At 45.6% G+C, this 119,760-nt stretch overlaps 4 protein-coding genes and 1 non-coding gene across 7 annotated transcripts; 1 reads left to right on the top strand and 4 right to left on the bottom strand.

The window, feature by feature from the left end:
• Window positions 1-7,048: 7,048 nt before the first annotated feature.
• Window positions 7,049-7,693, bottom strand: LOC131400600 (coiled-coil domain-containing protein 169-like). The gene has a single exon (XM_058535311.1). It carries the CDS (start codon window positions 7,691-7,693, stop codon window positions 7,049-7,051), a length of 645 nt encoding a protein of 214 aa, XP_058391294.1.
• Window positions 7,694-31,015: 23,322 nt separating this feature from the next.
• ZDHHC9 (zinc finger DHHC-type palmitoyltransferase 9) lies at window positions 31,016-62,554 on the top strand. Of its 2 annotated transcripts, XM_058536699.1 has the most exons (11): window positions 31,016-31,186; window positions 31,533-31,599; window positions 32,767-33,068; window positions 42,779-42,939; window positions 46,837-46,995; window positions 51,787-51,924; window positions 54,520-54,558; window positions 55,307-55,419; window positions 56,204-56,307; window positions 56,964-57,060; window positions 60,988-62,554. In XM_058536699.1, the coding sequence occupies exons 3-11, from the start codon at window positions 32,902-32,904 to the stop codon at window positions 61,102-61,104; spliced, it is 1,095 nt and encodes a 364-aa protein (XP_058392682.1). In that variant the 5' UTR covers window positions 31,016-31,186; window positions 31,533-31,599; window positions 32,767-32,901; the 3' UTR covers window positions 61,105-62,554. The 2 variants fall into 2 exon arrangements, with proteins under 2 accessions (XP_058392682.1, XP_058392681.1); XM_058536698.1 differs by lacking the exon at window positions 31,533-31,599.
• Window positions 62,555-71,618: 9,064 nt separating this feature from the next.
• Window positions 71,619-84,750, bottom strand: SASH3 (SAM and SH3 domain containing 3). The gene is made up of 8 exons (XM_058536697.1): window positions 84,517-84,750; window positions 77,988-78,083; window positions 77,496-77,642; window positions 75,866-76,007; window positions 74,465-74,613; window positions 74,100-74,309; window positions 73,796-73,946; window positions 71,619-73,273 (listed from the first exon to the last, which is right to left on the bottom strand). The coding sequence occupies exons 1-8, from the start codon at window positions 84,571-84,573 to the stop codon at window positions 73,083-73,085; spliced, it is 1,143 nt and encodes a 380-aa protein (XP_058392680.1). The 5' UTR covers window positions 84,574-84,750; the 3' UTR covers window positions 71,619-73,082.
• Window positions 84,751-92,999: 8,249 nt separating this feature from the next.
• On the bottom strand, window positions 93,000-119,233 carry XPNPEP2 (X-prolyl aminopeptidase 2). Of its 2 annotated transcripts, XM_058536695.1 has the most exons (21): window positions 118,999-119,233; window positions 116,563-116,636; window positions 114,967-115,077; window positions 113,812-113,875; window positions 112,701-112,805; window positions 112,359-112,445; window positions 111,341-111,487; window positions 108,618-108,719; window positions 107,874-107,955; window positions 107,375-107,570; window positions 106,531-106,620; window positions 105,248-105,357; window positions 104,431-104,508; window positions 103,212-103,283; window positions 101,090-101,150; window positions 99,689-99,758; window positions 99,091-99,195; window positions 98,621-98,680; window positions 97,977-98,053; window positions 95,099-95,188; window positions 93,000-94,452 (listed from the first exon to the last, which is right to left on the bottom strand). In XM_058536695.1, the coding sequence occupies exons 1-21, from the start codon at window positions 119,045-119,047 to the stop codon at window positions 94,258-94,260; spliced, it is 2,025 nt and encodes a 674-aa protein (XP_058392678.1). In that variant the 5' UTR covers window positions 119,048-119,233; the 3' UTR covers window positions 93,000-94,257. The 2 variants fall into 2 exon arrangements, with proteins under 2 accessions (XP_058392678.1, XP_058392679.1); XM_058536696.1 differs by lacking the exon at window positions 99,091-99,195.
• LOC131401539 (U7 small nuclear RNA) lies at window positions 117,587-117,648 on the bottom strand. The gene has a single exon (XR_009217733.1). It is a non-coding gene; the product is annotated as a U7 small nuclear RNA (small nuclear RNA).
• Window positions 119,234-119,760: the final 527 nt, after the last annotated feature.

The following is a 119,760-nucleotide window of genomic DNA, read 5'->3' as shown; positions in this document are numbered from 1 at the left end:
AAGGATGGGACCCAGAAAACAACATACTTGGCCAAACTTGAGGCAGTTATCTTATAGGAATTTGTCCATTCATCTAAGTTATCTAATTTGTTGGTGTAAACTTGTTCATAATATTCTCTTATAAACTTTTTAATTTTTGTAGGGTCAGTTATGATGTCCCCTCTTCCATTCCTGACTTTAGTAATTTAAGTCTTTTGTCTTTTTTTCATTGTCAGTCTAGCAAAAGGTTTATCAATTTTACTGATCTTTTAAAAGAACTAACTTTTGATTTCACTAATTTTTCTCTATTTTTTTTTGTTTTCTATTTCATTGATTTCTGCTGTAATTTTTATTATTTCCATCTTATGCTTGCCTTGGGTTTAGTTTGCTCTACTTTCTCTAGATTCTTAAGGTAAAAACTTACATTATTTACTTGAAATTTTTCTTCTTTTCTCACATAGTCATTTCAAGCTATAATTTTCCCTTTAAACATTGCTTTAGCTGCATCCCATACATTTTAGCATGTTGTGTTTTAGTTTTCATTCAGTTCAAATTTCTTTCTAATTCCCTTTGTGATTTATCCTTTCATCTATGGGTTATTAGAAATATATTGTTTAATTTGAAAATATTTCTGGATTTCCTAAATTTCCTTCTGTTGTTGATTTCTAATTTACTTCCGTTATGGTCAGATATATACATTGTAAAATTTAAATTCTTTAAAAAAAATTTCAGTCCTTTTAAATTTATTGTGGCTTGTTTTATGGCCTGGCCTACGCCATAAACATAAACAATATAGAATGTTCCATGTGCACTTGAAAAGATTGTGTATTCTGCTGTTGTTGGGTGGAATGTCCTATAGAGATAATTTAAGTCAAATTGTAAGCTAGTGTTGTTCAGGTCTTCTTTATCCTTGCTGACTTTTTTCTCTAGTTGTTCTATTAATTATTGAAAGTAGAATATTGGAGACTATTCTCTCTTCAGTTCTGTCAGTTTTTTTTTTATAATTTTATTTATTTCTTTCTTTTCCCCCAAAGCCCCAGTAGATAGTTGTATGTCGTAGTTGCAAATCCTTCTAGTTGCTGTATGTGGGACGTGGCCTCAGCATGGCCGGAGAAGCGGTGCGTCGGTGCGCGCCCAGGATCCAAACCCCGGCCGCCAGCAGCGGAGCGCGCGCACTTAATCGCTAAGCCACGGGGCCGGCCCTGTCAGTTTTTGTATCATTTATTTTGGTGCTCCTTTTTTAAGTGTGTACTTATAATTGTTGTGTCTTCCTGATGAATTGACCCTTTATCACTATAGAATGTCATTTTTTTCTCTAGTAATTTTTTGTGTTAAAATCTATTTTATCTGATATTAGTTGTGGTAGGCAGAATTCTAAAGATGGCTCCACGAGATTTCTGTTCCCTTTTTATTCAATCAAATACTAACCTGGGAACTGCTATGAAGTGATTAGTTTTCCAGATGTAATTAAAGTTTCAAGTCAGTTAACCTTAATGTGTGAAGATTATCTGGGTACACCTGACCCAATCACGTGAGCCCTTTAAATCCAGAGAGTTTTCCCTCGCTGATGCTAGAAGAGGTCATCATTCAGAGATTCAAAGCACAAAAAGGATTTGATGCTTCATTGTTTGCATGAAAACAGTGGAAACCATGTATAAAGGAAATGGGGACCTGAGTTTTACAGCTGCAATGAACTGAATTTCTGCCAAAAACTTGAACTTGGAAGCAGATTCTTTGAACTTGGAAGCAGATTCTTTTTTTGTTTGGAAACAGATTCTTCCCTAAAGCTTTCAGATGAGGCCAGCCTGGCCAACACCTTGATTTTGGCTTTTTGAGACCTTAGGCAGACAATCTGCCTGGTCTTATGACCTATAGAACTGTGAGCTAATAAATGAGTATTTTTTTAAGCTGCTAAATTTGTGGTAATTTGTTACACAGCAATGGAAAACTAACGCATTGGTATAGTCACTCCAGCTCTCGTATGGTTACTGTTTGCATAGTATATCATTTTCCATCCTTTCAACCTATTTGTGTCTTGAATCTATAGTGTAACTGTTCTAGACAGCATACAGTTAGATCCTGTTTTAAATCTAGTCTGATAATCTCTTATTTTTTATAGTAGTGCTTATTTTATTTACATTTAATTATTGATTATAATGTAAATATAATTATTTATAACAGTAATTTTGCTATTTTCTATGTCTCATGTATTTTTTCTCCTCTATTTCTCCTTTACTGCCTACTTTTGCATTAAATAGATACTTTCTAGTGTGCCATTTTAATTCCCTGTATTTACTCTATTTGTTGAATAATTTTCTTAGTGGTTGCTCTGGGGATTACAATATACAACCTAACTTAAAACAGCATACTTCACATTAATGCTAACTTATTTCCAGTAGTATACAGAAACTGCTCCAATATAGCTCCCTTTCCTCTCCTCTCCTTTGTGCTATTTTTATCACATACATTACATCTTTATATATTCTACACCCAACAATATTTTAATAATTATTGTCTTATGCAGATGCATTTTAAGTCAGTTATGAGAAGGAAAGAAAACTACATTTATATTGTATTTTATGTTTTCCTATGTAATTATCTTTACTGGTACTCTATTTCTTTGTGTAGATTCAAGTTACAATTTCTTGTCAGCCTGATGAACTTCCTTTTAAAATTATTTATAAGGTGGGTCTGATAGCAATTAGTTCTCTTAGGCTTTGTTTTTTTTAAAGAATGTCTTCTTTTGTGGGGCCTTCACTTTTTTTTTTTTTTTTTTTTTTTTTTTTTTTTTTTTTTGTGAGGAGATCAGCCCTGTGCTAACATTCGCCAATCCTCCTCTTTTTTTGCTGAGGAAGACGGCCCTGGGCTAACATCTATGCCCATCTTCCTCCACTTTATATGGGACGCCGCCACAGCATGGCTTGCCAAGCAGTGCGTCGGTGCGCGCCCGGGATCCGAACCAGCGAACCCCGGGCCGCCGCAGCGGAGCGCGCGCACTTAACCACTTGCGCCACCGGGCCGGCCCCTGGGGCCTTCACTTTTTAAGGGTTATTTTGTTAGATATAGAATTATTTTTTAATAGCATTATTGAGATATAAATCATATAACATATGATTAACCCATTTAAAGTGTACAGTTCAGTGGTTATTACTGTATTCACAGATTTGTGCAACCATAGCAATCAATTTTAGAACATTTTCATCACACCAAAAAGAAACCCTGTACCCTTTGCAGTCACTCCCCATCATCAACCCTCACCCTGGTTCCACCAGCCCCTGGCACCTACTGATCTACTTTCTGTCTCTATGGATTTGCCTATTTTGGACATTTTATATAAATGGAATTATACAATATGTGGTATTTTGTGACTGGCTTCTTTCACTTAGAATATTATCTTCAAGGTTCATCCACATCATAACATATATCAGTACTTCATTTCTTTTTGTTGTTGAATAATATTCCATTGTTTGAAACCAAAGAGGCTTATGCACCCCTATGTTCATTGCAGTATTATTCACTATAGCCAAAAAGTGGAAGCAACCCAAGTGTCCATTAACACATGATTGGATAAAGAAGATGTGGTATATATATATACCACAGAATACTACTCAGCCATAAAAAAAGATAAAATCGTCCCATTTGCAACAACATGGATGGACCTGGAGGGTATTACATTAAGTGAAATAAGCCAGACAGAGAAAGACAAACACTGTATGACTTCACTTATATGTGGAAGATAAACTAACACACAGACAGAGAGAACACTTTGGTGGTTACCAGGTGGAAGGGGGTTGAGGGGTGGGGACAAGGGGTGAAGGGGCACATTTATATGGTGACTGACAAATAATAATGTACAACTGGAATCTCACAATGTTACAAACTATTATGACATCAATAAAAAAATTAAATTAAAAAAATATTCCATTGTTTGGATATGTTACATTTTGTTTATCCATTCATCAGTTGATGGACATTTGGCTTGTTTCCACTTTTTGGCTGTTATGAATAATGGTGCTATAAACATCCATGTACAAATTTTTATGTGGATGTAGATTTCCATTTCTCCTGGCTATACATAGAGTGGAATTGCTGGATCATATGATAACTCTATGTTTAACCTATTGAGGAACTGACAGCCTATTTTCCAAAGTGGCTGCATAATTTTACATTCCCACCAGCAGTGCATGAGGGTTCCAGTTTCTTCACATCCTTGCCAGCACTTGTTATTATTTGTCCTCTTGATTTTAGCAGCATTTGTTTTTATAAATAGTATTTCTGATATTTTGTAATACATTTAGACATTTTAAAATTTGAAATATATTAAATATTGTTTTACTGATTTTTTTGCTTTATGAATTCTGAACTTAAAAAATAATGATATTAATACATATTTCAGTATTAAAAAAGGACCTCAAACTATCATTTTTGCTCTGATTATTGCAATAAATAATTGCGTTTTCTTGTAAAACCTTACATGACAAGTTATCTTCCGAGCTTAGAACTAGGTAAAGCTTTTTCTCTACTTGTATATTCCTTCCACACACAAAAAAAAATATATGAGAGCTTTGTGACTTATTCCTTCTTTGTACTGGCTGCTAGAAAGCTTAAAGTTAGAGTTTTTCTTAGCCACGAGTTCTTGCAAAACTAACTTTTATTTTCATCTTTTATAAAGATGAGTGTTGTTTTTATACCTCTACATTTAGTAAAAGCTAACTCACACCCTTCCCTATTTTTAGAGGGAAATAAGGTACAAAGAAGTAAATAAATAAATGTTTACTAAGTATCCTTGACCTGCACAGCAGTCCCAAGGCAATAGTTAGGGTAAATATTCCCGACTCTACAAATGATGAAAGTGAGGCAATGAAAAGTGATTTACTCAAAGTCAGAAGCTTAGAAGTGGCAAAACATATGAGAACACAGATCTTAGAGAGTCTTCCATTTGTTTTTTATACTACTGGAAGTATTCCAAAGTAGCTCCTACAGAACTAACACTTAAACGTGATAGAGTCCCCATGATAAAATGTTCAATTAATATACCATTGCAATGATTGAGATAATTTTATCTGTTCCTCAGTCCAATCCCTACAACAGCTTTCCTCTGTATGAGAGAAACAAACTTGTTTATTCTTCAGTGATGATCTGTGATGATTATATTTATTACTAATATTCAAATGATCAATTTGCTGCTAATGCTGAGAAAGATGGTATAAAACATAAAAATATAGTATTTGTTTAATAATATGGGTCATGATAGCTAATATGTGTAGTTAGCTTGATTAAGAACAGGGGAAAATATCTCCAAACAACTCCAATGTAGAGTAATTTATAGGAAGTTACTTTATATTTCACTGCATTACATTTTAAAGTCATATAAAATTATGTGGCTATATAAAATTTATGCATTCTTCCTTAAAGAAATAAAGTGAATATCTATAGAGACAGTTATAGAAATGCATTTGGTATTCATTACCGGTAATACTGAATAGAATTTAGGTTTTAATGCCAGATATAGGGTGAGAACACCATTAGCTAGAAACTATACTTACCACTGGATGATTTCTGGAAATTTGAAGTCCAATAATTTCACTTATTAAGTTGGGCAAATTAATTATATGTATGTTCCAGACCTATGTGACCCTTAAGAAAATAGTCTAAATGTGAATGGAAGAGTTCAATAATTTTTGTTTTTAAAGATTTTATTTATTTATTTATTTATTTTTCCCCCAAAGCCCCAGTAGATAGTTGTAGGTCATAGCTGCACATCCTTCCAGTTGCTGTATGTGGGACATGGCCTCAGCATGGCCGGAGAAGCGGTGCGTCGGTGCGCGCCCGGGATCCGAACCCAGGCCTCCAGCAGCGGAGCACGTGCACCTAACCGCCAAGCCACGGGGCCAGCCCCAATAAATTTTTTAAATGCCTTAAAAGAACGCTTATCCTATCCTCATTCTATCTATCTCCACTTCCAGACTTGAGTATGGTGGACACTTGCAAAGTTTGGTCCAAAAAACTAGGCCATCACTATAAATTAGTAAACATTACAAAATGACTTAAATCACCATGTGCTAAGTGGCAGGAACTTGTAGTTGGATGAGTATTGGTTTTCTAGAATGGTAAGAAACCTTAGAAGTTGCATAGTTTGTCTCAGTCATTTTACAGGCATGGGAAGTAAAAATGAGGTGAAGGGACTTTCCCAAGATCTCATAAGTTCATGGCAGAGTGGAGACTATAACCAAGCTAATTCCTGATTGAAGGCTGTTTCCACAATACCATGAAATTTCAAGTTCAAGTTTAAAATGCATTTGATTTGCAGTTTTGTTTAAACCTTAGGTTTTCAAAAAATGAACATGATATAGCCTAAAATAGCAAAAAGTTTTGATGAACTCACATTTTTAGCTAACAGCCAACTAGAAACCAAATATAATAGCAAAATTACTATGAGAGCAGATCATGGATATTTTATTAAAAGCAAGTGTAATGATGACAAATCTCAGGTTTCCTAGGATATTTTTTTTTTTTGAGGAAGATCAGCCCTGAGCTAACATCCAGGCTAATCCTCCTCTTTTTGCTGAGGAAGACCGGCTCTGAGCTAACATCTATTGCCAATCCTCCTCCTTTTCTCCCCCAAAGCCCCAGTAGATAGTTGTATGTCATAGATGCACATCCTTCTAGTTGCTGTATGTGGGACACGGCCTCAGCATGGCCAGAGAAGCGGTGCGTCGGTGTGTGCCCGGGATCTGAACCCCGGCCGCCAGCAGCAGAGCGCGTGCACTTAACTGCTAAGCCACCAGGCCGGCCCCTCCTAGGATATTTTAAGAATCACAAACACTGCTATTGGATATTTTAGGTCACTAAAATTACTTTCTAAAGTTATTTTTGAGTCTAAACTAAGTTACTAAGAAAATTACTTTCATGCAGACAAAGGAACAAACTTCTGGAAGAGGAGCTAAAGAGGTTTAATAGCTCTTTCTTATCTATTTCATTCCCTGAAAAATGTCTTGAAGATTAACTTCACAAGTTGAATATTACAGATGAAAAAAGGGAAGAAATAGAAATTCACTCAGTTCTGGAATCATGGGTTGAGTTTTGGAAGATGGTTTGATCTTGTAATCTTTTTTGCTGGTTCTTTCTTGGCATTTACTAACTTCTGATTACCTGGATTATGTCTTCCGATTTTCACTAGATTATCTTTCATTCTATGCAGTTGATCCATCTGTTGCCTTTTAGAAACTTGGTGTGAGCCAGAGACCTGAGACATTTTAGCTAGGTATATACGGCGTTCATCAATGGCCCTGTGGTAAGCCTTTGATTCTTGTTCCAGTCTAAGTGCACAGTCTTTCACTTGATTTTCAAGAATCCTTTTTTCTTTTTCCAGCTGTGTAAGTAATGTAATTAAGGATTCCACTGGCATTCTTTCATAGACACGAATGGAAGATAGTCTATCTGAAGGATTTGCACAGATTTTTTCCAGTTTTTCTTTGAGAGTAATAATTTGCTTTTCTAAATGATCATTCAGTTCAAGTTGTGTCTCATAACGGATTTTCCATTCACTGCCTTCCTTGTCAGTATTGAGTTTGGCTTCCAGTTCTACTATGTTTTGTCTTATTTCAATTATTGAGAGTTCTACTAAGTTTTTCTTATGGATTTCTTCCAATAACTCCAGTTTAAGGCATTCAGTGCTCATACCTTCGAAGTTATCACCTCTTTTGTCTCCCATAGTGTCAGGTCAGAGACCTCCCACGCCCTTCCCCTCAGCACAGCTTAGGGCAAACCTGAAGGGACTCCCAGAAGCTGGGGAGGAGAAATTGTTGTCATGAGCTGTTGCCATGGTGAACTGACTCCTAGAATTCTTGGTTGGCAGTTCTCTTCCCCCAGCACTTTGAATATGTCATAACATTGCCTTCTTGTCTCCATTGTTTCTGATGAGAAGTCAGTTGTTAATCTTACTGTGGCTTCTTTGTATATAACATGTAATTTTCCTCTTGCTGTTTTCAAGTTTTTCTCTTTGGTTTTCAATAGTTTGACTATGATCCTTTAGCTGTGAATATCTTTGAGTTTGACTACTTTAATTTGTTGGGGAAGAGGGAGAATCCCCCTCCGCCCTTTCCCTTAAGGTTCTTATGCCTGGCCAAATAATTAAAAGACAGGTTAGCAGGAGAAAATAATACCAAGTTTAATAACATGTATACATGAGAGAAACCAGGGAAACTAAGTTTCTCAACAAAATGGCAGAGATTCTCATCTTAAATACTATCTTCAGCTAAAGACAAAGGAGGATGTTGGGGGTGGGGGAGGAGACAGGAGGGAGACAGAAATGACAGTAATCAAGAGTATGTATATTTAAGTCCTTTTCTTCCGTACTGATAAGAGTTTCCAGAGATAAGTCCATCTCCCCCTCTTCCCAGTACGGAGAGGGAGATACCTTTACAAATGTAAATGTTTGGTAAACAGAACTTTGATAAGAACGGGCTTAGCAAGGACCCTGCCAGTCTGTCCATACCCAGAGTTAAATTCCTTTAGGCAGTTGGTGGGGGAGGTCAAATGTCTGTCAGAGAAAATAATCAAGATAAAGAGACATATTTCAGGGTGGCCAATTTTGATCTCCCACAAATTCATTGAGCTTCTTGAATGTGTAGATTAATGTTTGTTTGTTTTTTTAAAATCAAATTTGAGAAGTTTTCACCTATTATTTCTTCAAATACTTGTTGTGTCCCTTTTTTCTCCTCTCTTCTTCTGGAACTCCCGTTATGCATATGTGGTGTTTTTGATGGTGTCTCACAGGCCTTTGAGGTTCTTCAGTTTTCTTCATTCTTTTTACATTCTGTTCTTTAGACTGGATAATCTCTATTGATCTACCTTTAAGTTTATTGATTCTTTTTTTCTATCAGTTCACATCTGCTGTTGAGCTGCTTGAGTGAATTTTTCGTTTCAGTTGTTGTACATTTTAACTCCAGAATTTTCATTCATTTCTTTTTTATAATTCGTATCTCTTTTTTAACAATCTCTATGGGATTAGTTGTCATCATACATTCCTTTAATTCTTTAAACATAGTTTCCTTTAGTTCTTTGGACATATTTATAATAGCTTATTTGAAATCTTTATGTACTAAATCTATCATCTAGGCCCTCCCAGAGACAATTTATATAAGCTGTTTTTTTTTTTCTCCGTATGGGCTGCACCTTTGTTCTTTTTTTATTATTATTATTTTTGGTTTTGTTTAGTGATTTACTTGGATTAATTAGGTAGTGTCTATTTCCTCTGCAGTGTGTGACAACTGGAATCTCTGATCTGTTTTTTTTTTTTTAATATTGTTCTTATTTTTAAGCCTCGCTACCTAGGGTTCACCCTTGGGTCATTATAGCTTAGTGGTCAGCTAATTATTGGTCAGAGATTTTGCTTAAACACTGAGCCGGTAAGGTTTCCTAGGGAATCTGTGCATGTGTTGGTACACTCATTCTGAGTTCAGGCAGTTTTACAAGTCTTCTCTGGTTTTCACTTTCTGCTTGTACAGGGCCTCAAGGTCAGCCATGAATGAGTAGATAACTGGGGCCATCTCTGGTCTCCCCTGAGCATATGTGCAGCACTGTGTATGCACACAGCCTTCCAGATCCCCCCAAAATATACGGGAGGTTATCAAAGCTCCTTATGGCCATTTCATTTTCCAGCTTTTCTTTTTAAATTTTTGACTGATCTGTTGCTTGCTCTAACCAGTATCACAGCCTTATGTAGCTATGTTGCTGGCCTTCCTTGATTATTTGCCCCTGATATCACTATTGGGCATGGAGCTCTTTTGCAGAGCTTCAAATTGCGTCAGCCGTTTCAGCTACTGTGAGACTGCCTGTCCTCCAGTCCCCAAGGCTACTGCACCTTGGAACTGGGGGCATGAGAGCAGTCCCAAGTTAAAATACCACAGATCCTGCTGTTCTTGCTGTAGTTCAGTAGCTTTTCTCATATATACACTTTTCAATGTTTTGTAGGCTTTTGGTTAATTTCCAGGGTTCTGAAATTGTTGGTTTTGACAATTTCATCCAGTTTTATCATTCTTTTTGGGGGAGGGGATTTGGCAAGGTCCTCGCTGGGCCGTTGTGGAAGTCCTACCATGCCTAATCATTTTTTGGAACACCTTTTGGAAATGTAATTCATATACCATACATTCCACTAATATATATTGTGCAATTCAATTTTTTTGATATATTCATAGGGTTGTACAACCATCATCACAATCTAATTTTAAGACATGCATAGTAATTTTTTATTGGATACCAGACATTGTAAATTTTACCATGTTGAGTGCTACATATTTTTGTATTCTTGTAAATATTCTTGAATTATGTTTTGAGATACAGTTAAATTACTCAGAAACAGTTTGATCCTTTTGGGTCTTGCATTTAGGATTTGTTATGTGGGACTGGAGTAGTGCTTGGTCTAGCACTAATTATTCTACACTACTGAGGTATGACCCTTCTGTGTATTCTACCCAATGGCTCATGAATCTTGAGCTTTTCAATCTGGCTGGTGAGAACAGACAACTTTCCTAGTCTTGTGAGAGTGCCAGGCACTGTTACCTCTAATCTTTTTAGATGGTTCTTTCCCCAGCCTTGTAGTTTCCTCACACACATATGCTGGTCCGTACTCATATGGATCCTTGAGGAGGACTCTCCGAAAATCTCTGAGGTTCTCTTTCTATGCAGCTTTCTTCTCTCTGGTACTCTAATCTGAGAACTTTAGTCACCATATTGTCCCTGGACTCTCAGCTCCATCTCAACTTCGGGAGTCTGCTGGCATCAACCTAGGTTCCTCCTTCATGTGCCACAGCCTTGAAACTCTCTCCAGGCAGTAAGATGGAGTAATTGTAGGGCTACCCTCATTTGTTCTCCACATCTCAGAGATCATTGTACTTTTTTATCTGATGTTCAATGTCTTGACAACCATTTCATATATGTATTGTCTAGGTTATTTGGTTGTTTCAGGTTGGGAGCGTAAATCCAGTAACTGTTAATCCATCTTGTCTAGAAGCAGAAACAATCATTTGGAGGATTCTCTAGATAATTTATTATTATTGGTTTCTAATTGAATTTCTTTGTTGTTGGAGAATATACTTTGTAAGATTTTAAGTCTTTTAAATTTATTGACATATTTTATGGCCTAGTATATCATCTATCTTGGTGAATGTTTTGTGTGTTCTAGAAAAGAGTGTTGGGTATAGTATTCTATGAATATAAATCAGTTAGATCAAGTTAGTTGATAGTGTTGTTAAAATCCTCCGTAGCTTTACTGATTTTTTTTGTGTACTTATAGCAATACTGAGGGAGGGATATTAAAATCTTTGCCTGTGATTGTGGATTTGTCTGTCTTTTTAATTCTGTCAATTTTTGCTCATATATTTTAAAGTTTTGTTATTAAGTTCATTTATATTTTGGATTGTTATATCTTCTTAATGAATTGACTCTTATCATTACGAAATGACCTTTTTTTATCTCTTATCTCTGGTAACACTCCTTGTCTTGAAGTGCATTGTGCATGTGCCTTATAGTAATGGAGCTGCATCATCTTTGTTATGCTTAGTGTTGCATGGGATATCTTTTTTCATCCTTTTGCTTTCAACTTATCTGTCTTTATATTTAAAGTATATTTCTTGTAAGCATCATATAGTTGGGTCTTACCTTTATTTAGATACAGTCTGACAGTCTTTGCTTTTTAATTGGTATTTATAGTTAATGTAATTATTGATATAGTTGATTTTAAGTCTGTTATCTTGTTGTTTGTTTTCTATTTGTCCCTCTGTTTTTGTTTCTTTTTTCCTCCTTTCCTATCTTCTTTTGGATTAATTAATTATATTTTAGTATTCCATTCTACCTGGCTTTAGCTATAACCAGTATAGTAATACAATATAATTAATAGAAATATTTTGCTTTAGCTATAAATGCATAATTTTTTTAGTGGTTCCTATAGGGATTACAATAGGTATCCTTAATTTATTCACAGTTTACTTAAATTAAAATTATACAACTTCATATATTATATAATAACATTACTACAATAATTCTATTTTCACTCCTTCTTATCTTTTGTGTTGTCATATATTTGACTTCTTCCTATATTATAAACCCCACAATTCATGTTATTATTTTTGCTTTAAACAGTCAATTGACTTTTAAAGAATTAAGGATATAAAAAATAGATTTTTAAATATTTACTTTACATATTTTCATTTTCAATAGGCTTCTTTTCTTCTTGAAGATCTGAATTTCCATCTGGTGTTATTTCTTTTCCACTTGAGGAACTTCCTTTAGCATTTCTCCCAGTATGGGTCTGCTTTTGATTAATTCTCTCACCTATCATTGATCTGAAAATGTATTTAACATTTGTTTTCATTCTATCAGACATATCTCATGTCTCTCCTCATATATCTCTGCCAACTTTTAAATTTTGTTGCTGAGGCACTCAGCTGGAGTGCTTATCTTTTGCTTTCTGTTCTAGGGCTTTTCTGGGGCCACCTTGTGGGATGCTTGCTAGAATTCACTCAGCTCTTCTGATGCATATGTAACCTGGAAGCGCAAGGGTGTTAACTCCCCATTGGACAACTCTCCCCCTTGGTGGTGAGTCTGTGGATAAGTTCTTCCCTCTTCTGTTCCTTCAATGGACAATTCTGTCATATTCCACTTGTTCCCTCGGAGGACCCCCACTGAGATCGAGCCCCACTTGGCCATGGTGTTGACCAGATTGGTAACCTCAAACCCTTGGGTTGGCTTTCCCTTCTTCCCTTTTCCACTCATCCAAGTCTCCCACTCCTATTCCTTGATGTCATTTTCCAAAATAAACTATTTGCATCCAAAATCTTGTTTCAATTGGTGTTCTTCTGTGGGGAACCGTGGCTAAGACACTTCTTTTCTAATATGTGCCTTTCAGGTTCTAAATTTCATTACTGTTTTAGAGGCATCCCACAAGTTTTTGTACAACTTATTTTTTCATTATTATTTCTTTCTCCTTTGATCCCTGGGTTATTTGGAAGTGTATTATATAATTTTCAAATTGAGATTTTTTTTTTTTGTTATCTTTTTGTTATTGATTCCTAGCTTAATTCTACTGTGGTCAGATAACATACTCTGTATGATTTCAGTCTTTTGAAATTTTTTAAGACTAGCTTTATTGCTCATAGTATGGTCAATTTTGGTGAATGTTTCATTTACACTTGAATAGAATACGTATTCTTCAGGTGTTGTGTGTGTGTTCTGTATTTGTCAGGTCAAGTTTGTTGTTCATGTTGTTCAACTCTTCTATATGCTTAATGATTTTTTTCTACCAATTACTGGGGGAGATGTGTATAAATCTCCCAACTTGATTGTGCATTTCTTTATTTTTTCTCTTAGTTCTGTCACTTTTACTTTATATATTTTCTGACGATGTTATGAGGTATATATAATTTTAAGATTGTTATAATTTCCTGTTAATCAAATCTTTTCTCATTATGAAAAGTCCCTGTTTATCTCTATAATGCTGGTTCCCTTAAAGTCTATTTCTGTCTGATATTCATATAATTATCCTGATTTATTTTCGTTATTGCTTGCATAACATGTCATTTTGCCATTTATTTTTAACCATTTTGTATCCTTACATTTAAAATGTGTCTCTTGAAAGCAGCATATGGTTGATTTTTTCATATAGTTGGACTGTTTCTTTAATTGGAGTACTAATCAAATTATATTTAATGTAACTATTGTTACGTTACATTAATGTAACTATATCTAATGTAACTATTGATACATTTAGGTTTATATCTGCCATCTTTCTGTTTGTTTCCCATTTGTCATATGTGTTCTTTGTTTCCTTTTTCCCCTTTCTTGTCTATTTTTGGATTTATGAAGTTTGTTTTAAATAAACTTTTTATTTTGGAATAATTTTAGATTTACAGAGAAGTTGCAAAGATAATACTGAAAGTTCCCATATACCCAGTTTCAATTTCCCCTAATTTCAATTTCCCCTAATCTTATCATTTGTTGAAATTAAGAAACCAACATTGCCACATCATTAACTAAACTTCAGATTTTATTTGAATTTCACTAGTTTTTCCATTAACGTTCTTTTTCTGCTTCAGACTGCAATCCCATAGTATCACATTGCATTTAGTTGTCTTGTCTCCTTAGTCTCCTCTGATTTGTGACAGTTTCTCAGTCTTTGTTTTTCATTACCTTAACAATTTTGAGCAGAATTTGCCAGGTATTTTGTAGACTGTCCTTCAATTTGGGTTTTTCTGATGTTTTTCTCATGATTAGATTGGGTTATTGGGTTTTGAGACAGAATACCACAGAGACAAAGTGCCTTTCTCATCACATCATATCAGAGGGTACATGCTATCAACATGACTTATCACTGATCATATTAACCTTGATTAAGGTGGTGTCTGCCGGGTGTCTCCATTGTAAAGTTACTATTTTTTCCCTTCCCATACTCTGTTCTTTGGAAGTGGGTCAGTAAGTATGATGTGTTTTGTATTATTCTATTTTCCATCTTTTAGTTTACTATTAATACCTTCTTCTATTATTCTTCTAATTGTTAACCTAAAAGTTACAACATGTATTCTTGACTAAAACTTACCTGCAATTAGTACTTTTACCACTGCTTAATGGAAGGAACTTTCAACACTTTGACTCAGTTTATTCCGTTGTAAATTGAGGTGTTGTCATGTGCTGTTAATGTCATGAATTTTAGTTCATTATGTTTTTTAAACCCCATAAGACATTTTCAAAAAATCTTAAAACAATCTCATACCTATGGAAAAGTTTTAAGTACAGTACAAAGAAATTTTTTCCCTGAACCTTTTATGAGTAAGTCACTAACATGATGCCCTATCATTTCAAAATATTTCCATGTATATTCCCTAAAAAAACAAAGGGCCTTCTCTTACAAAACTACAATATAAGCATCGAATCAGAAAATTAACATTGATATATCGCTATCATTCAATACTCAGATACCATTTAAGTTTTGCCAATTTTGCCAATAATGTCCTTTATAGCCAAAGAATCCAATTCAGAAGGAAGCATTGCATTTGGTTGTCATGTCTATTTAGTTTCTTTCAATTGGCAACAGTTCCTCTGTCTTTCCTTTACTTCCATGACCTTGACACTTGAAGATTACAGCCCGGTTATTTTGTAAAATGTCCCACAACTTAGGTTTATCTGTTTCCTCATAATTATATTCATGAGGAGTTTTTGGCAGGAATACCACAGAAGTGATGCTTTGTTCTTTCATTGCATTAAGGTGGTGTCTTCCAGGCTTCTCCACTGTAAGGTTATTCTTTTTCCCTTTGCAATTAGTAAGTGTTTTGTAGACAGGTACTTTGAAACTATATCTATATCTGTATCTATATGTCTAACTCTGCAGTTCCTCATCAAATTTCTCATTCATTCATTCATATCAGTATGGACTCATGACTTCCTACTTTATTCAATGTGTTTTAATCTATTACTATCATTATTTACTGTGATGCTCAAATTTAGCCCTTAGTGGGAGCCCTTTTAGGCTGGCTTCTGTGTCCTTTTGACATTTCCCCATCATTCTTTGGGCACTTCTTTACTTTTAGGGACAAAAAGAAGTTTTAAGCTCCTCTTATACTTTCTGTGCCCCAGTCATAGAATTAGCCTTTTCTCCAAAAAGCCCTGGTTCCTTTCAGTGGAGAATGGTATTTAGAAACCAAGATCTGGGTGCTAGTTGTGATCATTGTTATTAGAGTTGTTATGGACTGAATTTTTGTGCCCCCACAAAATTCATATGTTGAAGCCCTAATCCCCAATGTGATGGTATTTGGAGATGAGGTCATTGGGAGATAATTAGGTTTAGATGAGGTCATGAGGATAGGACCCCCGTGGTGGTATTAGTGGCCTTCCAAGAAGAGGAAGAGACCAGAGCTCTCTCCACCATGGGAAGATTACAGTGAGAAGGTAGCTATCTGCAAACCAAGAACAGGCTTCTCACCAGAACCTGACCATGCTGGCACCCTGATCTCAGATTCTCAGCCTTCAGAACTGTGAGAAATAAATATCTGTTGTTTAAACCACCAAGTCTATGGCGTTTTGCTATAGCAGCCGGAGCTGACTAAGACAAGGGTGTTGCTGCTCCCAGGCCCTCTCAGTGGATTAACAGTGAGAAACCTGACTCCCATTTTTCTTAATATAATCCTCCTATATGTAACCAATCTTCTATAGCTGTATTTATCCATTATGTCATTCAATTTTGTGAATATATTAATTACAATTATTCTAAAGTCTATGTCTGAGAACTCTAATATCTGGGTCTTCTGTGGATCTGTATCTATTGTCTATTTTTCTCCTGATTTTTAGTCAGCAGTTGCCTTTTTGCATGTTTCATTATTAATGATTGAATGTTGGGTGTATAAAAAGTTGAAGAGATAATTTGAGGTGCTGGCTGATTCTATCTTCCTCCAGAGGGGATTGATTTTTTACTCTGGCAAACACTCAAGGTAGGGATAGGTCACCTTAATCTGATTAGAGGTTAAGACTGGGCTTCAGTTGTTATGAGAGCTGATCTGTTTCCCATTCTCTCGTACTCTTAGTCATGGCGCTTTGGGGGATTCAGCTGAAATTCTGTGGTATTTACAGGGCTCTTCCTCCTTCATGGGCACCCAACTCCATTTTCCCCTACCCAGTTCCATGAGACTTCTGAAATCTCTGCTCAGCTTCTCAGACTCTCAGCCATTATTTTCTGCACTGTTTTCTACTCAGGTTCTTAGCTCCTCAGTCCACAGCTTTCAAATTGGCAAATGTCGGGCAGATGTCTGGCCCATTTCTTTCTCTCTCTCTCTCTCTCGATTCTCCAGAATCTTGCCCTCTCAATTCCTTGCTAGCTTGGTGGCCTTTCAATGTGACCCCCAACTTTTTTATGTGTTGATCAGCTTTTATGGTTGTTCTCAGTGGGATCGTTAGTCTGAAATGTTAGTCTGCCATTGACAGAAGCAGAAATTGATTTATACTCATAAAAGGTCACTCTGGCTGTTGTGTGGAGAGTTAAGAGGGGAAATAGGGACACCCGGTAGGAGGCTTGATAAGATGATGGCTTGGACAAGTGTGAAAATAGAGATGTGGCAAAATGGACATAGGATGGGAGGTAAGGGTGAGAAGAAGTAGAGATAAATATAGGACACTAAAGTCTATCTTACAAAGTGAGCAGTTAGGAGAAGCTACCTATGGTTGATGAAGCAGGAAATATAAGTTTATGCATGTTATTTAAAGTGGAAAAGATAACCATTAGAGGAAATAAAAATAACGTTAAAACTATATTGGAAGGGATGGATGGGAGGTGGGAGTGGTATAAGTGAGCTTAATCCTTATCTCTCATAGCATTATTTCATAGATAATGTCAGAGAAGAGCTATAGAGGAGGGGATAAATTTGAAGAATTTTTAGGAGGTAAAGTTTGCAGGGCTTTGTGATTGATTTAATTTAGTGAATATGGGAGAGGGAGGAGGCAAAGGTGATTTGCAGATTTCCAGCTTGAGTGATTGGGTAGATGTGGTATTACAATTGAAGTAAAGAATATGGAGGAGTATCTGGTTCAAAAGAGAAGATGATAAATTCAGTTTTAGTTGTATGTGGCACATTGTGGTCAAGATATATAGTAGGTACTCACACACACATTTGGGCAAAGGTTCTTGCCACAATAAAGTAAAAAAAAGAAATTAACAATAAAACAATAGCAAAGAAAAAAATCTGGCCACTTAGAAATTTAAAATGACTCATTTAAAAACTCTTGGCTTAAAGTGGAAATGAAACAAAATACAAATTGTTTATAAATAAATGATAATTACAGGAAAAAAGGAAAGAATCCATGTTGATGTTGTTATAAACATCTTCACTTAGTAGACCTCTGCTTCAGACTGAATGTTTGTGTCACCCACAAACTCAGATGTTGAAACCTAACCTTCAAGGTGCTGATCTTAGGAGATGAGGCCTTTAGGAGGTGCTTAGGTCGTGAGAGTGGAGCCGTCATGAATAAGATTAGTGCCCTTATAAAAGAGACCCCAGAGAGCTCTCTTGCCCCTTCTGCCATGTGAGGGCACAGTGAAAAGGCATCGGCTGTCTAGGAAGCACTTTCTCAACACACACTGAATATAGCACCGTGATCTTGGACTTCTCAACTTCCAGAGTTGTGAGAAATAAATGTTTGTTGTTTATAAGTCCCCCAGTTTATGGTATTTTGTTGTAGCAGCACGAATGGACTAAGATAAACTCATTGATAACTACAGTCAGGATTCTGGTACACAGAGGGGGCAGATGAGATAAACCTTATCCCTTCTGTGGTACTGTCTAAGTGAGGCCTGTGGTTGTCTGGCAGTGCCACACATTTTAGTTTGTCTTGCATTCCTTTATAACCCTCAGCAATAGCTCCTTCCCTCAATACCTTAATATAAATTTGCTTCATACTTCATAGAATTTGGGAATGTTGAGAGGCTCAAACAATGGTATCCCAATGTTTCCATAGTAACTAATGCACACCCAGGGGGAAAAAATGGAGAATAAATGAGAATAGCATTTTAACAAAATAAGTGAGGGACGAAGAGGCTTTAGACATGTGATTACCTCTTATTTAGGAATATGAAGATATTGATCTCCTTAATAATGGGGTTATAAAAGTTGTTACAATGAGACTTGTCAGTAGCCATTTATATTCCATTTTTCTCAATAATTGTCACCATCAAAAGCATTTAAGCACTTCTTTGCCCACAATACTGTAGAGAGTGAGTTAAAGGGAAATAGTTGCCACTCTCCTGTGAGCCTGCAATCAGAATGGGACAGGATAGGCCAATGTTCCTCTTCCAGCCTGCCAGGCAGAGCTTTGCCCCGGTGGATATTAGGAGGACTGGGGATTGAAAGCAGCCTATTTGACCTTGTGGAATTGGTTTGTGTTGATGCAAGATTTTCCTACTAACTCAACATTCTGCTGGTTAAAGACTGCCAGTATAGGGTGCTGTTGCTCCTTCTTTTCTATTCTATCAGCTGATTTTTCCCATTCCTCCCTAATATCCTTATTCCTCCTTCCCCAAATGCATTCTATGCACCATATCCACCAATTCCGAAACAATCTGTTTGCTTTGCCTCTTGGCCAGTTGTAAGTGTTTGTATGTATGTAGGTAGATACGTGCCCTCTGCATATATCTCCAATAACCTGCTAATTTACTAAAATATGAAAGTCTGTTTTAATGTTAAACCAGTTATGGGCCTGAATGGTCCCCCAACCCTCAATTCACATGTTGAAGCCCTAACTCCCAGTGTGACTGTGTTTGGAGGTAGGGCCTGTAAGGAGGTAATAAAGGTTAAGTGAGGTTATCAGGGTGGGACCCTAATCTGATAGGACTGATGTCCTTATAAGAAGAGGAAGAGAGACCAGAGATCTCTCTCTCACTGCACGCCACAGAGGAAAGGCCATGTGAGGACACAGCAAGAAGGTGGCCATCTGCAAGCCAGGAAGAGAGCTCCCACCAGGAACCGAATCAGCTGGCTCCTTGATCTGGGACTTCTAGCCTCCAGAACTGTGAGAAAATAAATGTCAATGTTGAAACTACCCAGTCTATGTATTTTGTTATAGCAGCCTGAGCAGATGAATATATCAGTGTACGTGCACAACCAATTAAGCTGGTAGCAGATAGGAACAGACTTTGTAAGGGTGAAGAGATGACTTTTTAATTTTAGAATAACAAAGATTAAATTTCTACAGATAAATATAATAAGTGATAGGATGTTATTCAACCCAGAACAGAAACACAGAGAGTGGAGGGACAGAGGTATACTGAATAGCTCCAAGTAGGTAGGTAGCCTGTTTTAGCTGATTTAGCTTAGCCTGATTCCTTCCCCATTTAGAAGAGGGGTTAAGAAGCACATTCTTTTTTTATTTAACATACTCACATCACCTTTTGAAAATTAGTCTTCAGTTTACCTCCTGTGCAGATGAATTCAGAGATTAGAAGCAAGATGTGATAGGAAGTGCCGGTAGGGTGAGGTTCATCAAAGGGAATTAAAATCAATTTCCTGGAGTTGCCAGGGGAAGACACATCAGAATGATGACCATTTACCTTGGATGGCCAGAGGGCTGGTAGACATTCTCACGTTCAGAAGGGCCTTAGAGGTCAGGTAAAAAAGGAGTGTATCTTCATACTAGAGGCTCAGTTTGGACGAGGGACATTTCCATGCTTGTTTTGAACATGTGACATTTGGTATTACAGTCACTGGGGTAATGTGGAAATTTTGAGGAAACGGAGTTCTCAATAAAGCATTCTTTCATCCCAAGGGATTTGGTCTCTATCATCCTTACATCCAAATTAAAAGAAGGCAGAGAACTATTTATTCCTGGATATAATGGTCTTCTCTTGTCATCTATAACACAGAGTGCTTAGAACTCCTGGTCAATCAATTATATATCATATTAAAATGTAATTAAAATTTTGCCATTGCATTTTTTCAGACTTCCAATTACCCTTAAAATTGTTGCTTTAGTGAAGTATATGGACATTATAGTTTAGGTCAATTTTCTTCTGCCTATTTCTCCATAATTTAAAGAAAATCATATCAACGAGGAACATATAATTGCAGACTAATTCTTTTTAGTTTTTTCTCAGTGTAGGATTCAGAGTCTAACAGATTGCCAGGATATATATTTAATACCTCAGTTTTGAATAAAAGAAACATGATAATTTTACATCCATTTGGAATTTGGTTTGAGATCAAAATACTGTAGTTTTGTACAGCATACTCATATAAAAATTAATATTTTTGCATAGCTAATATATGCTTATGGAGCAAAATTCCAAAGTTATAAAAGGGTGTACACTAAAAATTAGGTCTCTTTCCCATCCTTATCTCCGAGTTCTCCAGTTTCTTCCCCTAAAGGCAACCACCATTACTAGTCTCTTGTGTTTCATTTTGCAGATATTCCACAATGCATTGATTCTGTAACAGGATCTTTCCCCTTCCCTAGCAGGCTCTCAGTCCCTGGAAGCATGAAAATGTTGCTCCTTGAGGTGGAAACCATATTCCCAAAGCAGATCACAAAACATTTGTTTAAACCACTTCTAATTGGACATAACACTAACGCAGATGCGTTTATCATGAATACACAGCAACCAAAACAGCTAACAGATCCATATATTAAATATTTACTTAGTTTGGTCTGTGAAAAAGTAGATGCTTTTGGTAGGTTGTTGAGCAAGACGGGCGTTGTGTTTTTTTTTTTTTTTTTACAATTTTATTTTATTTATTTTTTTTCCCCCAAAGCCCCAGTAGATAGTTGTATGTCATAGCTGCATATCCTTCCAGTTGCTGTACGTGGGACACGGCCTCAGCATGGCTGGAGAAGCGGTGCCTCGGTGCGTGCCTGGGATCCGAACCCAGGCCACCAGCAGCGGAGCACACGCACCCAACCGCTAAGCCACGGGGCCGGCCCCTGGCGTTGTGTTTTTATGCAAGATGAAATCAGTGAGAAATTGTTCACTCTTTTCCAAGGAGTGGGAGAAGATTTCATCACGGAGGTGCTGTGTAAACGACAGAAGGGACAAATCTTGGCTTGAAGGTGCAGCAAAGGCATTCCATCATGAGTTATGGTCTGGGAGAAATCTTGGAATTGGCGTTTGGGATAAAAGAAAGATGGGAGTGTTGAGTGTTGATTTGTGGAGAGCAGAGGGGGTGAATTAGACTGGCAGGAAGAGGTAGTATAGCGAAAGTGAGGTAATATGGGATGAACAGCCATTTGCACTTGTACATATCGAAGGTTTGTATAAGGATCTATGGACCGAAGTCAGTCAATCCCTTTGTATTTACTATGCCTTTCATGTTCCTAGCACTGCCATCAGAACAAGCATTCAGTCCAGAATTTTTCTCTAACAGAGGCATCAAAGAATGGATTGTAGGATAGTATGGTAGTTTTCCTACGTTATGTTCTTCTCAGAGGTTAATTCTATTTACTAAACAGCCATAACTTTCCTTACTAATTTGTTATGGATCTATCATCCACACATTTATGTAAAACAGTTTCTCGGGGCCGGCCCTGTGGCCTAGTGGTTAAGTACACGCGCTCCGCTACTGGCGGCCCAGGTTCGGATCCCGGCGCGCACCGATGCACTGCGTGTCCGGCCCTGCTGAGGCAGCGTCCCACATACAGCAACTAGAAGGATGTGCAACTATGACATGCAACTATCTACTGGGGCTTTGGGGAGAAAAAGGGAAAAAAAGGAGGAGGATTGGCAATAGATGTTAGTTCAGGGCTGATCTTCCTCACACACACAAAAAAAGTTTCTCAGTCTCGCCACTGTTGACATTCTGAGTAGAATAATTCTTTTGTGGGGCTGTCCTGTGCATTGTAAGATGTTCAGCAGCGTCCCAGGCCTTGACCCACCCGATGCCAGTAGCACTCTCCCCCAATAGTGACAACCCAAAATGTCTAGACATTGCCAAATGTCCCCTGGAGGTCAAAATCGCCCCTGATTGAGAACCACTAATATGAAGCCTCATGGACCCATATATTTTTTGTTCTGTAAAATCTCTTTTTAATAATTAACATTAAAATATGTTAATCAATTAATACATTCATGTGGGGAAAAATTAAATAGTGCCAAAAGATTTATTTATAATAAGAAGCAACTATCTCCTGCCCCTCTCCTCCTCACTTGTAGTCTCATTCCCTGAGGGCTACCACTTTTAATAGTTTCTAGTTTGGGTTTTTCTAATGTTCCTGCCATATCCACCCACTTGTTTATCCATTTATTCAAACCACATATTTATTGAACACTGAGTTAGTTTGCTTGGGCTGCCATAACAAAATACCACAGACTGGGAATTTTAAACAGCAGAAATTTATTCTTTCACAGTTCTGGAGGCTGGAGGTCCAAGATCAAGGTTCCAGCAGGCTTGGTTTCCTCTGAGGGCTATCTGGGAAGGATCTGTTCCAGGCCTCTCTCCTTGGCTGGCAGATGGTCACCCTCTTGCTGCCTCTTCACATGGTTGTCCCTCTGTGCATGTGCACCCCTGGTGTCTCTTCCTCTTCTTGTAAGGATATCAATCATACCGGATTAGGGCCTCATCCCAATGGCCTCATTTTACCTTAATCACCACTTTAAAGACCTTATCTCCAAATATGGTTACAGTCTGTGGTACTGGGGGTTGGGACTTTCACATATGAATTTTGGGGGACACAATTCTGCCCATAACAAGCACCTACTGTGTGTCAGTTACTGATCTCAGCACTGAGGATAGAGCAGTGAACAAAACATGAAAATCTTTGCTCTTATTGAGTTTACATTCTAGTGGGGGAGAGCAACAATAAACAAGATAAATAATTAAAATTGTACGTTAAAAGATGATAAGTGCTATGCAGAAAAATAAAGCAGAGAAAGGAGATGAGGAGTTCCTCAGAGGGGCCGCAGTTTCAAATGCTGTAGCAGAGGAAAACCTCTCTGAGAAGGGGACATTTGAGTAAGGACCTGAAGGAGATGATAGAGCCATGCAAATATCTGGGGAAAGATCATGCTAGGCTGAGAGTGCAAAGCTGGTACACAGGTCCTGCAGCAGACTATGTCCAGTTTGTTCAAGGAACAGCAAGGAAGTCAATGGGGCTGGTGCAGAATGAGCAAGGGGAAGTAGCAGGAGACGCAGGGCTTGGGGGATGGTGAGGCAGATGATTGGGTGAGGTCTAGTAAGCCATTGTAATGACGTTGGCTTTTGTTCTGAGTGAGATGGTGTGTTGGAAAAACCTTGTTCTTCCCTCCTGTGTTTCTCCTTTACTCTCACACTACTACCACATTCACAACACTTCTAATACCAGATGTGTGTATTTTTTTCTGTACAACCAGCTGGCTGTCCTACAATTGAACTGAATTCTGACACTATCTACCTGGAGATGGCGTCAGATCCCACAGGTTGAGGGCTCAGTCCCACAAGACTGCTCCCACCCCATTTCAGATGCCAGTGGCAAATCCAGGTGTCATCTGTGCTTCTGACTGGTTCGCTATAAATTTGAGGTTCCCATGACCCCCTCCTTGGGTTTGATTAATTTGCTAGAGGGGCTCACAGAACTCAGGGAAACATTTACTTATGTTTACCAGTTTTTTTTTTGTGTGTGTGTGAGGAGATCAGCCCTGTGCTAACATCTGCCAATCTTCCTCTTTTTTTTTTGCTGAGGAAGACTGGCCCTGAGCTAACATCTGTGCCCATCTTCTTCCACTTTATATGAAACGCCGCCACAGCATGGCTTGCCAAGCAGTGCGTCGGTGCGCGCCCAGGATCCGAACCGGCAAACTCTGGGCCGCCGCAGTGGAACGTGTGTACTTAACTGCTTGTGCCACCAGGCCAGCCCCACCAATTTGTTAAAGGATATAATAAAGGATATAGATGAACAGCCAGATGAAGAGATAGAGGGCAAGATCTATCTCTGGCAGGATCTTCTGTCCCCACAGAGTTGGGATGCATTGCCCTCCTGGTACATGGATGTGTTCACCAACCTGGAATCCCATACTTTTGGGATTTTTATGGAAGCTTCATCAAGGAGGCATGATTGATCATCAGCTCCATTTCCAGCCCTTCTCCTTTCTCAAGAGAATGGGGGGGCAGGGCTGAAAATTCCAAGCTTCTAATCACGGCTTGATCTTTCTGGTGACCAACCCTTACCCAGGAGCCATCCAGGAGCCCACCCAGAGTCGCCTCATTAGAACAAAAGATGCTCATATCACCCAGGAAATCACAAGGGTTTCAGGAGCCCTGTGTCAGGAACTGGGGTCAAAGAGCAAATATTAGGACAAAAGATGCTCCTAGTGGTCTTATCACTTAGGAATTTACAAGGGTTTTAGGAGCTCTGTCCCATGAACTGGAATGTGGGTAGGGGGTAAGCAGAGACCAATACATTTTTTTTCTATTATTTCACAGATGGGAAGACATTGGACAAGCTGTGGGTGGCAAAGTCTGAGTTACCTTTTAAAAGAATCTCTCTGGCTGCTGTGTTAATAGACCCAAAGTGGGCAAAGTTGGAAGCAGGAAGACCGCTAAGGGGAGTATTGTGATAATCCATTTTCTCTGAATGGTACGCATATACTGCCCTTCCTTGGTTTATCAGCTGTAGGCATCATCTAGTGACTTCCTGCTCTAATAGATGGGCATTCGGCTCGCTTACACTGCAGCATCACCCCTGTCTTCCTCCTGATACATCACTCTTTTTAGTTCCTCTATTTAGTTCTCATCCCCACAGACAACCATTATAATGTGTATCTTTTTTTGGTATGTCTTTTTGATTATCTTTGTGCCTTTATATAAGACACATAAATCTCTACTTTTCGTTCCATCATCTATAGAGAGTATCTCTTGATTCTACACTTCCTAAAATTAGAATATTAGTGCCTCTACACATCCTTCCACCTCCTCCAACTTTGTCTGCTTTCCAATTTCTGTACACTATGATTTTACATTGTTTGTTAACATTTACTTTATACTTTGTAATCACAATTAAGTTTCCTGTGATTTGTCTCTAGGTTGGATTCCAAAAGTTGAAAACTAATAAAGGTAATGTTTACATTATTAAAATTATTTAAATATTTTTCAGTGTAAAGCCAAGGGATGGGCCTCAATTATTTTCTTCTTCATAGTTCTAATGTTACAACTTCTGTCAATTGCTCTATATCACTCCATGTTCTAGTTGCCTTCATTATTGGAAAATGGCATTTTTGAATAGTTTTGTATTTTCCTTGAATTTCTGATTGCCTTTTTTTTTTTTTTTACTGAGGGCAGACTAAACATATGCTTTCTTTACCATGTTTCTGCTATCTTTCAGCTTCTTTCTCATTTTGTCTATTGCTCAGAATAAATTCTATTCTTGAGGCCCACTTCCTGTGTTAATTAGAACCAGCTCTTCACATTTGATTCATGGACTTCTTATACAGCATTTGTTTTTCCTGGTATTTCTTTATGGCCCCTTTTTGGTTTGTTTCTTGCATTGTTTGCCTTTATTATATCTTCAATTTTCCTAGCTCTTAATCTCTTTTGCTGACTTCCTTTTTTCCTGTAATCCTCCTTCCATGTGTTCTATGGCATTTTTCTGGGCTGGTCAGGTTCAACATCAGCCTTGGTTTTTGTGGGTTCAGTCAACACCCTTCCCTCCAATTTCTATCTTCCTGACATTTGTGAAACATATTGTCATCTGATGTCTCTCTTCTCTTCTTTGTTGTGGGCTTATACCTTTTTAGTCCCTTTACTATAATTCTAGTGGTGTCTTAGGAGGGAGAGGAGATAAATGCATGTGGTCATTCTGCCATACTGAACAAGACATATAGAGTCTTATAATACTTTTTAAAATCGTTATTTTTTAAATCCTAAAATTAATAATGCTTCTTGTAACTAATTCAGACATTAAAGAAGTATATAAAGTGAAACAAAAATTTGTTCACCACCCTCACTCCCCAGAGGTAACCACTGTTTGGTAAATATCCTTCCAGACTTTTAAAATATGCATATATAAAATCATACACGTACACACACAAAATTAGTTTTCTTATTTTATAAAAGTTGAATTTTATAAATGTTTAGACACTTGTTTTTTAGACTTAATGTATACTGGGCACACTTACATGTCAACACACAGATACTTACTTTTTAATGTAAATTTTTAATATAAATATTCACACATGCAGAAAGGCGATGGTCTGCTCTTTTCTGTATATATACTGTATCTCATTATTTTTAATAGCTGCATGGTACTCCATGGATGTGCAATAATTAAAGAACTTTTTGTTTGCTAACTTTTTCAATGACAAGCAATGCTATAGTGAACATCTTTGAACATACATCTTTGAGCATTTGTGCTAGTATTTCTAGATAGAAGTAGGATTGTTGGGTCAATGGTTACGTAATGTAAAAACATTAAGAGATACTACCAAATAGCCCTACTAAAAGATTTTACCAATTTACTCTTCTACCAACAGTATTTGAGATGGTACAACCTTTTGAGGCAAGGTCTCCCTAAAAGGTTGGAGACTCTGCTGTTCATAATTGAGAACTGGACTGCACTGTTTTTTATTTATCTTTAATGACTTCACGTGAGCTGGTCTTTTCTCCCTTAGAATATTTTAAGTTCCTTAGAGGCTGGGATTATGTCATATACTTCTTTGGTATTTCCCACAATGCCTAGTACAGGCTGGGCAAACTGTGGGTGCTCAATACATACTTAATGATTGACTGATCAACCAGTTTATATTTTTGGGCTACACAATCCCTTGAGGTCAGCTCCTGGAATGAGAGGGCTGGGCAGAGTCAGAAACTAGGGCTGTGCTGGGTGAGTATCGGATGCTCTCACTTGGACATCAAGTTTAGACCATACTCTAGGAACCTAATCTGTATAAAGCACCTGGCACAATCCCTGGCTTGGAGGAGGTCTTCCGTAAATGGTCTCTATTGATGTTATTATGACTGTTGTTTAGTGAGAAGGTAGTCTTAGGGCTAGTGTTGAGGGCTCAAGCACAGCACCGAAAACCATTCTGGGTGGAGTCAGAAATCCACAGTCTAGAGATGAAACAAAATTGAGAGCCAGCGGGAGCACACAGGCCTCAGAGGCAGAAACAGAGGCTTGGTTTGAGCAGTTCAGTTGCATTGTGGTATCATCTTTCTTGCCACCCCAGGCAGTTTTTATTGCGCTTTCTGTATGTTTAGCTTTTACGCGGTGGCATCTTAAAGGTACTTCTCAATCTCTGACAGGAGCCAACAATCCCAGCACAGTGCTGTGAACACAGGAGGTCTGTAATGAAAGAGATTCCATTGATCTCTCACCTGTTGAAACAAATAATGTGGCGGCAATGTTGAGGATTCTCTTGAGATGATGGTGCTAGACAACAGCCATTCGACTAGAGCAAGATTACCGCCCAAGATTTTCTCAATCAGGAGGTTGCGTGCCCCAGGGATTGGGAAACCAAGCAGGCAGTCAGATAAGGATTAACTTCAGTGACGAATTTAGAGGCTATGAAAACATAGCGACACACGAATGACACGGGTTCAACAAAGTGAAGAATGGGTCTCTTTACCTCTCTACCCCCAAGTGGCAGTGTGGATAAGAGAGGGAGGAGGGAGAGAGTAGTTACCTATAGACATCATCGTAACATTTAGCATTGATTGCATTTCTCCTATATGCTAGACATTTAGCACACATTAGATCTAATCCCTATTATAACTCTATGAAGTAGGCATTAGATCTATTTACGGGCGAGGAAATTGGCTCAGAAAGGGTAAATTACTTGCTGAAGTTTACACAAGCTACCAAGTAGCAGAGCCAGGATTTGAACCTACGTCTGTCTGGCCACAAAGCTTTCGTGTTTTCTACTATACATACCATCCTGCTTCTTCTACGTCAGTGATAGCAGCCCAGGCCTCAGGGAAACAGCTGTTGTTTAAGAATACTAGTTGGTCACGCGTGGGCTGGGTATCCTGTGGTTCTTTCTTTTGCTCATCAATTCATTCTGCAAACATATATTTATTTAGAGCCAGGAAGTAGGGAGAGGAGTGCAGGTCAGGCAGGTGGGGTGGGAAGGGACACGTGTGTGGGGAGGAGGGCAAAGGGACATGTGAGGATTGAGGCTAGAGAAAATAGAGAGAAAAAGGGCCATCATGAGCTCGAATGCGGGATGCGGCCTGATTTTAGGGGGTCTGTTCTTGCATGCAGTACTGAGTGGGTCTCTGGATGGTTGCAGAAGAGATATCTGGAGCAACACTGACAGGCAAGCTCTAACCCAGTGGTGGCACTCAGGATCTGAGGCCCTTCAAACAGCTCTTTACACCTACACACCCACAAGCACACACTCACACAGGGACCATACATATGAAGATAAGTAAACAAGCACACCAGAATGTCTGCCACCACACGATGAAAGCCTATACCTTGACTCCAGTGGTGTTTCTAGCGCTCACCATGTGACTCTAACTCCTCTTCAAAGGAGCCAACATTGATTTGGATGCATAAAGTCTGGGAAGTTTGTTGAGAAGAGAAAAGAAAAAAAAGAAAAAAGAAAAACAATCTCAGTTTATAGTCACAATTTAGTTGTGTACGTATTAAGACTTTTAGGATTATATAAAATGATGTAATTACATAAAAGGAAGTGCTATGGAATGTTTGTCCATATAAATTTTCCTTTTTTCTTTTGGTAGTGAACACAAATAATAACAGAATGTAATAAAACAAGCCTGACCCATACAGCCACTTAATCTCAGAGGGAATGTGACCCAGAGCAGGGAGAGGTAGAGCTCAGGAATGTGTGGCCGTGACACATCGATTCCAGAACTCCCTGGGCTTCACCTGTACCTGAGCTATGGACAAAGTATGTTTGGGTACTGCAGAGGTTTATTTTTGACTGCTCCACAGTCAGGAGGATGGCCACTGGGGTGACCGTGCTATTCCTAAGAGCATCTGGGTACACAGGCTTGGGAATCCAGGGGTCTGATGGGGCTGAAGGAAGTTCCTCTCCCTTCCATACCAAGTGTGTGCATTACCAGCACCCTCCAGGATTCAAAGGGGAGAAATGGAGGCAATGATGCTGATCACACTCCTTATAAACTGATGATTATAATCAGCATGAGTGCTAAGGAACAAAAGAAGATTTATAAAGACATACTTTCCCCGACAAATTAATTATAACACATTTCTCTCATAAGAGAGTTACTTGGTGGTTTTTTAATTCTTTTAAATTTTTGATTGAAAGGTGCTATGAAAGTGTCAAATGTAATTATCATTAGGTAGCTTTTTGCTTGATATCACGTGGGACCCAAATACTGTAAAGAAGAAATAGTTCTTGACCATGTACGTGGCCCTTCAACTAACACAAAAAACTACCTTGGGAAGAGCTTTGGCCGTCTCTTCTGCATTAATTGCAAATTCCTTCACCCTAGGGAAACTTTATTCAAGCTCAGGAAAATAGCTGGCAAACTGGGCACTCTCCCCAAAAGTGTGACAGGTAAGGAGGGGCCGCCTTCAGCCCTTTCTCATATTTCCCCTTATATTTGGAAGCCAAGAGCCATACTAGTGGAAACAGACCTAGTGCCTTTTAATGTCCGCGGTATAATATTAACGCTGTGGTTCTCAACTGTTTTCCCCACTCCAATCTTGAACTTCTGAAGGATGCAACTCACTCGGATCAGTAGCAGTGGCTCATTGTGGCAATAACTGCAGAGGGGGGTGGCAGAAGGAAAGAATCAATGTGGTTGGCGGGTGGGGATTCTGCCTTGGATCCTCGCCCCGCCCCCCCCGCCCCCAATTATCATAAGCTCTCAGAGCTTATAGTAATTTACAACCTTTTTGGCACTCTTTACTTCATTACCTACCTAGAAGAATTTATGTCCTGTCAATATAGTTTCTCTAACTTCATCACTGTCAATTATTTGTTTTTGGTACTGTAAAATGATTCTATGTTCTTGGGGACAGTTATCCCTTTCAAGTTCCTTTTTATGTGTGTTTTGTTCTGAAAGCCTTAGAGATGCAGGCCAGGTTGACTGGGGGGGTGGGGTTGTCCCTAACTAGTGAATGGGACTTGGGAGGCAGACGACTTGTTTTCACGCGGATAAAGAGTAGAATGCCAAGTCGCGGTTGATTTCATGAAAGTAGGGCTGGAGAGGCCCAGGGCGGACCTAGTCTGGGGTGAGCACCCGGATCTGTGAGCCTGTGTTGCTTCAGCGTCTCACCGTCTGTGGGGGGAGGCTGGTCCCTAGTCCCTCGTTGTCCCATCGGCACTACCCTTCACCTCCGTCTCTGCGTAACTATATTAATAGAAGGCGACACTTCACGTATTGGCGCTCGAACCCCAAAGGGAGGCTGGCAGTGGCTTGGCAGGTGGGCATGAAGCCGGGAAATGGGTGGGGGAGTGGGACGGAGGCATATCGAGTGGCGTTCTGGGTAGCCAATGGTAGTTAGGGGCAGGGGTGGCAGGGGCGGAGGCGCCGAGACTGATCAGCCAATGGAGGGCGAGCAACTACTGGAACGACCTGGTGACGTGAGGAGCGTTCCGTTTGGCCAGCGGTGGGCGGTTGCCACAGCTGGTTTAGGGCCCTGACCATTGGGGCCCCTTGTCAGGAGGAGGCAGCCTCCGGGCTGGGAGAAGTCGCTGCCACCTCTGGCGGCCGACGCGATCCCCTGGGACAGTCCACTTCCTGCCCTCAGTTCCCGGCCGAGTTCGGTCTCCCGGGTTCAGGTAACAAGGGGTGGGGGTGGGGGTCTCCTGGGCTCGGCCGCATGGTGGGCTGCCAACCCCTCCGCCGCGCCGGGACGCGGGAACGTTGGCACTGCCCTTCTCAACGCGGCAGCTGCCGAGCCCCCGGCCGGGGGTGACTACACGTGGCAGGGCGCGTGTGAGTGTGTACGAGCGTGTGGAGGTGGCGAGCGTCCCAACCTGCCTGGGGCGGTGGTCCGCTGCGTGGCGGAGGCAGGGCGGGTCTCCCGAGGCCGCGCCCGCCGCCGGGCCCCGGACTCCGGCCTCGGGCCCCCGGCTGGTGGGCCGGTCGCTGGTTCTCGACGGATTTTGATCTTTGTTCTCCCAGGCCCGCACCCTTTCCTGGTCTCTCTTCTCCCGCTGGGCTAGTTTATCAGGAGGAGATTGTTTTCCAGGTTAGTTTTACACAAAGGAAGTGTTCATTGCACCTCTGGTGCCCCCTCCCTTTTCCCAAGCCTTCCACCTTCTCATTTCCCCGCTCATCTCCTAGTCTGTATTTGGACCTTTGCTCTCTCCAGCCTGGTAATGATTTCGACTTGGTTGTTTCTCCTCAGTCAGTCAGGCTGCAGGCTTCCGCCTCATTCTTGCCAGCGTGGGGCATGTGGTGTCAGTAAATAGAGGCCACAGCACCACACCTGAGAGGAGGAGAAGGGTGGCAGTGGCTGAGAAAGGCTGGGCCTGGGGATTCAGGATGCTAAGTAGAGATGGTACTTGGGAAATGTCCCCGAAAGCACCTTTATGACTTTTCTTAACTGCTGCTACCTCCCTGCCCACCCCCACCAACCATTCCAGAGCCTCTCCTGCTTAATCAGCCTTTCACCTACAGGTCTGTGATGTCGTTTCACTAAGATTCCCACAAATGTTACGCTAGACCAGCAAGATTTGTTCATTTCCCGGACTCAGGAAGTTACAGAGGGTTTGATTAGGGGAAATCTGTTTTGGGTAAATACAACCTGGGTATGTGTACCCAGTGTCTAGAATCTCCTAGCCAGAGGGTGACTTGTTCCCTGGCGTGATTCATATATGAGTGGCTAATTGAAGAAAGAAGGCGAAGAAGTGGAGGAGGGGAGGGAATGGCTCTTTAAGGACAGAAACTCTACTATTATTTTTAGAGTCCTCTTAATGATGATTACAGAACAATGTGGTAAAGTGGAAAGTGCCCTGAACTGAAAGTCAGCAAGTGTGTTTTCTTGGCTTAGCTTTGTGGCTGGGTGACCCTGGATAAGTTATTTCCTCTCTCTGGTTTTCACTTTATTTATTTCCAAAGCAAAGTAATTGGGGCTATCACCCTTCTAGTTTCAAGGTTCTATGATGATCATTGGAAGCATAGGGATATATTTAAGAAGATATACTAGCCCCCTTCTTTTTTTGTTTGTTTGTTTTTTGAGAACCTTTAACCTTTTCTCCTTTTAGAGGACAAACACAGATTGGAAATAAACTTTCCCCACTTCCCCACCCCCACCCCTTCAGGCAGTGCTCATCTTTCTGCCACTGGGAAAGGAGGATTGAACTGCATTTTCTTGTTCCTGCCTCATTTTTTTTCTTTTTGTGCTTTCTCTTAGGGCTAGAAATTGGACTTTTGATGATGTTTGACCCAGCGGCAACAATAGCAGGCAACGTGATTTCAAAGCTGGGCTCAACTTCTATTTCTTCTCTCTTGTAATCACAAAGCCCATTTTGGACCAGGAATTCCAATCATGTCTGTGATGGTGGTGCGAAAGAAGGTGACGCGGAAGTGGGAGAAACTCCCAGGCAGGAACACCTTCTGCTGTGATGGCCGTGTCATGATGGCCCGGCAAAAGGGCATCTTCTATTTGACCCTCTTCCTCATCCTGGGAACGTGTACACTCTTCTTCGCCTTCGAGTGAGTTTCCATTGAGTAGAGATGCCTCATTATTGTTACTTTGGGTCCAGGGGAAGAACCTCATTTCTGGGGAGTTTGTGGATGGTCCTTGGATGGCTATCACTGTCCTGTTGAGCAGTGTCTATAGATCATGAAAACTGAATTCATTGCTTTGGGCTTATAGCAGAGTACGTGCTTCCTAAAATGACCAAGACCTTGGATACCGATTTTATAGCACTGATTTGGGGCTACCCCTGGCACACTTTGGAAATAAAAGAGTTTGTCTTTCTGACTCATCTCCCCTTTTCAGTGGTCTCCTTGGGTGCTTAGTGACAGACTGCCTCTTCCCCACTCCTCCGGAGCCTACCGGCACCCCTCATGGTCATAACTCCACCCCACAATGCTCACCTATTCTGTTATTCTGGGTCCTATTTCCTTAGGGCTCAGCTCTCAGCTAGCTGTTAAAATGAAAAGCCACCTGAACTGGGAACCTGCAGATTAGTTCCAGCTTCAGCTGTGCCACAAACTAGCTGTGTGCATGGCGCATATGTGCTTATTAAATGTGAGTTGCTCTTTCTTTCACTCAAAATCACTCCACATAAACAACTCTCTATTCTGTGTGTGCCTGATACCAGCCTTGGAGTTATTTTTTTCTGTTACGTAATAGCTAGTATTAGAGCCACTGTATGAAGTCTGTGTAGGTCACTGCTCTAGGGAGGTGGTCAGTTGGATTCTAGGGTACTGTAGCATGACTACATGTTGAGAATGCTGTACACTCTAGGGATGGGAGCAATGCTAATTGGTTTGGGATTATTATAGGAGGGCCTTGGGAAGCCAAGAGGCATGTGCATGGACTGCGAGCCACACCTGATATGAACCTGCTATAGTTCATGTACTTGGGTGGCCTGGAAATGGAGCTCCCATGCTGGGGCGTGGCCATGGGAGGGAGGAGGGGGCTCCTTGGCCAGCCTCTGTGGGTAATTAAAATGAGCTGTGGTCTCTTGGGGCTCATTTTTGTCCTTCTTCTGTAAGGGCTTCAGGCTTTCCCAGTACATCAAGAGTGATTTTTCAGGCTGCTTTGCCAGACTTTATGATGGTTGTAGCTGGCTTGACTAACAGCAGGGGGTGGGGGACCCAGTTTATAACAGGGCTAAGAAAGTAAGGTCAAAGGCGCTTTTGCTGCTGTTGCTGCCGACTTCGTGGAGTACTTGACGAAGTCAGGCAAGGTGATGATGGCTTCTTACCTGCTTTCCAGTTTGAGTTTCATGGCTGAGTGTGTTTGTGTGTGTGTGCTTGTGTGTGGCACACATGAACCTGTGTAGTCAGGCAGCTATATGCAGAACATTAAAAAAATTTTCCCCTCTCCTCATCCTTCTCTCCAAATTTTCTTTGCTTTATTCCTGCCTTGCTTCTTTTTGGAAGTGCAGAGCTGAACCCTGCTCGCTATCATTCTCCCTCTCTTTCATTCCTTCCCCTGCTGAATCACTAGCTCTTTTTGCCACTCCCGACCCTCCGCCTTGGGGTTAAATTTTTGTGGTTGGAGGCATTCAAAACAGAGATGAAATTTGTTTCCAGGCCCTGAGTGAGCTGGTAATGCTGGGCCCAGAAAACCTCTGGTTTGACCGGCCAGGGGAACTTGAAATTTGGAGCTATGGGCATTTGGCCCTTTTTGTACCTGGGAGCCAGACAGAATCTGATTTGGATCTGTTCCACTAGGCCCTGAGGGCCTCTGAAGAAAATTGCCTGGGGGATGAACCTTGTAATTAGCCAAGTTACTGTTTGACAGAGGCACGTTGAGAGTCTACCAAGATGACTTTTTTCCCCCAAGTTATTTCTTGCACTTTGCCCTCAGACGTGAAGGATGAGGTTGTTTGCAAACTGCCTTGAGTTCCAGCGGTCAGTGCAACAGAGTAAATATTTTTGAGGATAGGACTGGGGGAGGGAGAAAGAAGAAGGGGGAAAGGAAGTAAATGTGCTAGCTGAGGAGTGGAATGGGGAAGTATAAATCTGACCAAAGGGGAGAGGACCCTGGCGATGAATCCTTTTTACTGGCAGTGGTGGAATCTATGAACGTGCGCGCGCGCGCGCGTGTGTGTGTGTGTGTGTGTGATATACAGACACTCTAGATGGTGGCTGCCTTGTGCCTAGCCAATGAATGACAGGCCATATGAAGGACACCAGCATGCCTCTGAGGAATGAAATCTCTTTCTGGTCGACCTTTTTTTGAAGTATATAATTTACTACCAACTGCACAGTGGGGGATAGGGTTTGGGGGACAGAATATGGGCTCCTTTGTTGGTATTAGAACTTAGGGAGACTTCAGGAAATCAGCTGACTTGGCCCGCGGTCTTCAGCAGGTGAGAGTCTCTGAACCACCAGTGACAAAGGGCTATCTATTTTCATCTTCACATTGCCCAGGAGCATAGACTCCACATCCTCTGGCTGCTGCGTGTTTGCCCTGAGCAAGAGAGTCCAGATCTTGGGGCACATCTGGTCCTGCGTTTTAGTGACAGGGTCCTGCTTGCAGCAGGTGCTTAGGAACAAGTGCGAGTTGATTTATGGCTGCTTGTGGCACAGCCCTGGGTCGGCCAGATGGCTTGAGAAATCTGGTCAGGCCCGTGGGCGCCCCTTGATGAAAAGCGTGCAGTGTTAGTAGTGCCAGTGGATATCTTTTTATTTTTGGATTTTGCCTTTACGTGTTTAGACTTCTCAAAGGAGGGACCTATAATTTTCAGTGGACAGACAGTGGATTGAATACATAAAACGAGAAAAGGTTGTCCATCCAGGAGCTAGTTAGCTCTGTATTGTTAGAATTGTTTCCAAAGAAGCTGGGTGGCCATTTCAAGGCTGCTGTCACAGTGGATTCCTGCCCAGGATGGGAAATTGGGCTAGATTATCACTAAGCCTCTTGCAACTACAAGAGTCTGAAATTCTGTATAACTCTTGTGTCTGTCTGGAAGATTCAATTACACACACAGAAAAGGAAAGTATAGAAGATTACCAGTAAGTAACTGTCTTTAAATGTATTTATGTATTTAAATGTAATTGTATCTATGGTAAATGCATTTGAATTTAAAAGCAGAGTGAAAATTGTACAGTGCTAAAAAAAAAAGAGGATTTCCGAATTTATTCTTAGGGTGAGATATTTAGGAAATGTGAGTGTGTATGCCAGTTTCAGCTTTGAGGACTTGAACCATTCTCAGTCCTTTCTGCCCAAACCCTGTCCAGCTTGTGTGATGAACACATAGCCGCCGCCTTGGTGGGGAGTGTCAGGACACTATAGCAGAATAACACTGACAACCTCCGCCTCTGTCCAGCTACCGAAAGGCTATGCTGGTATTTAGTTAAACTCAACTTCCTAATAAAGCTTAGGGAAAGGACCAAGGGCACTGTCTTATGGAATTGGCTTCCTAGCTGTCTCTTTAAACTTTGTGACCAGATCACTGTTGGGGTTAAGGTCCCCAGACTTCTCTTGTGGCAAGAATGGCTGTGTGACTCTTGACCCCTGAATTAGAAGCTGTTTGCTGCTTTGATCAGCGCTTCTGCCTCACTGTGCTGTATATAGAGGAAATCGTATCAAGGCACTACAAGCCCTGTTGAACTGACCCTCATGGGTGCTTTTGATGTACAGAGGAGTCATTGAGTTGGATGAACTGAAAAAAGCTTTGTAGCACTGCTTAGTAATTGTCCCACTTCTAGCCTATCCAAATTCTACCTCTCTTTCAAGTCCCTTCTTGAATCTTCCTTCATGAAACCTTTCCAGTAATTTCTGCATTCATAGGACTAATTGTACATATCACTCATTTAACACATAACCATATGACATTTCTCATATTTCTGAATTCTATGGTTATTATACTTTGAGCTCTTTCAATGTCAGGGACTATCTCCTGTGTCTGTGTGTCCCCCACAGTGACCTCCACCAGGCCTTACATAGAGTAAGTGGTCAATAAATGTTGCTGAATTAAGACATTCTGGATGCACTTCGAATGTGATATAATAGTCTTGACTCACAGAATCATAGAATGGTAGAGCTGGCAGGGGCCTTGGGGACTATCTCCATCCTTGTGCAGACGAGGAAATCAGGCCCACAGAAGCGAGGTTACTTCATCAAGATTGGTTGGCCAGCCAGTCCCTCTCTGTGACTCTACCTCTCATCTCATTGTTGCCTTTCAATATGGAATCCTGAAGACATTCAGATTACTAAAGTGGTGCATAGTGCCGAACGCTAGGCCAACGTATTCTGGGTTCTTGCTAGCTAGCGTTTGTGTTACCTAGTGGCGTCTAGGTTATTTGAGCCTCCCCAGTTCATGCTACTAGAAAATGAAGGCATGTTTGTGGAAAACTGACAGCATTCTGGCATGGCATTCTGGTAGCCTTGCAGCAACAGAGAAGCCCATCTCTAAGTGTGAACCTAGAAAGTAAGCTGTGTGAGTTACGAGGGATCATCACCTCGGTGGCCACTCCTAGTCCCTGCTGCCAGGATGAGGACGCTCAGAAAAAAAATAAGCAGTGTGTGCTCCCTACCTTGTTACTCTGTGGGTGGTCCTCATGAAAGGGGCACCATGTCCCTGTGGACAGATGAAAGAGAAAAGGCAATCTGACAACACAAAGTTACCAGGTTTGAGGAGACACAGGGCTATGTAGACCAAAGGCAAACTCTGACATGGCAGAAAATACGTGCCAATGGTGACAAGATCCATGTTCCTGAAGTGCCTTAGATGAGATTGGGAAGAGGAAAAAGTGACTTTATCACACTCTCTAACCAAGAGAGCATTCTCTGGAGAATTGCTCTGTGGAGGTTCAGTCTTGTGCTTTATCTAGCCCGAGATTCTGTCTGTGACTTGGCCAACCAAATGACAGTTTTAGAAAGGCATAGTTGCCTGTTTATCAATCTGTTACAGTAGTTAGCTAAACTAAACTTCCTGATAAAGCACGTTTCCTGGAGGAGGGTTGGGTTATGTCTCCTGAACAATGTGCTTCCCTTTAACAGTTCTTTACGGTTCTGTCATTCAGAATTTATCTGTATATTTTCAGCCTCTACTACCTTTTGTGGTAATGAGTTTCACACTGTCAATCTCCACTGAATGCATCTCCCATCTTTTGAGAATGAGTCTTAATTGAGTGTAGTGATCTTCTATTTTGGGAAAAGCGAGCACAAAAAACAAGGATGTCCCCCAACATGCTGACATCAGTTGAGGTGTTTATTGAGGGAGAGAAGAGATTTCTTAAATCTTTCTCCTCAGAGATGCCAGAGCTGGTATTGTGTTTAAGAACAAAGGAGGCACCTTATGCTTCTTGCAATAGCAAGAAGCTGGTGAATTCAGGGTAATTAGGGGGATGATTCTGGAACAGAACAATGAGAAGGCAAGAACCTTGTGATGATGATTAGATAAGGCCAGTTAATGGAGGGCCTCAAAATACTGGCCTGTGGAGTTTGGGGTTTAATATAATAGGCAGCAGGGCCTTGTTCTACGTTCTTGAGCATGGGTATATTATAATTGGAATTTGTTATTTGTTATATTTGTTATAATTGAAATGTGAAATTTGTTATTATAACTGATATTTGGCAACTACTTAGCAGGTTTGCCTGGACAGAGATTTTGGCGCTTCTCTGTGAGAGGATGGCTCATCACCTCAGAATTGAAAATGTTCCTGCTTTTAATTTTCCCTGTTTCTACTGTAGCAAAACAGGGTTATCCATTTTTCTCTGACCTTCACATAGCAATAAATCTGGGGGCTGATTTTACATTATGTTTTTAGTGTCCAAAGAAACTTCTTCCCTCTCAGCAGACTCTGAGTGTCATCAGAAGAACCTTGAACCAGTCTTGTCGGTGGTTCTGCAGGTTTATTGTGCTCTAGAGCTGGGTAGTGTGTAAGAGGACAGACAACCGTCCATATCAGGGAGGACTTATAGCAAAGGCTTATTTCTGTTATGTGGGACCAAGGGCCATTGTGGGGCTCTAATCCTTTGGCCCTTCCTGTTGTTCCAAGCATAGCTCTTCCTTAAAGCCACCCTTAACAGCTGCTATGGGAGCAGTTTCAAGCAGCCACCAGCTTCCCAAGAGACCTCTTCTGTGACCACTTACAGTCCTTAGAGTCTGAATCACCATCTTAATACTTGATTATTGGACTTATCTTTCTTTAACTGTTTTCATATGTATGTTTTGTTTTCCCCAACAAAATTAACTCCAATTTCTCCTGTTCTTCCTTTGTTAGACCCGTAAATACTTGTTGGCTGATTAATTGCCCTGATGAAAGAATAACAACAAAAAGCATAGCCAGAAAGCTGTTGGGGAGACTTAGAAGCAGACTATCGTATAGAACACCTAGCCACACTGCCAGTCTGTGAAGCACAGCTCTGCCATGGAATCTGTCTGGGTTCTCACCAACTCCACTCATGAATCTCTTTTGAGTTTTTTCGTGTGAATTGAAGTCTGTGTCATTATCATTGTCCCTCCAATGAACTAGCGTGCTAGGGATGGGGGATGGGACATGACACACCAGTCCAGCCTGGCACTGCTGGTTACTGCTGGTCAGTACCACCATGTGGCCCATGTGACATGTGGGAGTCCCATCATCTAGCCCAGCTATGGAAGCCTGAGGCCAGTCAAGAGGTTGGTAGAGGATGGCTTAAAATGATGATGTCTCTTCAGGTGGCAGAAATGAGGATGTAGTGGGGACATGGTTGCATTTATAAAATTCACAAGGGAGAAAAGCAACTTCTAACCCCCTGGAAGGGGGAAGACCTCTTGGTACTTTAAAGACAAAGGAAAGTTCTGTTTTGAGAAATGTATGGATATCATTATTCCAAGAAGAGATATAGATAGAAAGTACTAGGGGATTTCAAAAACAGTTACCTTATGTTTGTGGATGACAGATCCAGTCTTTCACTAAGACAAATTAGTGATGTTTGAGGATACTCCTGACTTTTGAGGTCAATATTGGGAATTATCACCAAATCTTCATATAGTTTATTCCTGTCAGAGACAGATCTCTAGCTTACTGCAATTATGGGACTAACCTAGCGGGTTGCTTTTGATCATAATTAAAGACAGACGTGATGGGTTGTAGTTCACAACAGCCTTAGCTGCTGGCTCTCTAAGTTTCCTCTTACTTAGAGTAGAAAGGCCTGTTGGTCCCACATCTGCCTTCCCAGCCACACCCACTCACTGGTGACAACTGGCTGCCAGTAGCCTCATCTCTGGAGAACAATACAATGGGCCTGTTGTGCACTTGTTGACATACAGAGTGGATTGTTTTAGCAGGTGCAGAAGATAGTCTGTGTGGAGACTACAGAGACCTTTATCCCTGATGGCGTAGCGTAATTCAAATCTAAGTTGTTCTTTGTCCGGTGGATAAGCAGGTGTTGAAACGGGACTTAGTTAAGCTCCGGTCCTTCTGTGTGTGGGAGCAACATTAATTGGTATGGGTGTGGGTGTGGGTGTGAGTGTGTGTGTGATTGTTCTACTCTCTCTGTATCTTTTCCCTGTAATAAAAACAATTTAAATTCCCTTCGGTGGCCAATCAGATAGCTTTGATTTTTCTAAGGCTTTTGATTGGAGACTGTACACCCAGGGCAGTTTGAGTCCTGGAGACGTTAATTCTTTGTTTTCAAGAGGGATCTTAGAGATGGGCAGTGACTAGGAAGATGGCTGTTTGCTGTTAACGTGGTAATTTCACTTGGGTTGTTCTTGAAACGGAGCCTCGTGTTTCTCCTGTGTCTTTTCTCCTGATTCTGAATTCACTTCTTGATTCACTCCTACCAGTGAAGGAGAACAATGGAAAAGGGGAACAATCAAGCTGGTGAGTGGCAAGGACCTTAATTACCCTGAACTCAGTTAGCCAGATCCTTCAGTTCAAATTCTTCCCCCTACCCTTGGCTTTTAAGAGAAGGAAGTAAATCATACAAAAGCAAGCTAAGACCAAGGATGTTGTTAAAAACAAGCAGGCAAGCAAACAAAAAGCCACAAAAAGCATTTTGCAAGTTCACTGCATATGTTCACCTCCGTGACAAACTGCTCAGCCTAATATTACAACTGGTTTGCACCCCTCATGCAGTCATGTGTGTGGCGGGGAGGCAGGGGGAGGATCTCGTGGGGACTGTTCCGAAACTGCAGCGAATGTACAACCCGGGGTTAAATGTTTGCTCCACGTGGACAGCAGCTTGCTTATTCCCTTGCTGATGAGGTAAGCCTTTTTCCTTCATTTACTTTCTCTGCTCCCCCTCTGGTCCTTGCTCATCCACGTATAGTCTGTCTCCAAGAGATCTCTGTGTTGAAGGAGAAAATATGCCTCAAGAGGAGGAGAATAAAAATAGGTCAGCGGTCACTCTCATCTCACATTCCCATTTATTTGGTTTGCAATTCAGTTCAATTCAACAAGTATTTGTTGAAAGCTTCTTTGTTCCTCTACTTATATTAGGCTCTGGGAGATTTAGAACCATGATGATAATGTTAATAGCTGACATTTACTTAACGTTTACCATGTGGCAAGTGCAGTTCTAAGCACTTTATTTATATTCGTGCATTTGATCCACACAAGGACCCCATGAAGTACTATTATCCTCATTTCACAGATAAAGAGACTGAAGTTGACCAAGTCACCAGCTAGGAACTGGCAGAGCCAGAATGCAAACCCAAGCATTCCTGCTCCAAAAAGACAAGGTTCTTTTTCTTATCAAGTCCAGTAGGGGGAGATGAGGTCAACATAGTGAAAAACAGCTAGGAAACAATACAAGACTCTGGCAGTGAGGACAACAGGGGTAGAGAAGGGAGAGATTAGTGCAGCTTAGGGTAGTCCTTTTGGAGGAGGCAAGACCTCTCTAAATCCTAGCTTCTTCATCTATCAAGTGGGTATAATAGATTCTACCTCATAGATTTCGTGTGAGAATTGGATGAGATAATGCATATAAAGAGTTTATTGCAGTGCCAGGCATATGGTGAGTGCTCAATAAATTGTGGTTATGATGGTGACAATGATAGCTTTGAAGTCTCTTGGATCTGAAAGATGAGTAGAGCTGGAATCTCCAGAGAGGAAGAGGAATGGCCTTCCAGGTGAATTATGAGGAAAAAGGGGAGCAAACATGGTGTTGGGAAGGGGTGCTAAGGAGACAATTTTCTTGTTCCGTTGCTTGTGGTCACTAGTCACCTACTAGCTGAGCTAATTGAGGAGAAAAAGGAAAGCTTCAGCAGCCCTGAAGCTTTTCATTGGCCTTGAAGCATGCTGGACATACCCTATGTGTAACAGTGGGACCCTGCTTCATAATTAGTCCCCATCTTTTCTTCCTCCTCCTCAAGCTCAGGCCTGATGCCAGATGAGTGGGTATGAAAAGCTCTAGACATTTCCAGAGTGAGAGCAACCTGCAGTGCTTACAAGTCCAGGCTCAGTTGCTTCCCTGACCTTAACAGCTATGAGCCTTTCCTGAGGCACAGAGGAAATGTGGCTCCCAGCAGGCTGACAGGAGGGACTGGGCTTGGGGGTAGGGGAGGTCCCTTGAGACTGTCTTCTGTGTATTATATGTGGCATCAATCAATTAAGTATTTGTTGAGCTCCTACTATGTATAGAACCACGTGTTAGGAATTTTGGGTGATTCAAGAGAAGTAAAAAGTGTGGTCTCTGCCCTCGAGGTACTGCTGATTTTGTTGTGGAGACCAGATTGACGCACTGGTAACAATTCGAGGTCATTATAGAGTAGGTAACTAAATGTTCAATTGCCTGCTTTCTTCAGATGCCGCTACCTGGCTGTCCAGCTGTCTCCTGCCATCCCTGTGTTTGCTGCCATGCTCTTCCTTTTCTCCATGGCTACACTGTTGAGGACCAGCTTCAGTGACCCTGGAGTGATCCCTCGAGCCCTACCAGATGAAGCTGCTTTCATAGAAATGGAGATAGGTAAGTTTTCTAACCAGCTGGCATGATGCTGTGCGGTGGGTGGCTTTAATCAGTAAGGGACTGGAATCATGATAGTAGTTGCAGATTAATAATCACTTCTAGCCATTGCCCTCTGAGATCCTGAACCTGAGATCATGACCACCCTGTCAGTTTGGTAAGGCAGGTGTAGCAAAATTCGAAAGTCATATGCTTCATTCTTCCCTGTGTGGGGGAGGGATTTGTTACTAAGGTCCTCCTGCACTGTTTCCAAGAGGATGGGCTTTTTTACTTTTGAGGAGTCATCAATTCATTAGATTTTTTTCTGTGAAAGCTATAAACCTCTTCATAAAAATATTTTTGTATGGATGCACATACATACAATTTTGAATGTAATTTCAGGGATTCATAGATCTTTTGAAGCACATTCATGGGACCCCGACCAAGAATTCCTGCTTTAGGGGAACACACAAGGTGAGAGGGGACAGCTGTGGTGCCAGGAACCACTGAGAGTTCTAGGAATGGCGAAGGAAGCAGGTACAGGCTCATGACGGTGCAGTCTGCAGCTCAGGGTGGGACTCTTTGGGACAGAGGTAAAGTGCTACACTTCTCAGGAGCCAGGATGGCGTCATAAATTGAAACAGAGCATCCCAGGGCTAGAGGAGGGGATATCCTGGGAGCTCGCACTGGCAGAGAAGGCTGTGATGCCAGTACTCGCAGGGACTGGGAGCCCACCAGACCCAACAGCAGTGCCTGCCTAAATTGTTCTCAAGTCTTGTACCCAAGTAGCTTGAGTCAGCATCCAACCAAATAGAGTAGAAGAAAGGGACCCAGGACTTGTAAGAGTCAAAGCTGTGCCAATGGAGCGCCAATCTGTGGTTAGCCTTTAGTTCCTTTAGGGTTTTTTTTTTTTTTAGGATTTTAATATAATTTTATTTAATTAAAAACATACAAACCTATTGGGATTCTAATAGGTATTACCTTATATTTATATATTATTTTTGAGAGATTTTACGTTTTTATAATCATATCTGCCTATCCAAGAAAATAGTGTCTTTCTATATTTTCAGAATAAATTTTATGCCCCTTAATAAAGTTTTTATAGTTTTCTTTATCTAGTTTCTATACTTCTCTTACTGAGTTTATTCCTAATGTTTATATGCGTGCTATCATCAGTGAAATATTTTCTCCCATTTCCACTTGATTTCTTTTTTTCCTCCAGTTTTATTGAGATATAATTGACATATAACATGGTGTAAGTTTAAGGTATACAATGTGTTAATTTGATTCTCTTTCAGGGTGCTCTAAAAGCTTCCAAGCTTTTGTATTTCTTGGTTTATTTTAGCTGTGTTTCTCCTTCTAGCTTCTTAGCGAATTTGTTTTTGAAAAATTCTGACCTGTTTTAGTTGAGCTAAGGAGACATCGGTTTGTGCACATCTGAGCTCAAACTACTAGGCAGGGGGTGAGGGTGGGAATGGTGGGAAGATAGCAGAGGCAAGGTGTGTTGGCGAAGCTGGAGTTCCGGGGAGACCTGGGGTAGTTGGGAGCAAGATGGGGAGGGAGAGTTGTGAGTGCTGTGTTTTCTCCATCTGGGTAGTTCTTTTATCACCCTCTTTCCATTCATATCTTGAGAAACTGAAGGTCAAGGCAGGGCCTTGACTTTTCTCTTGCATCTCACAGCAGGTTGTTAGCAAGGTTAGCTCTGTTTTGCCAGATCACTGGGCCTAGAGCCCAGGCTTGAGCTGTCACGTTGTGACCTCTGCGTTTAGCATGTTTCTCTCCATAGAAGAGTGCGTTCTTGAGTTCTTACGTATGTTTATGTTAGCAAGTTTTTGTCAATTTACATTCAGCCCTGTACTGGGTATGCTGTGGGTGGGGGCTGGTGGGGGGAGAGGGAAGGAGACATGAGAGTCCCTTGCATCATAGCTCCTCATGGGGAGGATGAACTGTGAACTCTATCTGCCAGATACCCTCACGTAAAGCATGTGCAAAGAAATTTTAAGGTGGCATTTGGTACTTATATCATCCTCTAATGGATAGCTATCCCCATCCTTTTAAGACTTGTGACACTGTTATTGTTTGATTTCACAGCATCCACCCCACTCAGCAAAAAAAGGAAAAAAGTTCCATATGGCAGATATTTTTAAAATCAAAGCGAATTAAAAAAATACTCTGTTTTTAGAATTATCCTGCACAGCTAGGGTGCAATGAGACAGGCACTCTTCCATGCTGCAGATGAGCGGGCGTGCAAACTGATACAATCTGTCTGGGAAGCAGTTTGACAATAAGTAATATGGGCTTTAAGGGTTCATACCCTTTGACCCAGGAATTCCGCTTCTCTCAGGGTTTAGCTAAAAGAAGTAATCAGAGATTTACACAAACTACTGTGGAAGGATTTTTAGTGCATAATTTTTTCTTTCTGCTTTTTTTCTTTTTAATATGGGTCTAGCTGTTTTAATACCAGCAACTTCATATATTACTGCTCAAACTTCAACATGCTTTTCTTCTTTCTTTCTGTTTTAGAAATTAATTTTAACACATGAATATATTCTTGAGGAAGGGAGGAGGGAATTGGAGTTGGGATGGTGATCAAAAGCGTTTAAGTTTATCTGTAATATTTTGAGTTTTTGCATGCAGCATTGCTAAAATAGTAAAAAACCAGAGGCAACTTAAATGCCAACAATATGTAATGGTTAAATAAATTACAGTACATGCATATGATGGAATATTATGTTGCCAATACTGATGTTTTCAGAAAAAGAATTCACCACAGTGGACAAATGTTCACCAATATAATGTTAAGTGAAAAATACAGGATACAAAATTGTGTTTATAATATGATCTCAGATTTTAAAAAATCTTGAATGTTTATTTATCTGTTAAGAGAAGATAGAAGGAAATACACCAAACTGCATGAATATCCCTGAGTTGAGAGATTAGCAGTGATTTTTATTTTTTATTTATATTTTCTGTTTTTTCCAAATTTTTTACAATAAGCATATATTACTCTCATTTTTAAATAATTGTTTCTCTGATAGTATTACCAGTCTTTTTTCATGCATATATTTTATTTTTGCAAGATAATATCCTTTTATACATGTTGCTTTTTAGCATACATTTTTATTTTGCAATATATTGTGAATATTTTCCTGTGTTGTCAATTGCTCATCTACATCATTTTAAGTGGTCGCGTAATATTCCATCATGTGCATGTATGATAATTTACTTTAACCAACCTCCTATTGTGACATTGAGGTTATTTTCAGTTTTTCACTATTAAAAGGGACTCTGTGACACATATCCTTGTGTCAACGTCTTTTGTACATCTCTTGGTAATTTCGGTAAGTTCCTAGAAGTAGAACTGCGAAAGACTGGCCCTGGGCTAACATCCGTGCCCATCTTCCTCTACTTTATATGGGATGCCACCACAGCATGGCATGACAAGTGGTGCATCGGTGGGCACCCGGGATCCGAACCCTGGCCGCCAGCATTGGAGTGCGCGCACTTAACTGCTACACCACAGGGCCGGCCCCGTGTTCTTTTTAATATTTGTTAATGTGGTAGGTGGAAATGGTATCTTTGTGTTAATTTTTGTTTCTTTGATTATTAGTGAAGTTGGATGTTTTCATTTCATATGTTTTTTAGCCATTTTTATTTCTTCTTTTATAAATGTTTTTCTTTGTAATCAACCAAAACACTTGAAGAAACACTTTTTCACATGTCCACAAAAGAATTGCATGGCACTCAGTGGAATTTTGGGGGACACTCTAATCTTGAGAGTGTAGTCTGGAAATGCTTGTCTAGAGAAGACAGTGGGCCTAGGGAACCTTTGATTACTCCCATTGCTTTTGGAGAGGTGGTGAGACTTTTGGGCTCAAATAATGGCTAGCAGGGATGTTAATTGTCTCTACTGATCTACAGAAGCTACCAATGGTGCAGTGCCCCAGGGCCAGCGACCACCCCCTCGTATCAAGAATTTCCAGATAAACAACCAGATTGTGAAGCTGAAATATTGTTATACGTGCAAGATCTTCCGGCCTCCCCGGGCCTCCCATTGCAGCATCTGTGACAACTGTGTGGGTGAGTAAAACCAGAGGGGCTTTGCCTGGGGGAAAGGCTGAGTTGAAGAGGAGGGTCAGGGTGATTTTTCTCGGGAAAAATCAACAGGAGTGGGAAGATAGATTTAGATAGCAAACAAGCTAGATTCAGTTAGGAAATTTGAAATAGGGAAAAAGCTTCTGAACAGCTGTAAATCAACTGTACTTCTGTAGATCAAATCGTAATTTAAGTATCCTCTAGTCTACAATTAAAAAAAAAGAAACTCTTTTGTAAATGGGGAAATAAACTTTACCTGTTTTTCAAATCTAGATTTTCCTCTACTGGATCTGTTTCAAGTGGGACCTGGTACCTTATATAGGGGGAGGAGAACCCTAGTCCACTGGAGGGCAGCATCGGGGAAGGAAGGGCTATGTAAGAAGTAGTGTTCCCAAGAACAGAGTTGCTAGCATTTACTGAGTTCCTGGTATATACTAGGTACCATGCTAAGTGCTTTCCATTTCTCTCATTTAAGACTCATAAGAACCCCATAAGATAGGTATCATCCCCATCTTACAAATGAGGAAGTAGGTGAAGCACCTTTGTGTAGGTTCCTATAATTAGCATGAGATGAAGCTGGAACAGATCTGATTCCCAAACCCTCATTTCTTCTTTCTCTGCTGCTGGTGCTGCAAGGGTGGCAGGTGTACGTGTGCATAATACATGGGTCTGTGCTTCTATCTGCGTATCTGTGGCTTAGTTGTAATCACTGCCTAGTGTGTGCTGAAACCTGGGAAAGATCAGAGACAGGCAGTAAATACATCTATCGATAGGCACATCTGTGCAATTCCTTATATTATCAATAAGCATACTTCCTGCTTTCTTTATATATGCCATGGAGCATGCCTGAGTACATTGCTTTCCTCTTATTAACCAATTCTTTAGGCAAAGGTTGGGAAGATATATCTTACTTACGTGGTAAAAAGCTATATGTAGATAGGATTTTTATAAATTGAAACTCATTTTAAATGAGCCAGGAAACTTGATTTTTTGAGAAGGTCTGATGTAAAGATTTTCATAAAGAATTCCCTCTCCTTAGGAATATTCTTAAATATAAATAACTCATACAAATTGATTTTTAAAAAAAAGCATGAATATTCCAGTAGAAATATGGACAGCAAAGACAGAAAATGCAATTAGTTAACATGAAAGAAATGTTCGTCTCTACTAAAAATCAAAGAAATAAAAATTAAAATAGGATCTTTTTTAATCTAGAAAATTAGCAAGGAAAACCTGATAATGCTTAGTCCTACACTACTGGTAGGAGGGTAAATTGGAACCAACTTTTTGGATGGTAACCTAGTAAGATTTGTAAAAGCCTTAAAACATGTCTACCCTTTGATGCCAGTGATTCCTTTCCTAGGAATCTGTCCTAAGAAAATAATCAGGGATGTGGTAAAAAGATTTAGGTATGGAAATATTTACCTTGGGATTATAATAATGAAAAATAAGAAAGAACCTAATTGTCCACCAGTAGACAGATGGTCAAAAAAATTGTGGGAGATTCATACTATAGACTTTTATGGGAAAAGCTCATACCAGAAAGTTAAATGAAATGAGGCAGAAGATAGGCTACATTTACATATAGAGTGATCTCAGTTACATATTTAAAAAAATGTAAGTACGTATAAAGAAATATGCAAGGAAATACTCCAGAATGCTTATAGTTCATTATCTATAGGTTTTGGGATTATGAGTGAATTTGATTCCTTCATTTAAAATTTTTTTTTCAAGTTTTCTACAAGGAGCATGTATTACTTGTATTATCAGAAAAAAGTGTGATTTAAAATACGGTAAAAATATATCTGTATAAATCTGCATTTTCTAATGTTTTTACATGGCAGGTTTGCTTAAACTAAGGCTACATCTGTAATTCTTGATCCAGGCATTCACCACTCCTCTCCATCTTCCTTCCCTTTTCTGAAAAGATATACTGTAGCCCTTTAATCAAGAGATGTACCATTCTTACAGCCTTATGTTTTGACCAGTGCACACCTGTATTTTTTGACAGTACAGCTCATTGTTCTTTAAAAATGATGTATTTTATTCTTTGTGATTTTTTGATTCATCAAAATAATACATGTTCATTGTAGAAAATATGGGAAGTACAAAAAGCGTAAATAAAATTTAATCCCAAACTCACTCTCCATTTTGCTGTATTTCCTTCCAGTCTCTCTCTTGTTTATGAAATTCAATCACACATGATAGAGTTTTTAATCCTGCCTTTGTCACTTAGCACTATATCCTGAGCATTTTTCTACATCTTTAATAAACGTTTTTTAATATATTATTTTAATGACTGCATAATCCATCATATGGCTATATTCTAGTTTATTTAGGCAGTCTCCTGTCATTAGATATTATTCATGATTCCATTTCATTCATTGTTATAACACTGCAGTCAAAATTATTAAATTTAAGAATGTGGCAAAATTGGAAACTTCATACATTTTGGGTTCAAATGTAAAATGGTGCAGCCACTGTGGAAAACAGTTTGGTGGTTCCTCAAAAAGTTAAACATAGAATTCATATGATCCGGCAACTCCTGGGTATATACCTGTATTAGCCTGCTCGGGCTGCCATGACAAAATACCACAGACTGGGTGGCTTAAATAACAGAAATTTATTTTCTCACAGTTCTGGAGGTTAGAAGTCCAAGATTAAGGTGCCAGCAGAGTTGGTTTCTGGTGAGGCCTTTCTCTCTGGCTTGCAGGTGGCCACCTTCTTGCTGTGTCCTCACAAGTTTTTCTCTCTGTGCTGGTGCACTCCTGGGGTCTCTTCCTATTCTTATAAGGATACCAGTCTTATTGGATTAGGACCCCACCCTTATGACATCATTCAACCTTAGTTACCTCCTTAGGGGTCCTATCTCCAAATACAGTCACATTAGGGGTTAGCGCTTCAACATGTGCATTTTTGGGGGGGAAGAGGGACAATTCTGTCCATAACAATACCAAAAAGAATTGAAAACAGGGACTCAAACATACTTGTACATCAGTGTTCATAACAGCTTTGTTCACAATAGCCAAAAGATGGAAACAATCCAAGTGTCCATCAATAGATGAATGGATAAACCAAATGTGGTATATCCATACAATGGAATATTATTCAATCATAAGGAGGAACGTAGTGCTGATACATGCTACAACATGGATAAACCTTGAAAACGTTATGCTAGGTGAAGGAAGCCAGACACAAAAGGACAAACATTGTATGATTCCACTTATACGAAATATCTAGAATAGGCAAATTCATAGAGGTAGAGAGAAGATTAGAGGTTAGCAGGGCCTAGGGGAAGGGGATAATGGAGAGTTACTGTCTATGGGGTACAGAGTTTCTGTTTGGGGGTGATGAAAGTGTTTGGAAATAGGTAGTGGTGGTGTTGCATGACATTGGTTGCCACTGAATTGTACACTTAAAAATGGTTAAAATGGCAAATTGTATGCTATATATATTTTACCACAATAAAAAATTTAATCAAACGTTGTTGAACTTAAATTTCTGTGCACATCTCTATTTCCTTATGAGAAATTACTGAAAATGGATTTATTCTGCCAAAGGGGTGTGATCATTAAGATTTTTGATACATACTGCCAAATTGCTTTCCAGAAAGATTCTCTCAATTTATACTCCCACAAACAGTATACTAGAGTGTCCATTTTACCCTATTCTCACTAACATTGGATATTATTTTTTATATTATTATTTTGATAGGCAAAAAAGTGTCTTATTGTTGTACTGGTATTGCACTAAATTATTAGTGAATCTGAAAACATTTAAATATATGTTTATATGGTATTTATTAACTCTGTTTTTGCCTTTTGGCTATTTTCTTGAAGGAGTATTTGTATTTTGTTATTGATTTGTAAGGACTTTTCATATACTAAGGTACAAAATTTACAAACATTCCTGTTGGGTTTTTTTTCCTCTTTAATTTTCTTTATAGTATTTTTAACATATAGAAAATATTTTTTAAAGTTTATGGAGTCAAATCTATTTTTCTTTGTCATCTCTGTTTTCTTCCATTACTTTTATGCTTAGAAAGGCCTTCTCGATAAATATTCATCTATTATTTTTTATTATTTTATGGGTTCACTTTGTTTTTTACATTAACTCTTTAATTCATCTGGAATTGATTTTGATAAATAGTGTGAAGAAAAAAATTTAACGTTATTTTCCACCAAATAGCCAATTGTCTCAGAGTTGTTTATGGAATAATACTTCCTTTCACCACTGATTTTGTAATGCTGCCTTTGTTAGACAGTAAATTCTTATACATTCCAGAATCTGTTTCTGAGTGCTTTCCATTCCATTGAGCTGTGCCACACCATTTTAAGTATTGTAGTTTTATAATTTTTTACTAACTGGAGGTTAAGAAAAACCACACTACTCATTTTTCAAAATTTCCTTGGCTATTTTCATCTATTTATCCTTCCTGAACTTAATAGGCCCACCTACTAAGATTTTTCTTTGAAAAACCAAGGTCATTGCTGTTAACTGGCACTGAGACAGATCACTTAACCTCTCAGTGCCTCAGTTTCCTCATCTGTAAAATGAGGAAGAGAATATCTTCTTTTGCCCAATTTCCAGGGTGATTGTGGGGATCAAATGAGATGGCTACGAAAACATTGTGAAAAAGTGAACAATAGAAACCAGTGTTTTTTACAATTGAAATAGGCAGTGATCCTGGGGGTCTTTGAGTTAGGTATTCCGTGGATGGCGGAGTCGTGCTTTGTTTTGGAGGCTGTGGCACTGGACTTTCTCTTTCTCCCACAGAGCGCTTCGACCATCACTGCCCCTGGGTGGGGAATTGTGTTGGAAAGAGGAACTACCGCTACTTCTACCTCTTCATCCTTTCTCTCTCCCTCCTCACGATCTATGTCTTCGCCTTCAACATCGTCTATGTGGCCCTCAGTGAGTATGCCGGGCAGTGTCTGTTGTTGGAGTGGGGATTGGGGTAGGAGAAGACTTGACAGCTTAGGGGAGTGGTTGCGTTTCCTGGTGGGACTTTACCATTGCAAAGGCACCTTAGAACCAGTTAGAAATGAGCACTACTCTCTGCTCTCGAGCAGGGCTCCAAACCTCAGCTTACATCAGTCAGTATTTACTGACTGTGTTGGCCTTCTCACTGGCCCTTTGCTGGGGATGGGGAAGTAATTACTGGTCTGTACCCAGAGTACTGGGCATTTCTGAGGTGATCCCAAAGGTTGGGGATGTATTTTGCTGTATGCATCCTCTCTTCTGCCTTGTAAGATCTGCCCTGTGCCAGGTGGTAGAAGAGTTATACTAGAGAAATCCCTTTTAGTAGCTCATGGTTTACTTTGGGCGATCGAAAATACATATCCTCATGTGTTCGCATGCACACACACAACACACATAAATCAGCCTAGGGGCAGATGGGATGTGGAGTTAAAGGAGTGATCTCAATCAAGACAGCTTCCTGGGAAGAGATGAGTTCTCAGCTGGATTTTGAACAGAGGAAGGACATGGATTGGTGAGGAGAGAGGATTTTTCTTGGATATTTTTTATTTCTTTCATCTATGAATGAATATCCCCCTCCATGCCCAAAGTTGGAGGCTAGGGAAAAGGGAGGGGAGCCGGATGCATGGCTCCTGCCCAACTCTCTAGTCCAGTGCCTGGTCCTACGTTGGAAATGTGAACACTTTGGTCAGGAGACTACTGGCTTGGGGTGACAGCCACTTGCCCGAATGAAGGCTTATCTCTTGCCACCTTGTAACAAGGGATCGGGAGGGAAGGAGGTGAGTAGGTACTAGGATAAATGTGCATTTTTTTTATTGATGTTTTAATAGTTTTTAACATTGTGAAATTTTGGGTTGTACATTTTTGTTTGTCCATCACCATATATATGTCTCCCTTCACCCCTTGTGCCCACTCCCCACCCCCATTGCCCCTGGTAACCACAATACAGTTTTCTCTGTCCATGTGTTGGTTTATATTCCACATATGAGTGAGATCATACAGTGTTTGTCTTTCTCTTTCTGGCTTCCTTCATTTAACATAATACCCTCCAGGCCCATCCATGTTGTTGCAAATGGGACGATTTTGTCTTTTTTTATGGCTGAGTAGTATTCCATTGTGTATACATACCACATTTTCTTGATCCAATCATCAGTGGAGGGACACTTAGGTTGCTTTCACTTCTTGGCTATAGTGAATAGTGCTGCAATGAACATAGAGGTGCATAAGCCTCTTTGGATTGTTGATTTCAGGTTCGTTGGATAGATTCCCAGTAGTGAGATGGCTGGATCATAGGGTATTTGTATTTTTAATTTTTTGAGGAATCTCCATACTGTTTTCCATAGAGGCTGCACCAGTTTGCATTCCTACCAGCTGTGTATGAGGGTTCCTGTTTCTCCACATCCTCTCCAACATTTGTTGTTTTTTGTCTTGGTGATTATAGCCATTCTAACGGGCATGAGGTGATATCTTAGTTTTGTTTTGATTTGCATTTTCCTGCTGATTAGTGATGTTTAACATCTTTTCATGTGCCTACTGGCGATCTGTATATCTTCTTTGGAGAAGTGTCTGTTCATTTCCTCTGCCCATTTTTCGACCGGGTTGTTTGTTTTTTTGTTGTTCAGTTGTGTGAGTTCTTTACATATTATGGAGATCAACCCCTTGTCAGATATATGTTTTGCAAATATTTTCTCCCAGCTGGTGGGTTGTCTGTTCATCTTGATTCTGGTTTCGTTTGTCTTGTAGAAGCTCTTTAATCTGATAAAGTCCCACTTGTTTATTTGTTCTTTAGTTTCCCTAGTCTGGGTAGGCATGTCATCCGAAAAGATTCCTTTATGACCACTGTCAAATAGTGTGTTGCCTATATTTTTTTCTATGAGTTTTATAGTTTCAGGTCTCACCTTCAGGTCTTTGATCCATTTTGAGTTAATTTTTGCGAATGGCGATAGCAGATGGTCCACTTTCATTCTTTTGCATGTGGCTGTCCAGTTTTCCCAGCACCATTTATTGAAGAGACTTTCCTTTCTCCATTGTATGTTCTTAGCTCCTTTCTCGAAAATTAGCTGTCCGTATATGTGTGGTTTTATTTCTGGGCTTTCAGTTCTCTTCCATTGATCTGTGTGTCTGTTTTTGTACCAGTACCATGCTGTTTTGATTACTATTGCTTTGTAGTATGTTTTGAAGTCAGGGATTGTGATGCCTCCTGCTTTGTTCTTTTTTCTTAGGATTGCTTTAGCTATTTGGGGTCTTTTGTTGCCCCATGTGAATTTTAGTATTCTTTTTTCTATTTCTGTGAGGAATGTCATAGGGATTCTGATTGGGATTGCATTGAATCTGTAGATTGCTTTAGGTAATATAGACGTTTTAACTATGTTTATTCTTCCAATCCATGTGCATGGGATGTCTTCCCATTTCTTTATGTCATCATCGATTTCTTTCAATAATGTTTTGTAGTTTTCATTTTATAGGTGATAAGTGTGCATTTTTTACTAAAGTCACTAATTTTTTTCTCTTCTCCTCCCAATTTCACAGAATCCTTGAAAATTGGCTTCCTGGAGACATTGAAAGAAACTCCTGGAACATATCCTCCCCTGGCAGTATGTCCCTGTGAAGCCCTCTTAAACTACTTTCCAGCATGTTCTCCCACCATCTCAGTTTTCAGACGTCAGAGAGTGCCAATGTCTAAAATAAAGAAATGTAGTCTTAGTGGTAGCAAGCTGAATGGAAGATGGCCAGGGCTTCAAGAGAGATCTTTACCCCACCCCCTTCTCTCCTGCCTCCCTCCCAAGTCCTTCTGATCCCAGGCTCAGCCCTCCTCCTCTAGTGGGCTGGCTTTGCCTCAATGTAGCTCTTATGTCACTTAGTGGAAGTCCCACCTTCCTGTTACAGCTCAGGCTTATTTTGTACAGCAGTTGCATTTATAAAAAGAAGGTTCAGATGTGATTTTTATAAATCACATCCTATTTTATCCCGCCAATTTTTCATTTATAAAGTTTATTTTTGACAGCTTTTCCATTGGCAGTGATGTTTAGCTTTACTGAGCTTTGGCCCCTTCTAAACATCCCCTTCAAAGAGTTAATGAGGAATAAACAGACGCACACTTCAGTACACTAGAGATGTTAGCTACTCACAGTGAATAAACAGCAGTCCTTTACCTTTCATAAGGGATATATCCAGCAAGTTTAGAATTCATCTGTTGTTATATATGGATCCTTGGCCATTTGTGATATATGTTCCGAGAGGTAAAGATGGTGTGACTGGTGCCATGAGTATGGGCTGAGGCATCGAGTCCCCTGGTATGGCTTCAACAGTCCTTAACATCACCTCACTGTTCTAGAAGTACTCATTTGCTTCTTCACACTCTGGTCCGTCGTGGGACTGACTGGATTTCATACTTTCCTCGTGGCTCTCAACCAGACAACCAATGAAGATGTGAGTCAACTTTCCCTTCTCATCACATATTCTGCTCCCAAAGCCTATTCTCTCATTACCTGCTAGAGAACTGAGTTTCCAGGGCCCGGGAGGTCAAAGCAGGCAGAAACCTGGTGTGGGAGATTGTTAAATCCAATGTGTGGAAGAGAAAGCAGACTGCTTTGTTTGCAGCTGAATGCCTGTAGGGAATTAGGAAGAAGAGGTTGAATGGTTGGGTGAGTGCAAGGTCTTCAGCTATTCATAGATCCTTAATGGCTAATTGGTGCCTCTGGATTTGGAATGGGGAAGGATAGTTGTACTGAATAAATCCTTGCTTTTAAAAAGTTACCAATTAATCCACGGTTCGTTGTAGAAAATCAGAAAACACAAATGAACAAAAAATAGCAAATAAGTCCCTGTAACTTTACCTCCTAGACATCGCCATTGTTAATGGTATGATTTATAGTCTTCTAGATTTGTCTAGACTTGTTCTCATGTTTGTTTATGTAAATATATTACGTATTTTTTAAAGAAAATAATACATACTGTTCAGTTATTTGCTTCTTTCAGTCCATTGTGAATATTTTTCCATGGCTGTGCATGTATTTCCTTTCTTTTCCTGTCGTGGTTAAATATACAAAATGTACCATCTTAAACATTTTTAGGTATACGATTCAATGGCATTAGTAGTCACATTGTTGTGCAACCATCACCAATATCTGTCTCCAGAACTTTTTCATCTTCCCATGCTGCATTTATTTCTTCAACATAATGTTTAATTTAAGCCTTGTCTTTTATCTTGCAGATCAAAGGCTCATGGACAGGGAAGAATCGTGTCCAGAATCCCTACAGCCATGGCAACATTGTGAAGAACTGCTGTGAAGTGTTGTGTGGCCCCTTGCCCCCCAGGTACTCACGGACCTAGTAGGTTCTGCAATTCTTGGGATCTTGTTACCTGGTCTGATGCATTCTTCTTTTTTTTTTTTTTGTGAGGAAGATCAGCCCTGAGCTAACATCTATTGCCAATCCTTCTCCTTTTTTTCCCCCTTTTCTCCCCAAAACCCTAGTAGATAGTTGTATGTCATAGTTTCACATCCTTCTAGTTGCTGTATGTGGGCCGCCGCCTCAGCATGGCCGGACAAGCGGTGCGTCAGTGCGCGCCCGGGATCCGAACCCAGGCTGCCAGTAGCGGAGCGCGCACATTTAACTGCTAAGCCACGAGGCCGGCCCCTGATGCATTCTTCTGAGTGTGGCCTCTTGGTGTCAAATAGGTCTTCCCAGGGATTGTCCCTTGGTGACATATCTACATGGATCATAGACCATGGGCTGGTTATTTTGAAAGGATGACCTTTTGTTCTTATTTCATTTGTTTGTTCCCTGGTGAATATGCTGTTCCCTGGTTTGTGAAAGAAAACATGAATGGAAGACAGGAGGCATGTGCTAGGATCAGGCTAGCCTGCCGAAGGGCAGGTTTATGTTTTCCAGCACACACAGCAAAGTTCAATGGGGTGGGTGGGTGGAGAGGTGAATGCGAAGTGCCTTATTAACTCTCCTGTCTCCTTCAGTGTGCTGGATCGAAGGGGTATTTTGCCATTGGAGGAAAGTGGAAGTCGACCTCCCAGTACTCAAGAGACCAGTAGCAGCCTCTTGCCACAGAGCCCAGTAAGTGTTCCTGACTTTAAGGCTTTCAGATTTTAAGACTGAGTTGGTGATAGAGGGTGTAGGCTAAATTTACACCGTGGAGATATAATTAGGCAATTTTGTGTCCAATCGCTGCAGTTTCCCTGTCTCTGCTTCTACCTTGACATTGCCTTTAGATCTTTGTGGACCTGAGGTAGATTAAGATCTAGTTATTTCTTTGACATTCTGTGCCAGCCACTGTGCTAGGGATATGCCAGTGAACAAGGCAAACGATGTTTCTGCTCTCAAGGAGCTCATTGTCTAGTGGGGAGGAGAGATGAGAAAACAGGCCATTGCTTAACGTTGTGAAAAGTGCCTAGATGAGGGAAGCATAAAATTCTTTAGGAGCAATGATCGAGGTCAGGGGAGTGGGTTGGAGTTAGTGGTGTGGTTACCTTGGGAGAAAGGGGCTTCGTCACTGGAATATGCAGATGTTGGGGAAACTCTCCCAGCTGTCCTGCTCAAGATGTACTTGATGAAGTATGTTCCTAAAAAGTTATTATTTGAACTTCCTTTTTTTATAACAGCTTTACTGAGATATAATTCACATACCACAAAATCCCTATTTAAAATGTCTGATTCAATGGTTTGTAGTATATTCACAGAGTTGTGCAATCATTATAGCAATCAATTTTAAAACATTTTCATTACCGCCCCAGGAAAACTGTGTATCCATTAGCAGTCACTCTCCCTTTCCCCCTAGTTCTCCTAGCTGCATTAATCTATTATAGCCCAACTATTAATCTACTTTCTTTCACTATAGATTTGCCTCTTCTGTACATTTCATATAAATGGAATCGTATAATATGTGGTCTTTTGTGACTGGCTTCCTTCACTCAGCATAATATTTTCAAGGCTCATTCACGTTGTAGCGTATAGCGGTACTTCATTCCTTTATATGGCTGAATAATATTCCATTATATGGATAGACCACATTTTATTTATTCATTCATCAATTGATAGACATTTGGGTTGTTTCCACCTTTTGGTTTTTAGGAATAATGCCACAATGATCATTCATGTGCAAGTTTTTTGTGTGGACATAGATATTTTCATTTCTCTTGCCTATCTACCTGAGAGTGAAATTGCTGGGTGGTATAGTAACCCTATGTTTAACTTTTTGAGTAACTGCTGGACTTTTCCAAAGTGGCTGCATCATTTTATATCCCCACCAGTAGTGTATGAGGGTTCCAATTTCTCCACATCCTTGGCAACACATTATTATTGTCTGACATTTTGAATCTAGTCATCCTAATGGGTGTGAAGTGGTATCTCATTATGGTTTTGATTTGCCTTTCTCTAATGACTAATGATGTTGAGCATCTTTTCATGAACTCTTTGGCCATTTGTGTATCTTCTTTGGAGAAGTGTCTGTTCAGATCCTTTGTCCATTTTTAATTTTTTTTTATTATTGTTGAATTGTAAGATTTCTTTATATATTCTGTATGTAAGTCCCTTATTAGATATATGATTCGCAAATATTTTCTCCCATTCTGTGGGTTGTCTTTTCACTTTCTTGATGGTGTCCTTTGAAGCACAAAAGGTTTACATATTGATGTAGTCCAATTTATCCAGTTTTTTTTCTTTTGTTGTTTGTGCTTTTGTTGTCAGATCTAAGAAACTGTTGCCTAATCCAAGGTCGTGAATATTTATGCCTCTGTTTTCTTCTAAGAGTTTTATAGTTTTAGCTGTTACTTTTAGGTCTTTGATACATTTTGAGTTAATTTTTGTATATGGTGTGAGGTAGAGGGTTCAAATTCTTTCTTTTGCATGTGGATATCCAGTTGTCTCAGTACCATTTGTTGAAAAGACTATTCTTTCTCCATTGAATTGTCTTGGCACTCTTGTCAAAAATCAATTGACGGTAAATGTGAGAATTCGTTTCTGGACTCTTGATCCTATTCCATTGATCAACATGTCTGTTCTTATGCCAGTATCACACTGTCTTGGTTACTGTGGCATTGTAGTAAGTTTTGAAATTAGAAAGTGTGAGTCCTGGGCCAGCCTGGTGGCACAGTGGTTAAGTTTGTGCACACCGCTTCAGCTGCCTGGGGTTCACAGGTTCGGATCCCAGGCGTGGACCTGCGCACCACTTATCAAGGCATGCTGTGGAGGCGTCCTGTATAAAGTAGAGGAAGATGGGCACAGATGTTAGCCCAGGGCCAATCTTCCTCAGCAAACAGAGGAGGATTGGCAACAGATGTTAGCTCAGGGCTAATCTTCCTCACAAAAAAAGAAAAAAAAGTGTGAGTCCTCCAACTTTATTCTTTATTTATTCAATTGTTTTGGCTGTTCTGGGTCCCTTGAATTTCCATATGAATCTTAGGGTCAGCTTGTCAATTTCTGCAAAGAAGCCAGCTGGAATTTTGATGGGGATTGCATTCAATCTATGGGACAATTTGGGGAGTATTGTCATCCTAACTGGATCAAGTCCTCTGAGCCATTGACATAGGCTGTCTTTTCATTTATTTACGTCTCCTTTAATTTCTTTCAGCAATGTTTTGTAGTTTTCAGAGTACAGACGGTCTCAAACTTATGATAGCTCGACTTAAAATTTTACGAATTTATGATGGTGTGAAAGCGATACACATTCAGTAGAAACCACACTTGGAGTTTTGAATTTTGATGTTTTCCCAGGCTTATGGTATGCATACGGTCTCGTGATGCTGGGCGGCAGCAGCGAGCCGCAGCTCCCACTCAGTTACGTGATCACGAGGGTCAACAACTGATGTGCTGACAACCATTCTGGACCCACACAACCATTCTGTTTTTCACTTTCAGTACAGTATTCAATAAATTATGTGATAAACTCAACACTTTATTATAAAATAGGCTATGTGTTAGGTGATTTTGCCCAATTGTAAGCTAATGTAAGTGTTCTGAGCAGGTTTAAGGTAGGCTAGGCTAAGCTATGATGTTCTGTAGGTTAGGTGCATTACATGCATTTCAACTTACTATATTTTCAACTTATGATGGGTTTATCAGGATGTAACCCCATTGTAAGTCAAGGAAGATCTGTATAAGTTTTACACTTCTTTTGTTCCATTCATAAGTATTTTCTTCTTTTTGATATTTTTGTAAATGAAATTATTTTTCTAATTTCATTTTTGGATTGTTCATTGGGAATATATAGAAATACAATTGATTTTTGTATATTGATATTGTATCCTGAAACCTTGCTGAACTTGTTTATTAGTTCTAATAGATTTTTAGTAGATTGGAACTTTCTTTTAAAATAGAATCCTACTTTTAAGTGAATGCTTTTTGTAAGATAGGTAATTGTTCTCTACTTTGCCTTTCCTAAACTTTGAATTTTATTTTTTGAAGTACAGCAAATTCATGTATATATTATTATCATAATTTTTAATATCATTTTTCTGATGGATCTGGTCTTAAATCATAACAATCTAGGTTAGAAATTCTCAGTTGAATGTTGGGAAGGGTGGTAACTTAGAGTCACTTAGGGGGCCTTTTCAAACCACATATATCATCTGAAGATTTTGCCACCCTACCCTCTTTGGTTTGGAATCACTGTTCTAGTGAGCTGTGTGTTAGGGCAGAAAGAAGACTGAGAACCACTGGGTCAGGCCTTGTTAGACAAGTACGTTATAACATTCTGTTGTGAAGGAGAGGTGTCTGTAATCATTTTTGGTCCCTTTTATTATTATCATGAATAATAATGGAAACATCTGTCCACAAAAGACAGTTAAGACTAGAACTCAAACTTCAGTTGCATTCTGCTGAGAAGACAATAGTCTGGTCTTGGTTCTGAGTTTGGTGTCGGAGGCTGCATATCTGTAGTGTCGATGTGGAGATGGGTTCAGAGGAGGAGTTCAGTGTCTATGGATTACCTCCATTTGGATTTTAAGGAAGAGCTTTGTATTGAATTTGATGTCTTTTCCTTCTCAGGTCCCGACAGAACATCTGAGCTCAAATGAGATACCGGAGGACACCAGCACTCCTGAGGAGATGCCACCTCCAGAGCCCCCAGAGTCACCAGAAGAGGTGACAGAAGCTGAGAAGTAGCCCATCTATGGAAGAGACTTTTCTTTGTGTTTAATTAGGGCTGTGAGAGATTTAAGGGGAGAAGATAAACCTGAGACAGAGAGAAAGTAAGCTGTCCCTTTTACTGTTTTTCTTTGGTCTTTATTCACCCAACTGCACACTGGCATTTTCTTGCTGCAAGCTTTTTTTATTTCTGGACTCAAGGCAGTCACAGAAGATGCCAGTCACCCCTGGTAACTGGACAAATGGGTCTCTTGGGCCCTGGCACTGGTTTTCCGTGGCCTCAGCCATGGAGACTCCTTGGACTCCCCTCTCTTCCCCCCAGACCCCAGACCTCTTCCTTGGGGGGGGGGGGTCACTGGTCTAATTCTGGGATTAAAGATTCTTGAGACCGGCTCAAATCCTTTCAAGCTGCTGCATGTCATGAGTCCAGAGACAGTCACAGAGAACTGTGGCTGGGGAATCCTAACTGGATTCTTGGGGCCTTCAGAATTGAAGAGGATGGAGAGTGGGGTTGGAGGATTCTCCTGGCTACAAAGTGCCAACATTTCCAGCAAATCCTTTCAGGAATGGGGCAGGTACCTTCCACTTGTTGTATTTATTCGTGTAGCTTCTCCTTTGTCCCCCGTCCACTCTCTAACACCCAAGCCCCACTCTTTTTCAATTAGGTATATGTAACTAGTTGCAGTAGAGATAACAATTTACATTTCTCGTAGACTACCCATAAACTTTTTAATACCTGTGCCATTCTCAATAAGAAGTTATGAGATGCCAACAGCATAGCCCCTCACACTCTCTGTCTCATCTCTCTTCATTTCTCATTAGCCCCTTTTAATTTGTTTTCCTTTTGACTCTTGCTCTCGTTAGGAGCAGGAATGGCAGTAATAAAAGTCTGCACTTTGGTGGTTCCTTTTCCTCAGAGGAAGCCTGAGTGCTCACTTAAACACTACCCGCGCAGACTCCCTGTGTGAGGCCTACAGAGGTCCTGAATGCACAAATGGGGAAACCAAGGCACAGAGAGGCTCTCCTCTCCTCTCCTCTCCCCCTATGTCCCCTCAAAAAAGAAAAAAAAAAGGAGAACCAGTACTTCCATTAGGCCTCGGCTGAAAGAGGAGGGAAAGCCCAGCAATGCTGCCCTCCCGGGTAAACCCACTCCAAGGCCTTGGCCCACCTTGGGCTTGGTAACCACACTGGGGCTTCCTCCAAGCCCACCTCTTCCAGCACTTCCAACGGCAGAGTCCCAGAACCGCTTCACCCTGGGAGTGGGCTGTGGCCTCCAGTCAGCTCTGCTCAGGACCTGCTGTATTTCAGGGAAGAAGATTTATGTATTATATGTGGCTATATTTCCTAGAGCACCTGTGTTTTTCTCTTTCTAAGCCAGGGTCCTGTCTGGATGACTTATGGGGAGGGGGGAAGTGTAAACCAGAACTTTTAATCTATTTGAAGGTGATTAAACTGTGTCTAATGCAAACTGCCTGCCTCCTCCTTCCCCCTTCCATTTCAAGAACTACCATGAGGATGTGAGTGTCTTTGTGTGGGGGGGTGTGGGGGAGGGGTGGGGGTTGAAGGGGTTGCTTGTTACTACCCATACTTCCCTTTTCCAGGGGACCCTTGGGTTGGAGAGAGAACTCCCAAACTCTCCATTGATCTATACTACATTCTGAGCCAAAGTTTACCTTATTCTGGACTATGAAGAAAGATTTTCAAGGCAATTTACAGTGTTAGCAAGATTGGGAGGGTCAGGGGATTACATGTACTTAAGAGAACAAGTTCTTTATGAGGATATTGCTTTATGCAGATGGAGGCTGTTAATTGCAAATGAGTCTTGGTTATTAAAGCAGACTCATCAGGGCCTCTTCTCAGAAATATATTGTTATTAATATTTTACAGGTGATGGTATATATTTCTTTTAAAATATCTATAATCAAGACTCCTTAGCAATGCCTATTTCACTCTTCCCAGTTAATCTAATTAATGAAATTTGGCTGCTCCCAGATTTTTCTTATTTTCCTTGTAGTAGGATTTGAGTTTAGCAATCCAGAGAGAGAGAGAAAGAGAAAGAGAGAAAGAGACTGACTGACTCAGATTCCTCTCCTATTTGCCTCTCCTTTCCCATTTTTTTCCTTGCTCTCTCAGTTTGGTCCTTGTGGTTAGATTTTAGTTAGTTCAAAATAATGCCAAGCCTGGAGAGTTTAGAAGTTATTAGAGTTTTCCAGTTAACCTGCCACTCAGATGGACCCTTTTTTAGTCAGTACTCAGCCCATCCGGTCTCAGCCCATCTCCTCTCTTGGGTTAGGACGGATTTCTCTCCTCCCTCAACTTACCTCAACCATTCTTCTGCTGACCTTTGGGTCAGTCAGAGAAGCTTTCTCTTTCTGAGGTGAAAGGTCAAAACGGAAATACTTTATGTCTAGTATGAAATGATTTTTTTTGAAAGTTTCTTTTTTTTTATACTCCCTGCCCCCTTTCTTTTCCTTTATAAATCTTCTGGATTTAAGACCTTGGCCTGAAGATCTGTCCCATTCATACCAGGCACCAGCCAGGACTGTCCCTTGTCTGAATTCTGATCAGAGGGGTGATTGAAGAATTAATCCTTCCCAGGGGAATAGCCCTTTAAATTGTTTGCTCTTTTTTTTTTTTTTTTTTGCTGAGGAAGACTGGCACTGAGCTAACCTGTGTTGCCAATCTTCCTCTTTTTTTTGCTTGAGGAAGATTAGCCCTGAGCTAACATCTGTGCCAATCTTCCTCTATTTTGTATATGGGTTGCTGCCACAGCATGGCTTGACAAGTGGTATAGGTCTGTGCCCGGGATCCGAACCCACAAACCCAGGCTGCTGAAACAGAGCACGTGGAACTTTAACCACTCAGCCATGGGGCCAGCCCCACTGTTTGCTCTTTTTGATGGTTGACATTCTCTCCACCTCTCCCCTTCCTCCCTGTTCCTTAAGTTTCCTATGCACCTCCCTTTCCCAGGCCAGGATGGTCAGCACGGATCCAAAACCTCTGGGGGCTGGTGGAATTTGGCTATTTGGGGCCATGTCTTCATGTCCATTTGGCTCTGGGGCCCTCCTTGCTGTAGCAGAGAGCATTGCCTCCCTTTTTGTTTTTTTTTTCCAGTGGCAGAGGTGGGTTCAAATTCAATAGCAGCTAAATTCCATTCTTCCTGCCTTTACCCCTAAGGCTTCTTTTCCTACTGACCAAATCTCTTTACCTTCTTGGGGCAAAAAAAGTATTTTGTTTTAAAATCTATTTTCTAACTCAAATGCAATTTAATATGTAAATCTTTGCACTTTTGTGTGAGCCTACAAATGTGTATGTGTGGTGGGTTTTTCACTTTCTGGTATTTCTCAATAAAGAAATCTTTCTTTTCAGGAGGAAGCCAATTAATGAAGGAGACTTGAATGGTTTTAGAAATACAGGGATGTCTGTTTCTTTGTGCTTCTGCCTCATTTCTTTACTTGTGCCTAGTGTGAGTGACTGGCTCCCTCCTCCACTTTTTGACCCCCTTCCTTTGAGAGGGCCTTCAACCTAGTGGGGGAGAGAGGGGACCTGTCCTGTGTCTGGTACCCCTCTGGGACCACTTGGACTGGCTCAGTGGTAACCTAGCAACCTGGCCCCCCTCCCTCTCCCCATGGGCTGGCCTGGCCCTGTTAGTCCTTTTCTTCCAGCTCAGTCCATTTTATACTCCTGAGACTGGGGCCAGGCTAGGGAAAATCACCAAAGGATCACAGTAGATAGTTTCTAAAAAGTGATAATTTGCTCTCATGCCTTGGTGCTACTAAAGAAGAGCAATGCTTCCAATAATTCAAAAAGCATTTGTGTCGGTTTTGAGAATACATTCTAGGAATCACTTGCTGTTCTTAGGCGATGGGTTTTAGAAATAGTGTCAAAGGCTAAAACTGTGAATATTATTAGTTTTAAAGGATGTAAGCCCAACTCACAAAAAAAGGGAGTCATGGTAGATTTCATGTTTGGGATACATGTGAAAGGGGAGTGGAACTAGAAATCTGCATCCATAAACTTTCCAATGTCCTATAGGACATCCATGTAGGTGGAAAAACCTAGTGTCGTTAGCTGAGCCTAATTACGATACAGATAAACACAAAATATGTTTGTCAGTTTTAATATATACACTGAATTTCCAGGAATGCAACAATTGTGTAAATCGAGGGAAGATGGTACTTTATTTTGTTCAGAACTTTACCAAGAGTTGTGACTTTTGAAAATCATATCACCAACAGCAATGCCATTCGTGGATTTTGAAGTTGCCGATGTAATGTCCCTATATTAGCCTTCCTTTGTAGCAGCTGCATTCATGGTGCATCTACTCACGTATATAAGTGGAAGCATCTGACTGCTTTATTATATCTTTTAGTGTAGTTTTGTCCATGCATTTGCATATTGAAATACATATTATCTTACTATAAACTACTTTCCTTTTATTTCTCCTTTATATGATAGTATATTATGTTGCTATTCTGGAAATTATATGTATAAGCAGGTTATATTAACCATGAAATTCATTTCAGGGTGGCAAAGGGTACACTACAAAATATTGTATATACCAAGGGAGGGTTGGGGCTGATAGGGTTGCCAACCATTGGAAACTAAATATTTGGAAAACTTAGAGAGAGAAAATAAAGAAACATCCCCCTCCCCTCACACCTTTAATGTGCTTTTTAATTTTAAAAGTAACACATACTCATTGTTGAAAATTTGGAACGTAGGGGAAAGTAAGAAGATTTTTAAATCACCCATAAACTCAGCACCAGGGTATAATAATCACTGTTAATGTTTTGGTGTATTTCTTTCTAGTATTTTTTCTGTGCATGTATATTTTTAAACATAACTAGAATTTTGTAGTAGTTTTGTAATCCTGCTTTTTTTACTTAGCATTTTCCATATCATTAGAAATTATTTGAAAATACTTCTTGATGACTCCATAATACATACATAACCTTTCCCCTATTGTCAGACATTTAGGAGTATCCAATTTTTCATTATTATAAATAATGCTGTGATGGACTTCTTTATGTATGGGCATATCTCTGATTATTTCCTTAGGATAGATTCCTAGAAGTAGAGTTGTTGATTCAAAGGGAGTGCTCTTTTAAAGGCTCTTGATGGCCAGATTGCTTTACAGAAGGGCTGTCCCAGTTCGTCCTGCCAGCAGTGCATCAGAAAGTCTACTTCAACACATCTCATTTAAACATTTGTTAGTTTGATAGTTGTAAACCGGTATCTCAGTGTCATTTAATTTCTATTTCTTCCATTAACAATGAGGTTAAGTATTTTCCACACTTCCCCTCTGCCTTATGTTTCTTGCGATTTGTATTCTGTGAATTGGCTGTCCGAGTTCTTTGTTAATTTTTCTTCTGGTATTAGGGGGTTTTCACTCGATTAGTAAATGGGAGCTTGGAGCTCACACGCTGCCGTGGGCTGGGAAATGAGGGAGGCTTCATTCAGAGGTGGTTTTACAACTTTGACATTCCATGTTCATTACTTTCTTCAAGCCCCCCTCCCACTACCTTTTCTGTTAGCCACTGCCTATCTTCAGCTATCTGGCCGTTCCAACGTGGCTGAACAGGTTGTAGTTTTGTGCCCAAATTAGAGACATGATGATTATTTGTCATAAAACCCGGGCTCTGTCAAATGATATCGCTGAAAGGAACATACTGATCATGTAGTCAGTCTGTACCCCTTGCACTCGCTCTTGCTCTCTCTCATCAAATTCAGTACGTAACTTATTTAAGATCACATAGACAGTTACTGGTAGAGCCGTGATCAGAACCTGAATGTCCTGACACCCAGTCCAGAGAGCTTTCTGGCGTAACCCAGGTGTAGACAGATAAAGGAGTTTGAATAACTCTAAGTGTCACCTGAGTGAAATGAGCCTTTCATTTATTTAACATTCAATAAATACTTGTTGAAAACTGACCACTCGCTAGGGTTAGCTTTAGGAGAAATTGTATTGTTGACCCTATTCCCTTATAAGTAAGTTGAGAACCAGCAATGATTTGAGGACTTTTTTTTTTTTTTGCCATTTTGGGTTAATTTTACCAATGAGCTCTCCGTTTTAGGCATACAGAGAGGGCTGATATGGGGGTGGTTGTTGGGTTTTTGTTTTAAACTTAAATCTCTTAAATCTCTCTTGAGACCCCTGCACTTAGGTTGAACTGATGTTGGGGTTTCTTTAGCACAGAAAGTCAGGAAGTTGCCTAGCCGGGTTCCCACAGTCAAGTTGGCTGTCCCTTTGTGAGGGCCATTGCCCTGGGCTCTTTCTGACGCTATCTCTGGCAAGTCCCAGAGGCAATGGTATACAAATGCTATATTGGTAACTGTGAAGTTATAGGAAAAAGTGAAGCCTACATATCAAGTGTTATAGAATACCGTTTATTTAGGGCCTTCCTGGAGGAGGAGTCTTGGCTGGGTCTGGACGGGAGGCAGTTCCTTCCCAGTTGATTGTGTTGTTCGCTGAATAATGTAGAATGTGGCCGACGTCTGTGAGAAGCTAAGGTAGCCTCTATTGTGAAGGAGAGGTGGGAGAGCCACTTCTTTTCCCCAGCTGGGAAACCTCATACCTCATCCTGAATTTCCTGACTTGGGAGGGGGGAAGGTGATGGACCTCACTGAGACTACAGTGATCAGTGCCCTTTTTTCCCCTTTAAATACCTCTTTTAGCTTTTGTTTTATGCCCTTGGTCTCTAATGGCCCCAATGCGGCCTCCAATTCATGTGAAAAACCTGGGTGGGGGTCTCGATGAGTGAGAGTTGGAGCAGCTGCTGGGCCTGTGTCAGACCACACTGCTATAGGGTTTAGGGGTAGGAGAGCAAATTTGTGGAGGAGAGAGCCTTCATTGTGGGTTTTGGGGGAGCTGATCAGAACCTACCTGGAGAAGTCTAAGGTAAGATTGTGAGAAATAGAGGCAGCGAGAGGGGAGATAGTTCAGCTGGGATGTACCAATGCCCCCAGCTTCTTCCCCTGATGGGCCGGGAAAGAAGGTGTCTCTAACCCTGAATTGGGGAGGAGCTGGCTGGACTCGCTTTCTTCTTGAATCTGGCCTTTATCCTCTTCCTTCCAGAAGCCCATGGAAGTCCAAGGGAGTGGCCTAAAATAAGTGTGATGCCCAGGGCTGATCGTCATGCTGTGGACTGGGCAGAGCCAGGGCTGCCCCAGACTCCTCAGGTGCGCTTTCTCTCCATCGCCAGCATCTGGGCACCAGAGCTGACACCCTCTACCCTGAATCCCAGCACCATCTGGGAGCTTGGATATCAGTTTGTCCCTGGACCGTAGCATTAGTCTGCAGACAAGGACATGTGAGCATGGCCTTTGTGCCCAGGCTTGAGCTCAGCACCCTGGAGGTTACAAAAAGGTCAAAAAGCCACCATTTATGGAAACTGTGTGCCAGGAACTTTATATGGAACTCATTTATTTCTCTAACAACCCCAAGAGGTAGGTATTATTAGATCATTGTTCTTTGTTTAATTTAGTTTTTATTTTTTAAATTATTTTTTATTGAGATATAATTAACATGTAACATCGTGCAAGTTTAAGATGTGCAATGTGTTGACTTGATACAATTATATATTGCAATATAGATCATCATTCTTATTTTACAGAGAATAAATGTATCTGTATGTAATTATCTGAAGTCATGTAACTAGCAAGTGGTGAAGCCAAGGCTTGAAGACACTAACTCCAAAGCCTTTGCTCTTGGTCACCGCATTAACTAGGGGTCCAAGGGGAGATGGGCCTTGAAGGGAGTGAAAGGGAGGTGGCAGGGTGGTGACACGTTATCATTCACTGAACACTGATTTTGTGCTGGACACTGTGCTAAGTATTTTACATGCACTACTTCATTCCATTCTTCATAACAACCCCTTGGGGCTAGTACATTATCCCCACTTTTGATGTGGAAAGTGAGGCTCAAGGAGGTTAAGTGACTTATCCAAGGTGACCCAGCTAGTGAGTGACAGAGCCAGGGCTTGAACTCAGGTTGGCCTAAGCTCCTAACTGCTAGGCCTCACCTGGCCTAGAGGAGCTGCCACTTGCCGTCCCCAGGCCCTGGAGGGGCCCAAGAGCAGAGGAAGAGCCCCATTGCCCTGTAGGACCAGCCCAGCCCCACCCTTCCAAGGAGAACTAAAGGCTACAGCTCCCTGGACCTCTGGCATCCCAGGCTGAGGGTGGGAGTATAGGGTCTCCAGCTGTGAAGACTCAGACTCTTGGATCCCAGCCCCTGGTTAGCTGGGCTGAGAGCACCACTTGGCATCTTCCGGATGTCGTGGGGCTGGACAGGAAGTTCTGGCAGCCCTGCCTGGAGGCCCTGGCTGCAGACCCACAGAGGCACTCCCTTTCTTGCCCCTCAGCCAGGACTGTCGTCCAGATTTCTTTGTTGCCCCTCCTCCCCAGCCCCTCCCAAAGTCCTGCGATCATCGGAGCCCTTGCACAACTACCTACTTTCAGCCTGGATTCGGTCTACAGACCAAACTGAAGCCCTATGGCTCTGAGACGCACCCATCCCCCTCCCCAGGGCAGGGGAGGATTTCAAAACGTTATTTACTCAGTCATTCCTCGTTTTCTGATATCTTTCTTTCCCCAGCTTGGAGCTAATATATAGTATTACCCAGGGGTTTTAAAGGTGTAGGAATCTCCTCTGATAGGGTCCTCTTGGTGTGTGTGTATTTTAAGCACTTTGGGCCTTATTCCCCCCCCACTCTCCTCTTTCCAGAAGCCTGTGCCAAAAGGCAGCAGGATAATGACTTTGCTGCTACCCCAAATTGGAGGCCAGAGGCTTGGGCCTATTTGTTTATTTATTTAGTTTAATTGTTTTCAAAGATTAAAATATTGTTCCTTTTTTTTTTTTGGTGTGTGTGTGTGTGTGTGTGTGTGTGAGGAAGATCGGCCCTGAGCTAACATCCATGCTAATCCTCCTCTTTTTTTTTTTTCTGCTGAGGAAGACCGGCTCTGAGCTAACATCTATTGCCAATCTTCCTCTTTTTTTTTTCCCCCAAAGCCCCAGTACATAGTTGTATGTCATAGTTGCACATCCTTCTAGTTGCTGTATGTGGGACGCAGCCTCAGCATGGCCGGAGAAGCGGCGCGTCGGTGCGTGCCCGGATCCGAACCCGGGCCGCCAGTAGCGGAGCGCGCGCACTTAACCGCTAAGCCACAGGGCCGGCGCATGTTCCTTTTTTATAGATATAAAAATAATACTTCGGAAATTCAAATAAAAAAAGAATGTAGAAAGCGAACACTTCTCTCCCTCACTCCCCCAATCCCCCCCACCCCTACATAAAGTCAACACTGGTAACCATTTGATGCAGATCCTTCCAGTCTTTATTCTGTGCTTATGTTTTCCTTTTCTTAAATAAAAATGGAATTACGCTATAAATAACGTTTCGGTACTTGTTTTTCCCCTTGATATAGCACTGACTTCTTTTGCAACAAGAAAGTTTGTACCTTATTGGTATAATTTTAAAATTAAAAATTAAAGAATAAAAATTCATGAAGATTTTCCCTGTGTCATTAAATATTTTTCTACATCATGTTTAATGGCTGCATGGTATTGTGTGAACGAACCATAAAGTATCTAACTACTTCCCCATCTGTGCTGTTTCCAATGTTACTCTTACAAAGCTGTCACGAATGTCTTTGTGCATGTATCTGTGTGCGCTTCTGTGGCTCTTTCTGTGGCTGGAATCCTAGGGGAGGAATGGCTGGTCAAACAAAGGGTGTGCGCATGATGGAGGTTGGATTGCCGTCCAGAGAACGGGAGCCTCTGAAAGCTTCTTGGGCTTCCTGCTCAACGTCTTCAACCTGTCTGAGCCTCAGTTTCCCCCTCTGTAAAATGGGAAGATGGCGGTACCTACCTCAGGGGGATACCATGAGGATTATATGAGAAAATAAATGCAGAGCGCTTGGTGCCTGGTGCACATGTCAGTGCTCACTAAATGACAGTAATTATTCAGCACCACTGGGGCTTTGAGGCCGTTTGGGCTCCTTCTTGTTTCTTTGGTGAGGATGATGCCCACAGCCACTAAGAGCAGTGGGATGAGTGTGGCTGAGAAGAAAGCCTGGAAGCAGAGTGACCTTGTCTTCACTCTGGTGGCTGCTCTCACTCCAGTTTGCCCTCCCTAATGCAGTTAATGCCGGCAGAAACAAAGGAAGCCAGGGGTCCTTGTCACCATCCCACCTCCAAGGAGATGATTGAGCTTCAGTGGGCACAGGGTGGGTCCCAGGACGAGGTGGACTCAGAGGGAAGGGCCTGCTGAATGCAAATCTTCCCCTCTTGGACCCTGGACAGCCCGCAGTGCAGGCCCTTCCTCACTGGGGTGGAGGTCTTCAAGGCTCTTGTTAAGTGAGTAGTTCTAGGAATGGGAAATGGCTACCCCCACTCTCAGACCCCAGCAAGGCCTGTGGCCACAGGAGCCTGAGATCTGAGGAGGGCTTGTTAGTGGGAAGGGCAGAGCCAGCTAGGGTTTCAAATTGGAGCTTTAGGTCAGCAGGGTCGAGAGCAGTGAGCATCTTCAGGGAAGGGACAGATGGCCCTGAAAGGACAATGGAGGACATTTTGTGGAGTCCAGCTTTGAAGGAGACTGGTCTGCCCCTCACCCAACCCTCTCCCCACAGGAAAAATAACTAGAGACGATAATTTAGTTCTACCTATGTTTATTGCTGCCACCCTATCTCCCTCCACCCCCTTCATATTTACACCCAAACCCTTCCCCAAGCTAGCTTTTACCAAAGTTCCTGGTAGTAGGGCCAGAAGTGTGTCCACTAAGCAGGCAGTCCAAGACATAGTGGGCAGTTTGTCCCTGGGCCAGTGGGCCCTGGGGAAGGGTTACTCTAGGAATTCAGCGCACAGACTTGGTACTGGGGTCAAGGGAGGCCCCCACAAACAGATACTGTCCCTCCCCTTTTGGAGCTCAAGGTACATCAAAATCTTTGGCAAGGCAAAGTAGTCAACTCTCCAGTGTCAAGCTTCCTGCTTTTTTGCTTGTAAGGATGCACACGAGTGCTAAGTCTGGGTCCAGACCTGCATCTGGCTTCTGAGGGGTTGTTCTGTCCTTGGAAGCCAGGTCTGACCATCTGCCATCGGCCTGGGGGAAAGTGTCATTGGAGGGCCCAGGAGTGGAAGAGGAGGGTGCGTATTGTATGAGGTATAGGCATTGTTTTAAGCTGGGGGAAGTTGCAGCTTGACCTGAGTTATGTGGGGAGGTACAGAACGGATGAACAGAAGGAGCCATTTCATTTGGGAGCCCAAGGCCCCTCCAGCCCCCTTAGCAAACCCCACTGTGTCCTGGGCCACAGGTAACAGGAGAGCAGACATTTAATGTCACAGAATGTCAGAGCTGGCAAGGCCCTCAGTAACTATCCATTCTAATCCTGACCAGTCCTAGACCCAGACTGGGGGAGGCACTTGGTTCAAGACACGCGGTGATTTAGTGGCTAAACCTCTAAGAAAGTTAAGAAGAAGGAAAGTAGGAAAGGTACGTGTGGCTTCCTTCCAACCTTATTTAGGGAAATCTGGATTTACCCGTGATCATTTAGGGTCCTTTTAAATGGCCAGCTCTCCTAGGGTTTTGAGACTGACCTGAAACACTGACTTGGCCCCCTTTTCAGTGCAGTGTGACAGGGGAAGGTGGTGTGGGGGCAAGGAAGATTTGGAGGCCTTGGTGGTGAGGGACGTGGGCAGGGTGGCCCCTCGGTGTCCCACTTGCTGTGGCCGCGGCCGGGAGTGGGCAGTGCCTGGAAGGGCCGTGCTGTCAGTAGCTGGTGGAGGGAAGGGGCTGGGCAGGTGAAATGTGCCCTTGGGCGGCTCCTCATTCACTCCAGCCAAGCCTGCAGGGCCCTGGCCGGCCCCTGTGGCCCTAGGCGCCCCTGGGAGAGCAGGGCCAGGCTGGGCGCCAGTCCTCCGGCCTGGGCCACCGCGGGAGGCGGGTCCATCCCGCGGCCTTTGCTGCTCGGGCCCAGCCTCGGGCCGCGCCGCCACCTCTGCCTCAAGGCGCCCCGGTCAGGGAGAGGCCATGCAGCTGCTCCTCGGCGCCCGCCAGCTCCGCCTCGTCGCGCCCGCTCTCCGAGCCCTCGAAGCAGCCCGAGTCGCGCGGGATGTCCACCTTGGGTTCCGACACCGTGTGCGCCCCTGGCTCCTGGCTGCTCTCGGCGCCCTCTTCTGCCTCCTCGCTGCCGGCTGCCGGGCGAGGGAGGGAGACAGAACATGGGCGGGGGCGTGGGCGTTAGCTGGGAGAGGCTTCAGAAGCCCCCAGGAGCCCCCGTGCCAGGGTAGGAACCCTGGGAAGTCCACTGCAGGGAGTCCTCCCTCCGGGCACTGCCACCACCCCTGCCCCTCTTGCCCCCCCTGGCTTAGAAGAAGCAGGTGGGAGTGGTTTCCAGGCCAGCTTCCCGGCCAGGAGCTCACACTTCCTAAGCTCTAAGCTAGGAGCCAGGAATCTGCGCTTGAATCCTGGCTCTGTGAGCACCTAGCTTTGAGGCCTCCGGTACATGCCTTACCTTCTCTGGCCTTAAGTCTCCTCTTTGATCCCAAAGGGAATTGAGCCCAATCATCCCTAAAACCCCTTCTTCCCACAAACTTTGCCTGAGACTGAAATTCAAGTGTGGAAAGTGCCTTCCCACTGCAGAGGGGGCGGGGCAGGGCAGGCCTCCCTCCCTGGAATAGCAGTGGGCACCACCCCCCCGTCCTGACCCCACTCACTATCATAGTCCAGCAACAGTTCCGCGGCAGTGAGCAGCTTGGCCCGGTGCTGCGGGTCCATGATGTTCAGCTCATTGAGGTGTGTTTCCCGCAGCTCTTTGAAGTCTTCCAGCGTCTGGTAGCCATTGAGCAGCAGGGTGGACGTGTGCTCCTGTGGGCAGAGACAGGCCACCCAAAGGCCACTTACAAGCCGCCCCGGCCTAGGACCCCTCCCTCCCCATATAGCTGACATGCCCTGGTCCCCACCCCTGGGGCAAGTGTGCCTCCCTTGATCCTGGACACTAGTGCAGGTCCCAGCTCAAACCTCCAGGCCGATGCGCTCCAGCAGCTCATGCAGGGTCTTGGGCTTCGGCCTCTTGCCCTTGCTCTGTCGGCGGCTGGGGCGGGCAGGCCCCACAGCCTCCTCGGGCAGCACATCCACGTAGATGAACTTGAAAGAGCCCAGCCTACCATTGAGCAGTCCCAGCCATGTGCCCACAGGTGGCTTTTCAATGATCTGGATCACATCTCCTTTCTGTGAGAGGAGAGGAGAGCGGAGCAGAGCAGAGCAGGGGAGAGATGAGGGGTGGTCCCTTGGCATCCACTGACACTGTCCTACCCTTGCTCAGTCCGGCCTCCTTTATGAGTGCAGCCTGCTCGGTTCAGGCAGGGCCCAGATGCCAACCTTACCTGAAGTTTCAGCGAGTCGTGATCATAGGGGCTGGGAGTGAAGTCGGTGTGGACTCGTGCTCGGCCACAGAAGGGCCCTGTGTACTGGGGGGTAGGTGATTCCTCCCCGAAGCTGCCAGAGCCTGGGCTGGGGCTGCAGAGCTCACTGCCTGCAGGAGATGGGGCAGGGAAGAGGGTCACCCTTGTCCCAGGGCGGCTGGGGCAGTGCCCAGCAGGGGTCTTCTGGGGGCTCTGGCTAGAAGTCCCGGGGATACATGCTGGGGAAGAAAGCTGGGCTCTGGCAAGTCTCACACTGCAGAAGGGATTCTGACCCATCCCCTTGGCCACCTGTAGGAGCACAGCTTAACCTCTGGGGACCTCAGACATGAAAACAGTTGACAACAGAAGGAGAAATGGCTCACAGTCCAAAGAATGGGAAAATTGGTAGGGCCTCTAGAGACCAACTGGACCAACACTCCAATGAATAGATAAGGAAAACTGAGGCCAGAAAGGCCAAGTGACTTGCCCAGGGCCTCTCACCTTATAATTGGCAGCACTGGGTCTATTACACTCCAGGTCTCCTGACTCCCGCTCCCGTGCTCCTTCTACCCAGGAAGCCACACCCTGCATTACTATTTTACTTTCTCTACTTAATAAGATTCAGTGTCTAGCTACAACATCACACGGGAACTCAGATGGCCTTTTTCTCTCTGGGAAGGGGAAGATGAAGGGGGTTTTAAATGGCTTTCAGTGGGGGCAGGGAGGTGTCTGTGGAGCCAAAGAAAGAGCGGGGGACTTGGAACTAGCCCAAGGGGCGAGAAAGGCAGTTCGCAGCTGGTCTACAGCCCAGGGCCCACAGTGCCTCCTCCAGGCAGGGCTGCCAGAACCTCCTGTCCAGCCCCATGGACATCTAGAAGATGCCAAGTCATGCCCTGAGCCCAGCAAACCAAAGACTGGGGTCCAAGAGGCTGAGTATTCACAGCTGGAGACCCTGTACCTCCAGCCCCAGCCTGGGATGTCAGAGGTCCAGGGAGCTGTAGCCTCTAGCTCTCCTTGGAAGCGGATGCTGGGCTGGTCCCACAGGGCAATGGGGCTCTTCCTCTGCTCTTGGGCCTCTCCAGGGCCTGGGGACAGCAAGTAGCAGCTCCTCTAGGGCAGACCCAAGTCCAAGACTGGGTCACCTTGGGCAAGTCACTTAACTTCCCTGAGCCTCAGTTTTCACATCAATAAAGTGGAGATGATAGTAGTACTGGCCCCATGAGGTTGCTGTGAAGATTTAACATGAAGAGAGCCAGGAAAATTGCCAGCTGGCAAACTTAAAGGTTAATTTCTCTTACCCCCACCCCGGACAGCCACCTGCATGGCCCTAACTCAGTCCTTTTCTACAGACTCAGCAGGTGTCCCCTCCCCTCCCCTACTCACCCGTAGATGCCTGGCGGCTAAGTGCAGGGGGCTCACGCTCCTCCTGCTCAGAAAAGGCCAGGGCCATCTTCTCAGGGCCAGGGCTGTCCAGGCTGCAGTCTGGAGATGTCGGGGAGGCTGAGCCCTCCTCCAGAGTGTCTCCCTGCAGGGGAGGGGAGGCAGGAAGCCCTAAGCAGCCTTGGCTAGGGTGCATATGGGGCATCCCTGGGCGCAGAGGAAATGGGCCTGGGTTTGGTGGAGAACTGGGGCCTGGCCTGAGCCCCAGCTCTGCCACTTCCAGGCTGCACGGCACCCTCTGAGCCCTCATTTCCCCTTCCGTAAATTGGGAATGGCAGTCCTTGCCCTGCCTACCTCACGGAATGAGGCTCAACTGGGGGTGCCGTGTGAACGTGCTTTGTCAGCTTAAAGTGCTGATGCACGCACAGAAAAGGCCGCGGTGCCAGAGCGTGGACTCAGAGCTGCTCCTGGGGCACAGTCGAGCATACAATGGCGCTGGAGAGTCATTACTTTTGACTGTGTTCCTATGTGCCAGGTGTGCCTGTCATTTCATTTAATCCTCAGTTGAGGATAAGTGCTTGATCATCCCGTTTACAAATGAGAAGTAACAGAGGAATGGTCCCCAAGGCCACGCAGAAGCCCACAACCAAGTCGGCCTGACTCCAGAGCTCCTTCACCTGGCCACCTCAGCGCGGTGGTAGTAACTCTCTCACAACTGGATCGCCGGGAATAAAAGCCCTGATCTGCAGCACTTGCCAATTCCTGTGCTGTAAATACTCCCCAGCATGGCCAAGGGCAAGCTACCACTGCAACGTCACTGAACGAGCAGCACACCATCATAGGCTATTTCCATCACACAGAGACGATAGATGCAAATCACCTCAAGGGCATACAGAGTAGGGAAAGGTAGTACAAGAATTAGGAAGTGATGAGTTTTGAAGACTGACTGTATTATCTTCATTTTTAATATAATTTATTTAATTCTAAGTTTATATAATTTAATTTTTAATAACGGTTTTGTTTCACACCTGGCTCACAAAATTCCTGAAAATGTAACCCACTGCTGTCCTGAGCTTCTATGGGCCAGCAGGAGCTGACTCCCGCGCACCACTGCCGGGCACCTCCTGCGAGAGCCACGAGCACACCAGACTCACTGTGAGACTTCAGCTACTTGGATGTGCCTGCCCCACAGCTGGCTGTCCCGTCCTCCCTCCCTGGGCTGAAGCCAGCCTTCTCTATTTTCTCTCATAGGGCCCCTCTTTTCTTTGAATCAAGCCTTCCCACTCCCAGGAGTAGTGCCAAGCAAAACTTTGAGGTGGATGAATTGACCTCAGGAGATCTCATTTCCCTTTCAGCTGTTACCTCTGCTCAGGCCTGCTTTCCCTGGAAGCTTCTGTTACCCAGACTTTCGTCCCTCCTCAAGCCTCACCCCTGCTCCCTCAGGACGTGCCTTGCTGCCATGTCCATAGCTGAGAGTGAGCTCCCCTTGCATGTGACCTTCTTTCTCTACTGAAGCAGGCCTTCAGGCATCTCCGCTGAGCACTCGTACTCTGTCAGAGTGGCGCCTGTCCTCCTGTTCCTCCTGTGGATCCCCAGGCCTCACCTGTCCCTCCCCTGGATCCCCAAGCCTCACCATCTCCTCTGACAGGGCCTTCACCATCATCTTGCCCATCTTCCTGTTCATGGTTCGGGAAATCACGGCCCTCCACTTCTTCCCCAGCTTTTTGCCACTCTTCCCAGCTTCTTCTGGGGTAGGGATGCCTGAGTCATCTTCTGGAATCTGTAACAACACAGGAGGAGATGCAGGGATCCTGGTGACCCTGTCTGGTTCCAGGACTTGGGGGCAGAGGCTGGAGAGGTGAGAATGACAGGCCCCCACCCACTTCCCCCCTTAGCCTCAGCCCTGTCCTCAGCCCTATTCATTTGTAATTAATTTGTAATTGAAAAGAATGCAGGTGAGTTCTTGGGGCCCAGAATTTTGGTGGGTGGGAGAGGTGGGCCTTCTGTATTTAAGCAGGCTTTGCCTCAACAATCCTAAAGTCTCCTCTTTACCCTCTTCCCTCCCTCCCCCTCTTCCCCACCCACGGCCTGTAGCCAGATCCCCCAAGGAGGCTCTGAAACTCACATTATCATCCAGATTAAATTCCTTCTCGCTCACCACGGGGGAGCTGGGTTTGGATTTGGCAAAATCCTTGAAGCTGCTGGAGCGCTGCAGTGAGAGCTGGAAGGAGCAAAGATGTTGCAATCAGTGGGGCTAAAATGGCTGGCTGAGTAGGGAGCTGTTCCCCCATCCCCAACACACATGTGCACACTCCACAGCTGGACAGAGTCACATGTGTCCTGAGGGCCCAGGGCTAATGAGGTGAAGTGCCAAGATGGCCTTGGAGCTACCTGGCTTTATCTTGTTCTTCCATCATAAAGGGACTCTGACACTGGCCACGCAGCAAGCTCCTGAACTCAGGAGCCTCAGGCCTCAGTCAGGCCGCAGACTAAGCCCAGATTGCCCCCAATATCTGAAGTTGAGTCCCCAGAACCCCGGAGCGAAAGACTAAATGAGTCACAGTAAATGCTTATCTCCTGGTAGAGAGTCCCTCAGCACGTGCAATAGCATCATCTCTAGATAATAGAGCAAACTCCCCAACCCCCCCACCAGCACTGGCCTCCATGCTCTGGGCCTGCTCCAAGCACCGTCTCCTGTCACAGTGAATAGCGCCAAACATACTGGGGCCTCCAGCCTGCTGAATCTGTGTCCCAAGAAGAGCAAAACAATCCCCCCAGAAGCCAGCAAGACCTAGCATTACGCTTTCTGGAAAATCACAGTAGAAGCTTATTCAGAGAAGGAGCTCACAGATTTAGGACACGAACAATTGGGGCTAGTTTAGTAAAAAAGAAAGCTGCCATTTTCTCTTTCTTCATCTCAGCTTTTAACCTTGGCCGCTAACGTGATGAGCTGGCCACTGTTGACGTGGGCCGGTGTTTGGACTCTCAGGCCTGACCTATTGTTTGCACCAAGGAGACTGACTTCGGGAAGTGAGCTTTCTGAACTGTACGTGCGTGCACACGCCAAGATAGCAGCCAGAAACCAGAGCCCGGCAGGTAAGGAGGGCAGGCTTTACACACAAGGAGTGGAGGCTGAGCCTGAATCAAGATCAACAGTCAAGACCAGAGATACACACAGGAACCGGGGTTCACAGATGGCCAGACAGATACAGCGGGAGAGACAGCAGACACCAGAGATAAGGGCTTGAGGAACCAAAGCCCCGAACCCGCACAAAGCCGAAAGTTTCACATCCTCTTTCCTGCGAGAGGGGGGTCCAGCGACAACTCCCCCGGGCAGTGGTAATATCACCTGCGCGCCCCCAACACACACACACAATTAGCCCCGGCTCCCGGGGACTGCAGTAGAGCACTTTAGTTCTCTTCTCTTGGTGAGTCTGGACCAAAGGCAAGTCAGCAATCAGGGTCAGGGGCCACACTTTCCTAGAGGTCGCAGCAAGCTAGCTGACCAGAAACTAGGTCAGCGGTCAGGCCAAGCAGACACTACCATCATGAGGGCCTCCTGGGTGGGGCACCTGCAGCCTCAGGCAGAAAGCTTCTTCTGGGCTACACTGGGGAGCTGGAAAAGGGGGCTGGGAGTGGGGAGGGGACAGCATGACCATGGGGTGACCGCGCTGGTTCCCATGCGTCTCCTCCAGCCTCCTTCCTTGGTTTTCCCCACCCACTATTCTTTCCTCTGTTTCTCCCTTTCTTTCCCCTTCTCTCTCCACCTTCCATTTATTTCCTCCTCTTGTATGGCTAGGATGCAGCTGCCTGGATAACTTCCTCCGCTTATTGCCTGGAAAAGAGGGAACAGAGAGAGGGTGGGCACCAGGCTGGCCTGGGCCCAAGAAGGGCAGGCTGGGCTGCTATTTATAGGCCGATGGGGCCTATTGTGGCCCTTTCTCCACCAGCCCTCAGCCTGGACTGCAAGCCAGGAGGCTGAGAGTGGCTCCTGAAGCCCCAGGGACTGGCGAGCCTGGAGAGCAAGGGGGAGGGCCAGTGTGGGGCCGGAAGTGGGCTTTGTTGGGGAAGAGTAAACTCACCACCAGGCTGCCCTCTAATCGCAGTTCTTTCCTTTTCCTGTCATTAATCTGCAGTCTGGGGGCTGGCGGGGGGGCCTCTGGCTCCCAAGACCTGTGTCAGGGCCCCTCTGTCCCAGCTTTAGCCCAAAGCAGGAGAAACAATCCAAAACGGCCGTGGAGGTGCTGCTGGGACTCGGGCACAGCTGGCCACTCCACAGCCCAGGCACATGGAAAGGACTAGACAAGTTCTTCGGGTGACTAAGGGTGAGGGCTGGCCAGAGTGGCCTCAGGGGCAGCCCCAAATATCCTGAATGCCTTTCGGTGACCCTGAAGTGACCTCTCGCCCAGGTATGAGTGGAAATCCTTGAGCCCCTTTGGATTTTGCGCCCGGCCTCCCTTTTTCCTTCTAAGGAGAACATGTGGGCATCTTGGAAAGAACTACTTTTCTGGCATCCAACATTGCTGAGTCCAACTCTTCGGCAAGTTATTTAACGTCCGCAAACCTCAGTCTCTGTCAGTCGGCAAGGGTTCATATCTTGGTTCTGCCATTGACCAGCTGTGTAAAGCTGGGTGAGTTCCTCAGCTTCTCTGGGCCTCCAGCTGCTCATGGGTAAAATGAAGGCAGGAGCAACCCCTCAGAGAACATCTGTGTGCGCCTAGCCTTTCCTATGACGCCCTCCAGGCTCTTACCCAGGGCATGCCCCGCCTGGAACACTGGCCCTTCTCTCTGTTAATCGGAGTTTCCCCCCTCCTTCAAAATCCAGTTTAACTGGAAACAACCCAAATGCCCATCAACTGTAGAATGGATCCATGAATTGTGGCAGAGTCGTACAAGGGAATAGCACATAGCAATGAGCTTAGTACAGCTCTCCCAACAATATGGATGAATCTCACAGATACACTGTTGAGCAGAAGGGGCAGCCACCAGAGTATGCTGTATGTTTCCTTGTATAGAAAGTTCAAGCCCCGGCAAAACTAATCCATCACCACAGCCCCATCTTACATACCCACTGCGCAGCTGAGGAGACTGAGACTTGGAAAAATGAAGTGTCTTAGGCAGCGTTACACAGCTGGTAGCAGCAAGAGCAGGGTTCGAACCCAGGTCTGTGCATGTTGCTGTGCTTAGAGTTCATGAAGTTGCCCCCCCAGTATAGAAATGTATTGGGTGCAATGGCGACGGTGGTGGTGTTCAGAGGGAACTACCAGGAGAGCAGGTGGGAGCATGGAGGAGGAAGGGCTCAGGAAGGCTTCATGGGGGAGGCAGCACATTTGAGCTGGGCCATGCAGGAAAGCCAGGATTTATCCAGGTGGAGCTGGGAGATGTTTGAACGAGAGTGAGAGTTAGGGATGTTCGAGCAGCGATGGAATGGTGAGTATGCCAGGGTATGTGGTGGGAGGTGGAGTAGAAAAGGCCATGGAAGACCCTGCCAGCCAGGCCAAGAAACTTGGGCATTAGCCTGTGGACAAAAAGGAGCCACTGGAAATATGAGGTGCATGCTGGTGGGAGTGTCATGCTAGAGGTATGCTGTAGGAGGGGAGCCCGGGAGAAGCAGTGTGCTGGGATTGGGGGAGAGAGGGGCAGGGAGAGACAGGAAGGAGGGAACAGTTGAGCACTGGAATAGCAGCATAGATTCCTCTCCACTTCACCTGGCAGGAGGTCCGGGGTGTGGTGGAAAGTAGGGGTGTGGTGGGGTAAGACCATCCTTAAGGGAGGCAGGTCCCAGGACTAATCCCTTTCCACTTCCTACACTCCAACACTGGCCTTTGGGCAAACTCAGATCAAAGGGAGTACAGAGGGAGATCTTGAAGGAGGCCAAGTCGCCAAAGGGAAGCCAAGGGGTATGTCTCCCGGCTCCCCGCCATCCGGGGCCTCCGCAATCCTTCATGATGTATAGCAGGTGCCACATCCTGACCCCACCATCCCAGAGGACGTGTTCCTGCTTCTGCTTTGCTGCCTGGAAGGTCACTCAATCCACAGCCATCTGGGTCTGCCCTGCAGAGCTCTCCTACTGACGGGTTGAGTCTTTTATGCTCATCAGAATCTTCTAGTGCTTTTGCGATCAGTAGGGGGATGACAGGGTAGAGGGAGAAGGGGTTAAGATTCTGGAGACTGACTAATCTTGGCTGGGATCCCTGCTCTGCAGCTTACTAGCTGTGTGACCTTGGGTAAGTAACTTCACCTCTAAGGCTCAGTCATTAAATGGGGACGCAGACAATAGCTGCCCCTCCCTTACAAGGCTGTGGTGAGGCATCACTGAGCCAGGAGATGCGTAAAGTGCACAGCACAGTGCCAGGCACCCGAGGAGCCCACACTCAGTGCCGACTCCTAGCGCTATTAAGTCTTGTTTTCTCCACTTCAGGGCGGGCCGACCGAGGCTCGTTCTATGCCGTGTGCTCCCCTGCCCCGCCCACGCCTACAGCACGCACCCCCTCGTGTGCACATTCACACACGGGACAGAGCGCTCTTCCATTTATTGTCCCAGGTGATCCATGTAACCTCCTGGTTGGCAGACCAGGAGCTATCCCCTTTTTCTGAGAGGAGGAAACTGAGGCCCAAAGAAGGTCAATGAACTGTCCAAGGTCCTCCCGCTAGAAGCTGTAGGATTCCAACTCTGCTTGCCTGTTCCTGCTCAGAACACTTTCTATTTGGAAGGCCCGGGAGGAGGAGCAGCGGCAGGAGCAGGGCCAGGAGCTCCCTTGTCTTTGTGCTTTCCCCTCCACCATGTCACCTTGGCTTCTGAGGGGAAGGGGCTTGCCCAAGGTCACAGTGCTGGAGCCGAGCCACTGCCCCCAGGCCTGGGGAAGATGCTGTCTCCACCTTCTGGAAGCTTGGCTTTTCTAAGGGCACTTCCATGGTGTGGGGCTTGGAGAATGGCCCTGGAGGCTGGACCAGGCTCTGGCAAGGCTGAGGTAGGGTTTGCCTGGACGGAGCTCCTCCAGAGGACATGGACCTCAGAGTGCCACATGGACCTTGCTTCTCTTGGGAGAGACCTGGGGGAAATCCCAGAGGCCCAGCCACCAAACACAGAATCTGGATAATGGAAGCCAGGAAAGAAGACGGGGACTTTTGGCTTCTGCGTGCCACCAGGTACCTCCGCCTGAGGTGGCACAAGGTCCCAGTGTCAAAGTATCAGCTCTTTCTCAGACTCTTTCCTCCAGCTCAGCTCCTCTGTGGTTTGGGGCCCAGCAGTGTCTAGAACAGTCTCTGCTTCCCACCCCCATCAGCCGGAGAGCAAGGGGAAGTGGACCTGCTCGCCACGGAGTAGCAACCAATGGCAAGTCTGCTGGGCTTAGCACCGTGCAGGGCTTGGATGGGGGTGACAGAGCCTGTGGGAAGACTCATGAATCTCCCCCCCTCCGCCCACCTCCACTGCGACCTTAGAAAAGCAGCTGGGGTGGGGAGAGTACAGCCGGAAGTGGCAGCCTAACCCAGGCCCCGAGATGGGGCAGGATGCACACCCCAGTGCCCTGAGGCTCATCTTCTCAGCTGGCTCAGCCTTTGCCTGGGAGCTGCTCCCCTAACAAGGGGGCTCCCCCACAGGGCACCTGGGCTGAGCTCCAGGGGAAACCAGCAGGGCACGGCAAGGGCCTGGAGACCCCCAACTTTGGCCTGAGGGTAGGCCTGGGCCTCTCGGACCTGGTCCAGGCCTGCTTTGGGATGGTCCCAGGATCCCACTGGATGTGTAGGATGTACTTGCTGATTGCCTGGGAGAATCCTACAATCAGATCGAAGAATTAAGTCTGGAAATCCTCAAATCCAACCAGAGAAACCTAGATCTGGCAGAGCCTTCAAGGAATCTCCTAGTCCGGCCTCTGCTCCAGGAAGATGAACACCTCAGCTGTCCATGACAGCTCCTGTTCTTCCTGGCCTTTAAAATCCCCCCACTGAAATTTTCTTCCTCAGCCCTCACTCCTACACTCCATCTCACCAGCTTCATTTCTCAGTCTTCACAAATAATTTCTCCCCACCTGGGAAGAACCTGTATGCCCCCTGCATCTCACTGCAGGCTTGGAGGCCCTTTTCCTGAGTCTGGAAATCACCTCAGGCCCCAACTCCAGATTGGCCCCATCTCCAGTGGGCTGCAACAGAGCTGAGCCAAGTGGGCAGAGTCCAGGCTACGGCCAGAGGGCGGGGGCCCCGCGAGTATAAAGTCTCCTAGCTGGGTGGCCCAGTGTGGCCCTTTGAGTGAGATGGTTCCTGAGAGGCCATGCTCAGGCAGAAGTGGTGGCAGGACCAGCAGAGGCGAGAGAGAATTAAGTCCAGTCTTAGGATTCAACTCGAGAATTGTATTTTGTAAGTCTTGAATTCTAGTCTAGGATTCTAGCCTCCAATTTTAGGTCTCTATCCCATCATTGTCGGGTACTTCTAAGAGTCTATTCTGTAATTCCATTTCTCCAGAATTTTGAAAGTCTCTTCTGTACTCCTGTTACTCTAGTAAACTTGTAAACCTGTTCCACTGCCCTTGGGAGAATGGCCCTCGCCTACAGACTCAACATACGGTCTTTGGCTCGTCCCACTTCTAAGAGTCCTGGAGGGGATGGGTTGAGAGAGCAGAGGGAAGGAAGAAATGAGTTCCCAGAGATGTTCCTCACCTTTTTCTTCTGAGTGGGCTCCTTCTCACTGGCATTGGAGGGCTTACGACGCAACATGGTCCTCTACCCTGGTGACGCGCTGTCCCTGCTCTCCTAGGTGTCGCGATGCGGAGGCCTCTTGTTCAGCCTCACCAGCACCGTCCAAGGGCACGGCATGGACCGAGCCTCTGGCTGCCACTCTGACTGCTGTAGTGGCAGCTTGGGGGTGCGGGCCATGGACACCCGGCGGCAGCAGAGTACAGGAAGCCCTGCCCACGTGACCTACTCTTACTGCAATCGCAGCCCCTGCTGGCCCCTTGGGAGGAAGGAAGTCCCAGCTTCAGTCTCCAGAGATTCTGATGTAGACAGCTCTTGGGTTGAACAAGCAGAGAAAAGTCCCTACCCTGCCATCTCATGTCAATCATCACCAGTCCTTCTGCTCCAGCTCCCCTGTGGTGGCCTATCAATCTGACATTATATGGCCTACTCAAACCTGTTATCTCACCAACCAGAATCCTGAAACCGGAAGTTGGACCGTCTCTCTGCCTGTTGGGCCAATGCTCCCCGTCACCTTGCATCACCAAGGTCATCACTGCCATCGCTACCACTACTATCACCCCTACAACCATCACTCCTATTTATAGCCATCACCTTACAGCCATCACCCCTACAACCATCACCCCTGCGGTCATCCTCACTGCCATGAGCACACCTACAGCCATCATCACTACAGCAACTGACCCTACAGACAATACCCTCAGCCGTCACCCCTACAGCCATCATCATTGCCACTATCACCCTTACAACCCTCATCTCCTCACAGCTGTCACCCTTATGGACATTACAGCCAGTCACCCCCACAAAACACTCTTACCCCTACAACCACCATCCCTACAGTCATCACCCCTGCAGCCAACACCTTATAGCCATCACCCCTGCAACAATCACCCCTGCAGTCATCCCCACTGCCATCAACACCACCACAGCCATCATCGCTAGAGCAACCACCCCTACAGTCAACACCCCTCAGCCATCTGCCTCTACCCACCCCACCACTGCCACTATGACCCGCACAGCATCATCCTTACACCCATCACCCTTACAGACACTATCATTAGAGTCAGTCAGCCCCACTGATGCCCTCACCCTTACAACCATAGCTCCTACAGCCATCACCTCTCAGTCATCACCCTATAGCCATCATCCCACAACCAGCAATACACCTACAGCCAGCCTCACCTGAGCAGTCACTTCTAGGTCAACACTCCATCACCCATATATTTATCACCACCACAGCCATCACCATGAAAAAAAAAAGCATTTGTGAACAGTTCCACACCACCAGCAAATGTCCCATTCACCAGGCATTTCTTGGATGCCTACGTGCTGAGTTTAGAATATTCATCTTGTGGGTTATATGTGGCAGATATTTTTAATAACTTTAATGACTTATTGTTATTATAAAAGCAATTCATATTCATCATAAACAATTCAGCAAACAGATAAAAAATTTCAAACAACTCTCCATAATTATCTTCCATACTGTTTAGATGAATATCCTTCTCTGTTTTTGAGCAGTTAACTACCTCTCTGTCTCCCTCTCTCTATATATGTGTATTTTTTACAAAATTCATACTGCACAGCAAGCAGAGCAGTGGTTTGGGGGGATGGGGAAGGGAGGGAGAGATTGGGAGGGGCACAAGGACACTTTTGGGGTGATGGATATGTTCACTAACTTGATTATGGTGATGATTTTATGGGTGTATATATGTCAAAACTCAGCAAATTTTAAAATTTTTAAAAATTAAAAAAAGTCACACTTCACAAACTGTGTTGGTTTCTGCTTGTCACACTGAACACAGTACCACGATTTTCTCATGCTATGAAATATTCTTTAACTATGCAACTTGTAATGGCCGCCGAGCAGCCCATTGTGTGAAAGTACCATGAGTATTTCACCAGGCCCCTACCAATGAACTTAGGGTGGCTTAATTTTTTAATTCTTCATTGAACATCCTTAAGGTAAATATTCACATCCACGAGTTTTTCCTTAGGATAACTTCCAGAAGGGGAATCCTGGGGTAAAAGGTGGGCATCTTTTTAAGGCTTTCCACTCTGTGGCACTTGTGAAATCCTGGGCCGGCACTCCTCTGTTCCCAAGATGTTCTCGTGACTTCCCCCCCGCCACCCCCCAGCCTACCCCACGCCTTTCGACCATCCCTCCATCGTCTGAGTGAGCTCAGAAAAGACAAGGTCCTTTTCCCCCAAGCTGAAACCATACTTCTTTGGCTCGGTCCTACTCAGCCTGTCAGGCAGACTCCTGAAAAGATCAGCGCCTCCAGCTCGCTTCCCTCCCCACCAGCCTGAGCTTTCCAGCCTGAAAGCCCCTCCCAGGCCGCCCAGGGACGCGAGCGCGGTAACTGCTGCGGCTTCGCTGCGTGGGAAGGAGCCTGGCAGCGAAGCGCGGCACCCAGCGGGCCTTTGGCGCCCGGCGTGATCAAGGGCGGAAGGGTAGCCCCACGGGGTGCTAGGTGGGGGACGCTGCTGCAGGGGCTCGGGGCACCTGGGACTCGAGTGGCCGGGAGCGACCAGGGAGGGAGCCGCTCGCAGAACCTTCTGGGCCTGCGCCGCGACGGCGCGTCCCGGCCCGGCACGCAGGATATGCCCCACTTCCTGTTTGTCAGCCCCGGCAGCGAGCCGAGCTCACACACTAACCGCAGAGCCTTCAAAGGCAGCCAGCTAACCAGGGCGGTCGGTCGCCGAGGCCTGGGAAAAGGCGGAGAGGCGGGGTGAGGGGACCTCGGAGAGAAGTACAGAGAGGCAACCTCAGGACAGAAGGGAGCGAGTGTTTTCAGCCCTGCCCTTCTGTCTCCTTTTCAGATCTGTCTCCTCTGGCCAGCAGCTCCCATTCTGGGAGTCCAGGGCACCCCATCTGGGCTTGCCTTCCCCCGACTTTTCTCTCCCAGCAGGTTGCCTTGGCCCAAGTCCCATGAGGTCAGGCCCCAGCTGGCTAATGGGCCCTAAACACTTTTTAATAGGTTTCCCTTCTGGGCAACACATTTGCATTTTATAGGTTCTGTTCCAGGTACACAGAGCCCTCAGCTCAAGAAGTGATCCAGGTCAGTAGTTCGGTGAACAAGGCCACCTAAAACTTGATAGTGGGCTGGCAGACAGGATCTCCGGAGCTAGCTGTGGGCAGAGCCTTGGGCTACGCACTTTGAGAAGATGTGAGACAAATAGCCGTCAAGGTCCCTTGCACCTGGGAGTTTACATCCTAGGTGGGGCAGCAAACTTACATTGGCCGAGCACTTGTTCTTTGCCAAGCATTACATTAATCCTGCCACAACCTCCCCCCACCTCCCGGTAAATAGATTACATTGGGATTATTAACGCAAAGATGTGCCCAGTATAAGCGTGGGGCAGGAGAGCCTCGAGGTAGCAGCAGTATTATGGGATGTGTGTGTGTTGGGGGGGTCCACTGACAGCGTCTGAACCCTCAGAGGGTGGGCACAGGGCTGCCAAAGACACAAAGGTCATCGTAGGCTGCATTCACATAGAGCAGCCCCATACATGAACTCCCCAAGAGATTCGAGTTTCGTAGAAGATCATGTGTGGGATTTGGGGGCAGGTGGGACCCAGACATGTGCGAAAGCATCCCTCACTTTCCGAGTGGGTACAATCCTGATTCGAGAGAGTAAGAGTTTGGATAGTGAGGGATATCTGTATTTCGAAAAACTTCCCAAATGATTCTTATTCTCATGTCTCCCCACCACACACACACATCCGGTTGAAAATAATAACACTATGCGGCAGATGGTGGGCTCTACAACAACCCTATGGGGCAGGCACCATTGTTATGCCCATTTTCCAGGGAGGAAGCTGAGGTTCACAGGGGTTCATCAAACTAAGACGACACAGTCAGAAAGTGGCAGGAGCTGAGTGTTAAACAAAGCTTTGGTCTTGGTCCAAGGCCCACGCTATTAGCCAGTAGGTTCAGTGCATCTGATGCAGAGTTCCTGAATGAGGCGGTGAGAGAATTGGCACCCTACGCTGGTTCAGGTGCCATTGGGTCACCTTGAAGCAGGCCCAGAGAGGAGTGAAGAGGAGGAGGAGGGCATCTGGAAGTCGCATCATATGCACAACAGCTGGATAGCTAAGGCTGATTAAGTGGGGGTGGTCTATGGGGGGGCCCTTGTCAAATACTCAACACCTGTAATAGTATTTGGCTTAGAGGGTTGGGGTGGGGAACTAAGTTGACTTCAAACAACTGTCATGTAGGGGAGAGGGATGGGTTCCGGGTGGCCAGGAATGATGGGGAACAGATAAATGGAAGGTTTGGGTTCATTCCAAGGAAGACATTTTTGATATTCAGATGGTACTAGTTCAGCTCTGGTAAGTAGTGAGCTTCCTAACTCTAGAAATGTTCAAGCAGAGACCACATAGTCTCTTGGAAATATCTGGACATTTCCAAGGTGAAGTCCACCTTGGTAGCCCGACCTGTTAGCAGATTTCATGGTGGTAATCTTGGGCGGGGAGGGCGAGAAGAGCAGAAGTGCAGGTGGCAGAAGGAGGGCAGAGGAGAGCAAGGGCCCCGGGCAGGCTCATGCACACAGACCATACACATGGAGCCTACAGCTCTGGGAACGCTGGGGAGCCGCTGGCAACAGGGGCTGATGGGAGAGAAAGACAGTCATCTCTGAATCTCTGAACTCGTGATAAGGTCTTGGTTTAAAAACAAAAAACACCTGCAGGTAGCTCTGACAATTACCATCAGGAGAGGAGGCTGGGCTTTGGTGCTCAGATAAAAACACACTCACACTCACTGCAGGGCCTTTCTGTGGGCGACTGGGAGGGCCTGGGCTGCTCTGCCTAGGACTCTGTCCCAAGGTTACAAAGACAGAGGCTGCTGAGCAGTCTAGGGGACAATTGTCTAGGGTTTTGGGAAGAAGGGAGCAGGAGAACACCTCCCAGAAATGGAGTCAGGTAGAACTGGATTCAAATCGCCATACGTCACCTGCCGGCTGCATGACCTCGGGCAAGTGAGCTTGGGCACTGAGCTCCAGTGAAGACAGTAACAATGATAATGCGGACCGTGCTCGCAGGGAAGAGTGGTGGGGTGTGCATGGGTATGTGCGTGTGCGTGTGTGTGTGTGAGAGTAACCAGTTAACAGATGACACATACAGAGAGTGCTCTCAGCCCAGCACCCAGCTCATGGAGAGTTTGGTACCTGGTGGGTAACTGTGCATCAGTTCACTCCAGGCTCCACACGGAGTTTCTCCTCTTGCCTCGGCACCTGCTTCTACATCTCATCTGGGCCCCATCTGAATCTCTGCTACAAGGCCCTGTGGCCCATATCCTGTGTGTCTCCACCTTGTCAAGGGCAGGGTCCCTCAGCCCAAGCTATTCTAGAACACAGAAGGTGTGACAAGCAAGAGGGCCTAGAACTACTTGGGACCGCTGGCAGGGAAATGAGCTTTTCAGCTTCATGGCCTTGCCATGGACCACTGGGGCTTTCTCAACCACCCATCCTACCCCACTTGAGCTGCTTGCTCAGTTCCTGTTTCACAAAGAAACAAGGAAGTGAGGAGATGGGTCAGCCTCAGGGCCAGGGCTGGTGGAGCGGGGTTGGGGAGCGCCTCCCACTCCCAGCCGAGAGGGCCTTGGAGGGCAGGGATGGACAGGGAGGAAACGGTTGCTATTGAATCTTTCATATTTCTATTATTTTTTTTCTGACGCCAAGAGTACCCAACCACTGATTTGAGGAAGTGCCCAGTGAGTTGGTAAAATTCACTGCTGACGTGGGCTAGCTGGGTGAAGAGTAGCCAGCCCCACCCCTTCCATGGTCCCGGCCCATGAAGAGCTGGAGCCAGCTGGCTGGCCAATGAGCGAGGAATGACTTATAGTTTTCAACTTTGTGTATGCATGTATGGATGTATGTATCATCTTACCCACGCTCTTTCCTATTCCAAAAAAGATTTAAAGCATCAAGAAATGTAGCTCAGTCCCATCATCACCACTGTTGTCACAGCTGTGTGACCTCAAACAGGGCTCCTTGGGCCTCAGTTTGCTCATTAGAGGCAGTAAGGGAGCGACAGAAGTGCACACTGAAAGCGAGAGAGGGGCCAGCCCAGAGCTGAGTCAAGATGCTGGGGATTTAATCCTACCTCTGGCCTCAACTGCTGTGTGACCTTGGGCAAGTCCCTTCCCTTTTCTGGGCTGCTTTTGCAGTGTTCCCATCTGTATACTGAAGGGGTTGAAGTGGCTTTTTGTTTGTTTGTTTGGTCATGGGGTTCCTAGTCAGGGACGGCTATGGGATTTTCAGGGCCTGGTACAAAATGAAAATGCAGGGCCGCTTGTTCAAAAATTATTAAAAATTTCCAGATGGTGACAGTGGAGCGTTAAACCAAGCATGGGGCTCTTCTAAGCACAAGGCCCTGCGTGACTGACTGCACAGGTTGATCCCCTAGAAGTTGGCCTTGCCACTGCTTTCAATACAATTTTATGGGAAGCCCATACAGGCTGCTTTGGGCTGGAGCTCTGCTTTCTGTGGCAGCCCTTGTGGCATTTCTGAGGAACCTCAGGCTCCAGGGAGCATAGCTGGAAAAACACAAATAAGATACTTGCTCAAAAGCCTGTCTAGTATTGATGCTTTATATATAAAATTTGAGTCCCAAACCTTTTCCTTACCTACCTCCAAAGGTGAGGCAAGAAACTCATGCTGGGCGAGTAATGGCATCATCATCTCTCGTCTGTGTGGCTTCCTGGCTGACAGAGTGCTGGCACATCCGGTTCTTATGGGCCCCTCACTCTAACCTCATGAAGAAGGCAGTAGTATACAGAAGGGATAATTGAAGACCAGAGAGGTGAAGTGACTTGCCCAAGGCCACACAGCTGGCACAGCTGGGACTAGAACCCTAGAATCCTAACTCCTAGGAGAAGGGGCTTTTCCACATGGCCCGCTCCACAGTAGCAATCAGCATGGGGGAGGAGTTTCGTAAGCCCTATCCTCCAGCATGAAAACAAAGGACCAGAACCCAAGGAGGCATTTATTTCTCTTCAATTCCTAATGATGTCTCAAGTGCCCCTGCGTCTGTTAGCCCTGCCCTGTCTGCCCTGAATGTTTCCCTGCCTGATCCAGAGTGAAGCCCTTAAAGCAGGATGCTCAGCTTGTGCCCTCTGGGGCCCAGGAAGGGAGGAGCTGGGGTGGCAGCGGGCCTCTCTGCAGCCATGCTTCTGGGCTGGGGTTCTCAATCCCAAGATGGTGGATTGGAATAGGGGGTTAAGTTATGAGGAGGAGACGAGGTGGAGCCCTGGCTCTTGCACTGAAGGGAGGAAAGGGGAGTGTGTGAGCTTCCCTGGGCTGAAAGGGCTGCGAGTGGGTCTTGGTCAGGCACCCCACATCTTCCTGCTGCCCATGGCCTGCAGGAACCCCAGGAGCAAGCGTCAGGGCTCCAAAGTAAAGGCCTCAGCCCGCAGGCCCTGGGGAAGCAGGATAGTCTAGAGAACACCTGTTGGGTCTGAGTCCAAACTCTGCTTCTCACCAGCCATATGATTCTGGTTGAGCCTTGGTTTTCTCATCTGTAAAATGGTGAGAGCCATACCACTTGCCCTTTTCGGAGAGAGTGTGTTCTGGAGTCATATGACTTGTTTGAATCCTGCTTTTTTCATTTCCTTGATAAGTGACCTTGAGCAAGTTGTTTAATCTCTATGCACCTCACTCAGTTCCCTCACTTGTAAAATGGGAATAATAAAAGCACCTGTCATAGGTGGTGCGGACTAAGTGGGCAAATGAAGTAATGTCTTGTACACTTAAAAATTGATTAAGAGCATAGATCTCATGTTTAATGTTCTTACCACAATAAAATAAAACAAAATTAAAAGTGAATGCATGCACAGCACAGTGCCTGGTCCATACTAAACACTCAGTGGATGTATCTACGACGATGATGACGACGACTCATTTTATTAGTAGTAGCTGTCTGTGGGGCGAGCATGTGAGAGAGAAAATGACTCAGCACACAGAGGCTGACTCCTGGGTGCTACAGGTTCTCAGTGAGGGTGGGTCAGAGCTGGGGCCTTTGGACGCAAGCATCGGTGGTGGTAACTGTCACACGTCACCCTCACACTCCGCAAACGAGGCCTGGTGGTCCCAGGCGGGGGACTCCTCTGCCTTGCCTTTGCCCAGCACTCTGCCCCAGAGACTTGGTTCTCTCCTCCCCTGACTGTGCTCCGCTGAGCAAAGGTGCTGGCCCCAACTTTCCTGGACCACATTCGACAAGTCCCCCAGCGTGGGACTCCCCTCTGTCCCCTCCACAAGGCGACACCACCTTTAGCACAGGAGGTGGCTGGCTGGGCGTGGCATGCATGCGAATAAATGAGCGCTCACACACATACACTCACGCATGCTCACATGCACATTCTCAAGCACATGTGCGCCCCAACAGAGCTTCTGGGAGCCTCACATCCCCGCCCCCACCTCATCCCCTCCCCTTCCTCCCCCACCACAAAAGCCACAGGTACAGCAGTCCCCGGCAACACAGCAGACACAATGCAAAACCCAGAGGCAGGCTTCGTTGCCAGGCTGTTTTAAGCATCTAGCAGGATGTGAGCCCAGGTGGCTAACGGCTGGGCTGGCCAGAGAAAACTCTTCTCACCGCCCCCACCCCCCAGTGAGCTCAGCGAATGAGGAGGGGGCTGGGAGGCAGGCTAAGGGATTCTGTGTGGTGCTGAAGGACAAAAGAGCTGGACTGCTGGCCCATTCTGGCCCCAGCATCTCCCACCCAAACACTATGGGTCCTTGGGCAGGTCCTACTCCTGGCCGGAGCTCGGTTTTCCTGTCTATAAAATGGGGAAACCAGACTGTGCCCACCCAAGTTAAAGGCCATCCAAGGATACCGGAGGATACTGTGGCTGCACTTCGGAAAGTCAAAAGGGCTACCCACGTGCTGGGAAGTCTGGGATAGTGACTGGGCCCCACTGCTCAGGCAGTTCCCACCCTCGGGTAGGGTCCTATTCCAGAGGGCACCCTGCATTCCCTCCTACCCCACGGCCAAATTCCCATGGTGTAACTCCGTATCCTGTCAGTTGGCATGGAGCCCCCCCTGGTTTAGGAGTGATGGGCTCACACATGGAGGGGGCTGCTCTATGTGCCCCTTCTCTGATGGGTCTCCCTGACCCTGGGATAGCAGTATGCAACCAGAGGACTCAGCCACCCTCCCTTCCTCTCCCTCTACAGGCACAGCAGGGAGCTCCTTGTTTCTTCAGTCCGTGGGCTGCAGCCATTGTGGAGGCCATTGCGGGGCTGAGGATAAGTAGGCCAGAGGCAGCCTCAAGGGCCTGCAAAGACCAAGAATTCAGGAACAGGCATGGGTGGGAACAGCTCTGGTTATATCCAGCAGGTGGTGACAGGGAGGGCTCCCAGGGCCATGGTGGCCCTGGGGTAGGGCACTGCCATATTGGCCTTTTTTGGGGGGAGAGCAGTGGCAGCAGGCTCTACCAGGTTATAGGTTAGGCCTTTTGGGCTCACGGGGAGAGGGGGGGAGGGACTAGCTGGCTTTCCTATCCTGGGGCTGGGGTGAGGTGTACCAGCCCAGAGTGGGGCCTGCCTGGGGCCAAGGAGCCCTGCATCCCCAGGGCTTGGTCCTGGAGAAGGAGGCTGAGGGCAATAGTTTCCAGGCAGTGGGCTCTTGGGGCTCTTGGGGCATGGGTGGTGCAGGGTGAGGGGAGCTGAGCGAGAGGGTCAGCAGGGGATCCCCGAGCCTCTAGACACTCCAGCTGAGGATGGCAAGAGCGGAGACTGCCGACAGAGAGACCGAGGAAGCGCTGTGCGGGGCCCTTGCAGATAGGGGCTCTGTGTGCTGTTGTAGCCATGCAAACTCCTCCAGCAGCTGGCGCCGCTGCAGCTCGGGTCCCACCTTCTCGCGGATGGTCTGGTAGTAGCGGTTCACGTACTGGAGCTGCAAAGGGTAGGAAAGGTGAGGGCCTCCCCAGGCCTTGCTGCCAAGAGGTGAGGTCTTGGTGCCATCCAGTCCTCTGCTGTGGTCCTTGGGCTGCCCACCTTGGCCCAGGTCCCCACAGGTACCCCAGAGGTCCCCAGCCATCACCAGGCCACAGGCATTCTCTGGGGCTTTTCAGAGGCAGTTCACCATGGTGGCAGCTGAGTGTCATAGTGACTTTCACCGGGTGGGTGGGGGTGGGAATGGATTTCCAGCCCAGGAATGAGAGTAAGTAGGGCAGGCATTATCATCCCCATTTAACAGAAGAGGGGACTGAGGCCCAGAGAGAGGAAGGGATTGCTTATAATTCTAGGACTTGAGGTGGCAGAGTCCAGAGACCCAGTCTCAGACTTCCCAGGAGTTCACTACCTGGGGTTGGGCAGGCTGCTTTGAGTGGAGAGTTCTAGAAGCTCTGGGTTTCTGGCGAAGGGGGGAGGGATGCCCCAGTGTGTGCCTACAGGTGCCACTAGTGTGGACGCCCCCCAGGGGAGGGGAAGGGGCAGAGGGTCTTGGGATAGGGGGAGCAGAGGTGAGAGAGGCCCACGGTGGGGGAGAAGGCAGTCAGTGGTTCACGGGCAGCAGGTGGACAGCGCTGAGGGGCACTTACCTGCTCAGGGGATAGCAGGCTGACATCGATGAGGTTCCGGTCATAGGGCACAAAGGACACCACTTCAAAGGTCAGGTAGGTCCCTGGGTACTGAGAGGCCACAGGGCAGGTGGGAAAGCAGGAAATGAGCCAGGAGGAGGAGCCAGGCTGGAGGGAGGGCAACAACACTCCACCCAGACGCCGAGGGCACAAGGAACTGACTTTTGTCAAGCCCAAGACTCAGGGGAGGCCTGAGTCTCCCACTGTGCCCCTGGCCACTGGGAGACTGTCTACCTGTCTACCACTTATACCTGCCTTTGCTGCTTCCCTCCTGATTCCGAATTTAGACTTAGGTGTGTGTTTCCCAAAGTGTGTGCATCCATTGCACCTAGCTTGTCAAATATGTAGATTCCAGGGCCCAACCCCCAGACCACTGGAGTGAGACTCTCTAGGGCAGGGCTAGGAGCCTACATTTAAACAATTTTAAGAAAAGTGTTAGGTTTTTATATCTATCTACTCTATCTCTATCTCTGTCTCTCTACATCTCTGTCTATGTGTCTATCAATTGATCCATCTATAGAAATGAGTATAAAGAAGAAAAAACAGCCCATAATTCCCATCTCCCAGAGAGCTCTTACATGTACATGCTTAGAAAATTCAAACTACAAAAAGATACGCAATAAAAATTGAAAGTCTTCTCCCTGCCCGGTTTTCTTCTTGAAAACCTTTTAGGCATATACAGTGTATATATGTATATATTTTAGAAATTCATGCAAAATGGATCCTACAATACATTTTTCTGTACCTTCTCCCCCCTAGCAGTATGCCTAGGGCAGCGCCCAATATCAGCAGTGGGAGATCCAGCTCATTCTTTTTAAGGGCTGCATAAAGGTCCACAGTATGTGGATGATGATTTATTTAACCAGTGATGGATATTTGAGCTGTTTCCACTCTTTAAACGATTACCATCAATACTACAATCAACATCATTGCATAAACTTATCTTGGTGACCTTTGGGGACTATATCCGGAAGGTACATATCTGGCAGAGGGAATGCTGAGATGAAAAGCACAGGCATTTTTAATAGCAGTAGAGTGCCCGTTTCCCCACAGACTCACCGGCACTGGGGATCATCAAAGTCTCTCATTTTTACCAATCAGATAGGTGAACCATGGGGTTCTATTGTTGTTTTGATTTGTATTTCTTTAAGAATAAACCCGAATACTACTCAGCCATAAGAAACGATGAAATCCAGCCATTTGTGACAACATGGATGGACATTGAGGGTATAATGCAAAGTGAAATAAGTCAGAGGGAGAAGGTCAAATACCGTATGATTTCCTTCATTAAGTAGTAGATAATAACAACAATAAACAAACACATAGGGACAGAGATTGGATTGGTGGTTACCAGAGGGGAAGGGGGGAGGGAGGAGGGTGAAAGGGATAATCCGGTACATGTGTGTGGTGATGGGTTGTAATTAGTATTTTGGTGGTGAACATGATGTAATCTATGCAGAAATAGAAGTACAATGATGTACACCTGAAATTTTTACAATGTTATAAACCAATTAAAAAAAATAAATAAATATCTGCACTAATTAAAAAAAAAAAAAAAGAATTAAACCCGAGCATCTTTTCACCTTTATGGACCATTTGTGTTGATCTTAGTGAATTGCCTCTTCATATCCTTTGCCTGTTTTCTCTGTTTTCCCTAGTTTTGTCTTATTGATTTGTAACAGCTCGTGGTAATAAAAGGAAATTCACCCTTTCTCTGACATATGTGCTATATTTGTCATACATCTTCTGACTTTGTTTATGGTGTTGTTTCCATATAGACATTTTTTATTTAATTTAGTCAGAGTCACCAATCTTTTTCTTCACGGTTTCTGGGTCTTGCATAGAAAGGCCCTTTTCGATCCTGGGATTATAAATGAACTCATATAGGTTTTCTTCTAGATCTTTATGGTTTCACCTTTGAATCTTGATCCATTTGGAATCTGATTTGGGTGTAACAGTGAGGTTCTTCAATTAATGTCCCCAAAGGATCAGCCATTTGTGCCCCCTGCTCATGTATTAAACAATCTCTCTCTTCTTGATTGTTTTGAAACACCAGCTTTATTGTCAACTAAATTCCCATTTCCTTTATGGAACTTAGAGGGTCTATTTCTGGGCTAACTATTCTGTCTCTCGTATCTCTGGCGTCAGACCGTTTTCATTCTGGAAGCTTCCAAGTATGTGCTAACATCTGAAAGGGCTAGTTGCCCTTCTTGCTCTTCTTTTTCAGAATTTTCCTAGCTACTTCGCTATCTTTGCATGTTTATTTTTACAAATAAACTTTACTGTCCTTTTGTGAAGTTACAAAAGTATCCAGTTAGCATTGAAATTGAGGTTGTCTTGAATTTATAGATTAATTTGGGGAGAAATGACATCTTCATAATATTGAAGCTTCTTTCCAGAGATCACTATTTACTTAAATCTTTTTTATGTCTCTCAGTAGACATTTTCTCCATGTAAGTCTTTTTAAGTTTATATCTAGGTATTTTATCTTGTTGGTTGCTATTATACGGAATCTTTATATCTAACAAGCTCCCCTGGTGATTATTCTGTGCATTGGGAACCACTGATTTCGGGGAAGGACGCTGATTCATTTGCTCTGGAGTGGGACGTGGGCATTGGCATTTAAAAACAAAGCTCTCCAGATGATTCTAATATTGTAATGTGCAAACAGGTTTGAGAAACTCTGATTTATGGTATTTTTCTGGAGTTAAGGAGGACTCCAAATAAATTCATGCCCACACATTAAATGCCCTTCTGCTTTGACCTTCCTTACCTCCCACACAGCCCAAACTCACTGTCATGCTGTGCACACCTCCAGCCTGTCCCAGTGGCGCTTTACCTTGGTCTCTGCTTCTACCACAAGGGCTATATCTTCAATACGGATCCCAAATTCTCCATCCTGATAGTAACCAGGCTCTGGGAAACACAGAGACACTGGTGGCATTAAGCAGGGGGAGGACCCAAGCCTGGCCTTCATGTACCAGTTGAGGAATGGCTGGAGGGTCTGGCTGCCTGGTTGCCTCCCCACTGCCCCACCCCCGACCCCACCCTTCCCACTCCCCCACCCCTGTCCCCCGTTGGCTCAGGCAGACCTGCCACTTGTTAGATGCTCATTGGTTATTCAGAGGCACCCTACCGGGCCTCAGATCCCCACCCTCCCCTGTGGCCCAGCAGGGATGACTTAAGAGCCCCTTCAGGTCCGGAGGCATTCCCATCTCCCTGTGTGCCACTGTCCCGTTGGCCCAGCATTTGATTGGAGACTCCGGAGTTTGGAGGTACAGATGGGAACCAACTCCCAAGGGCAAAATGAGGGTATGAGCTGAAGGGGTTAAGGGTTGGGGGTGACAAGCTGTTTGGGGCTGGGAGTGGGGAGGTGAGGGAGTGCCTGTGCCTGGCCTGCTCTCTGAAGGCTGGCGCTCCCTAGACTGCAGTCCTGGGCTATTCTTGGGGTGGGGAGGGGGTGGAGGAGCCCGAGAGCCATACCGATGGAAGTGAACATGCCCTTGGCCATGGCAATGTTGCTGGACTGGAATCCCACTGGCCCTGGAAAGGGAGACATAGGCATGTCAGCTCTCCTGTACTCACCAGCTTGGAAACTAGCAGGCTCTGGGGGATAGCAGGTAACTGGGGATCCCTGGGCATCACTCCCTTCCTGGGGCTGGTACAGACCAGATGGGCTCTGGCTTTGATTTCTCTGGGGTCTATGCCAGTCAGCCCCTAGGCCTTGACCCGCCACTCCTCTCTCTGGGGCCCTCCCCGATGCCAAGCAGGCAGCAGGAGTTGGCAGCTGCCAGCATTTCTCACTTACCCTGTGAAGCATCACCTCATACCGGCTGGGGAACCTTGGGTGGGTCACTGACCCTCTGTGGGTCTCGGTCAGTTCCATACCTGCGAAATGCTCTACCTCCTTCCTAAGAGGGGGGACTCCAGGGCAGTGTTGGGGAGACACCTACACTCATGCACACAGAGGAAGTTGCCAATGCCATGGCCTGTCCCGTGATAATAATTGAGCCCAACGTCCCACAAGGCTTTGCGGGCAAAGGCTTCCACCATTCGCCCTGGAAGAGAGATGGCCTCCAGTCAGTCAGCTGGACCCCCGACTGCCGTCCACCTGGCCCCATGCTGCTCTCTTGTCCTGGAGCCAACTAGCAGGATGGCACCTGCGAAGAGTGGCTGCTGAGGGGCAGGTTAGCATGCACGCCCTCCAGCACTCTGCTTTGTACCCATCGCCTAGACTGATCACACTACTACAGTTCCTCCCCGTCCACCGGGAGTCCTCCCGCCTGCTGCAGCCCATGCGACCTCCCCCGCCTCTGACCTCCGGCATGAGACTAGGAGGCAGGAGGCCAGGGTTCAAGGCCTGGCTCTCTCCCTAACCCTCTGTGGCACCTTGGACAAGTCGCTTTCTCTCTCTGGGTGGGATTTTTTTAATCTATACAAAGGGTGGGATGATGATATAATCCCGGCCCCACTAGCCTCCCCGGGTGGTGGTCTGGGCCCAGTGAAATCAGGGCCTGAGGCTCTGGGTCCAGGCTGGTCTCCGACACCCACCTGATGTAGCAGCAGGAAAGACGAGTCTGGACAGATCGATATTGCCTATCAACACGCGGGTGTACGCCTCCTAGTGGGAGAGGGAGAGGCAATGTGGCTCCCAAGATGCGGGGCCTGGGGAGTTTCCAGCTGCTCGGCCTGTGCGCATGGGGGTGTGTGGGCCCAGGCCTGTCGGGGGGTGTATTGTGGGGGAGGTGCATACTCAAGTGTGGTCACCCGGGTTCTGGAAGATGGCCAGAGGAGGCCGAGGGGGACCTGCCCAAAGCTGGGGCTTGGTCTGTGTGGTTCTCTTTGGCTGGCCCACAGGGCCGCTTGGAGGTGGTGGTGAGCTGAGGCCGTGACAGTAGGGAGGCAAACTCCCTGGGCTGGAATCCTGACTCGGCCATTCACAAACTGAGACCCTAGGCAAGCGACTTTAACTGTTCTGTGCCTCAGTTTCCTCATCTGTAACGGGACGATCACAGTGCCAGATCATAAGGTTGTTGGGAGGAGTAGGTAGACTCATGCACATAAAGTGCTCCAAACAGAGAGAACGCTCAAGTAGAGGCTGGCGCTCTTATTGCCATTATCACGACCAGCCTCTAGTTTTCTTAAGGCCTTCGGTTTGGGTTGAGGCCTGATAATCGGGCAGGTCGGCCTTGCTCTGCTGGGGCTGTTACCTTGTGGAAAGAGGGAGGGAGGTGGGCTGACAGTGGCCTCTTCTGGTCACTCCCTGTGGTGATGTGGTGAGTCTCCTTCACCACACACACACGCACACGCCACACACACGACACGCACACGCACAGGCTTGTCATCTCGTGCACAACAGCCTGGGGCAGTGGACTGAACACGCTAAGCGGTGAGCTCCTTGAGGCCTGAGAAGTGTTTGTTTTTTCTCTCTCTCTCTCTTTCTAGCACAATGTTGGAGCCACAGTCTGCTTGCTGAATGCATGAACGCGGCCCCCCGCTCCCCAACCCCACCTTGGTGCCCACAGCCCATGTCCTAGCCTCTCCCTGAGGTGGATCAGCCCTCGCTGATTCCTGAAAACCTCCAGCTCCTTTCCACCTCTGAGACTGTGAGTGTGTCCTTTCTCCCCACCTGGAAGCCTTTCTTCCTCCTTTCTGCAGTGCACAAGGCTAGGCACACAGGCAGCACTGAATAAATATTTGCTCACTGATTTACTGAAAGGGGATGATGATAAGCGTGGGCTGAGGCGCTGTTGGTGGCCTGAAATATCTCTGGGGATGTAGCTGGGGGCACTGTGTTTTCTGGTGCTAACTTGCTGTGTGACGTTGGGCAAACTACTTAACCTCTCTGGGCCTCAGTTTTATCCTCTGTAAAATGAAAGGGCTCTTGGTGGAGTAATTGCTTGGGTGTCCCTTGGGTAAGGGTGGTTAGGGAAATCTGGGTCCGATGCTTACCTTTTGGAAAGCAGAGGGGGTGCCCCAGTGGACTGTTCTGGTAATGTCTGTTGTTCCATCCCTGCAGAGAAGGAAAATCAACATGCCCAGCTCTGCTGAACACTTCAGGGTAGGGATTGTGGCTATGTGCGTCTTGTGTGGTTTCCACCGGGGTCTGAGCGGCGGGGCTGGGATGAGGTGGGGTGCGAGGTGAAAGGAAGAAGATAGCTGCCATCATCTAATTCCCATCTTCAGCATCTGTGCACGAAGGGGCTCTGCCAAGCTGTCAAGTTCAAAGTCACTACGTGGTCTGAGCATCCCGATTCTCCACATACATATTCCACCCCCATACTACCCATGGTGGCCATTTTGTAAATCTGGGTTTCCTTGGGTCAGGCTGGCTCTAAAAGCTTCTTCCAGGCTTCTCACGAGGCAGGGGGGGATCGTCCCCTTTTTACAGACGGAGAAACAGCGGGCCAGAGAGATCATTAAACTCTCACACATTCATATATCTACCATTTATAGAAGACTTTTGCAGCTCCCGGGGAAGGGTGGGAGAGCAGGCCCCATTATCCCACTTCACAGGTGAGGCCATGAGGCCATCTCCGTCTCCGGGCCTCAGTGAAGCCAGGTCTGGCGCAGGTTCTGACTCTCCGCACAGTTCTCTCCATTGCAAACCAGGGATTTGCTCCAAGTCACAGGGAACCAAAGCCATAAGCCAAAAAGTCTGACTCCCAACCACCAGCTGCAGCTGTTCCCCCACAATGGCACCTGTGGCCACCCCTGGGAGAGGGGGAGGGGAGAAGTGGTCTCAGGGCCCTGGGGACTCCTCCTTAGGAGCAGGTTACAGGGCGTGGCCGACTTCTTCAGAAGGAGAGAAGAGGAAGTGAGGTGACCAATTCCCCGGCCTCACCCTGCTCTGAGCACACCCCAATCCAGCAACACCCCAAAAATTCACTTCCCCTTTGCAATTGACCATCTCAAGTACACACAGAGCCGCGCTGGTGACTAGCCAAGGCTGCCAGGCTGAGCGCCTGCCAGGCTGGCTCCCAGAGCTGGGCTAGGAACAAGCCAGGAGCCTTTGTCATTAGCACATTCACCATTTCCACAGGATAGAGGATGGGAAACTTTGAAATACTCCTTGCTCCTCCATCACTTCAGTGCACCCCTTCTTTTCGCCCACTTTAAGCTTCCAACAGTTCACTTGCTTCCTAGATGAGAAGGAAAAATCTTCCAGCTCCACCCATCTCAGCTCCTGTGTGAATGATTGGTCACATGTTTGGAAGGAAATGGGGTTAGCCTGTTCTGCATGGCTGTCATGTCTGGGTGTTCAAGTTGTGCACTGTACAAGGGTAACACACTTAAAGGGATACCATTCACTTCATGATTATATACTAATTTCAATGAGAGCACAAGATGGACACACAGATTGTGGAGTCCTGGAGCAGGGGAGCATATATAACTATATATAACCTATATGTGGTATATCCTATATAACCCTATATAGCGTATATCCTATATAACCCTATATGTGGTCTTGTCCACACTCAGAAGAGCATGCACACATATGTCCTCACAGACACATACTCATGCTGATGGATGTGTCCTGGCCCAACTGTGCTCTAGGACCCCCCTGTGCTTGCTTCTCTCACCTGCCTGCTGCTCTGATCCTGCCCCTACCCTTGACCTGGCATGGTCAGCTCACCCGTGCAGTTGGGGGAGAGGTCGCTGAGGAGGACGCATGGTGCCAGTGGTGTGTGGGCCGTGTCCGGGGTGTGCAGGAGTGGGTGAGAATATGGGTGCAGTGTTTGTGCAGCCAGGCAGGGCCACTAAGCATGGCTGTCCAGAATGTTTAATAATATGTGGGCTTAAACGACATTTTACTGGAGCAGAGGGAGTCTTTCCTGAGTCTCACAGAGGTGCGACACGGGCAGCCCCACTGTTTTGGCCTCTGTGTGATTCCCACTGTGCAGAAACCCCCAAGTGTGAAAATGGGAGGGATGCTCAGGCTCATTCAGTCCAGGCCTCTCCTTCCTCAGATGAAGAATCTGCTCCCAGGAAGGGAAAGCTTCAGCCGGCTCTTGGCCAGCCCAGGATGTCTGAGCTGAGAGAGCTGGGCCAAGTGGGGGTGGGGAGTACATACCAGTATTGCCCCCCAGAATCCACGAGGTACATCTCATCTGAGGACAGCTTGCGGTGCAGCTCCTCGGTCGGGCTGGGAAGGGGAGAGACGCTGAGAAAGGAGCAGCCTAACCCTGAGCTGGGTGCGGTGGGGGTCCTGAGTGCAAGCAGAGGACCCCTCAGCCATGGGGGCTGGCCTTCTAGGCTAACTCCTTTGGGGAAGTCATTATCTCCTGAAGGGCCCTGGGAGGGGACTGAGCTTCTGGGCTAATGTCCTCAGTGCACATCTGTTTATCCTGCGCCTCACTGAGCAAGGCGCTGGTCCCCGGGGAGGCGAGAAAGGCCAGAGCCCAGACTGTGGGAGCTGGGAGAGCCTTAGAGAGCACCCAGTCCAGACATCTCCTTTGCCAGAAGGAGAAGCAGGCCTGCAGAGGACAAGGAGCCTGCCCGAGGCCATGCAGTAAAGCTGTGGGGGAGCTGGGCCTGGACCCAGATGCTCAGTCCGGAGCTCTTTCTCTGCCTTCCTGCTGCCTCCGAGAGCAGACGGCCCTGAGAAGCCAGGGCACAGGAAGGGAGGGTACCCGAGGGTGGGGCTGGAGAGCAAGAGCTGGTAGGGCCGAGGAGCTCCTACCCCGCCACTCTCTAGTGGGGAGAGGGGGCCAGGCCACGGCAGCTGAAGGGACGCCAGGGGAGGGAATTCTGGGATAGTCCAGGCTGGCCCTTGGAGGGTGTCTGATGCCCTGCTGTACCCATGCCAAGCTGAGGCATCTGGTTAGCTTGGCACCCCAGATTTCGTCAGGCAGGCCTGCAGGTGTTTGTTTTCTATGAGCTACACATCTGGGCAGCCTACATCTTGGGCTCACTTGGGTTGGTTCCGGCTGAGTGAACGGGCCTTTCTTCCCATGTGCTTGTGAGCTTTAAGAATTAGCTAACATAAATAACACAGGAAGCCAAGAAAAAGGATCCAGCAGCAGCCCTGCCTCCCTTCCAGATCTCTCTGCTCTGAGCGCTCACAAAGTCCCAGCCTCCTGAGGGGAAAACTGCCCAGGCCATTTAATTCCAAGGACACTCCCAACCCCTGACTGGGCTCCAGTCCCCCCCACAGCCCCCACAGTGCCAAAGGCTTCAAAGCTAAAATGTGAACTCAGATCCCAGAGCATTCCCTTCTCCACCCCACCTCCCCCTGTACATACACCAGGATCCCCCCACAGAGCCCTAGAAAATTCTTTCTCCTGAAGTACCTGTAGTGGGCCAGGGCAGCATTCAGGCCGCTAGCAGAGATGGTTTCGAAACTGGGTCCGGAGAAGAACTCTTCTTCTCTGGAAAGTACAAGGCAGGAATGGTCAATGAATGGGCTCAGGGCCTAGGCTGGGCCCAGGATAGCTAACAAGGGCAAATGAAGGTCACGGCTGTCTCTACCTCAGCCAGACTCCATTTGGCTGTCCCAGACCCACCTCTTGGTTCCATCTTCCCAAGCCCTGACTCACTTATAGAGAACTCAAGGTCAGAGAAGGAGGGACTGTAGACATCAACTATTCCCCTTGCATGTCCATTTTACAGACGGGGAAACCAAGGCCTAAACATCCCACAGTGAGTTCATGGTAAAGCAGGAGTAAAGAAACCTAGCTCCCTGTATCTGAAAACGCCTCAGCCCTGGAGCAGCAGCCTGCACCTCAGACCTACAGTCAGCCTATGGCCTGGGCCAAGCGCGTCCTCAGGGACCCTCCCTCCCCAACTTGATATCCTCAAGTGGTCCAGGGGCTCGCTTGGCCTCAGCTAGCCTCCTCCACGGAGAGGGGGGCCGGTGCCTGAAGCAGACACTAGGGGGCGCTGTTGTGTTGTGGCCCTTCAAGTTGTCGCGGGTCTGGGGAATGTCATCCAATACCCCCTGCCCAGCTCCCCGACCCCCCAAGAACCCGTCACTCCTTGTTCCAGAGAGGCCCCTAAATACAAGGAGGGTCTTCCTTTCTCCCTAAGTAAGGAGACCAATTCCCCCTCCCTGCCCCCACCCCCATGCTAAAAGATAGTCAGCCAAAAAGGACGGCCGTGGTCCTTCACCCTCGGAGCTTGTTCAGCTGTTCTGCCCCCGAGAACTCGTCCACCGTGCCTTTGGGCACGTTCTTCTCCAGCCAGACCAAGTAGCGGATCACGGCCACGGCGTCCCGCACCTGGAGCAGGGCAAGCAGAGGGGCGGGCCGAGGAACGGGGTCAGCCAGGGCTCCAGGATGACGGAGAGCAGATGGCTGCTCTGGGAGCTGAGATTGAAAAATGCCGGGGTTGTCACTGGTTATTTGATGGTATTAAGGGATTCTTGTTAATGTTTATATATATGATCATAGTGTGGTCATGTTTTGAAAAGAGTTCTTATCTTTTAGAGATACTTACTGAAGTGTTGACAGAAGAAACGATATGATATCTGGGATCTGCTTTAAAATCATCCAGCAGCAGAGGGTGAGGAGTGGAGATAATGAATGTGGGGTTGTAGATGAAACGGGATTGGCCCTGAGTTGATGACTGCTGAAGCTGGGTGAGGGTGCATGGGGGTCATTATGCCATTTTCTCTACTTTTGTATATGTCTAAAATTGTCCGTAAGAAAAAGCTTTTAAAAACGAGGCAGTTTATCCTGATTTTAACAGGAATATCCAAGAGTGAGCCATCCTCTTGCCAGTTACAGCTAACACTTATTTCACACTTGGAATGTGCCAGGCGGTGCTCAAAGCAAAAAATATATCTATAGAATATAATTATTTAATGTAATTATATAATTATATTTATATGTATATAATTATATTTATATGTATATAATTATATACTTCTATAATTTCTGTAATTGTACATTTATAGTATTATATATTTATACGTATATACACATATGTATGTAAATGTATATATGTACACACATTTATATATGATTATATATTATAATTAATATTTCAAGCATATTAATTATATATTAATATTTATCATATATTATTTAATATATATGTTTGTTTATTTAATCCTCACAACACTCCTATGCTGTAGATTACTGTTATGATCCTCATTTTGCAGATGAGGTAACTGAGGCCCAGAGAGGTGAAGTGACTTGCCCAAGGTCACCCAGCTAGGAGGTGGGCGGAGGAGCTGGGATTTGAACTCAGACACTCTAGCTCCGGGGCCCTGCTCTAAACCACTGTTCTATGCTGGGACTAATGGGGTGAAGCACGGGCGGGTGCCCAACAGTTTGGTGTCCACTTCTCTGTTTCATTGAGGGGCTCTTCAGGCTCCTCTGGCAGGGCGTCCTTTCTCACCCCTCAGACGAGGAGCTCCCAGAAGGCTAGTGTGCCTGCTGGGGACTTACGTGGCTGGCCTTGAGGAGGGCCTGCTCCTTGCTGTTTTTCACCGCCTTGGTCACCATCACTGGGGAGTAGGTGTCTTCTATGAGTTTCTCCTGTCACGGGCAGAGAGGAAGAGGTCTGGGGGCCCCGCCTGGGCACAGCGGTGTTTGAAAAGTATTGGCAGGAAAGCCCGGCCGAGGGGAGACTTGCCGCTCCCTATAGTGGCAATGACTTTTCCTTCCTGTGTTTTCCGGCTCTGCAGGTCTTTCCCAGTCTTCTGTGCCCAGCTTATCCTTCCCTCCAGCCCTCCTCCCCCACCCCCCTTCCTGCCCCTGAATCCCACCAGCGCTCTGGGATGGACCAGAACCTGGCCCCCCAGTTGATGGGCTGTTCTGTCGGCATGAGTTTCCTGCACATATCATTATAGCTACCATTTATTGAGCACCTGCTGTGTGCCAGGCACTGGGCTTTACATGCACTCTCTCCTCGAAAGCTCCTCAGAGCAGCTCCTCTGAGGCCGGGACTCGCATTGCCATTTTACAGGTTAGGAAACAGAGGCCCAGACTGGCTAAGTCATTTGTCCAAGGTCGTTGCACAGCCAGTTCAGGGTAGAGCCAGGACTCAGCCTCTGTTCCACCAGGCCATACTCTCTCTGGCCTCCTCAACAATCTCTGAGCTCTCTGCTGATGGATATCCTGCTTCTTCTTCTTCCGTGTCTTCCAGGGAGGACTGGAAGGGGACTCCCTGCACCATTGTTGCCCAACTGCCTGAATGGCCGAGAGGCTGTGGCCCCACTTGAGGTTGAGATTTAGGAGAGCTGGAGGAGTGGGGCGGTGCCTGGCACAAGCTGGCACCTGGCAAACCCACCTTGGGTATCAATTCATAGATCCCGTATGTAGTATAGCTGGTCCCGATCCAGATCCTCACGTCTCCTGAGGCATAGGCCTTGACGCTGTCCTGGACTTGGCTGTAGTCTTCGAGTTGCACACACATAGAGCCCGTGCAGCTAGAGTTCAGGTACTGCAGGGTCTCGGAGCTAAAGCGACTCTTGTTTACAAATAACCTTGGTGGGGAGGGAAGACGGGGAGGGTCCTGAGGGTTTCTAAGGTCAATGCAAAGGACCAGAGGCCGTTTGTTCCAGGAGATTAGAGGAAGCCCGCGCCAAGGAGCTAAGGAGACCAGATTTAGAGTACGAGGGAACAGAGGTCAAGGGGTCAGGAAAAGCCATCGGAGGTTCCCAGGGGGTCCTGCTGGGGCGGGCACCAAGCTCATGGGAAGGCTGCATATTGGTGCAGGGCAAGTGGTGGGGCAGTGGAGGGTGGAAGTTGGAGGAAGTCCATTACAGTAAGCCAAGGAAAAGCCGTACCTGATGGAGGAGTCCGTGAACAACGTGTAGGAATAGAAGAAGGGGTTATAAGGGATGTCACTGCTGCGCAGGTTGAAGAGCCCTGGGGAAGATAACCGATGGGGACTAGCTGAGGCCGATCTGCCGGAGGCAGGAACATGTGACACCTCTGCCCCACCGTTTGCTCTGGTCCCCAAAGATTCCCAGCAGCACGCCTGCACATCTGCCTCTGACTGTTTCTCAGTCTCCTGGGGGGTCTTTGAAGCGCTGATGAGAGCTATGGACCCTTTCTCCCAGAAGACTGCAGATACCTAGCCAGCAGTCAGTACAGTGTCAGCAGGTTCCCAGCATACCTGAAGCCCAGTGCTGGGGTCAGGTAAAGCCCTGGGCCATGTTGGGACAGAACAAAGCTGCACTGGGTGCTAAAGCCAGGAGTGTGAGTGCCCGGGGGTCGTGGCCAGGCTGTTGGGAGATGTCTGCTGGGCCTCTCCCCCGCCATGAGACAGAAGCCTTTGCCGCTGTGGTGGGTCCATTCCTCCAGTGGCCTGTGGGCTGGCCCCAGCTTGCTCTGGGCTTCCTGGTTTCTTTATTCTGCAGACACTTCTCCTGCCACCCCATCTTAGTTCTCACAGGTCACGGCCACAGAGCTCTCAGAACCAGGGGGCACATGGTGGTCAGGGGAGGAGTCCTGCACTGCAGGGCCCAGGAGACTTGGGGGTTGGGGGTTCCCCAGGCGCCCACCTGTGTCCACAAATCCATACTCACAGGCCGTCTCATCAAGCGCTGACAGGAGGACGGCAGTCGGGGCCTCGCGATGCTCCTGCATTTGGCTGCGGATGTCAGCTACTTTCTCCTGCCAGGTGCTCCCTAGGAGTGAAGGAGCCCAGAAAAAGTGTAAGCAACATCCCTTCCCTTTGCCACTTTGTTCCTGAGAGGGCTCCCTTTCCATTTCCTTAAAAGCAGTAGAACCCTTTCTTCAACTAAACTCTTACTCATGTGGCCATTCAGGACATGGGCTCTGGATACAGACTGTCGGCGTCCAAGTCCCGGCTCTGCCATTACTAGCTGGGTGACTTTGGAAAAATTACGTAACCCTTCTGTGTCTTATTTTGCACATCTGTGGAATGGGGATGGATTATAATAATAGTATCTACCTCAATAGACTTGTTATGGGGATCAAATGAATTAATATTTGTAATGCACGTGGAATGGTGGCTTGGCATATGCTAAGTCTGGCCTAACTTTCTGCTCAATAAATAAGCATGCAGAACAGAGATCAGGAGAGCAGCCCTAGTCGAAGGGCAAGGAGATGGGGCTGGGCCATGTTCAAGCCTCCCACCTGCAGTAACCCAGTGCTTACTAAGCCATGGGTCTGGGCTAAGCACTTTGTGTACATTGTTTTCATCCTTACTTGGCCCATTTTACAGATAAGGAAATTGAGGCTTCAGAGAGTGAAGTGAAATGACTTATCTATGGTTTCAGAGCTGGCAGGGGGTGGAGCTGAGGTTTGAACCAGGTCTGTTTGACTACGTGGCTCACACTCTTAGTCTGTACAGACACTGGACTTTCTTGCTAACATTCTGTCTCCAAACTTGTCCTTAAACTCTGTGTCACAGTGCTGTCCTTTCTAGGATGCGTGTATCCTGGTTCTAGGCCTTTAGTTTTCATCTTTGATTCCTGCTCCCTGTGATGCATATAAAGGGCCTGCCCCTGGGCAGGGCTAAGAATTTGCTGGCAGAAGCTCATAAGAATTCAGGGTCCCAGCTGGGCCCAGAGATTAGCATAAATAACTTAATGCCATTAAAAAAAAACTTTATGCAAACAGGTGTGATACATTTTTTAGGTTTATTTTATTTTACTGTAGTAAAACACACAAACCATAAAGTTTATCATTTTAACCAAAGTGTACAGTTCAGTGGCTTTAAAAATATTCACAAGATTTCACAACCACTACCACTATCTAATTCCAGAACATTTTCATCACCCCAAAAGGCAGTCACTCCCCATTCCCCCCTCTCCCCTGCCCCTGGAAAACACTAATCTACTTTCTGTCTCTATGGATTTGCCCACGTTGGATATTTCAAACAAATGGAATCATACAATACGGGGCCTTCTCTGGCTGGCTTCTTGCACTTAGAATTATGTTTTCAAGGTTCATGGATGTGACACATTTTTGAGAAAACAGATGAAAGCCAATTTAAATTGTCTGATGCATTACAGGTATCTTTGAGTTATTAACTCTTAATGTTATTCCTTTTGCCCTTTGCCCCCTTTAAAACCTATGAGTTGCTGGAGATAAAGTCTCTCTCATCTTTATAAGCTTAGAGACGCAGGAACTCTGTTCCTGGGCTTCCAGGCCCAGTTCTGGCTCTGGATAGCTTTTCCTTGAAGACTAGCAACAGCTCAGCATCCCCTCACTTGTGGGAAGAGACAAAACCCATGCAAATTCTCTCCCAGTCCCTGAAAGATTTTCCCCTTTATCTCCTCCTCTTCCCGACATAACTGCACCCTTTTTTATCTGAATGGGGTGAGTTTTATTTATGATTGAACAGGCTTAGATAGCAAGTTTCTTTAAAAACTGTATCGAGATGCAGAAAGAATGATTCTGCAAGTTACATCAGAACAGATAAAGAAAACTGGACACAGTTTTAACTGGTTTCATCAGACTTGCTATTTTGAAATTTCCCTCCTGCTTTTTCGACCCCTTTCCAAACAAGAAATTTGCGTGGAACTGTGTATGGGAAGGGGCCTTTCAGATTGCCCAATATTCCTAGGAATCCAAGTCCACTGGCTCATTCAGAATTCCCAGGGAGGTAGGGGGTGGTGGTGGCCAAGACACTGATTCATAATTAGTAGCCTGGTCCTGGTCAGGATTTTAGTTACTACTTACAAGAATCGTAGAACATACTGTACTTCTATGACGTATTTAGATGGTGTCAACGGGGTCAAGATTATTGATGTTAGAATTTGGGGGGGTACAGTTAACTTTCCTTTGTGGTCTGGCCAAAACTTGAACCCTAATTTGCTTCCTTTGTCCATCCCAGCCCACCCAACCCCATCTATCTCAAATCTAAATTCCTTTCATAGAAGGCCCAGAAGTAAAGGTTTGAATGATTCAATACAAACCGGTCTTCACTACCAGATAAGCAACTCATGTTATGTTTTTTTCTCTCTTCAAAGGGTTTTTTTTTTTTTCATCTTTCTTTGACTCCCTTATTTCCTCCCTTACTGCTCCCTCTCACTTTAAATCCTAACACTCTTTATTCTAGCATTTTCTAAGTATGGTCTGAGGACCTTTTGATTTACCCTCTGAGGGGAGGGGGCCTAGAAATCTGCATTTTAAACAAGCATCCTAAACTATTCCAGTGCACACGAAGGTTCGAGAACCATTGCTTTGGTACCTCTTAGGATGAATTTTTCAGCCAAAGGAGCAGCAGCGGTGACCTGTGTTGCTACAAGTTGGGAAAGAGAAGCGGCTTAGGAAATACCTATGAACGCCTCCTGCAGGGCATAAATGGGCTCGTTTGGAACCGGAGGCCTCTCTGACCCCCACACCAGGTCCACGAGGTTGGCTTCGATGGACACCAGCTGTCTGTCAGAGCCTTGGAGGGCCGTGTCATAACTCTCCCAGGAGTCTGCAGAGAAAGGAAGGAGTCACTTGTCCCCTGCCCATTTACACCTCAGGAAAAGTTGTGACCCAGGCCAAGTTAGTCCTTATGCGCTCTGCCTCCTGTTCTGCACCTGTAGCCCCAGCTGTCCAGAGCCTGTCCATGCAGCCTGGCCCTCCAGGGGATGTCCTCTTACCTTATCTTCCTCTTTCCGCTTTCGAAGCCTAATCGCCCTGAGCCCACCCCATTGCCGGCCACAGTCAATTGGCTAACTAAGCTAGTCTTTTCAAGTGCCAATGGCTGGCCGGCCCTCTTTTTGGTACTGCCCATTTTAACTGAGCTTCAACGTCACAGCCCAAAGGAATGGTGATGTTCAGGCCATTGGAAAGCCAGTTCTGAAGCGGGAGCCTTCCAGAGCATTCTCATGAGGACTCCATCCTTGAGCACAGGCTGGCCAGCTTTGCGGAGGGGACTGTGCTGCTTTACTCAGAAGCCCCCTCAATTCCTTTCACTCTTCCAAGCTGCCTTCTAGAAGAGGGCAACCAAGTGATTCTAGTGCCCTAATTGGGCACTAATAGGGCATGGAGGATGGTTCTGGGTTCAAGGACATACTAGCCTATTCATCTGCTAGGTGTTAATGATTCCCTGAGTCTTCTAGGTTGGGTCTCTGCATTCATGACTTAAAGAAAAAAAACGTATTCATTCTTTTAAATATATTTTCATTACACAATCCATGAATACATCCTTGTTGCAAAATATTTTGCAACCGCAGGTTCAAACACTCTATCTTTAGAGTCACCCTGCCCCTCCTTCTACTAAGGTATGCTTCTTTACGTCCCAGGGCAGCTGAGTCACCCTTGTTGGTGTGGACAAATGCAGGACTGTGGGAAGAACTTACCAATGGAGAAGAGGAAGGGGTCGAAGCCCACAAGCCCTCCAGCAGGAACCTCATCGAGAAGCCAGGTGACAATGAGAGTGGTGCCAACTGAAAGAAAGACAAGAAGGAATGTAGAGGTCATCTCCAGGGTCAGTCCCAGGCCCTCCAGCCAGGCCTCTGTCTGTGACAGTCCTGCCATGTGCATCCTCCTTGATAGCAGCCTCAAAGTTTAGGGATGGCTTCAAATTTTCCATGCTTCCCACAGGGGCTCAGCATGGCCTTGCATGCACCTCCTCACTTGTACCTTCCCAAACATAGTTCAGGTTCCAGGGCTTAGGGGACAAATCTGTGTGTCCCTTTTACCTTCCCTGTGGAGCTCCCAGTTGCAGTCCATCTGCCGCTCAGCCTGGGTCCAGTAGCGACTGTCAGTCCAGAGAGCTGCTTTCCCCATGGTCACCGCTGCGATTCCTGGGGCAGAACAGACACACTTGGAGGTGAAGGGGAAGGTGAGGAGCATGGCTTTAGTTAGTGCATGTGCGATACGGTGCTAGCTCTGAGAGTATTATGAGGGGCCTTTGGAAAGAGTTTCTCTCTTCCATTAGAGGGAAGTGAGGCAGGAGATATTAAAGAGAGTGTTAGGGGAAGGCAGCAGAAAGGGAGTGCTGGGTCAGTCATCTCTGCTTTGTATTAAGGGCCTCTCCTAAGGCGGCCTTTAGGACTTTTAGCAGGACAAGTGGGGTCTGCTTTGGCAGTAAAAAAGAGTCAATGCTTCACGTAGGAGCCCTCAGGAGAGATGGTATGGTAGGCAGTATCAAGACTTGGTGGCTCACAGGGCTTATCTGAGGACAGGCAGAGAAGACAAACCCAGTGACACTGGCAAAGAGAAGAAGGGCCCCTGATGGGCAAGGCAGCTTGAAGCCCAGGGGAGGAATGTTTAAGGATCAGCAAGGAAAGCATGGATTCATTCAAGGGGCCAGGATCAGTGTGGGAGGCCCCTTCAGAGACGGGGACCGCATAAAAGCCTCTATGTTTGTGTTTCATTTGGCCACGTGAGGTGATGTTGTCTATAAAAGGACTGGCAAAGTAAAACTTTGTCCCCAGATGAGCCATTGTGTGAAGGGAATCAGCAGGCTCCTATTGGCTAGACATAGAAGTAGAAACTGTCCCAGAAATGGAGCCCAGAGAGCCTTGCCTAAAGTTCTAGGTTGGGCCTGGCTGCGGCAGAGGCAGTGCGCATGGGAAGGAAGCCAGGAGGGCCATCTGCTTCATGCAGAAATGTGGCTGGGGGCTATGAGATGTGTGCTCTGGTGACCCTTTTTGGACTGGTGGAAGGAAGGCAGAGAGAGAGAGTAGCAGGGGCCTCTGAACACTAGGTCCTGGGGTCCTGGCTGTTGAGAACTAGCCACACCAGGGCCTCTGTGACCACCTCTGGGTTTACCAACAGAAGCAACGGGGGCTGGGTAATAGCCGTCACCTGCGGACCCCGTAAAGCCTGTAATCCACGCACGCCTCTCATCGTGTTCACCAATGTACTCGCTCTAGGAAATCAACAACAGCATTGTTAGCCTTCTTTGTGGAGTCAGACTCCACATGGAAGGCCCCCAACCACATCCTAGTTCTTTCTGTCTGACCAGATCCAACGAATCTTACAAGCCCAAGCATGCTGGGCACCTCTTCCAGGAAGCCCTCTGGAACTCCCCCAGCCCTCAGGACCTTTCCTTCCTTTGAACAACTATATTTCTTGGAGTCAACCCCACAGTCCAGCACTGGACTGTTCTGCACAGGAGTCTTGTCTCCTTGACCAGAATGCAAATTCTGTGCAATCTGGGATCATGACTTTTGGTTCTTCCGGGCTCTCCCCATCTGCTGTCCCCCTTCCTCCCCAGTCTAGCATAGGACACTGGGTACATCATAAATAACTTCTGCAGAGAGCTTTACACATTACTGTATTTTGATCCTCATAATCCTGGAGACAGAGCTCATTATTCCCATTTTGCAGAAGAGGAAACTGAAGCTCAGAGGAGTTCAGACACTTACCCAAGGTTCTTAGCCCTTCCCAGCAGGTGGGAAAATTAATTCAAGTAATCTTCTTGAGACCTGGTGCTGGGAAGGTGGAGGGAGTGGCGGTGGAACCAGTGGTGGGAAAGGGTAGGACGGGTGGGCAGGGGCGCTGCTTTGGGAAAAGCAGTTCTTGTTCAGACCACCTGGTTTCCTATCTGCTCCCCCGCCCCCACCCTACACCCCAAACTGGTATAGTCCAAACTTGGGACTCTGGACCATTTCAATGCTCTGTCCATCAGGTTGTGGGAAGGGCTGGGCTGGAAGGGAGCTTAGAGTTCTTCCAGTCCATTTCCCAGCCCACATTGTAACCTCCTAGGGAAAGGGGGCCCTAAACATTCATTCTGGATCTGCCATCTAGGAATCGATCATAATCAGTTCTGAAGTTGTTTCTAGCTCTATTGCCTGAGGTCAAAGAGATTTGGCAATGTCTCCTCTCCTATATAAAGGTGTATATTCTTTCAGTTGCTCTAAAACTCCCGTGTCCAAGCTCTCCACTTCCTTCCCTTTGCACAGGCCAACCCCGGGTAGCAGAGAGGGCAGGGTTGGGGAAAGAGGAGCCGTTCCTCACCATGTGGGCATCCGTGTCGGGGACAATGTACGCAGAGAGATTCAGGGTGTGCATCTGCTGGCGGAGGGCCACGAGCTGCGCTGTGGTATTGACTGCAGTAACTGGGAGGTACTGACAGGTGACAGGAAGACACCACGACACACACACACACACAGACACACTGCTTAGAGAGAATGATGCCTGGGCCCCCAGCATCCAGAGGAGCCACCAGCCTCTGCATAGGCAGGGGTTGCGCTGGGTAGGCTGGGCCAGCCTGCAGAGGGATAGGGTGGCAGCTCTTGTTACGGGTTAGTCTAGATTAAGGTGCCTGGGCTGAGTGGAGATGGGGGTGTTGAAGAGCTTGGAGAGGGACCCTTTGTGACAGTAACGGGACCTGAGTCTGGGATGGCGGGGGTGAGAACTACAGGGGTCTGAGCCGTGGCACTGGGCCCGGCCAAGGGGATGGTCCTCTTTGGATACCCTGGGGTAGAGGTGCCAATTTAGCAAATAAAAATACAGGACACCCACCCAGTCACGTTGGAATTTCAGATAAACAGCAATAATGTTTTCGTATAAGTATGTCCCATGTACTATTTAGGGCATACTTATACGAAAACATTATTCATTTTCTGAAATTCAGAAGTAACTGGGCATCCTATATTTGATCTGGCAACCCTACCTTGCGGACTTTTTCAAGTTTACACTCACTGGTCTCAAATGCAGAGGAGAGTGAATGAGTACCCCTAGCACTTTGGGACGTTGTCCAGAAAGTTCTTATCCAAGCCAGATATTTCTTTAAAGGCTGTTTTATCTTTAAAATAAAAAGTGTGCGGTTGTTTTGTTTGTTTGTTTTGCCTTCTACTCAACCATATATCCATGTTTGTTTTAATATAAATGTAAGGTGGTTTGCCCACCCACCTGCCTGCCCCAGTGGTCTCATAAAGTTGACACTGCAAGCAGATGTACCCCTTTGGTCCGGAGGCAGAATGAATCGCTGGCAAGCCCACCAGCTCTCACCTTCTGGCCTGCCCCTGCCCAGAGAAGCTCTGCCCTACTCTGGTTGTGGAAAGAACCACTCTGGCCTCCAGCCAGAAAGCTGAGGACCTTTCAGCTCCAATAAGCCGGGCCTTCTCCCAGTCTTCACACCCTAGGCCTCCCTCTCTTGCCCTGTCGTTGGCTCTTCTAGCCCTCTGTCTTCCTCCCTCCTCTCTTAACCTGTTCCTCGAGAGAATTGTTTTCTTTCCTCCCATCCTCCTCCTGGCCTTTGCCTAGCCTCAGCCAAAGGCTAGCTAGGGGCCTCCCGCCCTCTTTCCCGCCCCTCCTCCCTCCCTTTAGCGGGGCTGCCCCGGACCAGCCCCGAACGGAAGTAGATAACCTGCAGTGGGAAAGGGAGGGAGGGAAGCATGGGGGGGAGGAGGGAGGATGTCAGACACCTGAGAATGCGCTGCCCGCCCCGAGGGATGTTAATCAGAAACAGGGGCCCCAGAGTCCGGAAATCAGGAGAAAGGCAGGTGGAGGGAGAGGCTAGCCGCTAAGCCAATGGGGGATGGGGAGGACGATGGGAGCTTTGAGGTGGGGTCGGGGCCGGGCGGGGCAGGGCCAGGGCCAGGGCCTCACCGGAGGGCTGGTTGAACAGTTTCTCACATCCTCTCCTTGCAGGTCCACTGACTTTGGGTGGCCCCAGGCACAAGCTAGAAACCGGGAGAAAAATCCAGGGTCACTTGGAGACCAGATAGCTCCTAGAGAGCGCAGGGACATGTTCCTCCAACCCCCCTCCCCGTCCCCGCAGAGACTCCATCCTTTGAATCCCAAGATGCTGTCCAACTCTACTTGAGTAGGAAAATAATCACATTTCATGGGAAATCAGGCTGAATTGGATGGAACCCTGGGTCACAATCAAAGAAACCTGTTTCATCGACAAGCGATTGCCACTTTTGGATGGGTTTTAGTGCTCATTAAATCAATTTTGCCTTTCTAATCTAATTGAGTCTTTTCAGGATCTATGGAACTGGAAAAGTTGTGTGTAAATTAAATTTTTGTAATCAAATTTTCTTTGAAATGCTCTAGAAGATCTTGCTAAATAATCATCCACACCTTAGTTTTACCCTTGTTTAAATCTAATTTTATATATATTGGGTTTACTTAAATTCAAGGCCCACTTGTACCACTTCTTACTATCCAAATCTCTGCCTATCATTCCAGGCTCATTTTAAATACGTAAGTAAGACAGTCGATCCCAGTCCAACATCGTCTCCTGGTTTGGAAAGGTGGGGTAGCATTTAAAGAGCTCCTACTATGTGCCAGACACTGAACTCAGCGATTTCTCTGTAGTATCTCATTCGATACTTGCGACAATGCTGTGAGGTGGGTATTATTGTCTACTTTCTAGAGAGGAGGAAGCTGAGGCCCAGATAGATTTGGTAACATGCCCAAGTTTTGCCACAGTGAGTCAGTGGTAGAGCAGGGATTTGAACCCAGGCTTCTGCGTATAAAAAGCCGACCATGGAAGGGTAGTGCCACAGAAGCAACAGAGTGTATGGAGACTTGCTTTCCAATTTGGGCTCTGTCCCAAATTTGGTGTGACCTAAGGAGAGTTATCCAGTATTCATTGAGCAAACATTTTCTTTTGTTTTGTTTTTGTGGGGGTCTTCTGATAAGAACCAGAAAACCTGCTAGACAAATTCTAGAAGAGCTGTAACACTGAGAAAACATTTTCTAAGTGCTTACTGTGTGCCAGGCACTGGGCTAAGTCCTACAGGATCTGGGCCTTCCCACTGTGAAAGTCCAGTGGTCTCTGATAGTTCTTCCCTGTAGTCTCCCCCCCTCTTTTAAGGGGAATCTCCCTAGAGGGTAATGGGGGTCTGAGTTTGGGGAGACACTATACTTTTACCTTCTGAGTGAGTTGAGCTACAGATGGAAGGAGATTGGCTGGGGTCTAACGCTATGAATGCCCTGCCTGGCTGTCTTGGTCTCAGGAGGAGATGAGATCCTTACTGTTGATGTAAGAAAATAAGCCCCCAGTTCTGTAGGAACGGATCTCTGGCAAAATGGTGGCGCTGAGACGCCAACACAAGAAGCAGAACACAGCCAACCTCTGTCTCGCTGGACCCTCAGATCTGCTGTTCTGTGAGGCCAGGGCTGTGGCTCCCAAGGGGAGGCTCTGCAGCCGAATGACTCTGTGGTCTCTGGGACAGGGCCTGGCACTGGGGAGGTGCACAGAAACTGGGTGCTTAGTGAATGAGCAGGGCCCTGCTTACAGAGAGCAAAGCGAAGGGAGGCCTCACTAGGGCTGGAGGTGGAGTGGGTATGGAGGGTGCTGAGCTAAGCACTTAGTTGTGACCAAAGAGGACAAACAGGGCACTGTAGGGGTCACAAAGACCAAACTTAGTTAGGCTCCTCTGAATGCTCTTCTCAACTAGGCCTTGACTTTGGCATTCCATGTCCATTCTGTCTTTGCTGGACCAGCATCACCCAGAGAGAGCAAGAATCCCGCTAAGTCAGTTTAGAGAGACTCCCCCACCCTTAATATCTGATCACCCTCGATTTCTGATCAAATTCCTCATCTCCTGCCCTTGATATCTGATCACCCTGGCCTGCCTATTAAGTTGGTTTAGCAAGACTCTCCCTCCCTAGATGTCTCCTGTTAGTAATTTTCCATCCACTGACCCCCTCACTCTTCTCATGGGCCATAAGTCCTCAGCCCTCTTTGCTGTATTCAGATTTGAGCCCAATCGTTCTCCCCTATTGTAGTGCCCCTATGGCAATAGTCTTGAATAAAATCTTCCTTACTCTTTTAACAAGTGCCAAAATCATTTTTTCTTTAGCAGGTGGAATGGAAATGTGCCAAACCAGACTTGACCTGAGTCTTGAGGGCCCCAAGGACTGGCCCTGGGGTTCCTCTTCCTCAAGACAGACAGGGGACCCAAGAAAAAAAGAGACAATCTGGGCCCCAGCCCTTACTCCCTTTCTGAGCCCAGAGGGGACAGGCCAGAGCTGCTCTCCAGCTGGACATGCCCTCCCTATTTCGGGGGGGAGAGACCGGGATGCACATACCACAGAGGAGGACAAGCCAGGGGCAGCAGCCCCAGCGAGCCCAGGCCATGGGATCTCCAGATGCCGGTGCTTGGATGGATGGAGGGATGGGGGAGAGTAGGCAGGGCTGTTTCCCTGGCCTCTTCTTCCAGGCCTTTCCGGGGCAGGAGCAGCCAGGGGGTGGGGGCTGGCGATGGGGAGGAGGCGTCTGGCTGGTGGGTGGAGAGTCCCCTCTGGTCTTTTGTTTCTGAGGGCTCCGCGAGTCAGGGTGGTGGAGAAGCCTGAGATGCCCCAGGCAGCCTCTGCTGGCTCCCAGTCACCCAGAATAGGGTGTAAGCCCGCCCCGGGCAGAGTCCAAAGATCTCCAAGACAGAAGAGCAGCAGCTGGTCTCAATCAGCCTGCCTCTCCCATCCCCCTTTTCAGCAGCCCAGCCCTAGCCATTCCCGAATTCTGTCCACCTCCCTCCAACAAGCTGTTTCCCATTAGCTCTCCCACGCCAGGCTCTGGCTACAGCCCCACCTTTGCTTCTAGATGAATGTTTATCCTTCTTCCTCTGAGCTGGCCAGTCTCAGAAGACAGAAGACACCAGCATCCTCTCTCCCTAGTGCCTGGGAAGGCCCACTGCACCCCTCAGGGAAGTTGCTTATAGCTGAAGAGTGACTTTCTTGAGCTAGAGTGAGTCCCCTCAGGAGAGCCGACTCTGTAAAAGTGCAGCCAGCCACAGGCGGAGGGGAAGATGGCCCTTCTCTTGGGGTGGCAGGGATGGTGGAGTCCCGTTCAGC

Source organism: Diceros bicornis, chromosome X (genome assembly GCF_020826845.1).
Source record: "Diceros bicornis minor isolate mBicDic1 chromosome X, mDicBic1.mat.cur, whole genome shotgun sequence".
Lineage (NCBI taxonomy): Eukaryota > Metazoa > Chordata > Mammalia > Perissodactyla > Rhinocerotidae > Diceros > Diceros bicornis.
Note: the sequence above shows the minus strand (reverse complement) of the source record. Positions and strands in the feature narration are given on the sequence as shown.

Coding starts and splice junctions, on each gene's coding strand:
- LOC131400600 (XM_058535311.1), bottom strand. CDS start 7,693: ATGGGAGACAAAAGAGGTGATAACTTCGAAGGTATGAGCACTGAATGC.
- XPNPEP2 (XM_058536695.1), bottom strand. CDS start 119,047: ATGGCCTGGGCTCGCTGGGGCTGCTGCCCCTGGCTTGTCCTCCTCTGT. Junction 103,284..104,430: donor GCTGCCCTGGCCCACTACAG/GTACTTCAGGAG, acceptor TCCCCTTCCCAG/CCCGACCGAGGAGCTGCACC. Junction 94,453..95,098: donor GCCTGCTATCCCCTGAGCAG/GTAAGTGCCCCT, acceptor TACCCTTTGCAG/CTCCAGTACGTGAACCGCTA.
- SASH3 (XM_058536697.1), bottom strand. CDS start 84,573: ATGTTGCGTCGTAAGCCCTCCAATGCCAGTGAGAAGGAGCCCACTCAG. Junction 76,008..77,495: donor AGGCCCTGTCAGAGGAGATG/GTGAGGCTTGGG, acceptor CCTCCCCTGCAG/GGAGACACTCTGGAGGAGGG. Junction 73,947..74,099: donor TGGAGCGCATCGGCCTGGAG/GTTTGAGCTGGG, acceptor CTCTGCCCACAG/GAGCACACGTCCACCCTGCT.
- ZDHHC9 (XM_058536698.1), top strand. CDS start 32,902: ATGTCTGTGATGGTGGTGCGAAAGAAGGTGACGCGGAAGTGGGAGAAA. Junction 42,940..46,836: donor TTTCATAGAAATGGAGATAG/GTAAGTTTTCTA, acceptor ACTGATCTACAG/AAGCTACCAATGGTGCAGTG. Junction 51,925..54,519: donor CATCGTCTATGTGGCCCTCA/GTGAGTATGCCG, acceptor CCAATTTCACAG/AATCCTTGAAAATTGGCTTC.